We start from the raw sequence: 144,179 nt of genomic DNA on the forward strand, positions 1-144,179 counted from the left end.
AACTGACCAGGTGCTAAATTCAAGCCAATCCATTTATCGAAAAGTAACAAATTAATGCATATTCATGAGGAATTCTTCCAACATGTCTCCCAACATGTGCTTAATGAGGATTGAGATAAGAAGCTGGAAAGGGAGATGGACGGGGCAACAGGAGCCAACTACAAGAAGAGATATGAAGGGGAATGTCCATGGGCTGGATCTCTGGCTAGAGAAAGACTTTGCTCCTATCTCTCCTTGCTGCCTCACCATCTTCAGTTTTCTTATCATGGTGTCCCTAGAAGCCTGGGAAGCATCAATTTTCACCCAGAAGTTACTTGGGTGTCAACAAAACCAAATTAATTACTGTTTTCAGATTTTCTATTTCCAAAGAAAACTGAGATATTTTAAAATCCCATGTTTGGTGTAATATTATCCTATGACGTGATAGATTATATTCGTCAGACCACATTATGCTTGGGTAACAAACTATCCCTCAAATCTCAGTGTCTTAAAGTATCATATGTCACTTCTCATCATTTTACTAGTCCAAAATATGTCATATGAACATGGGGAGATTACGATTCCACCCCCAGAAGGGCAGTGGATATTTGTGAAGAATAATAAGAGCCACCACACTGATGAACAAGTTGACAACATTTTAAATGTATGTGTTTTACTCTTTGAGCCATTACTCGTTCAAGTTTTTGTATTATAATTTGTTTTTCAATGGAGTGTGAATAGGAAAGAAGCCATGGAATATATAGAATTCCTGTCAGTTAAAATACTTTTCTGATAAAATCTTAGTATATGTTAGTGATTTCTATTTTTTAAAATGCAATTCTTTATAATGATCTTGGACGGCAACCCATGGCATAAGAGGGGCATTTTGCTGAGCTTATCATATCTTTCTTCTAACAAACACCTAGGCTACTGCAATGAACATCTCTGATCCATCTTCTATGGTTCAGCCCAGTCGTCTTCCCACCAAGGCAATCTAACCACGTCAGTCCTCTGCTTACAAACCTTCAGTGGCTTCCCATTGCTCTTAGCAGTGACAGGCTCTGATTACCGTGGTTACTATGGTCACTATAGCCCTTCTGATGTGGCCTTAGCCTCCTTCTCCAACCTCATCTGCTGCTGCTCCCAGCTCCACCTAAGCACATCTTACCCCTACTTTTCTGATTCTCAAATAAGCCTGACATTGGGACACCTCACATGCTACTCTCTCTGCCTAGAATATGCGCCCCTCCTTTCCATCCCCAGCTCTCAAAAAACTCTCTGCCCTGGGCCTGGACAACTTCTTCCTACATATCATTCAGGCTGCAGTTTAAGAGCAATGTTTCACGGGAAGCCTTTCCTCACAACTGCAACCTGGGTTCAGCACCTCTGATTTACACACCTCCCAATACTCAGCACTTCCTCTATCATAACACTTATTATGCTTTGTGCTCCTTGCGTGTTTAATTGTTTGGCTCCTTCAACAGACTCTTAAGAGTGAAAGTACAGAGAGAACCAATGGCCCATGGAAGTCTGGGTCAGTTTAAAGAGATCTCTGAGTTCAGGGACCATGGAACACCCCATGGAGGATGGCATGGCCCACGCAGGACCTATCAGCAGATTCCTGTTGAGTTACAAAGTGACCAGAAGAAGTGGACACATCAGCTCCAAGAGGGTTCACGAGCTTCTCCCTTCATTCAGTTGCCATTTTGGAATGAGTGAGTGGGAGGAGAGAAACAGCCTGATAGGCAATTTGAAATTTTTGAATTGAACCAATTTATCTGAAAGGACTATTTTAAAGAGAAAGTGATCATTATCTTTAGTTGTCAAATTTAAGGATTTTCTGGCATCAATGAGAATGGGGGCTCAAGAGTAATACATGTTCAAGTTTAAAACAATAAGGAAAACAATGGTTTTGTTTTATATATCTACATTATAGTGTATTGAATTTAACCCTGCTTTATCGATGGATAAATTATCAACACAACACCTATGACCAAATTATTGTGTGTGAACATTACAGATCTGTGATGATCAGTTAAATAACACTTTTAAGAAGTACTCATCGTCCTTAACAGATAATTCCTTCATTGCGATCAATTCATGTGCTATGTTTAGAATTATACAAAAGATAGCATTTACCTAGTGCCCACTGTTTCTCAGTATAAGCGCTTTCATGTTACAAATGGAGAGCTGGAGATGGGGGGGTGGGAGAAGTACATCACACAGAGTCACACAATAGCATGTGGACTTTCAGCCCAGTTATATTCAACTACAAAGCCTATGCAAACTGCTTTTTTCAAAAGTTTGTAACTTTTGAAAAGACTTTCTGTCTTTAAGGTATGTAGTGAAAAAAGTGTTTTAAAACTTTAATACAAGATTTAAAGTTATGTAAATATGGAGTGTCATCTATATAAATAAATAGCATTTTTAAAAAAATAAGTAAAAGTTTTGATTCTAGGAACCAAAAGCTTAGCTCTTCTATTGATTTGTATGCAATGTTGGGAACAAGTGATATAACCATTTCGAGTTCAGTGTTTCCTCAGTGGTAAGGGGGGGAAAATAATACCAACATCAAAGGAAGTGCTTGAGGTATAATAAACATTAAGCAAAGCTTCGATTTTACTCTTATTTTGTGTATGGAAGTCAAGAAGACAAATACATTTCTTTAAAGAGGATGGAGTTGGATCACGACCTGTTCATGGCTTCTTCCATCCAATTGCATTGCATTGCTCAGGTTGTTGAAATTGGTTGGTGTTTCCACAGGAAGGGCAATCCTTCATGCCCTTCTCCCTCATCCCTCTCCAGCTGCAGAATCAACAAAGATGGGCTATTTCTCCCCACCACTGGTCTTCACTGAAGCCCATCGAGCAAGCCCATGCAGACTTGGCTGCATGTCCCTGGAATTAGAACAACAAAAGAAGCCCTTGTACCTCTGCCTCTAAGGCTTCCAGATGAGCAACTGCTGCTGTTTACAGCAGATTTCCATTCCATGAGTAACAGACAACGGCACGGCCACACAGGAGAGTGCACTCAATTTAACACTGGTGTCTTGATTGGTTAAACTTTGGTTAACAGTAAAGTGATTTTATTTGGTCATTGTTCACTGTGGAGAACATAGTTTTCCAAAACTTCACATTAAATGAGGCCGACCTGGTGATAAATACGTGTCTGCCCAAACAATATTAACCAAGCCTGGGCAATAACAAATATACGTGGTGGTTCTTCAGGATGGCAGGCACTGCCTGTTGACTGGAATCCTTTCTTTGTTAATAGCAAAGAAAGAGAGAGAAATTCTTTTCAATTTAAAAAAGAAAAGCCACTCAAGAAATCATATTTTTTTCTTTAAATTAAATGAATCACCCGACATGAGAATAGGGAGTATAAGTGAAATATGTTATTTTGTATATACTATTTTCAGGGATTTTTTAATTCAGGTCATAGTACAACACATAGATATGGCCTTGCCATCTAATACATGTTTTAAAATGAAAATTAGAAGCAGTTCAAAAATTAAGTATAAAGTATAATTCTCTGGAGTTAGAATCAGAGCCTTTGTTGTTAAGAATCAAGGAGCAGATTTTCCTTGAAAATATATTTGAGTTTGAGGGATGTTTGATAATTTATTTATTTATTTATTTATTTATTTATTTATTTATAATAGGAAATAAATAGAATAACAGCAACAATGAGAAAATTTCCTCATATGTAGAACAACCTCCCTGGAAAGCAAAATAAGTGATTGTGACTGTGATGATTTAAGTTTTCCTATATGGCCCTTGAGTGGGGAGGTGGGTAGGAGTGTTGGAGACAAAGTTCTTTATTTAATAATTATGACCTAAAATCCATTGTAAAAAAAAGTCACTTATTTAACTCAAAACATTGATCACACTTAAAACAAAAATCATTCAAGAAAGGTTATAAAGTTTTCATCAGTCATCTACCACTTAGTACAAATTATGTCCTAAAAGCAAGTTTTGAAAGCACAAATGTGTAGGAGAAACAGGGCAGGCAGAAAGATGGAGTGGGGACTCAGAAGCATTAAGTTCTTAGAAGGTAATGTCTAGAACAATAATGAAAAATGAAATTTACCCACAATGGTGTCTGACCTCCTGAAGGCCAACTTCTCTTGTTTCACATTTTTGCCAAGGCCCAATCCAAATGTTGAAAGAACGAAATGATTGCCAACTAACTGTAGTAAAAGGCATGTAAAATCCATTTAATAGTGTCCATTTTTTTCTTTCAAATATGACTTAAACAAATGATGAAAACTGGTCACAACTTTTCTGACACATTGCACATTACTTTTTATTAGTTGGGCAGAGGAAACAGAAAGAACCAGGAAAGGTCTCCATAGATAAGTGAGGAAAACGGGATCAGTACTCCATCAAACATTATCCTGAGAAGGAGGGTACCATTGCTGCATTCTTCAGTGCTATACTCCTAGCACCAAGCCCAGACCTTGGCATGGTCCTCTGTTACATAACTGACTATATGAATAAATATCATATGACCATCATTAAACTCCTATGAAATATGCAGAGCACATATCATTTGGCCAATGAGGAAACTGAGACTGAGAGAAGTGAAGGCATTTCCCCAAAGTTACACAGGACAAAAATACAGATGTTCGTGTTTCCTCCTGAAAATCAGTTCTGTTCAACCACATGCCTCTTCTAAGGGACTGAATGTTTGTATCCTCCCAAAATTCCTGTTGAAGCTCTAACCTCGATGTGATAGTATTAGGAAGTGGGGTCTTTGGGTGATGATAATTAAGTTTAGATGAGGTCATGAGAGTGGGGCTCCTATAATGGAATTAATAACCAGATCTCAATCTCTCTCTCTCTCTCTCTCTCTCTCTCTCTCTCTCTCTCTCTCTCTCTCTCTCTCTCTCTCTCTCATCTCTCACTCAGATACAGCAAGTAGGCTACCTTTTGCAAGCCAGGAATAGGGTTCTTCTTACCAGGAGCAAAATCTGCAGGTATCTTTATCTGGACTTCCCAGTTTCCAGAACTGTGAGAAATAAATGTCTGTTGTGTATTTTGTTATAGCAGCCTGAGCTGACTAATACAGCCTCCAAGTTTATCTTGAATTTATTTTGAATCAGTTATCACCACTAGCTATAGCACCGTATTTCATAGAATCTAAAACATTATCTAATGTGACACACGCTAGTATTTTATGGGTACCACTAAGAGAAAACTTACGTCCAGTTCCAATAGGACATAATTCTTCTTTATCACATAGCATGTCATTTTATACTCACTAAGAGAGCTTCTTTAGATCTAATTACCATGTATGCTCTGCACGTACATTTAAAAAAAAAATGAAATAAGTCAGTTAAAATACTTCTAAAACTTTTTCATGGAGTCCAAATTTTTTGAATAACTTTTTAACACAGAGCTATCTTATGCTTATGTTTTGCCACACAATGTCATCTTCTGTGCCTTAAGATCACTAATCATGTAGCGTTTCTTAAAATAAATCTGTGAGAGACCTTAAACCTACTAGGGCTGGGCTCCTGCCCAGCTTTGCATTATGTGGTGTGGACTCCATCCTCCAGGAGGCAGCTACATTCTTCTGATTCATCACTGCCCCACCTCCCACGCCATGCCCATTTATTTGTTCATAGAAGTTAAAAGAGTAATACATATTGTCTCTAGAATGTTTTTTTCAAGCTCTTGTGTCACATGTTTCAAGCAGTGACCACTACAGACTAGTGACTGTAAGGTGCATTTCAATATTAGAGATGTTTAAAAAATTATATGCATTTGGAATCAATGAAATGCAGCTTTGTGGTGGATTTGCTATTTGCTCCACTAGAATGTAATTTCGGGGATTGTGCCTATTTGTTTATAGCTATGTCTCCAGCTCTAGAACAGTCCTGGGTGCTCAATGCTCAATAAACATTTATTGAACATATGATTGAATTAATTCATTCATAAATTCCATTAAGTTACCAATTTAGAGAGGTTTCTTCTTTTTAGTTAAAATTCATTCTCTTTGTTGAAAAGCAGTATTTACAGTACTATCTTTTCATAGAGAAATAAAGATAAATAACCCTCTGTTAAGAGTTATCACTGAGTTTTCTTCCATTTATTTAGCTATAGTTTCTAAATTTTCTAACATGACATTATTATGTTTTCAATTTGATAATAAAAGTGTAATGTCTGCATCTTATTTTAATCATCTTGCTTTATTTTTATGTAGTAAAAAGCTAAAGCTATTCATACTGCATAGCAAAAGCACAATCTCAACTCAGTTACTTTTGCATTAATGCCATTTTCAATAATTTAACTATTAGAATATCATGGAAGAGGGTTTCTTTAAAATGCATATCTATAGTCTGAGGATAAATGGAAGGATACCAAGCTAAGGTACTTTGGGATCAATCAAAATCTCTTGATGAAGCCCAGGCGTGGGCCTGGCTCTTGTGGGCTGAAGCAGATCCCTCTGTCCTCCCAGGTTCTGTGGTCTTCAGGAAGGCTCCCTGGCCACTCAGAAGTTCTCTATGATCTCATGGTTCTAAAGAGAATTGCAGGCTATTGGCGAGTCTATACCATGCTACTCAAAGAGGCTTAAAGAAGCTAAGGAAACTGCAGAACATGTTTTAGTCAAATAATCAGCATCCCAGACTGGTCAACTTCCATCTAGATCAGTGAGGGGAGTGGAAAGGGTGGATGGGCTGAATGGTGGTCACCCCATCCCCAAATCAGATGTTGAAGCCCTAACCCCCAGTACCTTAGAATGTGACTGCACTTGGAGGCAGGGCCTTTAAAGAGGTAATTAAATGAAAATGAGCCACTCCCCCTCACCCCCGCCCAACCAGGTTGAGTCCTAATCCAATCTGACCAGTGTCCTCATAAGAAGAGGAAACCTGGACACACACAAGAGGCACCAGGAACGCACATTTGCACAAAGGGATGACCATGTGAGGACACAGGGAGAGGTGGCCACCTACAAGTTGAGGAAAGAAACCTCAGAAGGAACCAATACGGCCGACACCTTGATCTTGAACTCCCAGCCTCCAGGACTGTGAGAAAATACATTTCTGTTGCTTAAGCCACCTAGTCTGTGGTATTTTGTTATGGCAACCCTAGCAAATTAATGCAGGGGGTACGCAGTGAGTAACCCTGACGCAGGACTCTTCTTTTAACACAATTTTAAACACATAAAGGTTTGTCTGAAACCCTGTGGCTTCTGAGAGCCTGTACGTGATTTGCAATGGTAAGAGGAACTGGTGGTATAAATACCTTCTACCTACAGATAATTCCCAAACTCTTATCAGCTCTTATTCTCAACCTTCCTCATACCAGACCTCCATGACTTGATAAAACTTAGTGACCAAGAGACTGATTTGAAATCCATGTCCAGCTGGGACTCTGCGATGGCCCAAACGGATCAAGGGTTAGCACAGAAAAGGTACTGGGTTTAAGCCTAGAAAATACATCACCCAGTTAATCAGCCCTTGTATGGATTGTTCTAAATTAGTTGTACCTAAAAAGATGGCAGTGAGAGCTTACAGTGTAGGAAGAAGAAACTGATGGATTATTAGCCTGATACTCTCCATTTGCTAAACACAGATAATAGATTTATTATCTCCCCCCACCCACCCTCGTCCTTAGCAGTATGGGTTTGATTGCCCTCTTGCCTACAGGTAATTCTCCATCAAAATTAAATCCGTTAACTATTTCTCAATTTTATAAACTATGCAGGCAGGGGAGAGAGGAGACCGGGTGGATGCTGTGCTGGGTGGGAGGGAGGCACCTTTCCCAACGCTGCTAGGATGCCAATCCAAAATTTCTCTGAGCAAAGGCCTTGAAATATGCCTGTATTCACGGTGCCATAGTGACATCAGCTGGTCACTTACCAAACAACAGCCTAGCTAGGGAGGAAATAGATCAGGAAAATGTTTAAAAGTCAACTATAGCCAAGAATCACTGGGAAAAATGTATTTTTCAGCACTTGAACGTAAGGTAGAATTTCAAAGTGTCTTTTATAATGATTCTTCCAAATGCGTAATATTAATATCTGGTGATCAGTACAAACTTAGAAGTAAGCGTTTCAAAATGGGAATTTAAAACCTTCCAGTGTCAGCAGTGTGGTAACACCCCCCAAAAACTGCATTCATTTTACAGATCATGAATGGATTTTAATTTTAAGATATAGAGTAGAAATTAAGCATAGTGTTAGATGGCTTCTCAGATAGTCTTAAGATACAGAGCGACTTCTTTTGGAGAGTTACACAGCTATGTGAATTAGCCCAGACTCAACGTGATATAGAGGGAAATCAATGATTCAGAGGTGTGAGCATATATATATATATATATATATATATATATATATATATATATATATATAGTTGAGTCTGTCTTAGTGAGACCTCTTTTATTGGGTTACCAGATGAAGAACTTTTGGTAGGAATTTTGACACGCTGATAGTTTCTGGTGTTTTTGTGTGTGTTTGTTTTAATTTCTTAATCCTGTAGTTTGCACCTTTTTTCCTTAACAGTATAGGAGATTCTGTGGTTGAAGCAGAACAAGAATGCAGGAGTAGAGGACTGAGAGGCAGACAGAAGAAGAATCTAGCACACCATGTTTGTATTTCACGGTGGGAAACAGAAAGGAGATGAAGAAATATTTGGGGAATCCTCAAAGGACCAAGTATTAACGAAATAATCTAATCACTCCGAAAATGATTTGTTTCTAATTAAAGGTAAACTCATTTTAGAGGTAAAGGAAATATATTGGTAAAGAAAGAATAAAGAAAAAAATACAAAAATACCAAATTAAAAAAAGGAAAAAGAATCAAGAGAGTGATTAGAACTGAAAAAGCCTTAAAAGTTTAGATATTGAAATGCTGCATTATCATAAAAACACAACCAATTATTCAATAATTTGAGTTGATTTTTCTCATGTACAGAGTAGCTAAGCTCTTGTTTGTAACTATCGCCCACAATAACAAAGATTTGTCATTCACTATCCCTGTCAGCCACGGGTCAGCAGTTGTTCTGTTCTGTGTGCCTTCTTCATTCAGATTCAGGCTGAAGAAGTACACCTGTCTGGGGACAGTCATCTTGTGGCAGAGAAAGCACTAAGGCCAAAACACTCCGTGGTTCTTTAAGCTTCTGCTCACATTTCAGGACCAAAATAAGTCAAACATGGGGTAGGGAAGCATAATTCTCACATAGGGAGACAATGCAAACCACATGGCTACAGACAAGGATGTAGAATGTTCTTATAGAGAAGGAAGAAAACAATTAGGAACAATAATACAATTTACCATCCCAGTAAATGCCCAATGTCTAGCACAATATCTTATACAAAGTAGATGCTCAATAAATGCTTTGAATTAGAATGTGAATGACTTAATGTTGATATGAACTCACACTACATGCAGATTGATTCATCTTCTCTGGTGCAGTTTTATCCCTTGGAGTGTTACATTGTAACTTCCCATTTTCTATCACAAATGTGCTACTAGGAATGAATCTTACAAACACAATGTTGAGCAGAAGTCAGATGCCAAAAAGGTGAATGGACAAAGAAATTCCACACAATGCAGTTCTACTTAGCAGTAAAAGAGAATGGCTTATTGAGACACACAACAGCATGGATGAGTCTCAAAATAATTATGGGGAATGAAGACAAAAAAGAATACATTTTGCATAATTCCATTTATATAAAAGTCTAGACAGTGCAAACAAATATGAGGCGACAGAAAGTGGTGGCCTGGGGAGAGGGGAGGAAGAAGTGGGAGATAGGGTAGACAATGGATCTTTGAGGGTGATGGATAAGTTCATTATCTAGATTGTGGTGATGGTTGCATGGGTGTATTCATATTTCAAAGCCATTCAAATTCCACACTCCAGATATATGCAATATATTGTATCTCAGTTATGCCTCAATAAAGGTTTAAAAGAGTACTTACTATATGATCATATTTAGATAATGTTCAACACCAGACAAAACTAATCTATGGTGGTTGCTTGGGATAGGTCATGACTGGAAGGATTATACAAGGGCGCAGGAAATGTTGCTTCTTGACCTGGATGCAAGTTACAAATTTGTTCTATTGGTCAAATTTCACTGAGCTACATGTTTATGATCGCAGCACTTTTCTGCAGGCAAGTTATGCTGCAATAAAAAATTTTTAAATGTACTGCTATTTTTAAAACAAATACCACCTATCTTAAAAATATCAAAGAAAGCCATCCTCATAAAGAATTTATTTATGACAGAAAATAATAGTTATGTGATTGCATTCTTTTATCATCTACTTTTGAAAATCTAGGACTGTGAGTGGATTGTTTTCCTGCGAGTCTCCATGACTGACGACAGATCACAGAGCGGTGTAGGCTGTGGACCCTGGGGGTGAAGAGTCATGGAACTAGAGAAGGAATGCATCAATATGCTGGCATGCTGCCAAGGACCAGTCCCCCAAAATGTGCAAATGCTCATGCTTCTGCTCTCTTTTATGTCTCTAGTTTGTATGACTGTTACCTGCATACTCTTCTTATGCAGGGACACAGGGGGAAGCCACAAATGACGCACATGCACCCAAAAACAACTCAAAAAGCAATTGAGCTATGTCAAACTTCCGCAGATGGGACAATATTATCGCAAATAGCTGAGCTAAGATAAGAAATGAAAGCTCCTAGACATTTTGCTGAACCCATCATTTTTACCATTTAATATACCTTTTAAAAACTTATTCCCACTGATTTATTATTTTAACGAATAAATACAGTGCACAGTCAATGGTTTGATGGTCGAAGCACATTAAATTTCCCTTGCTGGCAAGAATCGTCTTAAAATGAATTGAAGGTTTATCATTTTCATCAATCCCCACCCCCAAAAAAAGATTTTTAAAAATCAGTCTGAATTTCAAATAACTTTGATCTATGTGGGTTGTGTTTTTTTTTACAAACCATTACCTGATCCCTGTTAATGCCGCTATAGAGTACATATAAATACAGTCTCAAAGTCTGTGCTTAAGTAATTTTAAAAGAAAACTTGTCAAAATGCCATTGATCTGTTGTAGAAACTACTACTCTCTTCTCATGTGTAAAACTTTAAGAATCTCCTCTAGTCCCCATCTAATAAAAGAAAAATGTAGGGGCCGGCCCGGTGGCTCAGGTGGTTAGAGCTCCGTGCTCTTAACTCTGAAGGCTGCTGGTTCGATTCACACATGGGCCAGTGGGCTCTCAACCACAAGGTTGCCAGTTCAATTCCTCGAGTCCCGCAAGGGATGGTGGGCTGCACCCCCTGCAACTAGCAACGGCAACTGGACCTGGAGCTGAGCTGCACCCTCCACAACTGGACCTGGAGCTGAGCTGCACCCTCCACAATTAAAACTGAAAGGACAACTTGAAGCTGAACGGCACCCTCCACAACTAAGATTGAAAGAGCAACAACTTGACTTGGAAAAAAGTCCTGGAAGTACACACTGTTCCCCAATAAAGTCCTGTTCCCTGTCCCCAATAAAAAAAAAGGAAAAAAAAAAAGTAAATAGCCATAACCACTCATGATCATCACTTAAAATGTCAAAAAGACAAAAATGAAGAACTAAAAATCCATTTCCGCATCAAATATCCTCTATTTACCAGGTGGTGTGCTACAGATTAAACAGAGTTTGGTACCTGGAAGTGGGCTGCTGCTGTAACAAAATCCTAGAACATGTGCCAGTTTTCAGGACCAAGTGGCTGGTAGAAGCCCCAAGGGCCTTCAAAAGACTGTTAGCAGGGTGTCGATGATGGCCCCAAGAGGTTGTTGGTGAGAGCCCAAAGGAAAATGAAGAAAATGTTATGGGAAGCTACAGGAAAGAGGATTCTTCTGAGGTGGTAGAAGAAAATTTAGTAACACTGTTGCTGTGGGAACATGAAAACATCCCCAACCTTTCTCATCCCCAACCTTTCCGATAGCAAACAACGCTAACGTTAGGAAATATCTTCTGGACAAAGAGCAAATCCAAGGCATGATCAGGAAAACTTGTCTAAAGAGGAAAATAAGGATGTGACTGTAAAATCTTTTAAGATCTCAGAAGGCAGCACCCCTTCCAAATAGAAAAAAAAAAATTCTAAGGATCTTAAAGTCATTGTCCTTCAGCTGCCTTACAGGGAACCTAAGCTTCAGAAGGGTTTATTCAAGAGACTTCAAGTGTTGCTTTTGTCTAATGGAATGGGTTACAAAGCAATTTCACAATAAACCTGTGAATTTTTAAAAGGAATGATATTAATTTGAACTGAGAGGGTTAGACAGTACGAAATGAAACAAAGCCTTTGAGTGCTAACACTTCTATGGTTAGGAAGCAGATTGAGAAATGACTCAGCTTCAAACCAGGGCCACATTTTATGGAAAAAGAAGGTTATTTCAGAGGATAGAGCTCAGAGTCATGGTGAATCATTCGCAGGCATCGGGACTGAGCCCTAAGCATACAACTGGCAACAAGCCCAGCGGAATGTCAGAATTGTTATGAATCCTAACTGCTGTGAGCCTTCATCTCCTTTGAAGAGGCATGTCTGTAATGGTTATCCCCCTCTAATAAAAGAGGATGAAAAATGCCTACCCCATCATTGTATGCTGGGTCAGTGGCACCCGTATAACTTATCACTTTAGTTCACGGGTCTTTCAGTCAAAAGGAACAGTTTTCAAGGAGTTGTTCCAGAGAAATAGTGTTTAAAAAGCTTCATCCTCACCTGAACCAGATTTAAATGATGGGATACTAGACATTGAGTTGCAGCCTGGGGTCATAATAGGATGAGGCTTTGGGGCAAGTATAGTTTCCATATAGGAGGGACTTACATGATTTTGGCCAGAAGGGCGACTCCAGCAGATTGCCTTTTCCAAAATGGCTGCAACAATGGTATTAGTCCCACATACTCTTCCAGAACCTTAAAACTACTCTTCAAGAGGTAGAATCTATTTCCCTGCCCTTTTCACTGATCTGTATGAAAGCTGCAACTCTCTCCTCATGCATAAAGGTTTAAGATTCCCTACTAATCCCCACCAGAACAGAGAAAAAAATCAAAACACACATAATAACACAAGACCATCAGCTGATATGTGAAAAAAGACAAAAATAAGGAACTAAAAGTCTAATTCAGAATGGGATATCCACCACTTATCTGGCACTGTGACAAGACAGACTTGATATCCACCATTTGTATGGCACTGTGATAAGACTGGGTGTGCACACATAAATAGGAAGCAATTTCTATCCTTATGTAGTCCACTAACAGAAGGGACAGAATGTAAGCCATTAATATAACACAATTTAAGAAGTGCTATAAAAGATGGCTGCATACAATGCTTTAGATATGAAACAGTACAGCAAATAATTATTTTGTGGAGAGGACAAAAAAATAGTTTCAGAGAGATTACAAACAAATTAAGTGCTGAAGGATAAATAGGAATTTTCCAGGTAGACAAAAATCATTCAAATAAAGACCCTGAGATCATTAGGACTAGGTTTTGCTATGTGTATGACAGAAAAACACAAACAAAAATCAATGGCTTGGGCGGCCGGATGGCTCAGTTGGTTAGAGCGCGAGCTCTGAACAACAGGATTGCCGGTTCAATTCCCACAGGGATGGTGGGCAGCGCCCCCTGTAACTAAAGGTTGAAAAAACGGCAACTGGACTTGGAGCTGAGCTACACCCTCCACAACTAGATTAAAGGACAACGACTTGGAGCTGATGGGCCCTGGAGAAACACACTGTTCCCCAATATTCCCCAATAAATCTTTGGGGGGAAAAAATAACTGGCTTAACAAAACATTTTCTCCATCACATAGAGACATGTGAAGCTGGTACATAATCATCAGTGAGTCAAGTTTCTTCGATCTGATTTATCTGCCATGTTCAATATGTGGCTACCTCCCCATGGTCCAAGATGGTTGTTCCTACACAGACCATCATTTCCGCATTTCAGCCAGCAGAAGCAGGGAGGTCAGAGAAGGGAGAGCTCCTTCTTATGACACTTTAGCTTAGATCCTACCAACCAGAACTTGGCCTTACCTGGATGCATGAGAGACTGGGAAATGTAGTCTTTATTCTGGACAGTCATGAGCCATGTGAGAATCAAAGGATTAATGAAGAAGAGAAGAACAAATATTAGAAAATACTAGGAGGCTCTGCCACATTTGTAGAGAAATTAAATGTGTGTCCATGGAAGGAACTGGGAGAAATTCAGCATCTTAATAACATAGAGAGTATACTGGTGAGAAAGTGAAAAGGGAAGCTAGAAGTTAGGTGGGAACCACTCACTGCTGAGCCACTGGCCACTCTACAATTTCAGAATGGTTCTCTAAACATTGAGGTGTCATGTGGAGATAATTAGGCAGATAAATTACATCATTAGAGCATTGTTTTAAGAAGATGATGGCAGCAGTGTGTTGCTGGCTCTTAAAGTGAAAGACAGAGAATATAGGTAGTGCAGCTATAGGAGATATTCATCACATATGGCCAAATAGTATCTTTGATCACCCTCTGCACATTTTTGTAATTTCCCCAATGACGAGGTCTATCTTCTCAAGGTACAACCTGGAAACTCTCAAACCCAGACTCCCATGACCTGGATTCCCCTTAGCAGCTACGTTACAATTTGGTTCAGAAGCAAGCAGCATGAGATGGCAGCTGTCCTGAGCACTCAGTCTTCTAGCAAATGCAGTGGAAGAGGGTCTGGATCTTCCAGGAGCAGAGGTGATGGAGCTTCAGCATCTGATCCTGAGCATCAGAGAGGCCAAAGTGGCATGCAGTGGAATTGCTAAAGTTAATTCTGCTTTTCACAAATAACCTGACCAATATAATAGTTTCCTGATAAAAGGAACAGATTCAGATGGCAGGTGCCTTTTTCTTTTGCCCTTCTTCCTACCTGGAATGTAGATATAGAGATAACAGCAGCCATCTTTCAACCATGAAGAGCAACATGTTGGAATGACAGAGCAGAGAAACAGAAACAGGCTGCACTTGTGAAGCAACCTCTATTCAATCAAGATCTATTGTACTTTAGATGTTGCACTTGCTGTGCCCTAGAAACCTTCTCAGAACTGCCTCTTTCATACCATTCAGGTCATATTTTGAATGTCACCTCCTTAGAGACACCTCTCCTGAGCCCACTTCCCAACATAAATTTTTGTTTTATTTTCTTAACAGTACTTATCAGTATTGAAATCATTCAAATTATTTATTGTTCGTTTGTTTTTGCCTCTATCCAGCATATGCCCCATATGGACAAACTCATTATTTCAAGAGTGAATTAAATGAGTCTGCTTGATTTCAGGAGACCCAATTCATGAAGATAAGTAATATAATGGAAAATCAAGGTATGAGGTCATATGTTGCTAAAGAATGAAATCACTTCTTTTTCACTACTCCTTTCCCCCCAGATTGTAGGGCTGAGAATATACCTTAGCTAAGAAACACAAGTCATGGCTTAAGGTTCAAGATGGTAGATTAGATAAATGCTATGCCTACTGCCTCCCAGAATCACACCAACATTACAAATATTATAGCACAATCAACCTCAAGAATTATCTGACACTGGCTGAACAGAACCCCTATAACTAGGGATATAAAGAAGAGACACACCAAGACTGGTGGGAGAGGCAGAGGCACAAAACAGGCTGACTCCAAACCCACAGATAATGGTTGAACACCAGGAGCTGGAGGTGCCCCAGAAGATGAAGGTGTCCAAGCCCCACACTAGGATCCCCAGCCCAGGTGTCCTGTGCTGGGAAGAGGAATTCCTGCAACATCTAGTAATGAAAATCAGCGAAGACTCTGTCCATCCCGGTGAGATGGAAGACTGCTAGAAATCCAAACACCCTCTTAACGAGCCTGCACACAGACTCACTGGCTTGCAAACTCTCACCTGGTCTCTGGAGGAGGGGAGGCAACTCGAGAGATACCAGAGACATACAGGAAAGACTGAGTTGTGAAGCTTCAGGACAAGGGCTGGAGGGACAGCCGGCATTGTCACGGTGTGGAGCCTGCCTCACATGTAGGCTACAGGAAGGCACCATCTTTATTATGTTCACCCCTGCCTCAAAGGGCCAAATCTGAGACTGCCGTGATCTGGTAACATGCATGAGTGCACACCACCTTGGTGATGCCCTGGGTTCCCAGCCCACACAGCTAGCACTTTATCACCAGGGGCACTCTCAGCTCCTGGGCAACCGGCCCTGCCCTACAAGCTATGGAGGATTTTTGCGGAAGCAGATGGCCCACTATAGCCCCGTGAAATTCGGTGGTGGGCAGTGAGTCACAACCTGTGGTACAGCCTCTGTTGGGTGGCTCTTGGGGAACTAAGGGTCCAAGTTGCGTGGTGGCTGGCCACAGTGTTCTCAGGACACTTCACAAAGTGGTTACAGGCCAGGCACTCTCTCGAGTTAAGTAGTGGCTTGCTGCAGTGTTCTCAGGGCATTTTGCGAAGTGATCACAGGCCAAGCACTGACACAAGAACTACATCTGCATTAACCTTGTAAAAACCACCAGCCATGCCTCATGACTCCCTGGGACTCTGTCCTGCCAAGCTGGTACTATATCACCAGAGGCACTCTCAACACTAGGTCAACCAGCCTTGCCTGTGCACTAAGAAGGCTCTTTCAGCAGCTGAGCCTTAATGGCAGATGGCAGGGGGCAATAGGCCTAGGGGACCCAGGGTCTTTTGCTAAGCTGCCTCAGACCCAATACTGTTGGCAGCTGACCTCAGTTCATAGAAGGGACGTTCTCACATGCCTCCAGGTCCAACCACATATAGCTTTGTAATTCCTACAAGGTAGCCCAGGGATTGGCACAGGCAAGGCTGAAATTGTCACAGCAGAAACAACACACCCAGAGGCCAGCCTTAGACCAAACCAGAGCACTACCTGGTTATCCCTGAAAGTGATACACCCAAAGGGTGGTTTCAACAGGCACAAGAGCCTGTGGGGGCAAATCACCCTTGAGGAGTCAGCCCCTATATAGCACTTCATACACTATGGGCATAACCAATCCTCACAGTCAGTGAGACTGGAGGCAATCCCACCCACATACATGCCTAAAGCAATAAAGGCTCAACATAACAACAGAACACACACAACACACTTAAGGGACACTCCTGGAACACCCGTAGAGCAGATCAGGGCCACCTAGTAAAGACTGAGAGTCATAGGAGATCTACCTACTACTTAGAAGCAAACATAGAGAGGCAGCCACGATGAGGAAACAAAGAAACATGTCCCAAATAAAAGAACAGGAGAAACCCCAGAAATAGAACTAAATGAAATGGGGGCAACCAACCTACCAGAAACAGAGTTTAAAACATTTGTTATAAAAATGCTTAGGGAACTTAGTGAGAATTTCAACAACCATATAGTAAGCATAAAGAAGGACTTAGAAACCATAAAAAAATAACCACCCAAAAATAAAGATTACAATAACTGAAGTGAAGAATACATTAGAAGTAATCAACAGCAGATTAGATGAAGCAGAGGATCAAATCAGCAATGTAGAAGACAAGGTAGCAGAAAACACCCAATCAGAACAACAAAAAGAAAAAAGAATTAAAAAGAACAAAGATAGTTTAAAGGCCCTTTGGGGCAACATAAAGCATAACAACATTCACATCATAGGGGTACCAGAAGGAGAAGAGCAGGAGCAAGGGATTGATAATCTATTTGAAGAAATAATAACTGAAAATTTCCCTAACCTGGCAAAGAAAATAGACATGCAAGCCCAGGAAGAACAGAGAGTCCCAAACAAGATGAACCAAAACAGGCCCACAAGACACATCATAATTAAAATGGCAAACATTAAAGACAAAGAGAGAATCCTAAAAGCAGCAAGAGAAAATCAACTAGTTACTTACAAGGGAGCTCCCATAAGACTCAGCTGATTTCTCAACAGAACCTTTGTGGGCCAGAAGGAACTGCAACAAAATATTCAGTGATGAAAAGCAAGGACCTACAACCAAGACTACTCTACCCAGCAAGACTATCATTTAAAAATCAAAGGACAGATAAAGAGTTTCCCAGACAAGAAAAAGTTAAAGGAATTCATTACCACCATTTCTTTAACAAGAAATGTTAAAAAGATTTCTTTATGCAGAAGAAAGGAGAAAACAGCAAAAATTAAACATATGAATAATAAAACAGCAATAACTATGTACCTATCAATAATCACTTTAAATGTAAATGGATTAAATGCTCCAATCAAAAGACATAGGGTAGATGAATAGATAAGAAAACAAGACCCATGCATGTGCTGTCTACAAGAGATCCATCTCAGATCGAAAGACACACATAGACTGAAAGTATAGGGATAGAAAATAATATTTCACACAAATGGAAACAAGAAAAATCTGGGATAGCAATACTTATATCAGACAAAATAGACTTTAAAATGAAGACTATAATAAGAGACAAAGAAAGACATTACATAATAATAAAGGGATCAATCCAACAAGAGGACGTCACCCTAGTAAACATTTATGCACCCAACATAGGAGCACCTAAATATATAAAACAAATATTGACTGACACAAAGGCAGAGATCGACAATAACACAATCATAGTAGGGGAATGTAACACCCCACTGATACCAATAGACAGATCTTCTAGACAGAAAATCAGCAAGAAACCAGCAGCCTTAAATGACACACTAGGCCAGATGGATTTCATTGATCTTTTTAGAACATTTCACCCCAAAGCAACAAAATATGCATTCTTTTCAAGTGCATATGAAACACTTTCCAAGACAGACCATACGTTAGGCCACAAAACAAGTCTCAATAAATTTAAGAAGATTGAAATCATATCAAGTACTTTCTCTGACCACAATAATATGAGAGTAGAAATTAATTACAAAAAAATACCTTGAAAAACACACTAACACATAGACACTAAATATTAAATGGGTCAACTATGAGATCAAAGAAGAGATCAAAAGATACCTTGAGACAAATGAAAATGAAAACACAATGACCCAAGATCTACAGGACACAGCGAAAGCAGTCCTAAGACAGAAATTCATACCAATGACGGCCTACTTCAAGAAACAAGAACAATCTCAAATAAACAGTCTAACTTTACATCTAAGAGAAGTAGAAAAAGAACAGCAAACAGAGCCCAAAGTGAATACAAGAAAGGAAATAATAAATATCAGAGTGAAAATAAACAAAATAGAGGCTAAAAAAACAATGCGAAAGATCAATGAAACAGAGCTGGTTCTTTGAAAAGATAAATAAAATTGACAAACCCTTAACCAGACTCATCAAGAAAAAAAAGAGAGAGGACCCAACTAAATAAAATCGTAAATGAAAGAGGAGAAGTGACAATGGGCACCACAGAAACAACAACAAAAAAATTTAAGAAAATACTACGAGCAATGATATACCAACAAATTGGTGCAAGATTGGCTCCATATCCAAAAATTACTGTATTTTGCCATGTATAATGTGCTCCCATGTACAAGGTGCACCCACGTTTTTGTCCCAAGCTTTCAGGGAAAATAAATCTTTCGTTTTAATTTCTTAATTCAATTTTTTTTGCCCCTTGTCCCCCTCCCCCCACCCCTGCTTTTAAGCCATTGTTTCTCAGTCTCGTTGTAGGGCACAGCTTCCTGGCTCATGCTGGTATTATGAGCTTTGCACTCCACCCAGCTGAGGTAGTTGATCACCGGTCATTGGTCAGCCGCTCACAGCAGCTCACGGCAGCTCTCTTCAGCTACCGGCAGCTCTCTTCAGCGGCCGGCCACTCACGATGGCTGCCGGCTGTTCATGGCTGCCAGCCAGTGCCGTCACCAGCCATACACGGTAGCACACGTCAGCACACAGCAGCCCACCACAGCTCACAGCAGTCCACGACAGCACACAGCATCTCACACCAAGCTCCGGCTGTTCACGGCAGCCCAGCTCCAGGGAGAGCTGTTATTCACAGTCTTAGCTGGAGAGGGCTCAGCTCACTGGCCCATGTGGGAATCGAACCAGCAACCTCGGGGATAGGAGCACGGTGCTCCAACCACCTGAGCCACCAAGCTGACCCCAATTTTATTTTTGTTTATATTTAGGTACTTGCTTTTTGTATTATGAAGAAATTTTAGCATTTATTTCTTAACATATTATGGTAGAAGAAATTTTATGTAACAAATAATTTCGGGACTTCCGGAAAAATGGCGGCGTGAGGTGAGCCTCTGTAAAGCTCCCCTGGAATTTACAACGAATTGAACAACAAAAACTCCACAAAGGACTCCCTGCACAGCACACAGGCAACACGAAGAGGCCCACTACCGACTGAAATCACCTACAGGTGGGAGATTCGCGCGAGCGGGGGAGGAGGAAAGGGAGAAGTGCGCGGAGACGGAGACGCGCGGGCGGAGGACGCAGACCTAGCTCAGTGCGCCGAGCTCGCTGCTTCCCGGAACTACCGCAGCTGCGGGAGAGGGAAGAACTCGGACTGCTAGGGCTCCGCCAGGGCTCCACAGGGCTGAGGGGACAGCATATAACACGGCTGAACCCAACGCTCACGGCAGAGACCTCGGAGAAAAGACTGAGGGAAAAAGGCTGAAAACGGTGGTTTAAGCCCGCACTGCCGAGCAGAGAACGGAGCCTTAGGCACTGAGACTAGCCGCCCCCTCCCTCCCCTCCCAGAGCTCGCCCCGCCCCCACCTGCCCGGTGCTAGAAGCGAAACAGTAGCAGTGTCAGATCAAAACAACAGAAAATCTGCTGTTTTGAGATCTGTGGGCCGCGGACGCAAATTCACAGCCCAATTGGTTCCGACGGGGGAGGGAGCCGTGGAAGCAGGACCGGCTGTGGTGGTGGTCGCCGCCAATGCTCTGGGCCACCTCTCACAGCTCACCCCGCCCCTGACCCCACCTATCTGGGTGGATCCCTGCAGGAGTAAACAGAACTGCTGAAACCTACGGGCTCTGAATCAGGAGCTGGAAGAGCTTTGGAACATCAAAAGCTCTCCGCATACCCACCAGGACACTGCGCCCTGTGACTTAGATGAACTATTAACAGAGGAGAAGCCCGTCTCCCAGGGAATCCCCCCATTGTGTGAGAAGTTGGAATAGTGCAGAGAAAACATAGCACTACTGTGTGGGAGAAGGAAAATAAGTTGCACTTGGAGAAATAATAAAACATTCTACCAACAAGTACTGGCAAACAAAAGAAAGACCGCTTTCTATCAACCTATTGCAGAAGTCACTCCTGTAGATGTCTAGGAAGAGAAATAGTAAACCAGTAATCGCCATGAATAACCAAGGCAACAAGATAGCTCAGAAAGAAAGTGAAAAATCTCCAGAGAAGGCACTTAAAGATACAGAAATATGTGACTTAAATGACAGAGAATTCAAGATTGCAGTTCTGAAAAAACTCAACGAGATACAAGAAAACACAGATAGGCAGTTAAAGGAACTCAGAAACTCAATCAAAGAACAGCATGAGCATTTTACGAAAGAGATTGAAATCTTAAAAAAGAACCAAATAGAATTTCTGGAGATTAAGAACTCAATAGAAGAAATTAAGAATGAAATAACCAGCTTAGGTAGTAGAGTTGACCAGATGGAGGAAAGAATCAGTGACATCGAAGATAGAAACCTGGAAATGACACAGAGAGAAGAAGAAAGAGACTTGAGACTTAAAAGAAATGAAAGAACTCTACAAGAACTTTCTGACTCCATCAGAAAGAGCAATATAAGAATAATGGGCATACCAGAAGGAGAAGAAAGAGAGAAGGAACAGAGAATATATTCAAACAAATTGTCGATGAGAACTTCCCAAATTTGTGGACAGAACTGGACCCTCGAATCCAAGAAGCAAATAGAACACCTAGTTACCTCAATCCCAACAGGCCTTCTCCAAGGCACATTGTATTGAAGCTGTCTAAAATCAACGACAAAGAAAGAATCCTCAAGGCAGCCAGGGAAAAGAAGACGGTAACTTACAAAGGAAAGCCCATTAGATTATCATCAGATTTTTCAACAGAAACTCTACAAGCCAGGAGGGAGTGGAACCAAATATTCAAACTATTGAAAGAGAGAAATCATGAGCCAAGAATAATATATCCAGCAAAGATATCCTTTAGATATGAAGGAGGAATAAAGACCTTTCCAGACATACAGAAGCTGAGGGAATTTTCTAATACACGACCTGCACTACAAGAAATACTAAAGGAGGCTATTCGACCACCATCAACAGGGACAATTTGTGGCAACCAAAACTCAAAAAGAGGGAGAGTAAAGGCCTGAACCGGAATATGGGAATGGAGAAAGTAAGCGTGCTGAAGATAATGGAATACTCTAAATATCAAACTTTCTTTTACATAAACTTAAGGGTAACCACTCAAAATAAATCCAGAATTGAAATATATACTGAAATAAAAGAAGAAACAGAGGGAAACATCATAGAATACCACCACACAGAAATAATAGACAACAACAAAAAGGCAAAGAAACAATGGAGACACAGCCTTACCAGAAAACTAAAGATAGAATGACAGGAAATCCTCACATATCAATAATCACCCTAAATGTAAATGGACTGAACTCACCAATAAAAAGGCACAGAGTAGCAGATTGGATAAAAAAACTAAACCCAACAATATGTTGTCTCCAAGAGACACATCTGGGCTACAAGGAAGGACAAGCATAGACTCAGTGAAAGGGTGGAAATTGACACTCCAAGCAAATGGTACCCAGAGAAAATCAGGTGTAGCCATAATGATATCAGATGAAACAGACTTCAAGGTGAAAAAGATAACAAGAGATAACGATGGACACATTTCATAATGGTGAAGGGGACTGTACAACAAGAAGACATAACAGTCATCGATATTTATTCCCCCAATCAGGGAGCACCGAAATACACCAAGCAACTACTAACAGAACTAAAGGGAGAAATTGACCAAAACACAATTATACTAGGGGACTTAAATACATCATTGACAGCTATGGATAGATCATCCAAACAGAAAATAAATAACGAAATAGTAGCCCTAAATGACACATTAGATGAAATGGACATAATTGACATTTATAGAGCACTTCATCCTAAAACATCAGACTATACATTCTTTTCTAGTGTACACGGAACATTCTCAAGGATAGACCATATATTGGGACATAAAATCAGTCTCAACAAATTTAAGAAGATTGAAATCATACCATGCATATTCTCTGATCACAAGGCTTTGAAATTGGATATCAACTGTAAAAAGAAAGTGGAAAAAACACAAATACATGGAGATTAAACAACATACTTTTAAAGAAGGACTGGGTCAAAGAAGAAATTAGAGGAGAGATCAAAAGATACATAGAAACAAATGACAATGAAAATACATCCTACCAAAATTTTTGGGATGCAGCGAAAGCAGTTTTAAGAGGGAAATTTATCTCATTACAGGCCTATCTCAAGAAACAAGAAAACTCCCAAATAAATAACCTCATGTTACACCTTAAAGAACTAGAAAAAGAAGAACAAGTAAAACCCAAGGTCAGCAGAAGAAAGGAAATAATAAAAATTAGAGCAGAACTAAATGAAATAGAGAACAAAAAGACAATAGAAAAAATTAATGTGACAAAGAGCTGGTTCTTTGAAAAGATTAACAAAATTGACAAACCCTTGGCTAGACTTACTAAGATAAAAGAGAGAAGACACTGATTAACAAAATCAGAAACGTAAAAGGGGAAGTTATCACGGACACCACAGAAATACAAAGGATCATCCAAGAATACTATGAAGGACTATATGCCACCAAATTCAACAACCTAGAAGAAATGGACAAGTTCTTAGAAACATATAGCCTTCCAAGGCTGAACCATGAAGAACTGGAAAATCTAAACAGACCGATCACCAGTAACGAAATTGAATCAGTCATCCAAAACCTTCCCAAAAGCAAAAGTCCGGGACCAGATGGCTTCACTAGTGAATTCTACCAAACCTTCAAAGAGGATCTAATACCAATTCTGCACAAACTCTTCCAAAAAATTGAAGAAGAGACAGTACTCCGTAACTCATTTTATGAGGCCAACATTACCCTGATACCAAAACCTGGTAAGGACAGCACAAAAAAGGAAAACTACAGACCAATATCTCTAATGAATACCGATGCAAAAATCCTAAATAAAATTCTAGCAAATCGAATACAACAATGCATTAAAAAGATTATTCATCACGACCAAGTGGGGTTCATCCCGGGGCACAAGGATGGTTCAACATCATAAATCCATCAATGTGATACATCACATAAACAAAATAAAGGACAAAAATCATATGATTATATCAATTGATGCAGAAAAAGCATTTGACAAGATACAACATCCATTTATGATTAAAACACTTAATAAAATGGGTATAGAAGGAAAATACCTTAACATAATAAAGGCCATATATGACAAGCCCTCTGCTAATCTCATAATTAATGGAGAAAACTGAAGCCCTTTGCTCTACGTTCAGGAACACGACAGGGATGTCCCCTATCACCTCTGCTTTTCAACATAGTGTTGGAAGTCCTTGCCAGAGCAATCAGGCAAGAGAAAGAAATAAAAGGCATCCAAATTGGGAATGAAGAAGTTAAATTATCACTCTTTGCAGATGACATGATGCTATATATAGAAAACCCTAAAGACTCCACCAAAAAGCTATTAGAAACAATCAACGAATACAGTAAAGTTGCTGGCTACAAAATCAACGCACAAAAGTCCATTGCCTTCCTATATACTAACAATGAAATCTCAGAAAAAGAAATACAAAAACAATTCCTTTTGCAATTGCAGCAAAAAGAATAAAATACCTAGGAATAAACTTAACCAAGGATGTGAAAGACCTATATGCTGAAAACTATAAGACATTTTTGAAAGAAATTGAAGAAGACACAAAGAAATGGAAAGACATTCCGTGCTCATGGATTGGAAGAATCAACATAGTTAAAATGGCCATATTACCCAAAGCAATATACAGATTCAATGCAATCCCCATCAAAATCCCAATGGCATATTTTAAAGAAATAGAACAAAAATCATCAGATTTGTTTGGAACCACAAAAGACCCCGAATAGCCAAAGCAATCTTAAGAAAAAGAACTATAATGGAGGTATCACACTTCCTGACTTTGGCTTGTACTACAGGGCTACAATAATCAAAACAGCATGGTATTGGCAGAAAAACAGACACATAGACCAATGGAATAGAATTGAGAACCCAGAAATAAAACCACATAAATATGGACAGATAATTTTTGACAAAGAAGCTAAAACATACAATGGAGCAAAGACAGCCTCTTCAATAAATGGTGCTGGGAGAATTGGATAGCCACGTGCAAAAGAATGAAACTGGACTGCTATTTGTCACCATGTACCAAAGTTAATTCAAAATGGATCAAAGACTTAAGCATAAGACCTGACACAATAAACTGCATAGAAGAAAACATAGGTACTAAACTTATGGACCTTGGGTTCAAAGAGCATTTTATGAACTTGACTCCAAAGGCAATGGAAGTAAAAGCTAAAATAAACGAATGGGACTATATGAAACTTAAAAGCTTCTGCACAGCAAAAGAAACCATTGACAAAATAAAGAGGCCACCAACTGAATGGGAGAAGATTTTTGCTAACAGTGCCTCCGATAAGGTGCTAGTATCCAGAATATACAAGGAACTCATGCAACTCAACAACAAAAAAACAAACAACCCAATTGAAAAATGGGCAGAGGACTTGAAGAGACATTTCTCCAAAGAGGACATACAAATGGCAAATAAACATATGAAAAAATGCTCAACATCACTAATCATCAGAGAAATGCAAATCAAAACCACAATGAGATATCACCTCACCCCAGTCAGAATGGCTATCATCAACAAGACAAATAGTAACAAATGTTGGAGAGGCTGTGGAGAAAAAGGAACCCTCATACACTGTTGGTGGGAATGCAGACTGGTGCAGCCGTTATGGAAGGCAGTGTGGAGGTTCCTCAAAGAATTACGAATAGAATTGCCGTATGACCCAGCAATCCCTCTCCTGGGTATCTACCCAAAAAATCTGAAAACATTTAGAGATAAAGACACGTGTGCTCCAATGTTCATTGCAGCTTTGTTTACGGTGGCCAAGACATGGAAACAACCAAAATGTCCTTCGATAGATGAATGGATAAAGAAGTTGTGGTACATATACACAATGGAATACTATTCGGCAGTGAGAAAAGATGATATAGGAACATTTGTGACAACATGGATGGATCTTGAGAGAGTAATGCTGAGCGAAACAAGTCAGACAGAAAAAGCAGAGAACCATGTGATTTCACTGATATGTGGTATATAAACCAAAAACAACAAAAGAACAAGACAAACAAATGAGAAACAGAAACTCATAGACACGGACAATAGTTTAGTGGTTGCCAGAGGGTAAGGGGGGTGGGGGGGGAGGTGAGGGTAAGGGGGATCGAATATATGGTGATGGAAAAAATAAATAAATAAATAAATAAAAATTAAAAAAAATAAAAAAAAAAATAATTTCAAAACACAAGAACAGATACAACGTACAAGAAATTTGATGTATCGTTAACAAATTTATGATATTTACACATCATAGAAGACCAACAATTCTTCATTGTTGCAAGTTCATCACAAGTTCAACAAAACTGATTATCATATTCTAGGGTGTTATTTTGCTTATGGATATCGTTATTGATTTCTAGAGTTACACTTTTAGCTCATAAACAAATAAAACAATTAAAAACATTTATATAGACACAGAATTAGTACTACCCATTAGTATACCCAAGGATGTATAATGCACATCCTTATTTTTCCCTCACAAATTTGGGCAAAAAAGTGCACATTATACATAGCAAAATAAGGTAACATGATACCACACATAAACAAAATGAAAAATAAAAATTATTTGGTCATATCAATAAATGCAGAGAAAGCATTTGACAAAATCCAGCATCCATTTATGATAAAATCTCTCAGGAAAGTGGGAATAGAGGGAACATATCTCAACATAGCAAAGGCCATATGACAAACCCATATCTAATATCATATTCAATGGGCAAAAGCTAAAAACATTCTCCTTAAGATCAGGAAGAAGGCAAGGTTGCCCACTTTCACCACTTTTATTTAACATAGTAGTGGAAGTCATAGCCACAGCAATCACACAAGAAAAAGAAATAAAAGGCATTCAAATGGGAAAAGAAGAAGTAAATCTGTTATTATTTGCAGATGACATAATACTACCTGTAGAGACACCCGAAGATTCCACAAAAAAAAAAAAAAAAACTATGAGAACTGATAAATGAATTTAGTAAAGTAGCAGGATACAAAATTAATAATTAAAAATATGTTGCATTTTTATACCCCAATAACAAACTATCAGAAAGAGAAATTAGGAAAACAATCCTATTTACAATTGCATCAAAAATTAAAATACTTAGGAATAACTTTAACTAAGAAAATAAAAAACCAGTACTCATAGAATAATAAGACATTGAAGAGAGAAATCAAAGAAGATACAAATAAATGGAAACATATACCATGCTCGTGGATAGGAAAAGTTACTACAGTTAAAATGTCCATACTACCCAAAGCAATATGTAGATTCAATGCAATCCCTATCATATTACCAGTGGCATTTTTCACAGAACTAGAACAAATAATCCTAAAATTTGTATGGAACCATAAAAGACCCTGGTTAGCCACAGCAATTCTGAGAAATAACAATAAAGCTGGAGGTATCACATTATCTGATATCAAATTATACTACAAGGCCATAGTAATCAAAACAGCATGGTACTGGCATAAAAACAGGCACATAGATCAATGGAACAGAATAAACAGCCCAGAAATAAATCCATGCCTATATGGTCATTTAATCTATGACAAAGGAAGCAAGAATTTACTTTGGGGCAAGGACAGTCTATTCAATAAATGGTGCTGGGAAAACTGGACAGATACATGCAAAAAAAAAAAAAAAAGATGAAAGTAGACCACTTTCTTACACTTACACCATATACAAGAATAAACTCAAAATGCATGAAAGAAGTAAATGTAAGACCCAAACCATAAAACTCCTAGAAGAAAATATAGAAAGTAAACTCTCAGACATTACCATTAGCAATATTTTTACTGATATCTCTCCTTGGTCAAGGGCAACAAAAGAAAAAATAAACAAGGGAAACAAAGACTCCATCAAACTGAAAAGATTTTTCACAGCAAAGGAAACTATCAACAAAACCAAAAGACATCCTACTAAATGAGAGAACATATTTGCCAATGATACATTTGATAAGGGGTTAATATTCAAAATTTATTTAAAAAAAAAAAACTCATGTAATTCAACACCAAAAAAAAAAAGTTCAATTTAAAAATGTGCAGAGGGCCTGAATAGACATTTCTCCGAAGAGGACATACACATGGCCAATAGACATAAGAAAAGATGCTCAACATCACTAATCATCAGAGAAATGCAAATAAAAACCACAATGAGATATCATCTCACTCCTGTCAGAATGGCTATCATCAATAAATCAACAAACAACAAGTTTTGCAAGGATGTGGAGCAAAGGGAACCCATGTGCACTGTTGGTGAGGTTGCAAATTGGTGTATCCACTGTGGAAAACAGTATGGAAGTTCCTCAGAACACTGAAAATAGAACTACCTTATAACCGTCAATTCCATTCCTGGCTATTTATCCAAAGACATCCAAAACACTAACAAAAAAATATGTGTACCCCTATGTTCACTGCATCACTATTCACAATAGCCAAGATATGGAAACAACCAAAATGCCCATCAATAGACGATTGAATAAAGAAATTGTGGTACATATATACAATGGAGTATTACTCTGCCATAAAAAAATTAAATTGTACCATTTGCAACATGGATTAACCTAGAGTGAAATAAGTCAGACTGAGAAAGACAAATACCATATGATTGTACTTATATGTGGAATCTAAAGAACAAAATAAACGAATAAACAAAGCAGAAATAGACTCATAGATACAGAGAACAGATTGATGGTTGCTAGAGGGGAGGGCTGTTGGGGGGATGGGTGGAAAAGGTGAAGGAATTAGGAAGTACAAATTGGTAGTCACAAAATTGTTCAGGGGGATGTGAAATACAGTATGGGGAATATAATAAATAATGTTGTAAAATCTATGTATGGTGTCAGATACTATATTTATGGGGGGAAATCACTTCATTAATTATATAAATGCCTAGCCACTGCTCTGTATACCTTAAACTAATATAAAATAATATCACGGGATGTAATTACAGCACAGGGAGTATAGTCAATGGTACTGTAATAGCTATGTACAGTGTCACATCGGTGGTAGACTTGGGGTTATCACTTTGTGAGGTATGCAAATGTCTAATCATTATGTTGTTTTGTACACCTGAAACTAATAATTTTTTTTTAAGAAACAAGCCATTTCAAAGCTTGTTGTTAGTTTGAGGATGTATAGAAATAGGTCATAAAGAGATGTTTGCTCTGTAGTGAGCCTTTTGAAAAAGACTTCTGCAGGACTGGGGAAGACACAATTTGGATATATGGGGAGGGGTATAAAAAGTGGAGCAACACTTCCGTGCATAATAAACAGAGACGTACATTGGGGTGTCAACAGGGCAATCAGGAAAACATTGCTCTTCTCTATGGGTTTAAATCGGGGGTCTCAAATCCACTTGCCTATCAGGGCCAGGTGAAAAGAGAAACGGGCTGGATGCAAGATGATAAATAACAGCTACTTCACTGCCTTAGTTTTAGCAGATGCTCAAGAGAGGATAAGGTCTACATCAAACCAGAGACAAAGTGCCCTTCCTTCAAAGAGACCAAGAGCTTCTCAACTCCATACACTTGTCCTTAAGCAAGAAAGAATGCTGTGTTGCCAGGTTTTCCTAGTCTTCCAAGAAAGCCAGAAATCTGGGTTTTTATATAAAAGCTCCTGATTTTTAGTGTTGACAACTCATTCAAATTTTTAAAACTATATAGGTCAACATCATACTGGATAAACAAAACATATCTGTAGACTGAGGCAGATTCACTGGTCACAAGTTTGTGACCCTTTAGCGTCAACTATACAGCTTAAACTATGAATTAAAGTTTTACCTTAAGAAATGCATAAGTGTATTTGCCTTTACAATGACTCACTGAACAAAATGGAGAATAAAAAGATACAGTGGCCGCACTGGTGAGTATTGGACTTGTGATGCTCATATCTTTCTTACTCCATGGAATTAGCAATGGCCAAGATTCACTGTCCTCCTGGAGCTCTTCCCTCTGGAAAGGTGTTCTAGACTGAGTAACTCAGACCTCAGGAAATGTAACGGTTGAAAGAGAGGTACCAATACCAGTGAGTATAGAATTGGGTTTTCTGGAAGATAAATGGACAGCCACATCATGGAGGTTAAATTAAAAGGAACATCATTCTGGAATTGTGTAAATCTGTGGATGGAAGAAGTGTGATTAGGATCTGGGAATACTCGGGAGGGTACTCCTCAGAAGGGTGTAACTTTCTGGGATAGCGACCAATTCTTGAATTAAAGGGGCAGTCAAATTGGGAACACAATTTTAGGCTTCTTTTTGTTGTAATTCCTTGTAGTTGCCTTGACCCTTCAGTAAAATCAGGTACTACTATGTAAGAAAACAAAGGAAAAGAGCAAAAATGGATGTGAAACCTGCCCATTTTCACCCCTCCACAGACATGTAGAGAGGGAACAGTATTTATCAAGGAACTGTATCCAGCAGAGAAATGAGTAGTTGTCCACAGCAGAGCTGAGAGCAGAGGTGAAGAGAACCAGAGGCCAAGAGAACAGCTCAAGAGGGGCACAAATCAAAATCCTCTTTCAATTTGTACCAAGAAAATGGCCCTTCAAGGCAGGAAAGCTTAGGTTGCCCATAAAACGGAATCAAGAAGACTTAGACAACAGCCAATCAAGTAGTTTCTAATTTCATTTTTAGCAGTAGCACCTATCTTCAAAAGAAATTTTATAATTGTTGAAACTGGGTGATCAGTAATAGGAATTCATTATATTATTCTCTTTAGTTGTGATTATGTTTGAAATTTTCCAAAATAAATATTCTAAAAGAAATATGCGTTGCAATTTAATGTACCGTGTTTCCCCCAAAATAAGACCTAGCCAGACAATCAGCTCTAATGTGTCTTTTCGAGCAAAAATTAACATAAGACCCGGTCTTATTTTACTATAAGACTGGGTATAATGTAATATAATATAATATAATATAATATAATATAATATAATATAATACCGGGTCTTATATTAACTTTTGCTCCAAAAGACACATTAGAGCTGACTGTCCGGCTAGGTCTTATTTTCGGGGAAACAGGGTACGAAACAGATCAAATACATGCAGTTTAAACAAATTATTCTTCCAATATTCTGCATACTTGCTAAGAATCCTTTCCAAGGAATTCTTGGCAAATAATCTGCCATTGCTTAAATACTTGTAACAAAAAAGAACACACTAATTTCGAGGCAGAGTTCAATGGCTCTGCTTACGAGAAAATAATGCATTCATGCAAAGTATGACCCCTTCTGACTTCAAGTGAGAATCAGACAATTCCTCCACCAAGGAAGTATATTTATGCTCTTCATTTTATTCAGTACATTTTCAAATAATCCCAAAGTTTGGTGTTCTGTATCACACTAATATATCCTACAAAGTCTGCTAGAGAGATGCTAAGGGCTATGTTTCCATCCTCTGAGTTAGAAAGATGTGAGCAAAATATTTAAGTTAAATTAAGATACCTACGGGCAAAACCTGACAAAGTGTTGCACATTGTGCTACATAACAGATTCAGATTTTTAAAAAATATCATGATATTCTCCATTTTCACCTACCTGTCAGCTCCACAGCATTTGTTATTAATTTAACACGAGAGAGCCTGGAAAGAGCTGCAAGCTAGTGAGAGCACACAAATCAGGAGCAAAGACAGCAAAACCTCCTTGGAGATTCTTATCCACAAACTTTCTGGGAATTTGAAAAATGCCCTTCAATTCAGAGGATGCTAGATACGAAATCAAATAAAGTATAGAAACTCCAGTTTCAGTTGCCTGATTTCAATACAGAAACTAAGAATTAGTTATGGACAGCCAGGAATTCCAAGCAGCATTTTCTTTAATTACACAGAGCCATTCCTGGTATCAGCTGATTCTAAGACTGGGACGTTTATGTGTACCTCAGGAAAATGAATTGGAAACAAATGTGTCTCCTTTGCAGACTAATTTTTACAATAGTGCTCCCTCACTAAGAATCACACTTAGCTTTATGCTGAAGAATTATATAAAACACACTTGTCCCATGTTAGTCAAAGTCCAGTCTCAGGTGAGTGTTCTCCATCCCAACATATGTCCAAATGCTATCCTACTCTCAAAAATACTTCAAAGCAAAATGACACGTTAGTGTCAACTACATGAAAAAGACTCTTCTCTATTAAATTTCCTAATCAAATCCCATTTACGTAGTTCGGTATGCATATATATCCACATCTACTGAAAGCCAAGGATAAATCTAAAGGTTGGCATTAACCATAATTATGACAGCAACTGACTAAATGCTCACCAAACCTGTTTCCTCCTCTTCTGGTATCAATCAAAAGTCTTGAAGAAAATAGAATCCAACGCTGATTATTCAAGAAACTTTAATGAAAGGATTATTTTCAGGGGTATGGAAAGGATTAAGAAAACCATAAGGGACACTGAGGCATGCAGGGAACAACAGGAAGAGAAAGCCATTACCAGCCCTAGGCTTCCAGCTACTCTAAGATAACACTGCCTGTCTCCTGGTCATCCCAAGCATACGAGATGGACTCCTCTCAATTCATAGGCTGGCTGTCCCAACTGGTGACATTTCTTCATGCATCAAGAGAATTTGAAAGGAAGTCTACTATTCACACACAAGGAACTTTGGGGGAGAAAATGGTAGGTGCAAGGCTGTCTGGAATGGCAAGAGCACAGAGCAGAGAATGGGTTTGGCCTTCATCATGCCTGGGGGGGTCAGAATGGAGAAGGGATCTCATGCCCAGGCTAAGGCTGCAAGGTTCAAACTTCCTGTTAGTGTTAAGAACTTGGAAGTTGTGTTGGATTTCCTTGTGTAAATTAGCAGATGTGATGTGGTTGGGAAGGGTATGGTGGAAGCCTAAATGCTACCAACCATGAAATATCAAAAACAGAGTCAGACTTCCACCTAAAAATGCAGGAAGGGATATAAAATCCCCAAACTAATCCTCCAATCTCCCGGCTGTGCCTCCCAGCACACTGAACCTATTTGGAAGTAAGAGATCTCAGGCAATATCACCCACGGAGTGATGGAGCCCAGCGCAGGGCCAAAGAGAGTGGAGAACTAAACTGGAGGGACAAATGCAGAATAATCAGCAGACAGACAGATTCCATGACTCAGTCTCCATGACTTCTTCAGTCAGGTGTGGTTTCATGACTGAATTCTAGTTAATGGCATGTGGACAGAAGTACATTTTTAGACCTATCCCATAACACTTGGTATGGCCCTCCATGCTTCATCTCAGTTCAGATCAAAAGGGTCCAGAGGAAGACTTTGAGGCCATAGAGGGTGATGGAGCCACTGAACTAAACAACCTGAGCTCCTAAATGACTGTGTTAATCACAGACCCACACTGAACAGTGACATGAGTGAGAAATCAATATTTATGTACTAAACTTCTGAGGTTGTAGAATTACTAGGTATGTAAACAACTGCAACCAACATACATGTGAGTATTGTTAGGATAGAAAAAGTCTCAAATGAGCTGAAGTTATCAAAATATTCTAAAACTAATTTTTGAAAAGCCAGTAAAAAAAAAATTATTCGCAGAGAAGGACCATGAAATAATAGGTTACCTACTTGGGACCAAAGTCATCAAGTCTTTGTTTCTCATGGTTTGCCCCTGTCTTTTCTGGCTGTATTATGGAAGGTGTGCTCTGCTGTATGGAAGAAAAGGGAGGAAAATAGCTTTGGGGTAGGAATCCAACAGGATCTGCAACAGTTGGGGACAGGTACAGCTGTTCAGCGGCAGGTAGGATTTGACAGTCCCTGTGTGCATATAGTTTGCACTGCTATAAAGCCCATCCTCTTCCTTCAATGCTGTTCTGTCTCCCTAACATTATATTCCTATAATTGCTGTTCACTTAATCTTCATTCACTCATTCTAGAAACACATCTTGAATGGCTACTCCATGCCAGTCACCTCTCAAGTGACTTAGAGTCCCAAATGTGAAGAAATAAGTGCAATGAAGTGTGGAAAGTCCTTTGTTAGAAGTCTGTGTGGGATTCAGTGGGACCCAAAAAGGAGCGTGGCCGGCTTTCCTGGATTTGGAAAGTCTTCAGACAGAAAGGGTGTGAAAGGAAGCATCTATATGGGCATATGTCCTTCCAATAGCCTGTACTCCTCTCGAACAGAAAGAAATAACCTATTTGGAGGGATGGACCCATAAGTTCCTGCTATCCCCAGGCTGCTCTTCACTTTAGGAGCACAGAGGACGCTCTTTGCTTTGGGCCTTCCTCCACAGAGGTTGAGAAGGTAGCCTGCTGTGGAAAGCCCTGTGATTATCTGTCTTCATTGTCCCCAGGGTGGTGGTTAAAGCAGATAGCTCTTCCCAAACGCATCCTCAGCTCAGCAGCAATCTTGGGGTCAGCAGGGGCTGCTGGTGAGTGAGCCACCACAATGCAGCAGTGACCCCTAGATGGCTCTCAAGCCAAGCTCTACCTAAGCTCTGATGAACTGGTGTCCTCAAGAGGAGCCTGGAGCTTACCATTGAGTTGGCACTGAGTCTGGGAGTTATGAGGCAGAGAACGCGTCAGACAGGGGCAGGCCTCAATACCTGGGGGAAATTGGATTATTTCATTCTTCGAAGGGACTTCACTTTCTGAAATGCTCTGAAAATTCATTTTCTTATCCTTCTCTACAACTCAGTTTCCTCATCTTTAAAAGGGGAATAATAATAGTATTTGCTTCAAAGATTGTGAGGATTCATGAGTTAATACAAGTAAAGAGCTTACAACAGAATCTGGCACGCAGCAATGATCAATAAATGTCTGATAGTCCAGTGACGAGGATAAGGATGAGGATGAGGATGGTGAGGAGATGAGATGATAAATAGCCACTTCTGAGCCCAAAGAATGTGGTTCAATGAATGAGTGACTGGTAACAGGAAATGATTTTTCATTTAGTAAACTGGTGGTCAACTCTGAGTCATTTTCATTTGCATCGGCCTACCCATCCGATATGGGCTTTCTGCTATTGATTGGTTGATTGATTGGTTGATTGATTGATTGACTGATTTTACTGAAAAGCAGAACTCTACAATATCCTCACAATTTGCCTGTTAGTTGTTTTGACCCACTGGCTTAGCTTTCAACCTCACTCTGTATCTTTGCATGTGCTGCCTCTGTTCTGACCCTGTACCAGGTGCTGGTGATTCAATAATAAATAGGATGTTATCTGTGTCCTTAGTAAGCCTGCCAGTGAGGCGCAGAGAGACAAGAAGACATTTGCAATACATGGGGGTACTTCTTGTGCAGGGAGCATACATGGCAATACATGGCTGCAATACATGGCTGCCTGAGAATCTTAGGGCCAGAGTCTCAGCCCTAAGAGAGGGCTGGGGTGCAAGGATGGAGGCATCCCTGATGGACGGAACCACAGATGCAAAGGCCTCAAAGTAAGGTAGCACATGGGGCTTTCAGGAGCTCTGAGGAGACACGCAGGGGTGGAGCACAGAACACCAGGCAGGAAGTCAAAGGTGAGTCTGAAGAAATCAGGTTGTAAAGGACCTTAGTTGCATGGCAAAGGAGTCTGGACTAAATTCTAAGTCTATGAGAAACCACGGGTTTCAGCAAGGGAGTGACAAAATAGATTGGCCTTTCAGAGGGCTCTCTAGAGCTTCAGGATAGAGGACAGATGGGAAGGAGGCAAACTAGATACTGAAACTCCAGCTGGGAGACAGCTAAAAAATTTCGGATGGCTGATGATGGCGCTTGTGCTCAGACATGAGCAATGAGCGTGGGGAGAAGTGCACAGAAAGGGCAGCTTTCAAGGCAAAGGCAGTGTGGGCCCAAATACAAATCTAGTGTAAGAACCTTTACCAGGTTTTCTGGTAATGGTGTGGCAGGAGAGGGAAGGTTGCTTTGTCACAGGACTTGAATCCACTCTCTGTTGCCTGCATATGGGACATGAAAAAGAGGGAAGAGTCAAGGATGGCACCGAGTCTCATGACTTGGGTAAATGTTTGAATGTCATTCAGTGAAATGGAGATTAGGAGAGAAAGGGCAGATCTGGGAAGACGGCCTAGGAGAAAAATATAGTGAGTTCAGCTCAAACAGGTTGAGTTTGAGGTGCTAAGAGACTGTGGAGTAAAGACTTCTATAATACAGCTTACAAGGCGCCTTCTGATCCCGCATCTGCTTACCTGTCCAACCTCACCTCTCACCTACTCACCCTGAGCAGCTCCTGCCAAGAAGCGTGCCCTCCTCACTGCATAGCCTTTGTACATGCAATTCCCACAACCGGAACACTCCCACCCCCCACACCACCACACCATTTTACCTCTCACCTAACCAACTCCTTTTCATCCTTCAAGTTTCAGCTTGGACACCAGGGCCTCCCGGCAACCTTCCCTGACCTTCCCAGTTCCAGACTAAGTGCCCCTCTGTCTGCTCCAGTCATTCTTTCTGCTTCCTGGTCATTGCCCATCACACGATGCTAATTGTCTGTTTTCAGGTCTCTTCCCTCAAGACGCTGGAAGTCGGAGTTGTTCACCAGTGGTCCCTAGTGTCCAGGTCAGTGCCTGGTACTAGTCAGAGCTTGAGGAACACCTGGCCTAACTGCAGGACACACAGAGATGTGAGGGTATCTGTGACAAAGAAAGAAAAGGACACGTAGCAGCTGCACCACCTTATTTACCACACTGTTAATGTCACTTACACATAGGCTTATAGCCCCAGCGTATGGAAATAGAAAATTAAGCTCTCCTAAAACTGAACATTTTCAGATAGGCCCTGCTAAGAGCTATCGGATACAGTAACAGTTTCCGGCATGTGCAGCTCATTTTAGCAGATGCCCATATGATATACAGAAAGCTGTCAGGCCTGCTCCAAAAGGGACAGTCAGCCAGTTCATGTTCCTCTTGCAAAATTAATTTCATTTGACATTTAATTTGTATCCTAAGGTAGTGTGGATTTAAAATTTGACTATGATAACAGCAGATTAGAGAAATGTTCCATTTGAAAATATCAAATCAAGTTATTTTTATTATGAGTAAGGCTGTCTTGATAAGGGTATCTCCAAATCAAATATCCAGGTCATCTAAAAATACATGTATTGATTATTTTTAATAAAATACCTTTCCTCTCTTTCATATGCCTAATGTTGAGTGAAAAAGAGTAGCATCAGTTCACCATATAGAATAGAGAAAAAGTGAGAGTCGAAAGATAGAACTGTATGGGCTTGAGAACCAGAAGGCTGAGTTAAAATTCCAGATCCTCCATCTATTAAAGGGGGTCTCAACCCTGGCTGCACTTTAGAATCACGTGGGGTTTTTTTTATACATACATACATACATATATACCAATATCTGGTCTCACCCCAGACAAAATAAATTAGAATGGCATGACATCGGCATTTTTTAAAACCCCCAGGTGATTCATGCATATATCTATTAGCTACGTGAATTTGGGCAGGTAATTTATTATCCCTGATATGCAGAATGGAGTGTAGTAGACATCTGCCACTGTCACAGCTGACCATCAACCTTTTAAATTTTAAATTAACAGCTTTTTATTAGAATTAGGCTTGAAAAAAGATCCACACATTGCATTTGGTTGATATGTCCTTATAGCTCTTTAAATTGATAGGTTCCACATTCCCTGTCTTTTCTTTTTTCTTTGCAATTTATTTATTGAAACAGGTCATTTGTTCTACAGAGTTTACTGTGCTCTAGAATTTGCCGATTGCCTTTCCACAGGGTCACTTAACATGTTCCTCTTTCCCGCTATTATGCCCTCTAAATTCGTCGTTAGCTAAAAAGGCTGGATCAGATTCAGATTCAATTAGCAAGACTACTTCAGAGGTGATGATGTTACCTCTCCTGGAAACACGTTATGTCCATTACTCCTTATTTTTGTGATGTGAAGAATTATTAATAATTATTGCCAAGACCATTATTTCATTGGGGAATGCAAAACCATCGTATTTTATTGCTTTACCTTCATTTTATCAGCTGGAGCACTTCTATAAAGAGAAACTCTCCCTTCATCAGTATTTGGTGTCCCTGAAATACAGTACCTATAGGATAATCAAGAAAAAAAATGTTTCTTTATTTGTTTCTCTTATTTATCATTTTTCAAATAATGAATTGTATCTCTAGAATCCTCCAAAGATAACCCACGAGGGTTATTTTGATTTTTTTTCTTGTTTTTATCTTTTACTGTCTTTATGAACTCATAGATTTAAACCTATTTAAAGGGTTTTTATCCATTGCAATTAATCTTACTGACCCTCAAATGATTCTATCCTATCCTTTGACATCCTCTCATTACTCTCAGATAACTTCTTTGCTTTCTACTATGAGAAGGTGATCCAGCTCACCTTGTACATGTCCTGTACCACATCTGGAATCAGCCAATTCACCAAAGAACACATTCCTTTTTGTGGCAAATAGTATCTGAAACCAGAATCTGGGTGCTAGGGGCTTTCAGTGTCATGAAGTTTTCCTTGCTTCTAAGACTTTTAAATAAACAGAACTAAATAGAAATACTTTTTATTTTCTTTAAGATAAAATCATCATGAGCTTATATTGGTATTTTAATTCAAATTCAGAACTGAGGAATTTTTATGTAACTTCTTCTATCCTCCATCTGCTTCTCCTTTCTGCCACACCCAAACCCCCAGTTTCCAGCAAAGCCGCGTAATTACCCCTTTGTTTTGTGCCACAGTACACATGCCGTAGTACACAGTACAAGTTTTCTGGCTTTCTTAGAACAAGAAAGACAATACCAACACTAACACTGCTAATATGCAAACTGAACCAAAAAAAGACATTTTTCATGAATTTTTGTCCTTTGACTATATCTCCCTTAGCATGTATAATTAAATTATTGTGTGATAAAGTCACTTAAAAGAGTTTCATTCTCTGTGATCACGTCACCAACTTGACATATAGTTTGTTTCATTTTGCTTTCTGTTCTTTAGGGATGTCTTCTTTTAATTTAATACACTTATAATTATGTAAAAATATACCTGGTTCCAAAGTCAAATCTATAAGAAAAGGTAGTCACAAAAGTCTAGTTCCTATTTCTGTCCCCTGCATACTTTCTTCTCCATCATAGGGAATCATGTTTTTAAGGTTTTTGGTTTATAATTCCATTTTCTAAATAAAAGCAAAAAATGTGTGCATATTTGTACCATTGCCAACTTTTATTAGCTAAATGGTAGCACACCATAAACACTTTCTCCACCTTGCTTTTTTCACTTAATAATATACCCTGGAGATCATTCTATACCACCAAATAGATACGTTCCTCATTCCATTTTGAGCTGCGTAGTACTTCCCCGTGGATGTACCAGGATGTCTTCAACCACTGTCCTATTTAAGGACATTTGGGTGTTTACAGTTTTTGCTATTATAAACAAGATAGCATTCAATAGCATTATACACACATTTTATTTTTGGTTTTTGGCCAATAGGCTCCACGGAACACTGGATTTCTGGGCCAAAGGGAAAATGTAATTGTTTAATTGTGATGGGCACCACCCATTTCCCCTCAGAGGGATTGAACATTGTGCTGTCACCTGAGAGTCCCTATTTCTTCACAGTAACCTCCCACAGAGTGTGTTGTCACACTTGGATTGTTGCCAATCTGTTAGACGAGAAATGGTATCAATGTGGTTATAATTTGCATTTCTCTTATTATGAGTACATTTGAGCATGTTTTTATAGTTTTAGTGGACATTTGTATAATCTTTTGTGAGATGTCTACCCACAGTTCTACCCATTTTTCTACATAGTTAGTCTGGTCTTTTTCTTCTCTCTTTTCAGGAGTTCTTTTATACGGGTATTAAACTTTTACAATCATATAAGTTGCAAATGTTTCCCAGTTTATCATATGTTCTTTTTACTTTGAGTATGACTGTTTTTTGTTTTTTTCCATTCAAAAGTTTCTTCATTGTAATGTAGTCAAATGTATGGATCATCTCCCTTACTGAATTTGGATTTGGAGTAATGATTAGGAATGTTTTTCCCATTCCCAGGGTATAGAGGAATTTACCAATGTTTTCTTCTGGTAAACTTTTAATTTTTACATTTAATCTCTAATATATTTGGAAATTATTGGTGTGTATGGTGGAGGCTATTGAACACCATTTTTAAAAAAGTCCATCTTTTCCCCCATTGATTTGAGATGCTGACTTTATTGCATATATACAAATGCAACTGGGTCTATATCTGAATTTTCTATTCTGTTCCATTGATCCGCCTAGCCATATCTCAATACCACCCTATTTTAATTATAGGTGATTTATAATAATGTTTTAATATCTTAAAATGCTCTTCCAGACCCCACCTTCCATTGGTATTTTTTAACCCACGTAATTTTTATGGATTTTCTTGTCTGTTCTTCCAAATGAACTTTTTTTGTCTCCAGCTCCAGATTAACACACACACACACACACACACACACACACACACACACACACTACCTGTTGCTTTTTATTCTAATTTGATAATTTATAAATTAATTTAGAGAGGATTAACATCCATATGGTATGTCTCTCCATTGGTTCAAATATACTTTTGTAGCACAAAACACAAATATACTTGTGTTTTTATATTGTTATTCATATAACTAACACTTATTATGTTTATGTCTAGATTTTTTTAAATATTTAATATAAATGGGGTCTTCTCTATATATCTTTTAACTTTCGATTTTTGAATGTTATTATAACATGCTACTTTGATAAATTCTCTTATTGTTTATTGTTTTTCCATTGATTCTTTTGAGTTTTTAAGACATAAAATCACAACAGAGATAACTGACTTCTTATTTCCATTCAGATGCCTCTAATTACTTTATCTTCTCTAAGTGCATTGGCTAAAACCCTCTCACACAATGTCACAAAATAGTGGAGATGGTGAGCATCCTTACCTTGTTCCTGACTTTAACAGGATAGCCTCTAATGTTTTCCCATTAAATTAAACTACCTTTGAGACTTTGCAACACACACACACACACTCACACACACATACATATTAATTGCTATTTTATTGAGTGTTCTTAATATAAATGAGTATTAAACAACATCAAATGACTTTTCTGAGCACATAGAGATGATTATATAATTTTTTTCACCAGCTGTATTAATATGATGGATTATATTAATAGATTTTCTAATGTTGAATCACCCTAGCATTCTTGGAATAAATTTCACTTACTCATGATGTATTATTTTTTAATGTGCTATTGGATTCCATTTGCTAATATTTGTTTATGGTTTTTACATTTATATTTATAGCTGACATTGTTCTGTAGTTTCTTGTTTGGAGAAATCTTTGACAGGTTTGAAGATCAATGTTTTACTGTCCTTGTAAAATAAATTGTCAACTTTTTCTTCTATGCTCTGGGATATTATAGTTTTACCAGCATTGAGATGATTTGATCTTTAAGTTTGATAAACTCCCTCTGTGAACACATCAGGAGTTGGTACTTTTTGTGGGAAAACTCTTTTATTACTTCCTCCATTTTTTCCAGGGGAATTGTTAGTCTATATAAGAATGTCCCACTGCTCTCAATTTTATTGCCATCCTTAAAAATGAAATAGCCAGTTGTTTACCACCAAAAAATGAGTTTACTTGGGAATAGCAGAGGAATTGCAAGTCAGGACTTGCAAACTATGACAAAACCATAGGCAAGTCTGGAGAACAAAGGAGACAGACTTGTTTTTATAGAGGAAAGGAAGGAGGTGTGAGGAGTGGTTTTGAATGAAAGTCCATTAGAAGAGAGGGAGAGTTTGGGGTTGATGTGGCTTCACATTGATTAGATTGTTGTTGGGCAAAGAGGAAACATCCCCTTCCTCCTGCTGGCATAGTAAAGCGAGCTTCTTCCTGTTGGGGGTCTGTGAACAGTGAGGAGGAGGAGTGCATGAGAGCTCCTGCTTCCAGTCTTCCCAACTCCATTTTAAATGAGGTTTCCTGTATTCATTTTCACATTATTCACAAGTTGCATTTTTCTAGAAAATAATTCGGAAATTTTTTCTGGAAAACTCCATGTAAGTTGACATATTTCTTTGCAGAGACTTGTACAAATAATAGATCTCTTATGAATTTTTAAATTCTCTGTTGTTTTTTTTCCCACTGTCACTTCTAATTTTGTGTATTTATGCTTTCTTCCTTTTTTAGGAAGAAAAACCACAGTGGCTAGTGGTTTGTTAATTTTGCTAGTTATTCAACTTTTGTAATTTACATTTATATATAGTTCTACTCTTGTTATTGCTGTTTCCTTACACATTTCACTTATCTTTATTACTTCTTTCCTCTGCTCTCCTTTGGCTTATTTTTAAATTCTTTATCTAGATTTCAGTTTTAAGTTACTTTTCATTTTTGCTAATATAAATATTTCATAGTATAAATTCCTTCTCGTAACTGTCTCTCATGGATTCAAATTATTCTGCAATTTCACCACGTTTCCTCTTTGACTCAAGAGTTGTTTATTAGAATGATTTTGTTTCTATAAAAAAGTATTTTCAAATTTTTACTTTATTACTAGTTTCTGATTTTATCCCACTGTTGTCAAAGAATCACGTTTTTGTTATTTTTATTCTGTAGAATGTGTTTCTGTTAAAATGTATTTTCTGAAATTTAATATATATATTAACATGATCTATATGCATAGACTCGGTTCTTTCATATTGATTCATGCTACAAAAATTATATACACTCAGACAAACATACAGTCATCCACTTATGTGTTCTCTTTTATTTGCTTGCATTCTCTCTTTTGGCACTTAAGAAAGTTCATGTTTTTGTTCTAAGGTTACCTTTAGAATAATGCTTTTATATAATAACCTTATTCCCCTCTTTTCCTTTGGATATTGCCTACTAGTAACCTATTATAAACAATACAGGCATTAGTTGGTAATCGTCTCTCTCCTTCCCTCCTGCTCCTTCACATCTAATTTGAAATAATAGCTTTTTTCTTCTAATTAATACGAATAGGGTCATCAACAAGCTGTTTTCATTTCCATATGCTCTTCATCTTATCTCCACATTTTTTGATAATCATACAAATACAGTTTTCGATAGTCATACATCTTTTATAGTCAAATCTTTTCTACAATGCAGAGCAGATAAGCATTGCATAATGTGCACCTCCTTTATTGCAATCATTTAGTCATGGTGCAACAGATAAATATATAATTAAGGACCCTAACATTTGGAAGTTAAAACTCAATGTCCTGGGTTACCTTAACAGTGAAGACAGAAGTAAGTGACTAAAACTTTGGTCAATCACACATTTTGATTCAGAAATGAGCAATATTAGGAAGCACGCTGTGCACGGAGCTACTATTTGTGCTGGAACAGCTAGGAGCCCGGAGCATCCAGTTTCCAAAGGCAATGGTGAGAGAAGCGATTTCCCAATGATATTATGGTCATGTTCCCGATGCAGAAGTGGTATTGGTGCTGGTAGCAGTAGTAGCTGCAGGGAAATCTAATTTCTGGTGTTTGTACTTTGTAGCCATGACATCAGTGATAGGAGTTTCCTAATCAAGCCAATTCTCCAGCTGAGTTTTGGAACCCTAGCTTTGAGATTATTTCTGCAGCCTTCCTAACATTATTGTGAACTTACTAATGTCTTACAATCTATTCCCAAATCTGCTTAAATTAATCAGAGTAGATACTCTGAGTGTCTCCAAAAGCCCTGAATGATAAGCCCTGAATGAGTCCATACATCTCCCCTTTTTGTTGTGAGGAATGAATGATATACTTCTGCTAAAGTACTTAATAGACTAGTGCTTAGCAACTCTTAGTTTCCTTCTCGGTTCCCCGAGGAGGCAAATAATGGGTACAGATCATGGTGAAGTTTCCTGAAATACAGCTGCATTTATTAAAGATACATTCATTTTCCTTTAGTCACTGAATGTCAAAACCCCAAATGCTTCTTTTCAGTCTACTAGTCTCAGAAAGCAAAAGTAATAACCTTTACATGCAGGATTGACTATATAAGTGGCTCAGTGCAAAACGAAAATGTAGGACCACTTGTTTAAAAAAATTGTGAAGAGTTGTAAGTTGGCAACAGCAGAGCACTAAACCAAGCATAGGGTCCTTCTAAGCATTTCTACATGAAGCACTTCTGATCCTCTTTCTCCTCTGTTGGTATTCAGAGTAGAGAGTATGACAGGGACATCTAGACCCTTCTCTTTATGTTCATAACAAGCAAACCATCATATTTATACACAACAGTTGGCCACAACAAAAGGCCCTTCCAGCCAACAATATGAAACTGCATTACCAGTGCAGTTACATTGCAAAATTACAATTACAAAATTACATCAGTAATACAAAAACACAGGGGGTGCCAAAAAAATGTATACACGTGACTTGTATTCATCTCTTTTATCATCGGTATATATTGAGTATTACAATTTTAATACAGTTTTTTTTCCTCTCTAAAAACCTGTACACATTTTTTGGCACCCTCTGTATATGTCCACTTTAAGGCAAAAGTATACAAAAAGTATGTTCACTTTAACACAAAAGGTGAAATACATATTGTTGATACTGAAAGACTGTCAGTGCCAAAAGAGAATATCTAATCCAAACCCATTGCATTATACTTGGGGAAACTGAGTCCCAATAGGGTTAATTGCAGTGACACAACTAGTTACGGTTCAATAGATGCTAGAACCTCTGGCTCATGGAATCCAGTTTAAATTTGCCTCTTTTTTATGTGATACTACCTCTTTTCCTTGTCATCTCAGAAGTGCTGCAGTGGCCAAATTTCTTCCCCAGTCATGAACATAAACAACAAAAGTAAGAATGCGAAAGTAGAAAAACAAATCCAGGGTTAAAAACCTTAAGGACTTGAAGGAAAGAAAGAAGTTTAAAACTACATTAAAACAAACAAACTTTTTTTAAATTATAATATCTATCTGCAATCATTCAAATCAAAGAGGATAAATTAAAAAGTGATATTGATATTCCACCTATTTATCTAATCTCCCTTCCCAACAGTTATCGCTTTTATCATTTGGGTGACTATCCACTCAGATATCTTATACTAAAACTCAAATCCCAGTTTAGGTCATTTAAGTCAAGCCTTAATTTCAAATATAACACCCACTGGAATTAGTTAACTGTGAAATTTTTTTTAAATGTCTTATTACAAGCAAATAGTGTAACTACACACTGAAAATAGACATGTGAATTCTCTCAGAGGACTGACCTTTTTAGAAGTAATGAAATAGTTATTCAACTCGCTGTATATGGAAAGTAAACAAATAATTAATGCACAATCCACTTTTACTGGAATTTCCTTTGTATTCTGTTTATGTTGATTTGGCCAAATTCTCTTTTCCTTACCTTTACTTCTGCTGCCAGTGTAAATTCATTAAGTATTTTGGGGGAGGGAAGGTGTCACACCATGAAAGCATTGCCCACTAACCTTCCATATTTCTGATTTAATGATGAACTACTTTGTAGTATTTCTTTTCCATTTCTCAGACTAATACACATTTGGTTTATTCATTCCTCAATGTGGAAATTCTTTTTCAGAAATCTTTTGGAAATATTCAAGGCTTCAACACATACTACCCATTTTCTACTTTGAAGATATAAGAATACAGCAACTTAGAGGGGAAATATTATGTACACTGCTTATTTCTATAGCAAAAGATACATAAATCATATCACTACTTTTTCTTGTATTGCTAATAAAGATCCTTAAAACAATTAATGGCTACTTTTCTTGGACTATAAGAATTACTTAATACTAACCAACATACCCAGTGCTCTTTCAATAATCTTTAAATTTATATTCTACTGCTACGATTGAGCTGTAGATTTATAGAAGAAAAATTGGTTTTCCCATTTTACCGTTAATACACAGTTAAAATCTCCATGAATAACGCTATATGTTGAAAACTCCTAATACCGTGTTTCCCCCAAAATAAGACCTAGCCGGACTATCAGCTCTAATGTGTTTTTTGGAGCAAAAATTAATATAAGACCCGGTCTAATATAAGACCGGGTCTTATATAATATAACATAACATAACATAACAATATAATAACAGGTCTTATATTAATTTTTGCTCCAAAATATGCATTAGAGCTGACGGTCCAGCTAGGTCTTATTTTCAAGAAAACACTGTAGATTGTGAACTCTTTGCTATTTAATTCAATCATTCAAATTCACAGATTCCTGAGCCAAACTAAGGTAAATTTCAGTTCCAAATTTGTATAAAAAGTCTCAGCATGCCAAATCAGTTAATCAGTTAACTCTGGCCCGGCAGACAGGCCAACACCTTGCGGTTTAGAAGTTGGCAGATTCGGCCTACCGCAGCAACCAAGCCCGGCTCTGCCAGTAAGCCCTCAAGAGTTCCAGGAGGGATGACGTTCCCCATCTCCTTTCCACCTGCCTCACTTTACGCCCCTTCCTCTCCCTTCCCTTGGCCCCGCCTCCTGCGCGCGGCGCGCGTTCCACGCCCCTCTCCGTTCAGCCAATAGGTGGAGGCGTTTGTGGGAGTGGTTACGTCCCTCTCCGCCAATGCAGGAGATCTTTGCTGTCTCGGTTCCGCCTCTGCGGGGAGGTGAGGCCGCAAGATGGCGGCAGTCGCAGAGTTGACGTTGCTGGAGAAGTCCCTGGGGCTGAATAAAGGGAATAAATACAACACTCAGGGCGAGCGCCAGGTAAGGAGCGGAGGCGGCGTGGAGGGAAAAGGGTGGGGGGAGTGGGGCCTGCTGAGCCCAGGTAGGACTGACGGAGTGAGAGTGCGGCCCTTCATCTCCCCACGTGTCTGCGCCGCGCGGCGGGCTAGTGCCCCTGGGTCTCTTCGTGCAGCCCTGGCTCTGGGAAAGAGGAGGGCGAACCTGCTGCCGTCGGGCTCGGCCTGAACTTTTCCTTCTGGTAAATTCCCGTCATTCTATTCTGGGAAAGCGAGGATGTTCTCAAAGAGCCCATAGATAGACCAACCTGGAGGCCCCGCGTTTGAATTCAATGACAGCAGTTAATTATAAACAGTACCTTTCATTCGGTATTAGCCAACTACTCCAGAGAGCTGACAGAATGCCAGGTAGTACTGGGTTGGGCCTGAGGAATACAGCGGTCATAGTTAAAAAGACTGGTACGCTTCCTCCCCTCTGGAATCTTGCTTTTTTAGCTGGGTGGACAGACATTGCAGCTATTTTCATTACAATGCTGAAAAGTGCTGTATTGAAGCAGACGGTTTAAAGTACACAGTGGATCTTAGCCCGATCTGGGAGATTCAGGGAAGGCTTTTCTGGGGCCCTGTGATACCAATTCAGTGTGCAACGTGCAGAGGTAAAGTTAAATTGTATGGGATTGACTGGTATAAGGACCCAGATTTCTCAAAGACTTTTGTGTTTTATAAAGATCCTTGTTTGTGGTGGAGGAAATATATGAGAGGAAGAGAATGATTGTAGGAAGACAGCTGCGGCTGTACAGTGATGTGTTGCTTAGTGATGTGGATACCTTCTGGAAAATGCATGGTTAGGCAGTTTTGTCTTTGTGAGAACAGAGTGCACTTACGTAAACCTCGATGGCATAGCCTACCACACACCTAAGCTACAGGGTACAGACACCCTGTTGCTCCTAGGCTACAAGCCTATACAGTATTGTTAGTGTACTGAATACTGTAGGCAATTGTAACACAATGGTATTTGTCTCTAAATATAGGAAAGGCCCGGTAAAAATGTGGTATAAAAGGCAAAAAATGGTACACCTGTGCAGGGCACTTACCATGAGTGGAGCCTACAGGACTGGAAGTTGCTCTGGGTGAGTCAGTGAGTGAGTGGGGAGTGAGTGTGAAGGCCAGGACATGCCTGCACACTGCGGTACACCTTATAAACACTGCACACTTAGGTTACACTAAATTTATTTAAAAATTTTGTCTTCAATGCTAAATTAACCATAGCGTACTGTAAACTTTTAAAACTTTAAACTTTTAAAAAACGTTTTGACTTTTATAAAAACAAACACATTGTGCAGCTGTACAAAAAATATTTTTCCCTTATTGTTCTATAAGATTTTTTCAATTTTTAAAAGTTTTTATATTTTTTACTTTTTAAACTTTTTTGTTAAAAACTAAGACACACACACGAGCCCAGGCCTACACAGGGTCAAGATTATCAATATCACTGTCTCCACCTCCACACCTTGTCCCACTGGAAGGTCTTCAGGGACAATGACACACACGGAGCTGTCATCTCCTATGATGACATTGACTTCTGGAACACCTCCTGAAGGACCTGCCTGAAGTTGTCCTTGAGGAGCTGTCACTCTTTTCAGAAAAGTGTCCATGGTGGTTTGCTTGGTTTCATTCTTTCATAAAAGATTTACTTGTAAGCAGATAATGCACCATAAATATTCCTCTATTAATGACAGCTATAATTTCACTAGGGAGAAGAATTATTAGGTTGGTGCAAAAGTAATTGTGGTTTTTGCAGTTGTTTTTAACCTTTTAAACCGCAATTACTTTTGCACCAACCTAACAGTTACTTGCTTTAACTTGCAGGAGGTAACCTTGGACTCAAGCCATAAAATGTTAATCTCCCCCATATACTTCAGAGTCCTGTTGACCTAGATGTGAGTATGAAAGTACCCTGAAACCTGTAAATCACTAGACAAGTATACGATACTCTTTCATGGCTAAAAAGAACAGCAGTCTTCCCAAGGATATATTCTTTTTTGGTTGGCATAGGTCATTTAGATTGTATAGCTGTTATTTATAACGGTCAGTCTCCCTGTTGGATGGTGGTTTCCATTTTCTTTTAAATTTCTCAATGTTTCATTTAGTTACACATCAAGAACATTTAAATTAATTAGCAATTTCTTCTGATCTGGCCCTTTGTATTGCCATTATAATAGGGGAAACATAAAAAGTAGGATTATTTTTCAGGTGATTACCTGAAGCCCAGACTTTATTATCAGTAGCCCCATTTATATTTTGGAATATTTTTAAAAATACAAAATATTGACTGAAATGACTGCAAAGTTGATGACTATGCAGTCCGTGGCAACAAGTCACCATCACTGTCTACACCTCGTTAACGAGATAGCTAATACTATTAGGTCACCTACCACTAAAACCAGCCTAGGTTCCATTTAGTGGTCTCAACTATATCATCATGAAATCTGTTAGCTGTAACTTTCTTGTTTCTGTTATTACAGAAGTTGGGTTTATTTAAGCATGTTCTCCTTGCTAGTGTAGGGTATGGGTAAACTTGACTGCATTATTATTAGGATTTTCATTTTCTCTTTTTATAAATTATAAAGAAACATTATGCTGATTTCTACAATGTTATGACCATTTTCATCATCAAGCATCTATTATCAAATGTAAATTATATAACTGGTAGTTTCCTGACTTTCATTTATGTAATTTAGTATGTGATTTAGTAATTTAGAGTAAAATCTTAGAGGTTGGAAAAAACAGTTCAGGGATTTAGTGATTACTTAGAACTTAAGTCGCGATGGTATTTGTCTTTATAATTTACTCGGAAAAAAAATTACTTTTTTTCTTCTCAAGATTCCAGTTCTTCAAACAAACAATGGTCCAAATCTAATAGGATTGACGACTATAGCAGCTCATCTAGTCAAGCAAGCCAACAAAGAATATTTGCTTGGAAGCACTGCAGAAGAAAAAGCAATAGTTCAACAGTGGTTAGAATACAGAGTAACTCGAGTAGATGGACACACCAATAAAGATGATATCCGCATTCTGTTGAAGGTATGGTGACTTCTCTTTATAGGCTGAAATGCATGAACTATTGATACAGGGCTCTCTCTTCCCTGAGATTCAATAGCTGAAATTACTGGCCTTGTTTCCTTTTGCCTCAGGTTACTTTGTACCTGTTGATACCTTTGCCTGGAGCAGACTCTGCCAACCCTCCCCCTTCAGATCTCAGCTCTGATACTCCTTCCTCAGATTGGTCCTTGATTACTCTCTCAAACAGATGCCGTTCCTAGTTCTGTATGCTTTTCCTTCATAACACAGCACCCTGTGCTTTTCCTTCATAATACTCATCATAGTCAATAATTACAGCTGTGTATGACCCTTTTTTTAAGTGATAGCTTAATATTTATTCTCCCACTCTGCAGTCCTGATTCCCTGAGCAATAAAGTACTTTCTCAGAGATATTAATAAGAGGTAATCAGAATCAGTGTAGATTGTGATTTAAAAAAAACTGTCAGATTGATCTGAGAAAGTCCACATTTCCCTCCCTTTAGACTTATTGCTTTAGGATATGTATTTTCTTTCCAAAGAAATAAAATTGGAATAAAAGAATCTATTGTTATAAAATACAAACTTAACATGGCTTTAGAGTCACCAAGAATGAAAAACATCCCAAATAAAATTATTTTTGTTATTTTTATAAAAATAAAGCAAAAATTTTTGTAAATTTTGTAAAAGCTTAAAATTTAAAGGAACCTTAGAGATCATCTAGACAATCATATATCATGATAGGAACCCTTTCTGTTTCCTAATTTTATTCCCATTATCATATAAATTGGTAATATAAGTTGTGTAAGAAGATCTTATAATAGTGAAAGTTTTTCATTTATCACTCCAGGGAAAATGGTTTAAACTATATTCTTGATAGATTTCATCAAGAGAACTGGTAGAAAATAAATCTCAGGGCTTGTTCCTTTATAGGTCTGTCATGCTGACTATTCATTCTTAATATTCATACTGACCCTCCCTTCTGCCCCCTGCTATGCTCAGCTGCATTTCCAGAGGGAAGCAAGCATGTCTTCTCTCTAAGTGAATGTGAGAGTTCAGGCAAGTAAAAAATAAATGTAACTATCTCATACAGTTTACCGAAAGAAAGGATAGTAATAAAGTACTTAATTCTGAAAGCTAGGAACAAGATTTCATTTAATTGGGTTTATAAGTTCAAAAGTTACATTCATAGATATGGTATTAGGAAGCATAAAAGTAATTGCACCAAAACGTTGTATCTGGAATAGGTAAATATCTGAAATTTCAATAAGGACAGTCTGACTGGAAGTATTACCATTTTTGAAATGTATGAAGAGCTGGGTGATTTGGGCTGTGGTCCTTGCTCTGTCATTCGCTCATCTGTACCTACAACAATGTGTCAGATACAGTTCTAGGAGCTAGTGATACAGTGACCCATTAGACATAGTCGCTGCCTTTATAGAACTCATACCAGTCGGGTAGACAATGTATGGATAATGGACTGCAATGTGATTTTTGGCCATCTGAGCACTGATGAGAAAGGGTTGTTTTCTGTTTCACTTTAATTTTTGCTGTTTTATGATAGCGTTTTTATTTTAAAGGCAATAAATATTAGACAAATTTAGGAAATATAAATAAGCAAATAAAAGAAATTTCAAACACTTGTAGCTCCACCATCAAGAGACCTGTTAATAATACTTATGTTCAGTCATCAAATATTTATTGAACCCCTTTTGTGTTTCCATGCTTTTTCTTTCCAGATATAGGTGTGTGTGTTTAATTTTTAAAATGGGCAGTTATTGAACACTGTTTTACTTTGTTCACTGACAATGTCTTGTGAACATCTTTTCATGGCCATAAATATTCACTTATACTGTCTTTTTTTAATTAAAATTTATTGGGTTTATTGGGGTGACAGTGGTCAACAAAACTACATAGGTTTCAAGTGTACAATTCTGTATTACATCATCTATAAATCCCATTGTGTGTTCATCACCCAGAGTCAGTTCTCCTTCCATCACCATATATTTGACCCCCTTTACCCTCTTCCACCATCCTCCCTCCCCCTTACCCTCTGTTAACCACTAAACTGTTGTCTGTGTCTATGAGTTTTTGTTTCTTTATTTGTTTATCTTGTTCCTTTGTTATATTATCTTTTTGATAACTTGCTAGTATTTCATCATATAGTTGTACCAGAACATAAATAGTCTATCCCCATGTAGTTACTCTTAGATTATTGCTAAATATTTTAGCATATTCCCTTTTGTTTCCTTAGGCTAAATGCCTACAGGGGAAATTGCTGGGCTAAAATTATGTACACTTTTGAGGCTATGTTGCTCTTATGCCCTCCAGAAAAGTGTATTATTATAGTTTGGTGGTATATAGAGTGGCTTCTAACACAAAACCCTTGCTGACGTGGGTGTTACCCTTTTGTTCCTTCACCACCCCAATTTCATTACCAAAACAAATGAACCAAAAAGTGATTTGTTTACTTTGTGTTTTTCTTCGGAAAATTATTAACGCTATGGCATTTTTCCCATAATTCTTAGGACTACTTTCATTGTTTAAAAAATTTGCTGATACGTATTCTTTGCCCATTCAGACTGGGCTACTTACCATTTTATTACTTATTTTTAAAACTCTTGCTGTTAGGATTTTGTGAAAGGGTTTAATTCTTTATTCTACAAAGGGTTTAATTCTTTATTCTACAAAGTTCCATTTCAGTGCTAAAACAATGATTCTAAGTTTAAATGGCTCTCAAGTAAAGTAATATGTACTTTTAAAAAGCAGGCATTGCAAAATGCTAACATTTGTTTAATCTAGATGGAGGAATGTAGTTGTTTGTTATATTGCTTTTCCAAATTATTAGTTACGAAGAAAAACAAAAATCAGGTGGAACTCTAGGGGGAAATATTTGTTAAAGTTTCGCAATCGCATCAGAAAGACTTGTTTAAAAAAAACAGGAAATGACCATCAGAAATTAGTATTACTAATGAGAAAAAATATTACCTAATCATAGTTTTTTGTTTGGTTATAAGACTGTAACCTTAAGAGTTTGTATAACTAAAATATAGATTCTACTTGAAGAATATATACTCTATGCCAAACAGTGATAAATTATTTCAAAACTTTAAAATGGTTCTTAAAATTAAATGAACATATTTTTTTATTCTTATACTTTATCAAAGTTGTTTCATTTGAAAACATTTGAAGAGAAACGATCTTCATTCAACAAATTATTGCAGAAATTTAAATGATAACTCCTAGTACACCAATATACATATTTTACCCTTCCTACCCAAATTTTATTTTGATTCTTCTGAATTTGTCTCACTTATGCCACATTCTTTTGTGCCCTCATCTATACCAGTACTAGTAGTCCGCATTCGTATTTATATACCATTTTGAAAATTACTGTCTTAAAATGTGGGCAACTTAAAAGAGATTAAATTCAATTCAGTGAACATTTACTGGTTACTGAACTCCTGTGTACCAGGCATTTGGAGAGTAATTTGAGAAAACAAAATGTTCTCTCTCTAGTTTAAGGAATTTTTCCAGAATAAATGCTATTGACTACTGGGCAGTGTTTTATAACTAGTCTTTAGAGGGGCCTGTGAGAATATCTGTTGTACTTCCTATAACCTATTTATAAATCTTTCTCTAAAAGTTATATGAATCTTTTGTCTTACTTAATTTGAATGTAATTCAACACAAATTCCTGTTGTTAAATTAAATGTTGATTTTGAGAGGAATCAAAAGTATTCATATAATATTTTTAATCTGGGCTTTTTTTTTTCTTTTCTCAGGAAACTAATTGATTTATTCATTCTGGTCTGTCAGACAATACTTCAAATTTAGATTAGGACCTTTTAATATTTTTATGTCATTTTTTAACATGTACTTTAAACATTTTTTTCCTTCAAAAGTACCTACTGGCTGTTTAGGGAGCTCAGTGCTTATTAGTTTTTTTTAATGATTTCAAATGAAGTCTTTTTCATATATACTTAAATTAATATTTAAGTATATTTAAAAATTAATGGTAATTGTCTGGAGAACACATGACAGAGAGCTTTCTGTAGATTTAAATGGTGTTTAAAACGAGTTTTTAGGGTATGGAAAAAGTAGATATCCAATTGCAGAAGAATGAAGTTGGACTCTTAGCTTACATGATATATAAAAATTAACTCTAAAGCACCCAATTCATACTAACATGATTCTGACTTAATAAAAAAAATAACTCAAAGTCCTAAACGTAAGTACCTAAAACTATAAAACTCTTAGAAGAAAACATAGGGAAAAACAATACATCATTTGCTTTGACAATGATTTCTTGGGTATGATATCAAAATCACAGATAACAAAAGTAAAAATAGAAATTTTGTTCTACATAAAAATTTAAAACTGCTGTTCATCAACAGACTCAAGCAGCAGAGTGAAGAGGCAGCCCATGGAATGGGAGAAAACATTTGCAAATCATATATGTGATAAAAGGTTAATCTCCAGAATATATAAAGAACTCCTAAAACTCAACGACAAAAACACTAAGAAACCAATTTAAAAAATGAACAAAGGGCTTGAGTAGACATTCCTCTAGAGAATATCATATAAAACTAACAAGCATATGAAAACACACTCAACATTACTAATCATTACGGAAATGTAAATCAAAACTACAATGAGGTATCTCACCTCACATCCATCAGGATGGCTATACCAAAAAAACAGAAAATAACAAAAGTTGGCAAGGGTTTTCAGAAATTAGAAACCTTGTGCATTGTTGGTCAGAATGTAAAAGAGTATAGCTGCTATGAAAAACAGTATGATGATTCTTCAAAAGTTTAAAAAGAATTACCAGAAGATCCAATAATTCCATTTTTGATATATATCCAAAAGTATTCAGACTGGGTCTCAAACAGATATTGGTACAGCCATATTCATAGCAATATTATTCACAACAACTGGGAGATGGAAACAACTCAAGTGTCCATTGACGGATGAATGGATAAAATGTGGTCTGTACATATGTACAATGGAATATTATTCAGCCTTAAAAAGGAAGGAAATTCTGACACATGCTACAACATGGATAAACCTTGAGGATATTATGCTAAGTGGAATAAGCTAGTTACAAAAAGACAAATACTCTATGATTCCACTTACATGCAGTATCTAAAGTAGTCAGATTCATGGAAATAGCAGAATGGCAGTTGCCGGGGCCTGGAGTGGGGGAAATGGGGAGTTGTTTAGTAGGTATAGGGTTTTAATTTTGCAAGATGAAAAATCTGAAGATTGGTTGTACAATAGTGTGAATACCTTTAACACTTCCAGAATTATACACTTAAAATAGTTTAAGATGGTAAATTTTATGTTACATATATTCTACTGCAATTAAAATATTTAAGTATACATATATAAAAAATGCAACACACCAGTAAGTTATAATTCTCTTAAGAGATAGAAATTGTTGAGGAGCTTTCTATATTTTAATGGAAAAAGTATACGAGGTCTGACAATTAAGTTTGCGAACTCCTCCTAGAAAAAGTGCTACATACCTCATTGCTGAATATTACTATGGTCACCTTTGAAGCACTCCCCTTGGGAAGCTATGCACCGATGCCAGCACCTAGTCCACCCTTCAAAGCAATTTTGGAACTCTCTTTCTGGAATGACCTTCAGAGCTGTCGCATTACCTTTGATGTCCCGAATGTCATCAAAATGTCTTCCTTTTAATATTTCCTTTCTCTTCGGGTAAAGAAAGAAGTCATTGGGGGCCAGATCAGGTGAGTAGGGAGGGTGTTCCAACACAGTTGTTTACTGGCTAAAAACTCCCTCACAGACAGTGCTGTGTGAGCTGGTGCATTGTCGTGATGCAAGAGCCATGAATTATTGATGAAAAATTCAGGTCGTTTTCGTCTAACTTTTTCACGCAGCCTTTCCAGCACTTCCAAATAATAAACTTGGTTAACTGTTTGTCCAGTTGGTACAAATTCATAATGAATAATCCCTCTGATACCAAAAAAAGGTTAGCAACATCGTTGCAACTAGTTCACAAACTTAATTGTCAGACCTCCTATCTACTGTCATGATTTACAAAATGTTCCTCCAAAGATAAAAGTTGAAAGTCTGAAATGATCACTTTGAATAGCATTTCTAATGTTTTATTATTTCTTTAAAATAAAATAAGACTAACAATATTTACCTTATTTAAAAATGAGATGATTGGTATGATTTGTGATTTTGAATGAATCTGAATCTATTAATGTCAAAGATTAAATTTGTTAAATGTCAGTATTCTAAATATTTTAAGTCAAATGATACGGTAATTAACTTCATTATTACTGTTTTTTAAATATCTTATTTGTTTTTTCTAGGATCTTAATTCATATCTTGAAGATAAAGTCTACCTTACAGGATATAACTTCACCTTAGCAGATATCTTATTATACTATGGACTTCATCGTTTTATAGTGAGTATTTGAGTAGTTATTAGATTTTTTCTGTAATGTTCAGATGATGATTTTTTTGTCTTAATTTCAATTTAAGTCAATTTTCAATTTAGCAAATAAAAATGAAAGGAATAATTTTTATACAAGGTACCTTACGTATACATTCCTTCCATGTATCCATGAAGCATATTAGCTTCTTGTTCCTTGATTTGCTTGAGTCCTGTTCTTGCTTCTGCTGTTCTTTGCAGTTACCTCTCTTGCCACCCTATGGCTTAATGGTTGTCATCACCTGGACCCCGCGGTCACCATTTCACTCCACCTCTACATGTACCCCATCTTCTGTGTGACCTCTTACCCTTAGAGCTTAATCTCTTACTCCCTAAAGCCATCCTTATCTGAGGTAACTGGATTCCTTCCTTTTTCCTAACTTGTATACTTTCTTCCCCATCCATCCCAGATCCCCTTTTGTGTAACTTTGACTACACCCTCTTATGATAGCATTTTCAGTTTCTTTGTTCTATTGTGCATTCACCACTCTTTCCCTATAAATCCCCAACTGTTGTTCAGTCCAAATAAATGCCTTCAATCTTATATCCAGGCTGAGAGCTCAGTTGGAGAAATTACAAAACTACAGATTAGTACCACTGTGAATTTATACTATCCAATTTCAGACAGTTAGGACATTCCTCAAGCCCCACCCTTCAACCACCACCTTTATCTTCAGTCCTTATTAAAGAGTTTTCCTCCCTTATTCAGCTTAAAAATGGAGGCCATGGTTTAAATACCCTCATCTTCCACCTCTTCGTACATGCGCGTCCTTATCCATCTTGTCTCCTGCTTCTGGCTTCACAAAGCATCACCGTGTTTTTCTCCTAGGCTAATCTGTTCATCTGGCCTCTTACCTCAACTCCTCCTCCACTTCCTGCCCCCTTTCTGGATCTTGTCCCAAATGTCATATCCTTTCTCATATCTTAAAATTTTTCCCTCTGTCCGGTCATCCTCTTTACTTTAAATAGTTTCCCATCTTAAATTTATTTACAATTGTATGACACTCACTATGTTCCCTAGGCACTGTTCTATACACTTTATAAATGTTACCTAATTTAATGTTTATAACAGCCTTGTGAGATGGGTACAATTATCCCCATTTTACAGATGAAGTAACCGAAGCGTAGAGATCAGATGTCCTCTGTGAGACCACCCCAATGAGTGGCAAAAGCAGGTCTGGAAACTCTAACCCAAATTGGGTTAGAGTTTGTATTTGCTTAGGTATCTACCTAAAACTTCCTGCCAATGAAACCAGAGGCCAGACAAGTCCAGGGCTCATGCTGCCTTGCGCTGCTCAGCCAATAGACCAACACAGTAGTTGGGTCATAGAATAAGGGTTTGTTACTAGAGCACCGGTGGTCAGAGGAGGCAGGAGGGATACACCTCCAAAAACTGCTTGAACATTCTCAGACTGGCTTGGGGTTTTTAAGGGAAAATCTGGGCATTCCTGATGGTTCCAGGGATCTGCATGGAGCATTCCCTCTGACAACGTATTGTGGTGGTCAGCAACCCAGGAACAATGGAAGTAGCCTGGAAAGAATGCTAGACCTTTGAGATTGTGGTCAGTAAGCCTAAGGGTATTAATCTTAAATTTCAAGGTAATTTTCTAAAACTGGGAACTGGGAGGGACAGTGGACATTCCCACCTCAAGCCGCAGGGGGATGATCGATTGTTAAGCTATAGGTAGGTCTAGGAAAGGCACGTGCCTCTACTATGGGGGTGCCAACTGGGCCCTGTTTCACCAACACCTGTGTTCTCCCTGTGGAAAAAAAGAACTCATACATTTTTCTGTATTCTTCACCTCATGCATCCAGTCAGTCACGTCTTGCCGTTTCCACCTCATGGATCCTCACACATGTGTCTCTTCCTGTGGTCCTGGATGACACTGCCTACTTCCAGAATTCATTATCTTTTGTCTGCTATTACAGTGGCCTCCTCCCATCAGTCTCATCTCTTTCAGTCCATCTTTATTGCCACTGAGCAGTTTTTCTCCTGAATGTATCTGTTTATTTCTCAAAATAATTAAGTAGCTCCTCAGTCCCTGGGGTGGAAGACCCTTCTTCATGTGCCCCTGCCTCATCTCCATCATTCTCCCGCACGCCTCTCTCTCATCCATGACGTACGCCCTGGAGTCTCCTCAGCCTTCGCTCTTTCTGCTCAGTGTCCTTACACTGTTCTCCTCTTTGCTCCTTGGCCCAGCCCTTATCTTCCCCTCCAAATTAATTTGTATTTCTTCAAGTATCACTCAGTTCCGGCACCAATTTCCGGGTGAAGCCTTCTCAGGCTCCTAAAGCATATTCATATGCTCTTTACTCCATTGTTTCTTGTACCTCAATACACCACCTCAGTTGTGGCTTGTTTTGTTTTGCACTGTAACTCTTCTTGAAAATTTTCTCTTTTAAATTATAAACTGCTTGAGTCAGAGATTGTAACACCACTGTCTGACATGATTCCTGACACATGAATATACTCTGCCCTCCTGTCCATGCACACTGAACAATACAATTCACATATTTCTTATGTTTTCCAGAGTTTTATGTGTACTTTCTCATTGTACTTCATAACTCTGGAGGAGGTTAAGACTAGTGGTATTGTCCTATTACAGAGAAGGAAACTAATGCTTAAGAACATCAAGTACTTTAAGCAAAGACACAGAGCTCAGGTTTTGGAAGGACCAAGACAAACTCAGTCTTCTGACTCGTGTCATAATGTGGGGAACCCTTTGTAATCAAAAATGCCGTTGTAATGTATGATAGTTGTTCTTCGTTCCCCACTCAATCTCTAATTCCTTAATTTGGATTTCTATCCCTTATTAAGCATTATTTCTCTAAGATCCCTAAGTGATTGTGCTAAATTCTATAACATTATTGTTATGGCCTAGGATGACCCATAATTCAGCATGGTACTATTATTACAAGTTTACTTCGAGTTTACTATATGTGCCCATTATACTGTACTTGGGGGACATAAAAGATGTATAAAACTCTATTTTCAAGTTACTTTTGATTTCATTGAAGAGATAAGACTGTTTTACATGAAAACAATTAGTGAATAAGAAAAAAATGACATCTAGTGCTAATTTCTGGTCAAATATGGGATCAATTAAAGAGGCAAATGGAGAAAAGTAGAATGTAGAATCGTGAAATTGTCAGAAAAATATCTGTTCAATTTGAATGGTGTCATGCAGTGTGTCATGCAGGGTCTCAGCTCCTGCTCCCCACATAAGAACGCAGGATATGGTGAGGCCAAAAAGGAACACCCATGGGGCCATAGATAGGGGAGTCATATCACTATATTCTCACTTGTGGCTGGGCGAGACACACGAAGTAGGATCCACACATTCCGCAATCCGCCGTCCACTTCCCTGCCTGCCAACCAGCCAAGCAACCAGTGCAGTCACAGCAGGTATATCAGTAGCCAATTGGCCAACCGGCTACAGCCAATGGCCAACCACCACCCGAGCCAGCACCCCCCACGCAAGGCTAAGAGCCTGGAAACTGCTCTTTGGGACTCTGTCCCCACAAATGGCTTTGGCTAGCGAAGGGAATTTTTATTGTTTTAGAAAGCTATGATAAGTTAGACTATAAATAATGCTTGTAAGTAGGATGACCATATGACATCATCCAAAACAACAGTTTTGTCAGTGAAAGAAAGGATATTAATAATTACACTGATACATCAGGAATAAAGTGGGACGAATGTTCCCCATACTTAAAAGGAATAAAACTCAATTTTTAGCAAAATAAGATTTAAGAAAGGATCATATCAATCCCTTTCTCTTTATACGTCAATATAATTAAATCTAAAGTAATCTTATTTAAATGTGAAGACGGTTTAAGTAGAGCTGAAATACTTTGATCATACCAGTCTCTTTTTTATTCTATTCTATATTCAAAATATTTTCATAGCTTTTTGAGCTTAGAATGGTAGCGTAGCACAACTTACCTCATTTAGAAATGCAGAAAGCCTCCAAGGTAAAGAAGGTTTGCTACTAGGGCATCTAACTTTCTCCTGGTGGCGCACCCACCCAGGAGTCTTTCAGCTGGGGGAGTACGTAGCTTGATTTGAATGAGAATGTGTTGCTAAGAGCATTGCTACCTATAGAGGGGAACAAAAATGATACCTAAAAACCACAACACACTTGGTGACATTTAAAAAATATATTTAAATGCAGCATTACTTAATGTTAGAGACGTGTCCTCTGGAGTCCTGTGTGATGCCTGTCAGCAGACTCATGAAGGCCTGTCAGGACCTTCGTGAGGCCTGGCTTCGTCTAGTGTCAGACTGCCATTAAGAAGGAAAGCATTTCTCCCGCCTAATTTTTTTTTTTTAAGATGATAATGAAGTGCAACTCTTGCAAACCACGTGTGCATTTACATTTTTCTCTCTTCTGGCTTATGCGTGTCATGCAGTAAGGACAGGCAATATTCTGAGAAGGAGGGAGCTTGTGTGGAATTTCTTTGCCAGCTGATTTAAGAAGGTCATAATTCCATGATGCAAAATATTTATAGCACCAGCTACAAAGATGTTTAATTATGAGTGTAGGTGCCTTCCAGGGTATTTGGTTTTCAGGCAGGTTAAGAATATTTCATTCAACACTGCATGTTAAAACTAGGGTTACGTGACAATATTTAATGATCTGTACCTATTTATAGTTCCTATTTTGGAATATATATCTTTCTTTATATGTAGTGACTAGGATATTATGATTAGGGTTTAAGCTTATCTTTTTCAAAATATAATTGAGTGGAAAATACGTAAGTCACTGTTAACCATCCTTTGGGGTTCATAAAATGAGTTCATAACCAAGGCATGTCTCCCACCCTGGTCCAAGAGCAGGCAGAGTACATTGGAGAAATAAACACCTTCTCAAGGAACAGGCCTCGGACTAAAACCTTACTGTGATAGAATTGCACTGTGGTGTTAAATGACATCCCTGTTGTTAGGTGTAAATATATCCAGATGAGAAAAAAATGATTACTGGGTATGAAATTCAGGCAGAGGAGATATGAAGTTCAGACTTGCTACCTGCTCATATTCATCAGACGGTTTCTCGTGCTTTGTTTGCTTTGGCAGCATATTTATTTTTGCTCTCATTCCTTCAGTGATTTGCTCATGTTATTAAATACTTAGTATGTAATCAGTGCAGTGTACAAAACAGCAGTCAGGGAACCTTCAAGTCATCAAATAATCCCACTATTTTGCTTCAGTGTGAGCCCAGTTTTAGTTGTGGCTGAGTTACTCTAGTTATAAGACCTGGTCTATCTTAATTCCCTTTGAGGAATATTACGTTGTTCTTCCTTTGTTTAACTGCCAGTTAGTGTGGCTGTTTATTATCACACTGGTGACTCATTGCTTTCTTAGAGTGATTTCACTAGTCGATAGCAGTCCCTATGAACAGACTGTTACTCAAGATTATTAAAATCCTTTGTGACGTTATGTGCTGCTTGAGTATAAGATTGTTATCAACTGAAATCCCTTTGTTTTGAAGTTCAGAGCACCAATGGAGGCATGCTGTTCTTTTAGAAAGAAAGGAAAAGAAATAGCTTCAGAGCAACCCAGGTCGCCGGCCATAAAGCATCCCAAGGGCAGCATGGTGCCAGTTGGAAAGGTGGCAGACCAGCATTGTACCCTGATCTGGAATGGGTCCCTTCAAGTGTTTCTCATATGTCTTCATGGAAAATTAGTGACTAAGAATATTATCTGTTTGGCTTTAAAGTTCAAACTAGTTATAGAGTGCCAGTAGAAATAGAAAGGAATGATGAAGTGGAAGGAGCCAAGCATGACTGTAGACACACTGGCTTATAGACCAATATGAAGCAGGAAGTGGCAGCCAGAACAATTGCATTGTGTTTCCTGTTGTAAAAAGGGGCGGGGTGTGGGGGGGAAGAGCAAACTAATGGACCAGAAAGGGATGATGGAAAACCAATGTTATAAGTGAAATAGTTGATGGGGATCCCATCCAAAAAGTTCTAAAATAAATTTGGTGGGGAGAAAATCTGTTGTTTGTTTGTTTATAGTTAAGTTCAGAAATACAATGTCTACCAAAAAAGTAGTAGGGGTAATAAATCAAGGTCAGCCATAGTTTTCTCAGACTCAAGGGGCAAGCTCCAAAGTTTAAACTAAAAGGAGGTTAAGTGGTAACTTGATAGTTTTGGAAAAGCTCTGTGTATTTCTAGCAACAGTTTCTGAGGGGAAACTAACAAATTTATATTCTCAACAGATCTAGTTAAAAATTATTAGAATAAATTGGGAACTATCAGACAAATCTTTAGAAGGTCTTGGAACAAAAATTATTTTGTACTGTGGGTCTGTTATAATCTTTACATTAGAGACTCTAGATGTGAAATGTTTAAGTTGGAGAATATTAATTTTTCTGTGTGTGGTATTTTGTTATTATTTTAAATAATAGGCCTGGTAGCAGCGTATGCTATTCCTCTGTAATAGCAAACTGTTCTAAAATGTAATTAGTAAACATTCATTGCCATTTTTACCCTGTTTCAAAATCTGAGTGAGCAACTTGAACATAGATCAAATAAGCATTAGCACTTTATTGTTTGGAAATGCTTTCTTCTCAGTGCATTTTAATTCATTCTGAAAAACATCTCACAAAATGGCTGAGTGGAGACTTTTTGAAAGGAGTTCTGGAAGAGACTAAATTGCAGTAAAGTGGTCAGATTTGAATGATCATGTATTTCAGCCGCTGACATGAAATTAAGTTGGAGTAAAAGTTGTTTTTCTGTTTGCTTTACTATCAGTAAAGATGTTTGCCTTAGTTGATTTTAAATTTTATGTATTTATTTAAGAGAACTCACCCCCGTTTCCTGTTAGATTTGCAGCTATGTTTACTACTGGTTGAACTTTTTTAAAAAATCTTATATTTTTTTTTGAAATCAGTGATGAAGTTCACATATGGTAAAGATTTAGAAAAAGAACCAAAAAAGAGCTCTTTTACAAAATGTGTTTTACCTTTTGAAATACAGACTGATACTTAGTTTATTCCACAGCGGTTGCTGTGTGTCAGCATACCAGACAGTTAGAAATAATGTAATTCTTTACCTGGGAAACCATGAAATAGACATTCTTGAGGACTTTTTTATAACAAATGTGTTAATTTTTTATCTCCATGCCAGGGACTAACTGTATTGTAGATAAAAACGGTTATAGTAACATATGTCTGATAAGTAGACACAACTTTACACCCCATTAAACAAAATAGGTATATTTTTATAATATGCTGTAGCAGCTCGTACTCCTATGTGGGACTTAAACCTGAAACTTAAATTTCTATGTTAACAGAAGCAGTGAGACTCACTGCCAATAAATTAAGTAAACTGGGCCAACAGAGGTAGACATTTGAGACCACCAAAGATGATTTTAAAAGATCAGATATTAATAAAATAGTATCCTGATGTAATAAAGGCAAAAGAGGCAGGATAACTTGTATCAGTTTTTTCTTTTTAAATTGCCTCCTAGTAAATGGAAAATGGAAATGTGAGTTCACGTAGACATTTATTGAGAAAATACTACCGTGTTTCCCCAAACATAAGACCTAGCCAGACCATCAGCTCTAATGCATCTTTTGGAGCAAAAATTAATATTAGACCCAGTCTTATTTTACTATGATATAAGACCGGGTTTTATATAATATACTATAAAACAAGGTATAATATAGTATAATATAATATAATATGGGGTCTTTTATTAATTTTTGCTCAAAAAGACACATTAGGGCAGATTGTCCTGGCTAGGTCTTATTTTCGGGGAAACATGGTATGTGTCTACCTTTTCATTTTATTAATATTATTTTGTATTCTGTAATAATCACTGCATGTAGAGTGATTTGTCCTTCGGCTTTGTTGACCCAGTAACTTAGCAGAGTATTTATTTGCCTGTAGGCCCCAGGATAGATGTGCTAAATTCTGAGCAGACACAAGACATCCCACTAAAAGTGCCTTCCAACCAGCAAATTGCTAATGGGTTTCTGCTAATGGGTTTGAACGCAGGAAGGTGACTGAGGTGTTTTTCTTTGTGTAAACATTCCTGTCAGTTTTATGGAGAGTTGCAATATCTGTTAAATAAATGTTGAATTAACACCAGGAGAAGGAACTATACTACTCTTACATGGGTCACAGCTGTGAGTTACTGCCCTACTGGCTTTCTCTTTACTTGACAACTCTCCCATGATTCCAGTCCAAGATTCATCTTAGAGAAAAGTCTGTAAGTCTCCTATTTTGGATTTTGAGCCCAGTGAAATGATTGGCACAACTGTTTTTATTGCATCTTTCTCTAACCAAATCTCTGGGTATTCTTGTAACTTGTTAGTAAATTCTGTGAACTGCTACCTCCACTGAAGACAGAGTTCAGCTTTGTTGCAAACAGAATTTAGAAGGTCTGTTTGTTCATCTGAGGCATCTGCCACTGGAAATAGCCTTCCTTCTCACATTAAGAACAATCACTTAAAATTAAATGGGTCATTGTCTTCTTGAGTAAAGTCTTTCCCCAGAGTTTCATAGAAAGGAAGCAGTAGTCCATATATATATATATACACACACATACATACACACACCAGCTGTCTATCTATGGATGTACACATATATGTTTATATAGTATTCCCTAGTTCAGTATGTTAGATGTCAATAAACCTTTCCTTTTTTAGGTTTGCTAAAAAAATATTGGAGAAAGAACCATGTCTTAGTCTTTTGGAAGCTATTCTCTTCCTTTCTCCTATTTTCCTTTCTAATAGGGTAAAAACAAACTCTTTGGGCCTCCAGATCCGGGGGTTAATGTAAAATTGGCTTTTTTTAAAAAAACTTGAGATATTCCTAGATAGGACATCTGGTTTTGAATTGAACATAAAAGCATTAAACAAATGGATAGCTCTTCCAAGTGGCTGAGATTTTTCACTCGTATCTGAATATGTTGGCTTTGGGAAGTATTTTTTTCCCCATTTCTATCTCCTACTCAGATGATATTAATAGTTGTGCTTATGTAATGTCTGTGTTGTGTGTGTTTTTAATCTCTACTTAGGTTGACCTGACAGTTCAAGAAAAGGAGAAATACCTTAATGTCTCTCGCTGGTTTTGTCACATTCAGCATTACCCAGGCGTCAGGCAGCAGCTGGCTAGTGTTGTCTTCATCAAGAACAGACTCTATACTAATTCCCACTAGAAGTACCCATGCCGCACAGAAGAGCGATTTAAAATATTTTAACTGGAAAGTATACTCTGGACCAGAGGACTAACGTAAATTGATAAGCAGCCATTCTCTATTTGCTGAAGTTGATAGAAGTTTTTAAGTATAAGCTTGTGTCTGAATGTTTTGTTCTTTAGTTGAAATTTTGCAATTTTTAATGTAAAAATTCAACTGCTGTCAAAACTTGAGATAAAATCATCCAGTTATAAATTACCTTGTTTTATAGATGAAAGTTATTTTAATAAAAGTTGCAAATCAATGGCCTAACTTAAAATAAAATAAAAAAGTCCTTTTAATGGTTAACCCATTTGGCTATGTATTAACCGTTCTTTCATATTTTAAAATTCATTTCCCCATTACAGATATTTATAGTAGTTTATTAAGATCATAATGTGCCAAGGATACCGAAAGGGAAGACAGATGGATTTGTTTTCAAATATTTATGTAAACCAGTAAATGTGGTTGAAACAATCTTTTTTGTTTGTTTCTTTCTTTCCTGTAGTCAGTATTCATTGAGGTGAAGCTAACTATTGAACTGCCCTAAAGTGAACTAGAATAAGATACATTCTCTTGAGTTAATGGTTTTTTTGTTGTTGTTGGGTTAATTGGAATATGCAGTAGCTGAAAAAAAGATGGGAAATTCCTGCTAGCCCACTAATTTTAGACTTGATAAGGACTAGACTTTTCTAAGTTAAAAGCCAACTCTCATAGAAAGACTGCTGTTGAAGCACTATGTAAAGAACAAAGGCACTTGATTAACAATTCTCTACAATTTATAACTCTTACTGTCTGAGTAAATAAGCAATCAACTACTGAGAGCTAAAGAGCTTATATTTCCAAATAATAAGAAAAATAGAGTTTTCAACTACTTTACTGTTATAACTCTATTTAATTTTTTGGTGCTGATGCTTAATCTAAGTACTAGTATACGATTCAGAGGTCAAGTGGAAAGAGCAGAGACTTGGGAAATAGATAGCCCTTTGGTTGAGTCCTGCTTTTATCACTTACTAGCTGTATGACCTTAAGCAAATCAGTTAACTGTATTTTCTTAACCTATAAAAATAAAATGTAAAACTAAAGATAGTTCTAAGTTATGAGGATTAAAGGAGAGAATGTACGTGAAAAAGCCTAACATAGCCGACAGCTTTCAGTAGTTTTCTCTGTAAGAGCCCCTCAGTTTTGTCCTTCATGTTACTGAGTCAAGAGATTTACTACGCCAGATGTGTAAGTATATTGTATGTCAAGACAGTTTTTACGGGATTGGATTTCATAATTCAATGCCATTGGGAGCATTTTTAATTTTATAAAATGGCCTTTAAATTAGAAACTGTAAACTTGTATTTGCATGTTCAGAGACTAAAGGATTCAAGTTACTCTTGGTTAGTATGTGTGCTCTAGAGTCAGGCCCAGTTTATGACTTTTCGTGCCCTTGTGGGTCTGTTATAAGCACCCCACATTGTATTTCACAGCTACAAATTAGCCCTTGCCTCATACTAGTCTCTTCTCCCCCTGGACTGCAAGAGGAGGCAAGTAGGACATACAGGGTACCTAAGAGATGGGCTCCCCGGCCTTCCCATCCCAATCATTTCATTCTTTTCTTTCAGTTTAGGTCAGCTGTGAGGGAAGGGTGGAAGGACACCTCTTCTTTGCCAAGTGTCCCTCTTCCCACTTGTACCTTCTGAGTCTTTACCTCTGAATCCTTCCATCTGCTAGTCAGTTCTTTTATCAAGTGCACAACATTGCTTCAACAGATACTACCTGGTGCTACTATGTGCTCCTACTTCCCACCACCACCTTAGATCTTACAGTATGAGGGGACGGCAGAAATACAGAGACTGGCTCCTTCAGGCAACGGTTAGATCCTGTTCTCAGTATCTAATCAAAACAGTTCACTTCCATGTAGAAATGCTGCTGTGCATCATGGTGCATCATGGATCATTTCTATCAGGTACTTCTCCGCCTGAAATGCCCTTTTCACTTGATAACCTCTTCAGTATTCAACTTCGTCATGTTCTCCTGAAAGTCAAGTCTGTCCTGGCCAACCCATCTCCCCCTACCCCGTTTCTGGCACTGATGGCATTGTACTATTTTTGAATATATGTCTCTTCTACCAAACTGTTAATTCTGTGAGAGCAGAAATTATCTTTTCCCTTTCATATCCAGCCCTCAAAACAATGACTGGCACACAGCAGCAGATATTAAGTATGTGTTTCTTGAAAGAATGTCGTATTCTTTTACGTCCATTATAAGCTGGCCAAGAAAAGTATAAGTGTGAATTGCAGTTAGGTACTGCTGTATAGAGCAGGAAACCCAAATAACATTAAAGTAGGTTGTTTTTCTGTCATGTAAAAGAAGATAGTCCATGGTTGGTACTGTGCATCCAGCTCCCATCTTGCTGCTTTTCCATATGGAACAAGGAGTTTTCTTTCTCAAGTTCAGTTTATGGTCCACGATGGCTATCAGAGCTCCAGACATCAAGTCCATGATCAAGACCAGAGAAAGAGAGGAAGGGCAAACAGACTGAGTCAGTCCACTTGCAGGACCTTTCTTGAATTCCTATTCAGTAATATGTGTTTACATCCCTTAGGCATCCCAGCTGGGATGAAGGCCAGAAACAGTCCTTTACCCTGCACACTGCCATCCAGGATAAAACCTGTGCTCTGTCAATGAGGAAGAAGGCAGAAAGGGATACTACGCAGGGAGGCAGCTAGCTGGCTCAGTCACCGCAAGTAGTATTTAAATGGGGAAAAGACCTTCTGGCCGCTAAAAAAGTCAGCTTATAAACTAATTTTATTAGTAAACTGTTGACATTCCCTGGCTCATCAATTTGCAGAGAATTAGAATAAAAGAAACACTTTTCACTGACCACAATTTTCATGATTCATGAAGCTTTTCAGGATCCTGCAATATTCAGAGTTAGCAGGAGGATCTGTAAGTGCACTTTCAATAACAACAATCGTAGCTAACAGTTATGAGCCTGTATATGTGTCCTGTTCTCAGTATCTCAGCATTCTAAGTGCTTTACATGCATTCACTGCTTTAATTGTTATCCTGTTAGCAGGTAATGAAAGTGAAGCACAGAGAGGTCAGGGGACTTGCCCCAGCTCACACAACCAGTATCAAGAAACTGGGACTCAGTGTCTGGCTCAGACTTCACCTGTAAGCCTCTTTACTGGCATGTCAGTCAAGTTCTGCTTAATCAGTTTGTGAAAGTCGTTTTCACCTGCCTTAGAAAACGTCTGCTCTAGACATTGAATAAAACAAATGTGTATAGAACTTCAAGAATAAAAGAGATGGTTACCAACTCTGTATATATTAAAACCCACTGACCTGCACAAGTTAAATAGGTAAATTTCGTGTTATGTGAATTACCACACAAAAGCAGTCTTTCAAAAAAAGAGTGGAGTAAAATGCATCAGCCTCACCATGTATTAATTATGAGACCTTGGGTCTGTCGCTGCACGTGAAATTTCTCTTATGAAATAGAGTTAAAGACTACTGGTCTCATTGTTTTTTAATTTGCGATAAGAATGTATAAACATTACCTAGCTCAGTGCCTAGCACACAGAAAGTGATCAGTAAAGGGTCAGTTTTTAAAGTCAAATTCTTAAAAACTAATTCTTAAGGTTTTTTTCCCACCTGCCATCCCTGAGGCATCTGCTCAGTGTGAGCCCATCTGAGATAAGATACTTGGCAGAGCATCTGGTGATTTTTGGTAAAACATGAAGCCATCAAATTACCAGTTTAAAAATCTCTGGTCCTCATATCTTTCAAGCTGTTGAAAAAACGGAACATACTATTTTTATTTTTTTCTAAAAGATCAATGAGACTCCTTAAAAAAAAAAAACGGGCCTATCTTGGTCCATGCTAGTCCTTCTAAAAAGTGAATTTCCTTTTCCAACTATTTTCTGTAATTTCCAGAAGCACTGATCATTCATTCATCCTTCAAATATTTATTTAGCACCTACTATGTATCAGACACTGCTAGGCCCTGAGAATAACACAGTTACGTCCTTAGAATTTACGACAACCCAATGGTGTGAACAAATTTCTGAAATGGCATGGAAAGCATTCTTTGGCTGACTGCCAGCCACTCGACATTCTTTGAAAGTAAATAAAAGTTATCAGATGCCATTTACTGAGTGCCGCCTATGTTTGGGCTGTATACCAGACACTTGACAACAACACCTTATCTCTTGGTAATTTAGGAGCTAGGGAGGAAGCAGACTAACCCACACGCTAACCAATGTCTCAATTAGACCGTGGCTGGAGTGAATGGGAACTGCACAATTTCGGAGTTAGAGGACCTAATCTTCATCATATTATGCACTGGGATTGATTAGACTGCCCTGACTAGGTACTTGGCCCTATCTCCCTGTTACACATGCAACTTTCAAGAACATAAAAAATTTCAAATAAGGATCCATGAATTTTTCATTATTTAAATACTGGTTTTAAAACAAAAATAATACTAGAGCAGGCCGTATCAAAAGGCCATTGGTCTTCAGGCACAGTTACACCCAAAGCTTGCAAGATGTCATGAAGTATTCTGTGGAATTTTGTGATGGTAAAGCTCTATTAGCTGCTGTCACAGTACGGTAGAAAAAGTGATGTGACGTCAAGAATGACAGTCATCCATCCATGACCTGACTTCCCAGAGAAGCTCTACCCCATCTCCTTGCAGATTCAGCAATAAGATTATTGCACCGAGGTTTATAACAGATCAGTGAGCATTCTTACTTCTACTCCGTTAAACACAGGTCCTCCATTGGCTCCACCCAGTCATACCTGAGGCCATAGTTAACCAGTCAGTACAGGCACGTTAGGTTTCCTACAGCAGAAGGAAGAACGGAATGAGTGGGAAGGTCACCCACAGCCAGTACATTATGCGAGAGCCCGGCTAAAAGTCCTTCCAGCAGGGCTTCAAGATGGGTTCTTAAAAATTTAAGCAGATACTGTGAGGAAAGAATAAAACTAGTACTTATGTACATCACACCAAAAGATTAACACAACTGATTTGTTTATTGAGTGGTAAATTTAGAGTTGTAAATTGTGTTAAAATTGTAATTATATAATTGATAAGTAGCCAAATTAGAATTGTGAAATATAGCTTTTTCATTTATGTTTTTCTTTTTTAACATTGGATTTCATTCCTTTTTTAAAAGTTAGATGTTACACGAACTTTAATATTAATCTAGCTTTGGCAGAGATGCGGTGGTTTAATGGATTAGAGCATTTAGCTTTTTACCCCAGAGAGCAATATTTCTTCTTTCTCTCCATAATTAGATAATCCGCTCCTACCCATTACCAGGGCACTAAATTTCAAATTCTCCATACACCTGAGCAGGCTGCTACATATCTGGCCACCTTAATTTTAGTCTTTGATTTATTGAAGCTGAATTACATGCCTAACTCTTCCTGGAGCTCTGGGTGAATTTTATTGCAAAAGCAGTGGGGAGAAAGTTACCATCATATATCTCTCTTGCTGGGCAGAGATTTTAGATACACAAGGGGGTCTCTATCCCACTGCTCCATGCTCTGTATGCTGGATTTACAACACTGTGAAGCCCAGCTCTAGGGTTACATACAGGCATATCAGAGACGAGATGGGGAATTTGATTTTGCAATAATGATTACTTGTTGAAGGAGCACACATTCCTGCAGGCTCTGCCTTTATTCCCCATACTACTGGTGAATAAAACTAATTCCAACTGCTATCTAATCTAGCAAAACTCATCTTTCACTTATGAGAGAGGCCAAAGAAAGGTAGACCAGAAGTCAGGAGAATTTGAGATGTTGGCCATTTTCACTATAATATCTCAAGGCTTTCCACAGTTCTTTCAGGAATATTTTCATCTTTTAAACTTCCTTTGTGGGGAGAATGAAAGCTTTGCATCCTTTCCAGCCTGGTGAGTTGATCTGATGGCTCATTCTTGCTGTCTCTCCCACTTCAAAGAGACTGGGCCCCAAAGGCTCGCCAACTGTATTATGGATCTTGCAGACTTGGCTTGTCATTCCTGCTGGGTGTCATCTGTTCTCACAGTCCAGCAGTGGATAATTTTTGTCCTCCCTAACATCATCTGCTTGAGAAATTTGTGCCTGGCAGGCCTGTCTGTCCAAGTTAAGCCTGAAATACAGTAGCCACACAAATAATTTGACAAGGTATAGCTCCAAACAATAAGGCTATAGGCTTGCTTTGACCAAGACCGCAGACATCCAGCCATTTGATTACAAATTCCAAAGTTTCTTTGGTGCAGTTCATGAATTAGCCTCTTCATGTAATAATAGGTTATCCTTCCTCCATTGCCCCATTTTTCCTGACTTTCTGCCTCTCTCTCTCTCTCTCTCTCTCTCTCTCTCTCTCTCTCTCTCTCACACACACACACACACACACACACACCTCTCCTTATCTTAAAGGACCTTTTAACCCTTTGGTTGGCCTTTGCAGGAGCTTTGCAGTTCTTGACTTTTCAGCACTTGACTCAAGCCCTATCACTTAAATGAAAGAACTCTAGAGTTAACTATCATTGTCAGAAGTTTGAGGAATGGGTAACCGACTTTGGGTACTAGACTTTAGCCCATGCAGTAATCCCCGGGGCTTCTCCAAACTCAGGTTGCCGGCCACAATTTGAGGTTCTGAGTCAAGAGGTCTGGTGCAGACACCTCAGAGAAGCACTGTACTACAACTGTCTGAAGTTTAGGGGACAGGCATAGAGCAGCTACATTTATCCAAAAACTTGTGTTTGGTTTTTTGCACAACTGAGTCAAATTTTCTGAAGCTATGACCAGAGTGGTGGCCAAGTCTGCACTCTCACTGGTTGGCCCTGTCACAGGAGCAGTTTCTCTCCATAGTAGCTCTCGCAGTAAAGCCCTCCGTGTTCTCCAAGTGGTGTGGCTGAATGCTGTACTGAGTGCTGCTTGTTCCCCATTAGAGAAGACTCTCTAGGGGGAACAAGCAGCACTCAGTACAGGAAGGTTCAGTACAGGACCGTAACATTGGAAGATAGCTGATGCCAACACACAGCCTGCCGCCGCACACCACGCGACCGCTCAGGCCCAGGGTGCCAGTGGCATTTCTAAAACTTCATGAGTTCATGTGCAGTGATATTGACTATCTTACTCCATAGACATGCTAATCTTTTCCCCTCGTTTGCTTTCATATTTTCTTCCATTTTTAATTTTTTAACTCACTTCAAAAATAGGTTCAACAAAAAGAGATAAACAGTAATGCCAATAGAAAGTGTTGTGGAGAAAATCTCATGAAATGAATTTGATTAAAAAAACAAAGTGAATTTCGGAGTCCCCTCTCAGTTATGCTTCTCCTTGATGGGCTTATACTAAGGAATGAATTTCAGATTTTGTTCTCAACATGCATGTAATTAAATATTCATTTTCTAATTTTCATAAGATTCAATATGGAATTAGCAAATAATTTACCCTAAAGTCAGAACTTCTACTAAATTAACATTATTTTATTTTTAGATGTCTTAACACAAAGCACAATAATGGAAAAACCCCTTCTCAAATCCATGGTTTTAAAGTGTCTGACATTGAAGAGTTTCTGAAAATGACCTTGTATAGAGCACTATGAAAGTGAGAACAGCTGATCGTAAACCACAGAAGTATTTAGTGTGTGATTCCATTTATGTAATATTTTTGAAATGACATTTTGGAAATGACGGATACAATAGTGTTGGGGCAAGGGCAGAGAGGAAGGTGGGTATGGTTACAAAAAGCTACCATGGGGCATCTTTATGGTTTTTGAAATTGTTCAATATCTTGACTCTGATGATGAACACATAAACCTACATGTGAAAAAATTGTACAGAACTAAATACACACACACACACACAATGAATACAAGTAAAACTGGAGAAATCTGAATAAGGTTGGTGGATTTTATCAGTGTCAATATCCTGATTGTGATATTGACATTTACAAAATGTTACCATTGGAGGGAAACTGGGCAAAGTATACTAGGAATCTCTCTGTATTCTGTTTTACAACTGTGTGAGAATATGCAATTATCTCAAAATTTCATGTACAAATATACAGAAAAGTCTTATCAATCCAGAAACGAGATAACACAAGAACTTTTAGCCTCAAAACTCTGAGATTCCAAGGAAAAACTCAGAGCAGCCCCACCCCCAGCTGAAGGTACGGGCACAACAGCCCTTCTCTCACTCTCTCCTCACTGAGCTGCAGTGTCAAGCTTTCTGGAAAAGTGGAGAAAGAAACAGAGGCATGTACTGGATCTGACCATCCCAGCAAACAACACAGCTCAGTGGTGTACAGAGCAGTACAATTAAAGGGCTAAAACATGTATCTATCTACAGGCTATGAGCAAGAGTTGCAGAAAAGTAATTGTGTATTGATTTAATATTCTTTTCTGGTGGACTGTATGCTCCACAAGGGAAGGAAAGGCTGAGCAGTCTTGCTCCCTGCTATATGGTCAGCTCCCTAGCTCTGCATTTGGCACATAGAAAATGCTCAATACATATTTGTTCAATGTGTTTGGATAAAAAAATGAAAAGCCCATATGGGCTGATAGAGTTAATATGGCTTCTCTTTTCCTTCCTTCCAAACCTCCCTTCCTCACTTTCTCCTCACCCACCACCTACACTTAAACACATATACAGGGACCAAGATTGTTTCTGCCACATACAAATTGGGCAGTCATTTAACCTCTTTGTGCCTCAGCCTTCCTCATCTGTGAAAGGATCACAGTAATACCTACTTCAAAAGCTTGCCATGAGGATTAAATGAATTAATGTGTGTAGAGGACTTCACGTTATCTGGCATGTGGTTAAGTGTCATGTAGGTGTATGTTCAATTGCAACACAATTCTGACACTGATTCCCGGAGTTAGCTCAGATGGCCCTCACTTCAGACACCAGCCAAATGCTCCATGGTTCCCAGACCACCTGTGCTACTGACCAGCTGTCTACAAATTTTGGAGGTTCCCACTTTACCTTCTCAGGTTTAATAATTCACTAGATTGACTCACAGAGCTCAGGAAAGTGCTATACTTAGGATTACAGTTTTATTGTAAAGAATACAAATCAGGGCCAGAAAAATGAATAGATGCATAGGGTGAGGTCTGTGAGCATCTCAAACATGAAGCTTTTTTGTCCTCAGTACTCCTCACCATCTCGGCACATCAGTGTATGATTACCAACCAGGATTTCACTAGAGCTTCAATGTCCAGGAGATTTGTATTGGGATTTCCTTACGTGATATGGATGATTAAATCACTGGGCACATGAGGTTATGTCCCAGGAACCAGGGACAAAAATCAGCCAGATTCTTTATTATACCACATAAATAGAGTTTACTGAACTGAAAAGGAAGACGGGGGAAAAAAGCATTCCAGGAAGGGGGTGTCTAAAACTAAAGACACAGAAATAAGTCTGGCATAGTCATGGCACAATAGAAAGACCCCTCGCTGACAGGGCTTTGCTATATTGGAATGCACCAGCCTTGAAGTTGAAAGGCCAGGGCTTTGACCATGATTCCGCTACTCGATAACTATGGTGCCATCTTGCGGGAGTATAGGCATCTTTGTAAGCCATCTTAAATCCTTCCTGAGAGGTGGTCATATTTAAAAACGTACACATACTACTTAGTGGGTTAAAAAAAATATTATTTCTCATGACACTGGGTTGATTAGGCAGTTTTCTGGTTCCATTGCAATTCATGTGACTGCATTCAGCTAGCTGATGGCTGGGCTGAAAGCTCCAAGAAGGCCTCCTTCGCCCATGGGGCACCCTTGGTGCGAACAGCTAGAGTGCTTCAGTTCTCACCTACACTGTATCTCTCTACATGTGATGTCGCATCTTGCAGTGCTTCCTACTCAATGGCTTCTCTAAAACAGGATAGCCTGGACTCCCTGACGAGAGAAAAAGCAGAAACTGCCAGTTGTCTTAGAGCCCAGAACTGGCACAGCACTTTTCCCACCATGTTCTGTTGGTCAAAGTAAGTCACAAGGCCAGTACAGATTCAAGGGTAGAAGAAACAAACTCCATCTTTCGATGGGAGGAGCACCTGCTGCATGTGTATAGAGAGGAGAGGAATCATTGCAGCATCTTCAGAGACTCTACATATCCTTTGACCCTGAGTTTACTCATCTGAAAATGGATATTTTATTATCTACTTCAACTGGATTAATGAGAAGATTAAAAGACATATATGATAAGTGATAGCATTTTTTAAGTTGTAAAGTGCTAAGCAAGTACAAGATACTACAGTGGTGGGTGATAAAGGGAGACTGGAAGAATGAGTGCAGATTATATTGGGCTATAAAAGGAGATTGAGGAGGTTATTGTAATAATATTTAGTGAGCATTTGCTATGTGCCAGGCACGTACTAAGTGCTTTACAGGTATTAAATTCTCTAAATCATCACAACAACCTTATAAGATGGATATTTTATTGCCATTTTACAGAAAAGGAACTGCAGACAAGTGGCAGGGCCAGAATTTGAACCCAATTCTGTTTGGTTCCAAAGTCTTAACCTGCACCCAGAGCTCTTTTATCACTTGTATCGTAATCAATCAGCAATTGGGTAAGGGGGGGTAGCAGCTACCTCAGAACTACTGAAACAGAATTTTTGGATGTGGAACCCAGAATCTGCCTTTTTGACAGTCACATTAATGTGCGAGAAGCATTCAAACTTGTTCTGTACAGTGAGCCTTCTTAGGTTTTTCAGTAGTTCTACGACCTAAGAAGACAAGCTCAGAGAAAATTTAGGATTGCAGGTGCAGAAGAAAACTTGAATAAGAAAAGTGCGCAGCAGTGGGGAGAATATTAAAGGGCTTTAAAAATAATTACATTTTGTAGAGGTTGATACTAAAGCTAAGGAAATGAAAGTATGACTAGAAAGCTTAGAAGCCTGACCCAACAAAGTACAATTAACTAAGTTTACATTTTATTAATTCATCTATTTTTTGCCTCTTTGCATTTGGGCTTGTTATTTCTTCTGCTAGAAAACCCCAAGTCACATCTTCACCCCACCCAACTTGGCTAACATCTCTTCATTTCAGGTCTCAGGACAAATGCTGCCTCCTCTGGCAAGTCTTTCCTGGCCACCTTCCACCCCCAGGGGTCCCACATGTGTGCTGCACCTTCCTCCATCCTATCATTAACAGGCCCTATATTGTAAATGTTGGTTTATGTTCCTTCTTCAGCACTAGACTGGGAGGCCCTTGAGGGTAAGGACAGCAGGAAGAGAGGAAGGAGAAAGGGAGAGATGTGTCTTAGAAAGAACCACTAAACGAACCTAGGAGGTCAAGGAGGAGACAGTGCAAAGTTGCAGTGTTTGTACTTTGAACAGGCATGAAGGCTCATTGAGAATACAAGATGAACTTTATAGCGTTTACCAAACGATAGCAGTTTGATATATGGCAGCCGCATAGTTGTCTCTTCATGACAAGAACAAATTAAAAGTGGCCTAGCAAACGGGTCCCTTCAGTGATTACATGCATTTTATCTTAACCCATATAAAAACTGGTTGAGCTTTTGTGAATACAAAAGACAAGAAGTGATTTTTTCATTTTCTTCACATGACACGAATAAGTCTGATAAGTGATTTGGGCAAGTAACTTAACCTCTAACCGTTCCTTCATTTGTGATAAAGAGATGATGAAACTGTGCCTCCGAGTTGCTATGGTGACCAAATGTGGCAATGCTCGTCAAAATACCTTATAAAGTATTGGCAGATAATATATTACTATTATTAACATTATTCGGCGACTGTCCCCCTTCGCCCCCAACCTCTCTAAACCACAATAAATCCCAGCAGACTTAGGGGGAATAATAGTTTAGCGCTAACGTCCACGCAGCTTCCTGTTCCCGCATCATTTGCCCGAACCCAGCATGGCGGCATCGGCTTCGTCACGATCACATCCCTTAGCTACACTACCGGGACCTTAAAACAACCGCCGGGTGGCTAGACTCAGCTTTTTCCGACGCCCTTTGATGACGCCAAAAGCCGCGCCAGAAAAGCGGGCGAAGCAAGTTTACCCGGGCGCGCGGCGGCCGCGGGGGGCGGAGCGGGTCGGGATGAGTGGCGGAGGGACCGAGGCCTCGGCGGGTGGCGAGGCCGCCGCGGGCGGCGGCGACAAGAAGAGGGACTCGCTAGGGACTGCGGGCTCGCCAGCGCACCTCATTATCAAGGGTACGGAGTGGTAGGGCTATCGCCCCGGGGGACCCCAGCGCAGCCCCAGCCCCCAGGCGGCGCCCTCTGACCCGGGGCCGTGCCCCCGGCCGCCCACCTCCCGGCGGCCTCGTGTTTGTGGGCGGTGGGGGTTTCGTGCCCGGTGCCGGTCTATTTCTCTGCGCCAGGTGCCTCCTAGTACTAACTACGGCCGAACCCAGTCCCTCTTCCTCAAAACAAAACAAAACACCGCAGACGTGCGTCTTCGGGCCCGCCTCCCCTCCCCCTCCCCAAACCCGGACCCCTGGGCGCGGACCCTTTGTGGATGCGGCCTCACGACCGACTTGTAACGCAGAGAGCCCCAAGTTTGGGAGTCCGGAAGGCCTGCGCCCCGGGCAGATCGCTCAGGAGTTGTGTGACTTCAGGTCGGCCGCTTTGCCCACTCTCTGACCCTGTTTGTCTGCTCTTGGGTCCTGCAAGGAGTAAACGGGATAACAAATGAACGCGTCTTGAAACTCGCAAGCGCCATTCTCGGGTACAGATGTCCATGTGTCCTGTCTGCTTTGAGCTCGGAGAGGGTTATGGCCTAGTTACCACCCGGATTCTCACAGAACCTGAATTTCGTTTGATGCCTAAAGTTTACAACAGCCCTGTTACCTGCAGCAAGATCTTGCTCAGATACTGCACTTGCTTGTCGCTCTTCCTTAACCCCATCCTCACCCTGTCAGCCCCACCATTGCAGGGTAGAAGCCCTTGTAGGATTCCAGAGCCCTTCAGCACAGTCCTGGGAACTGCATCCCTCCGTTGCTGCCTATTTCATTTCAACCTTGTCTGTCAGGATTGTAGGTAACCCCAGCACAGCTGGCCATGGCCATTTCTACACTTCAGGTTGTCTCTCAAATCTAATTAGGATGTGGGAGTGGTGCATGGGTGTTAAGTCTAAATTAAAATTGTTTATATGTGCAGTCTTAAACATTTTTTAATTGTAAAATACATGTAACAAAATTATAACAACCATTTTTAAGTGTATAGTTCAGTGGCTTTAGTACATTCATTCACATTATTGTGCAACCATCACCACCATCCATCTCCAGAACTTTTTCCCCAACTGAAATTCTGTCCCCGTTAAACACTAACTCCTCACCCCCTCCTCCCCACAGCTGCTGACAGCCACCTGTTTTGTCTCTGAGTTGGGCTACTTAGGTACTTTACATAAATGTTACCATATAGTATTTATCCTTTTGTGATTGGCTTTTTCACTTAACATAATGTGCTCAAAGTTCATCTATGTTGTAATGCATCAGAATTTCCTTTTTAAAGCTAAATGATACTCCACTGTGTGTGTATACACACCACATATTGTGTATCCATTCATCTGTGGATGAACACTTGTGTTGCTCCCACTTTTTGGTTACTGTAAGTAATGCTGCTATGAACATGGGGTTGCAAATATATGAGTCACTGCTTCAGTTTTTGGGGGTATATACTCAGAAATGGAATTGCTGGATCAAAGATAATTCTATTTTTCAACTTTGAGTAATCATACTGTTTTCCATAGAGGCTGCACGATTTTACATTTTTACTAACGGCACAAACAAGGGTTCCAATTTTTCCACGTCCTTCCAACACTTGTTATTTTCCGTTTCTTTGGTAATGGCCCTCCTAATGGGTATGAGGTATCTTGTAGTTTTGATTTGCATTTCCCTACTGAATAGTGGTGTTCAGCATGTTTTTATGTGCTTCTTGGCCACTTGTATAGCTTCTTTGAAGAAATGTCTATTCAAGTTCATTTTTAAATTAGATAGCTTGTTGTTGAGTTGTAGGAGTTCTTTATATATTCTGGATATTAACTCCTTTTCAGATACATGATTTGCATATATTTTCTCCCATTCCATGGCTTGTCTTTTCACCCTGTTGATCATATCTTCTGATGTACAGAAGTTTTTTACTTTAATCAAAAACTTTAAATAAAGAAAAGATAATTCAGGGTAAGTTTGTCTAGAATGTCCTTGGCTTTTTTAATGGAATCATTCATTATTTTCATTCAGAAAAATCGATTTTTAGTTCATCTTATTTGAAGACTGTCAGTTGTGAACAGATGTTTATTGAATTATATTGCCAGAGTCCAATGAAAGGGAGACATAAATAAATGATTTCAATATTTATGCCCTGGGTCTTTGAGGGTTCTGGCCCATGGGTGGGTGTTAGGAGGCGGAGACTGGCAGATCCGAGGGCTCCCTGGAGGATGGAGTATTTGATCTGAGTCTTGAGGAATAAAGTATTAGCAGTTAAGAAAAGAGGGCAAGGGTATTTTGGACTTATTTTGGAACAGCATGAGCAAAGGAATGGTGGGGCTGAAACAGCATGGTATTTTTGGGAAACTACACGTATTGCTACCGTGTAACTCAGAGAAAGGTCAAGTTTGGTGGAAATCAGACCATAGAAGATGTCTTTTGCCTTTTTGAGGAGATTGGACTTTTTCTTTAATGGTAGGAAAGTATCCAACGATAATAAGCTCAAGAATCGTGTAGTTAGATTCATATTTTAAGTAGAGCACTCAGGCAGATAGTAGTTGGTCCTCATCGTGCAGATTGCTTATTTGTGAATTTGCCTGCTTGCTAAGATAAATTTATAACTCCAAAATCAGTATTGGCGGTGCTTTCACAGTCATTCCCACATACGCAGAGCAGAGAAAAATTTGAGTTGCCCTATGCTCACATTCATACCTGAGATTGAACAAGGCAACACTCTGCTGTTTGTTTCAGCTCTCATACTGTAAACAAGTGTCCTTTTGCTTTCTATTTAGGGCCACATTTTCCAGATTTTTGTGTTTTATTGCTGACTTTGCTGTTTAAAATGGTCCCCAGGTGTAATGCTGAAGTGTTCCTAAGCACAAGAAGGCTGTGATGTGCCTTACAGAGAAAATACCCGTGTCAGAGAAGTTTTTGGGGGGCATGAGTTCGATTTAATCAACAGTCCAGAAAAAAGGAAATTCAGCAATCTGTGAGGCCACCCTGGAAAGTGCCAAGGTAACATTTAGTGTGATGAAGCAATGAAAAAGCAGCTAAATTTGTGGATGTATGAGATGATGACCGATGGAGAATTAGTAGCGGATAGCACTGTTGTAAAACTAAAAGCCAAAGAAATTTATGGTCAGTTATCAACGGTCAGGAAAATGTTCAACACTAGCCAGCTAGTGCTGGCTGGCACTTTCAGAGGTGGGACAGTGTGAAAACTGTTAGACTAGTCGGTAAAGCAGGTTCTACAGAACTTTAAAAATACCTGCTAAAGGTTGTACAGGAAAAGGTGATATTGGAAAAGCAGATTTTCAACACTAACACTGGTGTGTTTTACAAGCATCTTGGTAAAGGAACCTAAATGACACAAATAGCATCTTGGTTGACAAAAAATGTGACCAGAGGCTTGCAGTAACCTAACCCTATATTTGCTTTAGGAGCAGTAGTTCAGTATTCACTAGTTCAATGTGCAAGGCAACTTTATAAACATAACTACTGCAAGTGATGAGAATTGACTCTATGCAGAGTGGGTTAGAGAGAGGTATGGCTGTAGCTGAAGCAGAGTGACGAGCCAGGACGGGAAAGGGGCGGTCTGAGAAGTGGTGAGGAAGAATGACATCTGTATGGCAACACTGGGCTTATCTTAGGGGAAAATTGCTATGCCGTAAATTGTTCCTTAGGATATGCAAAAATCCACGTATTGTATTAAAGGCCTCCAAATTCAGGGCCAGGGGACAATGCTTTTATTAGACAGTGAGAGATCTGCGGTTTGCTGTGTTCCTCCTTGTTCTGGAGCCACACAGCATATTGACCTTCCATTAAAGGACTTATCTCTATTTGTGTGAAGGGATATTTGTCTAACTCACACAGTAGAGCATGAACTTTTAGAGAACAAAAGTTCTCTCTATATATATATAATCTTTTGTATGTCAAACAACAAAAGAATGATTTGCATGTAGCAAAGCCAGCGTTGGAATTATGTGAAAATCTGTAGCTTACATTCACATTATTTGTAGAGAATTTATTTGTAATCCTTGGGACTCCTACAAACTCTAGATTATTATAATGTACTTGTTTTGTTGTTATAATGTTATTAACAAAGCTAGTTAGTGACTTAACTTCTATGGTAATGTGCATTTCAGAATCTTTCCCCACCCCTCCCCAAATTTGTACTGTCTTAAACTCTGGAGCACGTGCAAGGCTGTAGGAGTGATCATTATCCACGTCTAAACAGAATTGAATTCTCTCCAAAGGCTAAATAAATTCCCTTTATATCAAGCCACAGAAACAGATCTCCCCAAATCAACAAAGCTTAATGGCTTCTTAGTCATATGGAAAAATACCTGTTAACTCATATATCTACTGTGGATATTATAAATAATTTGGTCTCTGAGATACTAGAGAAGAGAGATAATTTCAGGGCAATATAGTAAGTGGTATGATGGAACTACGCGTATATGCCCTGGGTGCTTTGGAAGCATAAAGTAGGGATAGAATGAATGATACTTTGGAGGAAGTGTGACATCTGAGCAGTTCGGAGGAAGAGCCGGGATTAGGGAGTTGGGGGATGTTCCAGGTGGTGGCAGTATTTTGAACTGGCAAGGATGCATGAGGCAGTGTGGTGTGGTGTGTTTGGAAAGCTGCAGGTAGTTCAGATTGCTGTCACGTGGGGAGATAAGGCTGGAGCCAGACCCTGGAGGATGTTGTGTGGCTTCTGAGGAGGCTTGGACTTTAGCCTCTTAGGCCATTGTGTTTCAGAGACACTCGTGTTCATTGAGGTGTGAATAGATAACTCTGCAAATAAGGTCCATAAATTCCTGCATAGCATAGCCCTCACTTGGGCATTCATTCATAAATCCTGTCAGTATACTATAGGGTCCCAGAAGACCAGAGGTTAAGGAATCCATCTAACTTGATTTTATCTAATGTTTCCCAAACTTAACTAAGCATAATTTTCTTAAAAACGAACGCTTTTATCTTCTTAGAGAACTGTTCTGGGTAATGAACCATTGAAAGATTTAAGCAAAAATAGTACCTTTATTTATGGTTCTTTCCTTGCGTACTTCCCAACGCGTATCCTAATAAAACTCATTAAAATAGAGAATTGAAATTTGCCCCATTGCATGTCTGCAAACAAGAAATATGAGGAACAGATTATACCAATGAGTGAACGTGAATGGCACATGTTCTTATTTGGAGATTTAATTCTTCTAGACATTTTGAGGTTTACCTCTTAAACTATAGTTGTTACTAAATGGAATGAATAGAATGACTCACCAAAAACAGTTAAAATTCACACTTTTTATGACTTTTTTAGACCTATCAAAAAGTATGGAGACTTACAATGAACATGCATCGCCCATCTTAATAAAGAAACATTGAAATACTGCTGTGTGTATCTTGCTCTAATTGTATCACTCTCCCTCCTCTAAAGACAACCACTGTCTTGAATTTGGTATTTATTGTTCTCATACATTTCTTTATAGTTTCATTGCTTCTGTATATCTCAAAAGAAAGTATCATTTTGCATATTTTTAGTCTATGTAAATAGCTTTATGTTTCTGAAACTTTTTTGTTCAAAATTTGTGGGATTTTTTCATGTTAATATAACTCTAGTGTATTCATTTTACTTACTGATTTATGGTATTCCATCCTATGAGTATATTTAGGTGGTTCCCTTTTTTTCTCTTTTGACATTATACTAATGCTGTAGTAAGCATTTATAAGTATCTCTCGTTTGCGCACGAGGTTTTCTAGAGCACATACGTAGGCACGAAATTCCTAGGTATGCGTGTCTTCAGCTTTATGAGCTATCACCAAATTGCTCTCAAAAGTACCTGTATGGTTTACTGGCAGCGGATGAGATTTCCTCTTAACCCATAGTCTAAACTAGATTTTAATCTTCATATTCATGGGAAATGGGACAGATGAAACAAGCTAGAGATTGTGCCACTTAGCGTGGATTAACCTGGAATTTCATTTTGTTGTTATAGATCTTGGAGAAATTCATTCAAGGCTTTTAGATCACAGACCAGTTGTTCAAGGCGAAACCCGTTATTTTGTGAAAGAATTTGAAGTGAGTATTTAAAATTTGTTTTGTAAAAATACTGCCCTGACTGTTAATGTGGTAATATACAGAAGGGAAATGCTCTAGTTTTAAATTTTCTGATTTCTGTTCATGTGTTCATACAATCTACAAAGTAAAACTTTAATTAAAGAGTCATTACCATTAATGGGAGGAGCACAAGACTACGCAGCAGGTGACTTGAGCTTAAGTGCTGGTGCCTCCTCATAGGTATTTAATGCCTGTCATTCTCTGTTTTTTTTCATCTACAATGAGATACCATGAGGGGGGAAAAAAAGATTTTAAAGGTGGATGGGTCTAGGTTTTCCAGAGCCATTTTCTATATTCTTTTCTCATTTGGGGCATGAGCACCCCCCCGCCCCTCCAAGCACTCAAGCTAAAACATGAGAGTCTTGGCTATTCTCACCCCTCTGGGCCCAGATCCAGTGCCCACGTCTTCTAGATGTTTCCTCACACATCACTACCTCTGCTGACTGGTGTGCCTGCTTTATCAACCCAGTCGCATCCAGTCTTTACCCCACTGCCAGAATGCTCTGACATCGTTTCACTTCTGAAAACCCTTTGATAATCTTTGCCATCTGCAGGCTGAAGTCCAGGCATCCTTCTGTGGCCTGGCCCCTACCTTTCTAGCTGAACCGTCTGCTACCACACCTTGTATGCTATGTTCCAGCAATACTGACACCACCCTGCCGTCCTGTTTCCTATTACTGTTGTTTCGCACATGTATAATTGGTTCATGTGCGTTAAACAATAATATCCCAGGCCACTTTTGGACAGATAGCAAATGGTGTTACACAGACAATTTTGTGATTGTGCATAAGTGGAAGTTCTATTTTCAAATGAGACTCCGATCAATCAGGAAATCTAAACCTGCCGGAAGGAGAGACCCTTTTCATAAAGTGTTTAAAACTACAGAAAGCCTGTGATACAGAGCTCTAAAGGTTAAAGGACAGAGCTGTAGCACTAGATATTATTTCTGGGTTCAACAGGCTCTGTTACTCCAAATCTGCATAATACCAACTTCACAGGGTAGTTGTGAATATTAAAGGTAGGTGTGTGTGTGTGTGTGTGTGTGTGTGCGCGCGCGTGTGTGCGTGCGTGCACGCACACATGTCCATATGTGTGTCTTAGAATATTATGTGGTGCCTAGGAATAGCTGTTAGCTGTCTCCATCAGTGTTGTTGTTGTGGGATAACAGTAATGTGGGACACTCAAAGTTATCCAGAGACTATTCCCTTACCATACGGGATAAAGATGAGCACCAATTCCTTAGTGAGACTAATGTAGAAAAAGCGAGACTAAAATCTCACTGTGTTCTCTGCTCAGTCTCTGAAAGCTAAGGTCAAGGTGTTGGCCAAACTTGGTTCTTATTAGAGGCCTATGTTCTCTTCCAAAGTCCCGTAGTGGTGGCAGGCCCCAGTCTTTGCTATGGTAGGACGAAGTTCCTGTTTCCTTGCTTGCTGCCAGCCAGGGGCCCCTCTCAGCTCCAGGAGGCCACTCACAGCCCTTGCCACATGACTCCTTCCATCTGCAGAGCCGTAAGTGGAGTCTGTGTCGCGTGGAACCCCTGCCGTACTTGCCGGGAAGTGCCCAGTCCCTGTTAAGAACTCATCTGATTAAGTTAGGCCCACCGAGGATCATCCCCCTTTCTTAGAGCCAGCTGATTTGGGACCTTAAGTGTATCTGCAGAGTATCTTCACGGCAGCACCTAGGTTAGGGTTTGATTGAATAACAGAAGGTATGTGTGCAATAGGGGCGGGGATTTGGGGGGGCCATCTTAGAATTCTACCTACCATAAGCTCTTAGAACTACTTGATAGTTTTCTTGTTATTTGCTTGTTTATTACCTATCTTCCTTCATTAGAGTACATGCACCACGAGAATAAGGACTTAACCTTTTTTATTTTCCATTGTGTCCAAAGTGCCTAAGGCAATGTCTTGTGCACTGTAGGTGCTTAATATGATTCAGAAGAAGGAGTAGCAAAACTTGGACTAAAGTTGGGTTTTCTGACGTTCGGTGATGTCATAAGTTAGCCTTTTTCATAAGTTGTCTTTTTTGCCAGTCTCGTTAATTTGAAATACTGAATAGTTATTATTTTAAAAATTTTGTAAATATACCTTTAAATATCTACTCTATATTAAAAGAAGCGTAGGATTTTGAAATGAAGGTAGCTTCCCTAATCCAGATCCTTCACTTCATAAAAACTGAGCCCAGAGATGGAAAGCAGTGTGTGAAATGGCATACAGCTAGTTAGAGGCTGAGTTACCTTAGAATACAGGTGTCATGATACTTATATCAGTGTTCTTTAAATAATGTAGATGGTTTCTGTCAAAGGGTTATACAAGTGAAACTGAGTCGTGAATGGATGATGAAAGAAGTATTACATTTATGCTTTTGAATATGTTATATTCAAGAGCTCACTTCCTGTTGAAGCTAATACCTCTTTTAATTAGGATGGAAGATAGTTGTCAAGAGTATGTGTCTGAGAGGAGAGAAATGACAGTCAACGCTTCTTGAGGGTTCTGCATCCATGGATTGAAAATATTCAGGAAAAAAAGTTAACGTTGTTGCTGACGTGTTATATAGTTAGGCCTAGGATGGCTGTGTCTGTACTGAACATATACAGGCTTTGTTTTCTTGTCATTATTCCCTAAACAATACAGTATAGCTATTTATAAAGCATTTACATTGTATTAGGTATTGTAGGTAATCTAGAGATGATATAAAGTATACGTGACAATGTATTTAGGTTATATGAAAATACTGTGCCATTTTATTTAAGGGACTGGAGCATCCTAGGATTTTGGTATCTGTGGGGGAGTCCTGGGACCAATCTTCCACGTATGCCAAGGGACAGCTGTAGTATCTGCACTCTGCATCGTTTAGCCGTCCAAGATCTTTTTGGAGAAGAGGCTGTATTAATGCATAGAAAGAACATGGGCCCTGGATCTTGCCATATCTGAGTTCAAATTCTGGTACCTTTCTTACTAGTTATGATTACTTGATTTAACTAGGCTTAGTTTCCTTATTTTTAAAATGGGAATAATAGGCCGGCCCGGTGGCTCAGGCAGTTAGAGCTCCGTGCTCCTAACTCCGAAGGCTGCCGGTTCGATTCCCACATGGGCCAGTGGGCTCTCAACCACAAGGTTGCCAGTTCAATTCCTCGAGTCCCGCAAGGGATGGTGGGCAGCGCCCCTGCAACTAAAATTGAACACGGCACCTTGAGCTGAGCTGTCCCTGAGCTCCCGGATGGCTCAGTTGGTTGGAGCGTGTCCTCTCAACCACAAGGTTGCCGGTTCTACTCCCGCAAAGGATGGTGGGCTGTGCCCCCTGCAACTAGCAACGGCAACTGGACCTGGAGCTGAGCTGTGCCCTCCACAACTAAGACTAAAAAAAAAGAACAACAACTTGAAGCTGAACAGAACCCTCCACAACTAAGATTGAAAGGACAACAACTTGACTTGGAAAAAAGTCCTGGAAGTACACCCTGTTCCCCAATAAAGTTCTGTTCCCCCTTAAAAATAAATAAATAAATAAATAAATAAATAAATAAATAAATAAATATAAAAAAAATGGGAATAATATATACTGTAGAGGTTTTGTGAGGATTAAATGACATCATTTTTTAAAATCCCTGGCATATAGGTATTGGAAAGATGTTGGTAACTTATTAAGAGAAAGATGGTAGCAAGAACAGTCACATAAAAATGTATTAATTCAGAGTTTACAATAATTTTCATGAATTTGGGTTCAGTTTTTCATATCTTGGGGAAAGGGATTTGCTAAGCAAATGGCGTAAGCAGCATTATCTGAGGAATATGTTTACTAAAGAATAAAATTTTCACACTGAGTATGATAGAAGCCTGTATAAATGTGTTAAGCGCTTGTTTTGTGTGAGACAACATCAGGAACCAGTGCTGTATTGGTGAATAAGATGGACACAGACCCATCCTTCACAAGGCATTCTTATATTGTCATTGAGGAATGGTCTCTGAAGGGCTTAAAAGTATTTTGTCAGCTAAGTTGGAGCCCTTATCTTCAACTAAATGTAATATAATTTCTTTTCTTGAAATGTACCTGATCCAGCTGTCTTACAATGATCTCCCCAGTTGGTCTTCCTGAGGGTTTAGTGAGGCATTGAATCTTTCCTGCATATCAGGCTCAACTACCTTTCCTGTAGATTCTAACATTTCCCCTCAAATTAGAAGAGAAAAGCTGAATACATTTTAAAAACTTTATAGAGTTAAAAGGATATCTGCATTACTTATAATTCTTTTCCATCTTGGTCGAAACTGTAACATCCCCTAATTAGCACAAGTGGTCTTCACCCAGGATCGCATGATTAGACAGAGGAATGGTGAAGCAGAGTGATAAGCCTTCTGGAAGTTTCTTCTTCTCTATACCATTTACATGTAGTTCACTTTAACAAAAACTGACTAGATTTAAAACTAAAATTTTTTATAGTTTCTGTATTTTAAAAAGTTAACACTCGTGGCAACAATCATCGCTTTAAACTTTTATTTCTAAGAGAAGGGACTAAGTGCCACATGGTGGCAGCGTTACTTAAATTATTGAAGTTCTGTTTTAATATTTTAAGCTCTCCTTTTGTGTTTGCTAGTATTTCTAGACTGTTGACTTTCTTTCTCCTAACTTTATACAAATCTTTTATTCCCTTGATTCCAGAGAATCTTCTTAACAGAGAGCATCAGTCTGGTAGTGTCAGTGGGTGGAGGCCTTGTCTTCTGTGCCATTTTCCTTCTCACCATAGAGGAGATGTCACGGCCCCTCAGGTGAAACAGGAAAGACCCACATTAGTGGGCATTTATGACATGCTTGCTTATGGGGTCTCTGGTCCTACACAATGCCTTGTTCCATTTTTGGCAAACTTTGTTCTTTGAATGCTTTATTAAACAGTTATTGAGTACTAAGGTATGTGAGTAAGGAATGTGTTTAGTTAATAACAGATACCTGAAAAATAGTGGCTTTAACGAGTGTGTATTTTTCTCTCACAATCCCTGGGCCTGGGGCTGGTGTGGTGCTCTGCAGTGTCAGCTCTTTTTGTGACTTTTCCTTCTATCTCCCTGGGGTGTTGCTCTTATCCTCGTGATTGCAAGATGGCTTGGGAGCTCCATCCGTGACTTCTGCATTTCATGCAGCAGAAAGGAAGGCACGTGAGAAACAGCTAGCAGTCTGTGCTACAGGCACATTTACTCCACCAAATAATATTTGGATATTGCTAGGAAAAGAGGAGACTAGATCCCAAGCTGTCTGTCACACTAAACATGTAAAAATTAATAAGAAACAGTCTCTACCTCCAGGAAGTTTACAATCAAGGGAGAAGAAACACATATAAACAGAGTTGTAATGGTGGAGTTAGGATAGAATAACCACACAAAGTACTTGAGATCTCAGAGGAGGAAACAATTCCAGAAAGAACTCCCAGCATAGCTGGGAGGAAAATTTTCATAAAGGGGGTGATGTTTGAGCTGAGAAGGAAAAACACATGTTAGCCAGATAGGGAAAACATGCATGATTAAAATTAGAGGCAAAAAAAAAGGTGTTGAAGTAAGTACAATAATTACAGGAGTTGGGAGGGATTATTTTGATGAGTTTGAATGTGGGTTGAATTGATCAAAAGAAAATCCCTTAAAAGGCAAGATAAACTAGAATTTCACTCGACATCCTGACTTTAGTTTATTAAAGTCCTGTCAGATTATTAAATATCAAGATAAAGTCTGTCTTACATGGCATGTAATAAATATATGTATATACACAATATGGTTTTAACTCTTGTGGACTGACCAGTTTTGTAATTGAAAGAAAACATTAAATTACTGTATCGGTCTTTCATTTCCTCTCTAGTACTCTCAAATTTTTAATGTAAATGTAACTATACTAATATAATTAATAATTGTTAACATTTTTAAGTGCTTAGTGTCGAGCACTGTTTTAAGCACATGAGCACTTGTTATTAATTTCAACCTAAGAAAAATTAACTGTGTGTGTAATTTTTGGAGGTGTTACACATCAGAAACCAAGTTTCATTAATGCTGAGCTTTGTTTTGAGAATTTTCACCCCAAAAATAACATGCACATACAGATAAACAGATGTTGGTTTATAGTCTTTCTTTTGTAATAGGTGTCAATGGTATGCCTTCATCAAAAATATCAGCATAAAAATAAGCACATAGCAGACAGTAGGGAAGTTTAAGGGCAGAGACCAGTTTCTAATGTCCTGTCTTGTGGAAGACTATCATTGGGTCTGTTTGTTTAAATTATCATCACTAATGGGCTATTAGGAGAGGTGAGGCTACAAATTCACTTACTACTATGTGTGTCTACCAACTTGCCTGCTACAAGAAATAACTTTAAGTAAGTGATTCTTAACTTTAGGAGGTCATGTGCTCCCTGCAGAATTTTTTCCTCCAGAAAAATGTATAGACACATATTTTTTTGGTGCAATTTCAAAGGGATTCTAGAACCCCAAAGCCATCGATGGATCTCAAAGTAAGACCTGTACTCTGAATGGAACTGTAGAACTCCACTCTCAATTCTTTGTTTTCTTTATATTTGAATTGAGATACCATTCTCTTGCATCCTAAAAAAGAAATAAATTTACTGTAAGGGATGAAACAATCTCCCCTAGTCTTGATTCTTTCAAATTCCAATGTCATCTGGAGAAGATGACAGCAGCTATGGCATAGAACAACTAGGGTAGCAAAACCAAGCAACATCTTTAAAACCAGAGGAAAAGGTATCTTCAAAATCCAAAATGACTAAATCATCAACAGGTAAAAAGCTTTTATGGCAGGAGGAAGTAGAGGGGAGGTACCATGTTTCCCCAAAATTAAGGCCTACCCCGAAAATAAGCCCCAGTTAATTAAGATCGTCAGCCAGACGGATGCATTTAATATGTTATGACAATGTTCTAGAAGAAGATGACATGACTGTATTTGAATAAATGTAGATTGCTGTACGTGAAAAAATAAGACATACCTGAAAATACGCCCTAATGCATCTTTTGGAGCAAAAATTAATATAAGACCCGGTCTTATGTTCGGGAAAATACGGTAGAGGATCTTGTGAAGCCTCGAGTGCTAGACAACCTCAAAATTGCCATCAGGTATCTTTGGAAAGCTTGATGGGCCATTCTGAGACGAGCAGCAGAAACTGGGAAGGGTCTTCACATGCTCCAATTCATGAGTGAGTGCTAGCAACCTGCAGGAAAGTCTCACGGAGCTGAAGCAGTCTGTGGGTTTGAAACTCACAAATCAAAACCCCTTTCCAGAACAAGGCCCAGCACTGGAGAAACTAGGAATTTGAATACTTTGTAAAACAGCAAAAAGGGAGTTCTAAAACTTCTCCCTTCTAAAGCGAGAGGAAAACTAATTTCACTTTTTAAGCAGGAGTCAAATACCATATAAATTTATTAGAGGATGAAGAACAGAATAATGTCCTTAAGGCAATGAAAGCAAGAAAGATGTGACCACAGAAAAAGATAAAAACTGTTACCTAATATTTTTAAATGACCTTAGGAAATGTAAGAAAATTATAGAAGTGAGGAAAAAATGATACAAGTCAGAATTAGAAAAATTCATAAATGATTGAATAAAATAGAGACTATTAAAGTGAAAAGTATCAGGAAAAAATTTTGAAAAGTATTATAGTAATGAAAACGAAACTAGAAGTAACACAAAGGTGAGCAAACCCAATGGATTAAGTGAAATTGAAAATAGAAAGTTGTAAAATTTAAAAGACATGACTAAAGATGTAAAAATAATGTAAGAGAAAAGAGTATTTATGATGATAAATACAGAATATCCAATATATTCATGATCATGAGCCCCTAGAAAAGAAAATCAAGGCAAGGTAATAGAACAAATGTAAAAACTAGAATTCAAGAAAAGTTTCCTGAAATAAAAACATTAATGACATTTTAATGAAGGGGGCACTGCATTCAGGGAAAATTAACGTAGAACAGCCAACACTGAAACATTTTTTAATAAATCTACTGGGCTTTATAGAAAAAAATTTCTTTGGGCAACCAGACAAAATGGCTGTGTCCTTTATTAGGGGAAGAAAATCTGATTATTAACAGATTTACCAGTCTTATGCCAGAAGACAGTGGAGTAACAATCAGGGGTTTTATATCTAGCAAAACAGACCCCCAGCTCTAGGGAGCACAGATCCACTGTTAGGGCTATGCCTTTCCTGAGGAATCTGTTACATAATCAACAGAATGACTTTCAGACAACCAAAATAATTGGAGAGCCTTTACCTAATGACAATTGGTAAGCATTAAACATTAGGTTGGTGCAAAAGTAATTGCGGTTTAAAAGGTCAAAAATAATTGTAGAAACCGTAACTACTTTTGCACCAACCTAATATATATCTACTTATAGAACTAAGACTAAATGATGGTTATAAAGTGGGCAGTATAACATGGCTCTGTGTTCTGGTTAGCATCTCTGCTTAGATATCTAAAAGGTATCTCAAACTTTAGTGTTTAAACAGAACTAAATGTCATTTTTTAAAATAATTTTTTATTTTTCAATTACAGTTGACATACAATATTACATTAGTTTCAGATATACAACATAGTGATTAGACATTTATATAACTTACGAAGTGATTACCTGGATAAATCTAGTACCCATCTGAAACAACATATAGTTATTACAATATTATTCACTGTATTTCCTATGCTGTATTTTACATCCCCATGCCATTTTTAAATATTAGTGGTGTTTGGAAATCTACTGATTCTAAGTCTGGGCCAGGAAATATACAAGATGAGCCTGGAGCATCAGGTCATAACAGAAAGCAAAGAAGCTGTAATACTAAGTAACACCAGCGTTCTGTCTAGTGTTCCAGAGCCATTCCAGAATAGGCTCCCACTGGACAAAGACAGGATAATTTAAGCACCAATAGGAGAGATACTATAATGGATGAAAAAGTTCAAATGTTTTTAAATCTATGAGGCACAGTAACATGTAAAAATAAACAAAAACCTTTAGAGAATACGAGGGAACCAAATCATTGTTTTTAAAACTGGTAGATGAAGGGAAATGATCAAGTGTTTGTTTGTTTTGCCTCTCATATATGAGCAATCCTCAGAGTAACCAAATAGTTGATGGGCGGAAATTTCTCTTTATGGAGGTATTCCTGCTAATAAATGAAGACAGAATGCTAGCAACATCCTGTCAAAAGTACACAACTCACCTCAGAAATATTCTTTATAAACAAAAAATAAAACCCTGAATCTGATCAAGTCTCTAGTTCTAACTAATAATTACAGGAAAGAGAAGAGACAAAGGAACGTGTTAAATTACACCATGGGGAGTCATTGAGCAAAAAACAGACTGTAGAAACTGCAGAACAAATGACTCACTTTTTTTCAACAAATTGCATGGGGAAAAAAGTGATGTAAGGCAAATCTATAAATTAAAAAAAAATTTAAGAAACCTCAACCAATTGCAGTATAAGAATCTTATTTGGATTTTGTTTTAAATAAACGGGGATAAAAAAACATGTTACATTTGAGGGAATGCTACCTTGATTTTTAATGTTATTAAAGATTTGTTGAGTGTGTGTATGAGAGAGAGGAGGGAGGAGAAGAGGTGGTCTTACATCTTTTTTCAAAGAGAATTTTTGTCTTTTATAGGTAGATGTTGAAATATTTATAGGCAAAGTGATACACTGTCTGGGATCTTCTTCGAAAGAATCTAGGATTATGGGTTACACGGGTGTATGGATGGTTATAAAGGGAACAAAATCAGCCATGAGTTGAGAAGTTTTGAAGTTTGGTGATGGGTACATGAGGATTCATGATTTTATTCTTTTTCAACTTTTGTGTAAGTTTTAAATTTTTTATTATGAAAAATTAGGAAGAGTAAAACTCTGGCCACAGGTACTCCGTAAGAATGTCTGAAAACAAAACGAAAACCCTGGTACCATAACTAACTTTTTTATTTCCTTACAATCAAATTTACCACCCTTCTTTTTTTAAAATAAGTGTTTTGTTTTATATTAATTTTAGAATTACAGTAAAATTGCTAAGACAGTACAAAGAGTTCTTATATACCTCTCACCCATTTTCTTCCATTATTAATGTCCTGTGTTACCATGCTACATTGGTGAAAACTAAGAAACCGACATTGGTGCATTACTATTAGTGAAACAGTAGATTTTATTTGGATGGGACTAGTTTTTCCATTACAGTCCTCTCTCTGTTCCAGGATCTAATCCAGGGTACCTACTACATTGCATTTAATTGTCATGCCTGTCATTCTTTGGCCTGTGACAGTTTCATAGTCTTTCCTTGGTTTTCATAATTTTGACAGTCTTAAGTACTGGCCAGTATCCTGTAGAATGTCCCCCAATCTGGGTTTATCTGATTTTTTAAAGCTAGGAGTGGGGTTATGAGTTTTGGGGAAGAGTACCACAAAGGTAAATTGCCCTTCTCATCACATTACACCAGGGGGTGCTATCACCGAGACATCTCTGATGATGTCACCTTTCATTGTTTCCACTGTCAAAATGTTTCCAAAGTCAAATTTTCCTACTGTCTTCTTTGGAAGCAAGTTACTAAGTCTAGTCTACCCTCAAGTGGGGTGGGGGGGTATTAGGACCACCCCCAGGTTCAGTGATTCACTAGACGAACTCAGGGACTCAGCATGTGATCATACTGGTGGCTCAGCGCTATTATGGCCAAAGAATATGGAGCAGAATCATCATAGGGAACGGTGCATGGTGGCGGAGTTTAAAGGAAACTAAGCAGAAGCTTCTAAGGGTCCTCTCCCAGTGGAGTCACATGGATATGCTTCATCGTCCCAGCAATGAGCCGGGATAACAAGCGTGAAATGTTGTCTACCAGGGAAGCTTGCCTGGGCCTGGGAGCCAGGGTTTTCTTAGCACTGGGGAAGTAGACAGTGTCTGCCCAGCATGTATCCAAGTTCCAGGCTCCCAGAAGGAAAGAGGTGTCTTACATTTACAGATAGTGTGATACGAGCGTAAGGAACTGTTTCCTGGTCAGGTTCCCAGCCCACAGCCAGAGGCCAACCTTGCAAGCAGGCCTTTCTGAGGATGGTAGTCTTAGTCTTTTCTGCACGGGGAAGTAGATATTACTACTTCATATTTTTACTGGAGGAAAATGGAATCAGGTTAAAAAATATGGAGTATAATATGGAAAGAACAAAAAATGAAATTGAAAATCAAATCAAGGGTATCTGATTTCTTTCTTTGCTGTGCAGAATGAAATATGTGGCAATCTAGGCCTCTTTTCTTGTTCTTTTAGTATTTCTCATACCCTTTTTAAAATAGTACTATAAAAATATTACTCATATTGCAACTTTTTGAAGCCTTTCATAATAAAAAAATGCCTCCAGGTTGTGACCTCATTTATTGCCAAATAATTAGAAGAAGGCTGTGTAAATTTCAGTAATAACATAACAACCAAAACCTGGGTGGAAATCCCAGAAAGTAATTACTAAGATTTAAGACACAATATGTACTAGTCACTTATTTTCTTTTAATAGGAAAAACGTGGTCTTCGAGAAATGCGAGTTCTTGAAAATTTGAGGAATATGATCCATGAAACAAATGAACATACTCTTCCCAAATGTAGAGAAACAATGCAAGACAACTTAAACCAAGTTCTCCAGAGATGTAAGCCAGTAATTTTTTTTATATTGCTTTATTTCAAATGAGTGCTATGCCAAAATGTATTTCCTTGGGTATTTTGTTGGGATGAAGAGAGAGAATTCTTAACCAGAACATAGAAGAAATTGTTTACCTAGTGATTAATGTGTATTGTCATTGATGTAAGAACATTAATCTCCAAAGTGAGATGTGTGCCTCTGGAGGTACAAGATTGTCCTTTTAGGATGTGAGAAAATGGAAACATTTTTAGCTTAAATAATAAATCTTATAAGAAAAAGTTGATAACCAGGAATTAGGTATGAAATAAAACTTTTTCAAAAAGCAATTGTGGTTTTTTAAAACAAAAACTAGTGTTTTTTTTTGTAACTTTTTTCAAAAATAATCCTGTCATAAATATTAGTATTTTATCACTTCTTTTCATTAAGCAAAATATTTTAATTTGAAGAGATAAGTTAATCAAAAAGAATATTTATTAAACATGTCAAACCATAACATAAAAGGAGTTTTATTAGTAACTTTTTAAAATTAGAAGTATATCAGAAATGTAAGGCTTCTTCTTGGATTTCTATTGACAATATTCAGCTTGTCCAAGGATAATGCTGGGAAATAATAATGGATTACTGAAGTGCAGATAAAACAATGTCTTTCTGGGGTGGGGAAAGAAAACAAAAGTGGCCAGTAACATACACACACGTAAATGATCTGTGAAGGAAAGCAGCAGAGCGACCCTGGCTAATGATTGGGTTAATTAAGTCTTTGTGTGAACATCCAAGTTAGTCTTGTGAACTCCAGTGCTGAAAAGAGGCTGGAGAGGATCACATTTGGTTTCTGAGTAGAACAGCAAAAAGTCTAAAGCTAACCTTAGGCGTTTGCATTTTACTACAGACTTGCCCTTGTTAGCTCATACTGTCACGGCCTTAACCTTGACAAACATTCTAGATATACTGCAAGTAAAATTCAAATTATTATTAATAAGAATGCTTATGTATGTATTTAAGATGTGCCTGTAACTTTCCTCTTCCACACTTAGAGTATATAAAAATAAATTGGGTAAAACTTGGTTAAAATCGATGAACAGTTATTTTGACTTGTTTCATTCCTGGGCTGAAGTTATTTCTGATATGAGTCCTGGCCTTTTAAAAGTAGGGCCTTCACAATGAAGTATAAAAGTACTACTAGTAATATGGAATCCAGACTGTATTCTCCTGAATGTATTCTCCTGAAAGGAAGGATTAAAACACATAAAATGCGAAGTTAATAATTAAGGTTTTAACATCTGTGGGCTGCTTTAGAAACCAAGCAGGAAAGCTGGGGGCAGGAAAGGCTCCCTCAGGGGGCTCCCACGTAAGTATTTTCTTGCAGTGATTATCCCGCGCGGCACAGGTATAATGGAGATAATTACCTGCTTGTAAAGCTCATGTAGGTTTAAAAATTGGCCTGGTCCCCAGCTATTGTTCCTGGGGAATTTCGTGTTTAGAAACTTGACTTTTTAAGTCATGGTGCTGGCTTGTTTATTTTCACTGCTGATCGATCAGGAGTTGTGCAAAATCATGCAAGCGAATTTATTAGGTTGGTGCAAAAGTAATTGCGTTTTTAAAAGATTAAAAATAATTACAAAAACTGCAGTTACTATTGCACCAACCTAATATATATGGAATAAATATATTCTGATCTATCCTGTTTCCCCAAAAATAAGACCTAGCTGGACAATCAGCTCTAATGCCCAGCGAAAATTAACATAAGACCCGATATTATGTTATATATTATATTATATTGTATTGTATTATATTATGTTATAATAAAGAGCCGGTCTTATAGTAAAATAAGACCGGGTCTTATATTAATTTTTGCTCCAGAAGACTCAGAGCTGATTGTCCAGCTAGGTCTTATTTTCGGGGAAACACGGTAAGTAATACTTGACAAGACTAGTGGTGAGTTGAGTTTTGTTCTGTGCCTGATGGTAGGACTGCCACGTTTCTCTCTTCTGTGCATGTTTGAGAGCTGTGCTGGGAGCACTATCAGCTGCTTCTCCGAACTCTGCCGCTGTGGGTCTTGGTCTAACATGGCGCTGAAAACTAAGTCACTGGAACAGGAAATTGGGGACATCTCAGATTATTTGAATGGAGACCTTACAGAGTCCTCAGCTCGGAACTGTTTCTTCTTTTGGCGAGTAGCACCACCTGCTTGCAGTGTCTTTGGGTGAGCAGAGGCTTTAGAATTAAAACTGTCCTGTGGTTCCTTCATCACAAAAAGCAGGTGAGCTCTAGGAAAGTACATAAAGCCGCTCATAAAGTAACTTGTCATCAGGATGCAGCCTTTCCTTTTTTCTCATCCTCACCACACTGGTAGTGTCTCTGTTCTAGTTGGTAATCACTTAATACACTTGCAGATTTCACCACGTTTGTTTTCTAGAGATCTTGCCTTAGTGTCAGGACCCAGTCGTTGATTTTAGAGGGTAAGAAGGACAGAAAGCCTCAGGTTATTCCTCATTCAATTTCCCTGACACAGACATAGTAAAAGAATTTCTCTCTTTTCCTGCCTCCCTCTCCCATTTTAAAAACAGTGACTATTTTTTTATTATTTAAGCAAAGGATAAATGTTTAATAAGAAAAAGAAATGAAGAAAAGAAGAAAGCAATAAATCACCTTAATAACTCCTTAGAAGATAATCATTGCTTTTTAACTTTGGAGAACATCATTCAGACATCTTTGTGTATATGCAAATGGAAGGATGGATAGAGGGATGATAGCTGGATGAGTAGGTGGGAAAGTGTGAGGAGGACAGAGAACTGATAAGAACGGTTCATACAATTTTTGAGTTAATGTATTAATTTTACATTTTATTTGAATTTAACAGAACAAAAACTTAAGTAAAGCTGAAAGAAATGTGTTGTGTTTCTTTACTATAAAAGATAGTAGTAAAAGATCATTCAAAGAAAGGTGATAAAAATATTCTAAAGTTAGAGTCATGTTACTGTTCCTGCATCAATTGCTGCCATGAGAGATGAGGGGTTAGGACTTTATATACCTTTTCTCTTGCATATCTTCCCGGCCTCTCACTTGTGAATCTTAACTTTGGCAGAGTTTATAGTGTTTGCTTTCTGTTTTGTAGTTACAGTGCTGCCAGTTGTTATTTATTTAGTCTTACACTATTCAGTTCCTTTCTGTTTCTGATTTATTTATTAGATCTGTAATGATGTTGTCATAGTTCTCGGTTTGTTTCCTTAGCTTTGCAATCTCATTTTTCATTTCATGCTGTATGTTTGATCTCTTTTAATACATTCAAATTGTTTTTTTGTATTACAAAGGACCAGTGGAGAACTTTATTAGGTTTCTTTCAGAATGGATGCTTTGTCTATCTTATCTGCCTCTCACATGTTTTGTTTCTTCCCCCTTCCCATATCTGTTTCTCTACAAATGAAAGCATATTAAGAGTTCTAAGAATTTTGTGAACTCATTCTCTTTTTCTACTTTTTGGAGTGGAGTAGTTATGGTGGGGTGAGGAGCTCACAGTTCTTCATTAGAATCTGTGTTCCTATTCATGGCCACCACTTTTCAAAGTTTATAGTATATGATTATAATTCTTCCTTGCTGAGTAAAGGATGGAATTTTTTTCCCTCTTCTTTTTTAGCTTATTTATTTTGTGAAGTACGTAGGGGACTAAGTTTGTCTGATTTTGCTACACTCTACTTTTTTACCTAGAAATCTTTAAGAACTCCTGATTTAAAATACTAATTTTTGTATCACTTTACTAGTAGAATTGTCACCTGTATTTTCATCATTGACTATCATAACTCGGTAAAATAAATGTTTGTCATCCTTCCCACTTTATAGTTGAGGACACTGAAATTTATAGTAGTGGTTTAACATCCATGGTTCTCCAATAATAATTAGAGGAACTACATGCAAACCTAATTCTCCTGCTCCAGAGCTCAAGTTCTTTCACCTTCAGGATATTATTGCTTCTGTGCATCTTTGAGAAGGTAATAAGCAAAGTCCACCTTTTCTTCTGAGACCTAAACTTTCTCTTGGATTTTCTCCTACAATGCAGACTCCCCCTTCTCAGCCTCCTTTGTTGGTGCCCTGCGGCTTCGTTCTGGGCTGTCTTCTGTCTGTACGCACTTGATGGTGATCTCATCTAGAATCACAGCTTTAAATATCATCTGTATGCCAGTCATTAATTCCACATTTGTGTTTTCACTCTGGACCCCTCCCCGGAATTTTAAACTTTTACATCCAGCTGCCTAGTCCACTTAGATGTCTAATAAGCATGTCAGTATAACATGTCCAGAACCAAACTTGAATTCTTTCCTCAAGTCTGCTTTTACCTCATTCTGTCCTATTTCAGTAATGGCATCACCATTCACCTAGCTGCTCAGGCTGAGAAACCTGAACTCCTGTCTCTCTCCCCTCCCCCACCCCATCTCTTCTCTTTGTCTCTGGAATGCTCTCTTCTCCCCTTCTTCTGTCAGCTCCACCTCCCTCCTTCCCTCCTCTCTACTCCTCTCTTCCCCTTCCTTCCCCTCCCTCTTGCTTCTCTTCCTCTCTTCCTCTGTGGCATTCTCTGGCCTCCCTACCTTGCTTTGTTTTTCTCCATAGCTTCCATCACTACCTGACATGCTAAATACTTATCTATATGCTGTCTGTTTCCCCAAGTAAAATAAAAGTTCCATGAGCTCAGGGATTCTGTTTTCTGCATTTGCCCTGGCACCTAGAACAGTGGCTGGTACATTGTAGGCACTAAGTAATTGTTTATTGAAAAAAATGAATGAGAGTTCAGCCAACATCTGCTTCTAATACCAAACCAAAATTATTTTCTTATGTATGTGTTGGAGGTTTACACATACACACCATGACAAAACGAGTTTGTTTCTTTTATGTGAAGACAGCAGGGACGTTAACTGTTGTATGCGGCATAGTTACTGTGTATGTGGTACTAATCTCCTCGAATAATCTTTTGGTTGAGAGAAAATAATTTGATAAATTCTTGACTTTTTAAAGTCAGTATAGTCTCCTAAAATAGAACAGGGCAAACTGCTTCCCATGGAATTAGGTATAACTAGTAAGTCCTGTGGAAGTGATAGGAAAGTTTGGATAAATGGGCCTTTTCCTCTTTGAGTCTAATTGTGAAGAAAGGGAATGTTTGGTGGAGTCAGGTGATTTTCTTAGACTTTAGAAAAGCAGATTTCATTAAATTCAGAAAGAAAACCCTTTTTTATTTTGTGGCTAAAGAATTAAAAAGTAAGTTACTGCAAAGGGACTTCATTTTCTAAAAATGGATGTTTTGTCTAAGCACAAAGACAATCTGGATAAGGAACGGAAGTGTGGTTTTTGTCAGATGTGTTCTAATTAGATTTTTAAAGGATATAACAAATGACAAAATAAATGTCATAGTCCTGTAACTCTTGTTAGATTAAACCCAGAAAGACCTGAAAATAATTGAAACACCCAAAGACTACAAAATGGACTTTTTTTAAAAGTTATATTCAGAGCCCAGAAAAAAAAAAAAAAAAAGAAAATCAACCAGGAAATGATAAAACCATTGCTCAGGAAAGATGATGTAATATTAATATGCCACAGAAAAAAGGCAGATCTAATCAACTCCTTTTTGTTTTGTTTTCATCTTTTTGTTAGAACAATGATTGGGAACCTAATTTTTAGTACTAAAGTATTATCTTTGATAGAACTAAAGTGAATGGTTCCCGATAACAAATGGCTTTTTAAAAGCAGAATCTTCCTCTTTACCATATTCTCACAGGATAAGGCCTAACATATTTTGAAAGAGAAATCTCAGTCCCAGCCCTGTTATGGAACTTGTGACCTAGTTGGGATCAGATTGAGGTAGGACAGGAAAACATAACTGTACAACAAGTAGGTGAACATCTGTTGAAGCAAATGCAAGATGAAGCGGTAGGATAGCACGGACTGAATGAGAGAAAGTCTTTATAGGGAAAGGGTTAATGTGGAAGAGATTTTTGAAGGCCCTAAACCTTCAACTGGGCTTTTGACAAGTAAAACATTTTAATTAGAGGAAAGGAATGAAGAAAGGACTTTCAGTAAATAGAATAGTAGTAACGATAATATTTTTTCACTGCTTACATCTGTCAGTAATAAACATGCCATTAATTTTACATATGCCTTACACAGATGAAAAAGTATTTTGGTAAGAAGTGTCAGAATAACAGCTGTCAGTAATGCTTTTAAATAGAATATTATACACTGATTTATTACTGATTTGCCTACTCTAAGTGAAGAACTGCTCTAAATGGCATGCATTTATTAAGGAGGACGCAGCTCACAGTGGCCCATGTGGGGATGGAAGCGACAACCTCGGCACTGCCAGCACCACGTTCTAACCAACAGAGCTAACCGGACATGCCCTAAGTGGCTTTTAATGTTAATATTTAAATTATTTTAAGCATAGTATCTACGGTGTTGTCTAATGTAATTCTCGTGTCAATTCTGAAGTCCTCTTATTAGTCATGTTCATTTTACAAATGAGTAAGGTGCTGAGAGATGAGTAGCAGTAACAGTCACAGCACCTGGCACACAGCAGATGCTTAATAAGTAGTTGACGAATCAGTGAGTGAGCGTGCACGGATGCTCAGGGTCGGTGGTACATCAGTAATGCTCAGCTCTGCATTTGACTACGTCTGACTCTTAGCCTGCGTGTTACACAGGGAGGTAAGTGAAAACATTTGTCTACAGAAATAGAATACATCCAGGAAATTAAAAGGTTTGAATAACTGATGGATTAAAACCAGTTTCATTGATGAAATCATGAAGAATAGTGTTGAGGATAAGAGTCAAATATTTAGAGTCTGAGATCTGATTTTAAATCCTGCTTTCTGTACTATTAGTCATATTACCTCTTTGAGTGACACTCACCTCTTGACACCTCAGTTTTTTTGTTGTTGTTTTTTAATTTTTTTTGGGGGGGAACAGTGTGTTTTTCCAGGACCTCTCAGCTCCAAGTCCAGTCGCCGTTTTCAGTCTTTAGTTGCAGAGGGCACAGCCCACCATCTCATGCGGGAATTGAACCGGCAACCCTGTTGTTAAGAGCTCGCGCTCTGACCAACTGAGCCATCCGGCCGCCCTACACCTCAGTTACAGATGCCAAACTGTAATATGGGGTAGTGATCCTCTCCTAAAAAGGAAAGTGGGATTAAGAGGAGTAATACTCCTCATGGAAGGTACTTAGCACAGGTGTTGGTGCATAGTACTACTCAATAAATAACTGATAATTATTACTAGCAGTTTTGGTCTTTTAGAAAGGGAAATGACTCTGAAAACAGTCCAGAGAAATGTGAATCTGGCAGTGGCAGCCCGGATGAGTTAGAAGACGAGAGCAGTGGTCCTAATGAGACAGAAGCGGGTGCTGGTGAATTGGAGAGGCGTGGTAAAGGCGTAATGAATCAAAGTGCAATGGTACATTTATCCAGTGTTTTATTTTTTAGAGAACTCTGAGGTCATTGCTGAGAACTTGTCATTGGAATTTGTATTGAATTTGTATTGAGCACAGTGACAACAGGCAGGGCCTGCCTTTGGCTTGCAGCTCAAAGCTCAAGAATCATGGCGTATAACATCCTGAATATGTGGGCAAAACATCTTTTTCTTCTGGCCACCCTGCGACAACCAAAGTAATATCAGTTTTTTGCATAGTTTTTTGAGATCTAAAACAATCCAAGTATTTTTTTCCCCCAGGTACTTCCCTCCTTGAACAAGGGCTGCTGATTGAAAACCTATTCTGTGTTTTATTTCAGTGCAAGCAGCTACTGACTCAGTCTGTAGACTCCAAGAGAGGGAGCAGGAACGGAAAAAGGTAAAAGTAGATTACTTGGATAATAGAGCCTGTAACTTCAGGGCTTTTATTATCATATTAGCAGTTGCTTTTGATTTATATATATATATATATATATATATATATATATATATATATATATCTGAATTTGTTTTCTTTTGTGCAGTGATTTTAAAAGATTTAAAAATGACTTAATTGACTGAAGATGTGTTGAGGAGGTATGAGCACGTGGTTTTATAATGCAGATGGCAGACCTTTTTTCACCTTTTCAACATTTCCTTCTTTTCCTTGAAGGTGGTATTTGTCTCAGGGAGGAGAGAGAATAGGAATTTTACATGGAACAAAAAATACTCACCAGATTAGAAATATAAATCTTTCCTTTATGCCTGAAGCATTGAGTATGTTATGTATATTCCTCCTAGAAAAGGAAGCATTCATGTCTGGATGGGTTATTTAATGAATAGTCCTAAGAGGATGAATCACTTGCTGGGTAGTGCTTTGCTTATTTGAATTATATCTTAACTCAATTCAGATGTGGAAAAATAGCACAAGAATTAGAGTTCCTGTGATAATTTGGTGTTTTCACTTTTAAGTTTTATTAAAGTATTTTATAACTTTTTCATTGCATTAAACTAACAAAGATACACTTATTAAGAAATCTTAAAAATACTGAGTCACTCTAAAATGCACACTTTTTTGCATGTGTGTGTATCAGTGAGTATTACTATCACCATTTATCTGGATAACGGCTCCGATCTGGCACTATATAAAAATAGAATGGAATGAAACTTGCCAGAGTTTAAATTTCTGCACTCTTTGCTCAACTTTAAATATTGGTATAAAATTTAAACATTCAACAATTTGATGAAGCGAGTCTCCTGAAAGGACGTGGCATTTATGCCAGGTGGAAGGACTGCCCGCAAGGAGAAGGATTGATCCCATCAGGCGGGTCAGGAGCAGGGCCATTGCTGAGCACAGTGACAACAGGCAGGGCAGAGCCGCGGGCAGGAACATCTGTGTCACTTTGCAGTGTCCGGAGAGCACTGCAAAGGCAGGCCCGGGGGCTTCAATCAGCCATGCCTGGCTAGACAGCACATCTTCTTTGTCTCTACTTTGCTAGGTGACCCTGGGCGTGAAAGATTTTAGTTTAAGGCAATTCATACACGCAGGAGATAAAAGTCTAGGGGTCCCAAACCACTAGTGCTACTATCATGTAGGATAACAGCTGTGGTCACATTGCAAAGAACTTTGTAGGATCTCGGCAAAAGGAGTAATTTATTAGGAAGATGGTGGCATTCGAGCCCAACCTTGATCAGTGAGTGGGGATTCAATTGTTAGAAGACGGGAAGACAGATGCAAGGTGAGGGGTATCATGTAAGCAAAGGCAGGAGGCATGGGAAGCCAGCAGTCTCACGGAGCTGTGTGTAGAGTAGTGAAATGGCATTTCCGAAGAAGGAAGGCTGTGCAGAACCTTGATTGCTACCGTGTTTCCCTGAAAATAAGCCCTAGTTAAGATCGTCAGCCAGACAGACACATTTAGTACATTATGACGATGTTCCAGAAGAAGATGACATGACGGTATTTGAATAAATATAGATTGTTGTACATGAAAAAATAAGACATCCCTTGAAAATACACCTTAATGGGTCTTTTGGAGCAAAAATTAATATAAGACCCGGTCTTATTTTCGGGGAAACACAGTATATTAAACAGTGTGTTGTTGAAGGCACCAGGAGTGTTTCTGTGCTTGCAAAGCAGAGAGACTTTTTCTGTAAGAACACTGGCTTTTACTGGCTGTAACACATGTAACTCTTTTGGCTTTCAAAATAAACATAAAAAGGGTTGTTCTGTGTGGCATGTTGCCTCTCTATCTAACATGTTGCTGTGTGATTTAAGCAGATCTGCATGAAGATGCACTCATGAGATTGGTCTCCCTTTCTAAGACACTGTCAGAGCAGTTAGGATTCGGATAAAATGACAGTTCTTTTCATTGTTGTATAGAACTAACCTAAAATTAAACTATAATTGCAGTGGTTCCTCTTATCACTTTGAACTTTTTCACATTTGGTGTATTAACTATATAAGTAGGAAAATGACCGGATTAGGTAAAAATGCCCGGTGTCTTCTATTTCTGGTTGTTGCCTTTGTGAGCTAGCTCTATGTCCTTGGAAAAACCCTGGAGCTTCAGGCCCCTCATCTGCAAAATAGATACCTGTTCTACTTACCTGATGGATTGATATTCTACTTACATGATATGTTATATAATTTATGTGAAACTGCTTTGCAGATTGTACACCACTCCAGATGTAAGGTGGTGTTTTGTCTATGCCAGCTCAATCATTTGTTTAAGCTGCAGGTAGTCACTCTAGGGATAAGGGACCTGCTGTGGCCATTAGAGTTGGCGAAACCCTTGAGAATCCTGCCCATTCATGACTTTCTAAATTAAAAGATTATCTCATTGTTTTTTGTTTTTGTGTTTTAAAAAAGGGCCTCAAGGAATAATAAAGCCCTTAGAATATTTTAGTCTGAAATATATTTCTTACTCTTATGTCAGAATATTACTGAACTATTTTTTATGGAATGCATATTAAAATTACTATTTTAGAATATACTGAAATGTTGAATTTCACTAAGAACTGGTACAGAATCTGAAACCTACATGCATATGCAGCCACCCTGGTTGTTTCCTTTTCTTGAGATAATTTAATAAAATTAACCAGGTGAAAGTCACACAAAGATGCATTTTTCAGACAGAACTCAGAGAAAAATAAAAGTTCTTTATATTCTTTAAAGGCAACAAACCTTCAGTCTTTATTTCACTTTCAGTGCTTATCTAGTTAGCAAAACATTTGAAATATGGCTCTTTAAGGACTTTTTCTTTTTACTGCCATATCTGGCTTTTGCCAAAGCTTTGAAGCTTTGATGTGGCAGAGGTTTTAGACTACACACACACACACACACACACACACACACACACACACTCTCACATATAAAAGACACAGATAAAGTTTAATTTCTCATCTAGAAAATGTGTGCAAAGCAAAATTGACCTTTAACTACATTTTGCAATCTAATGTTAATTGTTGCCCATGGTTATACTGTTGGCTACATTTTGTGTATTTGAATGGCTCTCAGAACAAAGAAAGATGGGAGTAGTAATGGAATAAAATAGACTATCGCCATTAATCATTAATTCTTTTATGTCAAGACAATTTGTGGAATTCTGTGGGAAGTACATTAGATAAACGTCATTCATCCCAGTCACATTTCCCACAATTGATATCTGAAAGTACATTCAGAAGAACAATAAATCCACATTCCCCAGATATTTGACACATGTCTTGAAAATTACCCACTAATACAAAGTTGCATTTTGGGCACTAGCAGTAAGAGTAATGAAATGAAAATACAACTACCTTATAAAATTCACTGACTCTTAAAAATATGCCACCAAGGGAGATGAGCTCATTAGTATCTGTGAATAGTTTAAACTTGGATTCCATACACAAGCATCGACTTTGAAGCCATATGCACCAAACTAGAGATGATGATAATAATAATGTAAACACGAATCCTTTCATTCATCTTGTTCACAAATATTTATTAGATTCAGCTATACCCCTGTATGATTTTTTTCATGAGATCAGTGAGATAGCATTATTATGCATTGTTCTTGATAGAGTTTGAAAATGCGGAGTAATAAATAGATCAGTATGAAATATTCTATTTAAAATCATTACTGACAGTTGTTATTCTGACACTTCTTACCAAAGTAAACATTTTTTCATCTGTATGTGTAAGGCATATGTAAAATTAATGGCATGTGTATTCCTGACAGATTCCTAAAGGCCTTTTAGACCTTAATTGGCTTATTCAGAGTTTTCCCTCAGACCAGGGTTTCTCACCGTCTGCACTATTGACATTTTGGACCACAAAATTTGTTGTGGAGGCTGCCTGTGCTTTGTAGGATGTTTAGCAGCATCCTTGGCCTCTACCTACTATCTGCCAGGAGCACCTCCCCCTAACCTGTGCTTTGATAACCAAAAATCTGGGGTACAGGAGTGTCAAAATCACCCCCCAGTTGAGAATCACTAACTTAGCTTCATGCATGCAGAAATGTATTCCAGAATTCATGTGTAGACCTGGTCCTAGACAGGGTTTGGCTTCAGGGTTGTCCTTTCTTTTAATTTATTTCTAATGGGATAGATGTAACCAGTTTGTTACTATTTTTTTCTCTGTTGTAGAAAGAGACAAAACCATTACAGCTAATTACTTTTGGTACACAGTTATAGCTCATTAATAAACTTTCTGTTTTCTTTTAAAGTTGACATTTTCTAATTTTGTCTTAAGAAAAACAAATGTACCCACTTCTTTAAGAATGCAATTGATTTCATTTAGGAAGAATCCTCTGAAAACTAATTTGAATCTTTCTTTTTTAATTGTGGTAAAATACACCTAGCATAAAATTTACCATTTTAACCATTTTTAATTGTATGAGAATTCTGTGGCGTTAAGTGCATTCACACTGTTGTGCAACCATCACTTCCATTCGTTTCCAGAACTTTTTCATCTTCCCAAACTGAAACTCTGTCTTCATTAAACACTAACTCCCCATCTCCCCTCCCCACAACTTTCTACTTGCTGTCTCTATAATTTGACTACTTCTAGGTACCTCTTCTAACTGTAATCATACAATTTTTATCTTTTCATAACTGACTTCTTTAATACAGTGTCTTCAAGGTTCATATGTGCTGTAGCATGTATCAGAATTTCATTCCTTTTTAAGGGTGGATATATTTTGTGTATCCATTCATCTATCCTTGGATACTTGGTTTGCTTTTACCTTTTAGCTATTGTGAATAACACCACCGTTAAGTTGTGTGTACAAATATTTGTTCAGACTCCTGCTTTGCATTCTTTTGTATATATACCCAGAAGCGGACTTACTGGACCATACGGAATTCTATTTTTAATTTTTTTTTGAGGAACCACCATACTGTTTTCCACAGCAGTTGCACTGTTTTATCTTCCCACCAGCATTACACAAGGGTTCCATTTTCTCCACATCCTTGCTAACACTTGTTACTTTGTTTCTTTGATAATAACCAATCTAATGGTTCTCTCATTGTGGTTTTGATTTGCATTTCCTCAATGATTCCTGATATTGAGCATTTTTTTCTTGTGCTTATTGGCCATTTGTATATCTTCTTTGGAGAAATGTTCATTCAAACCCTTTGCCCATTTTTAAATCAAGTTGTTTTATTGTTATTGTTGAGTTGTGGGTGTTTTTTCTTAATATATTTTGGGTATTAGTCCCTTATCAGATACATGATTTGCAAATATTTTCAACCATTCTGTGGATTACCTTTTTATTCTGTTGATAGTGTCCTTTGATGCAAAAAAGTTTTTAATTTTGAAGTCTGATTTATCTACTTTTACTTTTGTTGCCTATGCCTTTGGTGTCATATCCAAGAAATTGCCAAATCCAATGTCACGAAGCTTTCCCCGTTTTCTTCTAAGAATTTTTTAGTTTTAGGTTTAACTTGTAGGTCTTTGATCCAATATTTGCATATGATGCAAGGTAAGGGTCTAATTTTTTCATTTTATTTTATTTTATTTTTTGCATGTGGATATGTCGTTTTCCGAGCACCAACTGTTGAAAAGAGTGTCCTTTCCCTATTGAATTGTCTTGGCACCCTTATGAAAAATCATTGCCCATGTATGTGAGGGTTTATTTCTCAACTTTCTGTTCTATTCGTTTGGTCTATATGTCTGTGTTTGTGCCAGTACCACACACTGTTTTTATTATAATATTTTTGTGGTAGGTTTTGAAATCAGGAAATGTGTTTTTTTTAATATAGGTTTTATTATTATTTAGATATGGTGAGGCCAACAGATTGGGGATGATTGCGAAGGAAAGATAATTTGTTACTCACAGTTCCCAAGAGGAGGTATACGGTGCCACGCAGGATCATGTGGGAAAGCATTAGGGTTTGTCAGGAGGCAGAGTGAAAGAGGGCAAAACATGTGCAAGAGCTTTTGTTGTGATTTCTGCAGGAAGTAACATGTGAAGCAGGGTAATCAAGTGTAGAATTGGCTAGTTTGAATAATTTCGTCAGGCTCTGGGGCATAGGGGCTGTCCTTAGTTGTAAGGTACCTGGCCCTGGGTGATTAGGGCCGGTAGACAGTGGCCCAGCGTCTGAGAGCCCAAAAAAGAAGGTGGTTGGGGTGTGGGCATTGGATTGGTTGGCTTGCATATAAAAGGTACGCTCACAGGGGAGTTGTTTGCTGTCTCTAGGAATGGGCTAGCCCTGGGAGGGACAGACAGTCTCTCCACGGTCAGCGAGTCCCCAGATGTAAAAGCATCATGAACACGTGTTTAAGACAGTGTGAGACCTCCAACTTTGTTTTCTTTTGCAAGATTGTGTTTGGCCATTTGGTGTCACTTGAAACTTCATATATTTGGTGTCACTCGAGTTTCTCATATATGGCCTTTATATTCTTGAGATACTTTCCTACTATTACCAGTTTGTGGAATGTTTTTGTCATGTAAGGGTGTTGAATTTCATCAAGAGTGCTTTCTGCATCATTTGAGATGATTATGTGTTTTTTTCCTTCATTCTGTTGATTTGGTGTGTTTTGATTGATTTTCATATGTTGAACCATCCTTGCATTCCAGGAATAAAACCCACTTGATTATGGCATATGATCCCTTTTAATATGCTGTTGAATTCAGTTTGTTAGTTTTGTTGAGGGTTTTTCTATCAGTATTCATCAGTGATATTGATCTGCAGTTATCTTTTCTTGTGTCTTTGTCTGCCTTTAGTATTAGCACGATCCTGGCCTCACAGAATGAGTTAAGTCTTTTGCCCTCCACAAAATTTTTGGAATAGTTTGAGAAAGATTCGTATTAGTTCTTCTTTAAGCATTTGGTAGAATTCACCAGTAAAGTCTTCTAGTCCTTGTATGACTTGATCTTTATACCACATGCTGCTATATGATCTCTTGCTAGAAGAAACAAAGAAAACTAGACCAAAGTCAGTTGCACTTTGTTTTTAAAGTTAGCGTGTGTCCCACATATAAATCCCTAAGTGGTTCACAATTTGTGCGTCTAGATTTTTTTTCCTGCCTATTCAGGCATGGTCAGTTTTTTCAAAGCTCTTAATTACTTTTGAAATTGGAATGTGAAATGCTTATTAGTTTTTGCCATTTTAAAAAACATTGCCAATCCTACAAGACTAATAATTTAATGTGTTTGGTTTAAACAACATCATATAGCAAAAAAAAAACAGGCGAAAACTGGATTTCTTTCTTGATTCTACCTCTTTCTCTCTGTGTTACCTCCTTGCTGTGTGACCTTGGAAAGATGTCCATGGGGCAGTGTACCTGTCATATTTTACACCTAAAATAGATCATTTTTAGTACCCACCCAGGCAAAATTACTTTTAATAATAATCTGATATTAGTGAATAATGATGAGAAGAAATGCAGATAGTGTTTTTTTAACTTCATGTACATAATCATACCAGTAAAAAATTTAAAAAGTACTGTAATACCAAGAGGAAAAAACAAGAAATTGATCATTTTAAGTACATTAATATAGTTTTTGAAAAAAGGAAAAAAATATCTACGTACACATTGGTCTGTCACAGTGATAATAAATAATAATATAGTTTGCTTTTGATTCTTAACTTGTGCAGATTCGTTAATGACTTTATCAAATTTAATCTTTGCATATACAACTCAAATAAATAGTATAGACAGATTTATCAATCTGTCTTGACTCATGGTTGATTGAAAATGCTTTTTATTATAAATTTGAAAATATCTTCAACGATACATAGCTTGGAAAAGTTTTAAACATAAGAATAAGTCTGGGAGAGATTCATAAACATTACATTTTACATTAAATTCCAGAAATGGCAATACTGTCTTTATTTCTTTTTGAAACTAGTGGCTCCCAATGTTTTCCATGGTAAAAAATGTTAAATAAAATAAAAACATACACAAATTTAAATATAAAAAATGGTAATATAGAAGGATAGATTTGAACTAATTCAGGTTTTATTTCTGCAGTTGCTCTATTGTTGAAATGTAAGAATATTTAATTACCCAGAGGTTAGAGGGGCTGAGCATCCAAAGAAAGCTGAAATGATTCTGAGCTACGAGGAATTTACTTTTGAAATGAACAGGTGTCGTTGACTTCATCTTTGTCCAGGACTAGCTGTGGAACTGGGATATAAAATTTATTAAGGATTAAACAATAAAAATTTGTTAATTTGCAATTATTAAAATTTAACAATAACCTCAACAATTGTTTAGAACTTAGACGAAAGAAAGATTTTTTGGTTTAGGAATATTTTATCACTGACATTATTCAGTATTGCCAGTGCCTGGTGGTAATAAAAAACAGTCTTTCAGTTGTTCGTGTCATTGATATAAATTCCGGACAGACAATACACCCCTTATTGCTTGCACAGGGGCAGAGCTCTCCCACCCTCGTGCTGTTGGTATGCCGCTGGTACCTATTATATCATTATTGGAAAAAGGAAGCTGCAGAGCGTCATGTGTAATGTGACTTCATTTTCTTGTTACTAAAGAAATATATTTGTATCAGCATAGGAAAAAATCTGTGGGTGCCCATCAAACTATTAATAATACTAGGAAAAAGGATACTAGGGAAAAGATTTGGTGTGTATAGGGGATGGGCAACTATCACTTTCTGTTAGATTTGTATGCGTCTGATGGAATAGGACTGGTGAGATACGATCATTGTTTTTCAAACATGTTTTAATTAGAGGAACCCTAATATCAGACTAAATCTTACAAGAACCCCATTTATTAAACACAAAATCAGAATTACTGTGTTTGAAGTAATGATATGCGCAGGCGATACTGATCTACAGTGAGCTCAGTGTTCGTAAAAGATTTGTCCTTGTTTCTGAGAGTTTGTTGTAGTTGTAAAAAGATTCGTTGACATGTCAGGCTAAATCTGTGGATGTGATAACTTCCTCAGGTATGAACTGAGATGCATGCTCACGTTAGCATGGTTTCCGTTGGATTGAAGAAGATTGTGGTGCTCGCTTAGGGGGTGGGGTCTTCGCTGCTGTCGTTCCATTCAAGTTACGCTGTCCAGGCTGCATTTCTTTACATTTTGAATAGGTGTACCCTAAGACACTATGCACTCCTGTTGGCTTAGAATTGTTTTTAACTTTCTTGTAGGTGATAGTATGTAAGACATAGCTAATTAGCGAGTTTTCTGTTATATGCAGTGAACCTCTTGGTTCTAGAATTCTTAGAAAATGAATTGTTGCAGATAGCCTAGTCAGGTTTACCACAAAGCTGAGATCTGTATCTTCTTTAAGCACAGTACTTTTATAACTATTTGCGGTGGAAATCTTTTAAAATATTCCATACTTTTCTGAGTTTTTACCAAAAAAAAATAAATGTTATAGGTTAATTTTCTTTATAAATTGGGAATTATTGAGAATATACAGTTTGATGTTACAGTGATGTCCTCGGGGAATTAGGGGGAAAGAGTGTTTCTCTATTCCAAATGCCTTCAGATACCGTGTGTTTTAGGTTTTTGTATCTATTTTCCCCTTCACTGTGAGGCTGATGTCTATCATTTCTTCTTCCTATCTCATCTATCAGCATTTTCTTTTTCTAATTTGTGACTTTTAATATGGAAGAGTTCTGTAAACCAGCTAACTAACCTGGTTAGAATTATGGATAAAGTAGGGTAATTAGACTCAGAATCAAAAGAGCTTTTCATGAGTACTGCAATATTTGTAAATGGACTTTGTGGTCTCTCTTTTTTTCTCTCTCTCTCTCTCTATTTTTATTTTTTTTAATCACTTAAAGGTTTTACCACGTAGTTCTCAACTACGTAACTACATTTCAGGTAGATGTTATTTCCAGGTAGCTGAGATTTATTTATATGTGAAGACCACAGTATTGTCAGTACACATTTTTTCTTTATTAAATATTGGGAAGAATGCAAGCTTGAATAGCAGTTGTTATTAAAAGTGGGAGACTAAGGAAAGATAGAGTGTTTTCAAGAACTTCTTGATAAGAGAGCAAGACTAGATTTTCAGCTGGGTCAGGGACTAGTCAGCATTCAACTTCTTTCCACCTGGACTAGGAGGCCGAGGAGTGATTGTCTTATGTGAAAAAGCAGCTTTGGATGTATATATATATATATCTTTCGTCATAATATTCTGAAACTGTAAAATAGAGATGTTACTGTTTGGCAACATTTTAATTAAAGTCTTTTAGCAAAATAGTAAATAGTAGAATCATTAAGGAGGATTGAATTGAGTACTGGAATGGGAGAGGGAAACTATTACTTTTATTTGAGTAGCCTCTATTGTTTGAATTATTACAAGAATCTATTTCTAAAATTAAAAAACAAAAAACTTAAATTGGGGAGGATAAAAAGTGGTTTGATATGCCTTCCAGGTGCTTTGCTTATGATTTGTATAATAATAATAATAATTGCCTTTTATTAAACACCACAGGCACTGAGCTAGGAACTTGACATGTGTTATTACCTCTGGTCTTCATAAATATTATTTATGAATATAAAGTATTATTTTCCTCATTTTAAAGTTAAAGAAACTTTTAACTTGCTCAGGGACATGCAACTGGTCACAAGTGAACCGGAATTTGAACTGAGGTTTATATGCCTCCTGAGTCTTCCTTTTTCTCCACTGAGCTGCACTGAATGAAGTACTGCCTGGTGGGAAGTGGAAGCCCGGCTTTGCCTGTGGTCCCCATCGTGGGTCAGCTGGGCCCATTATGGAGTTTCGATTAAAAAACAAACAATCTATTAAACAACATCTGCGCATGGATGTTAGTATTTTCTGTATTTATTAAAATTAATTTACAGCTAAAGCAAGATATGATTTTGAGGAAGTTTATTTTCATTTTTCGTTTTAGTCTGATGGCTTTTCTCTTAGAATATAATAGTTTTTGCAAAAGGTTCCATGAAGAGTTTCATGACCTGTTCGTGTTTCATTCATCTTTTGGAGATTTACAGTCCAGGAAGCTGAAAAGTTAAAAAGTAATGTTTTGAATTTTGCTTCACCTGCTTCCCAAATTTATTGGATCAGCAAACCCCTCCCTCACACTCTCTCCTCCCCACTGTAATGTCTGTTTAGGTCCCAAGGGTCTGTGGGACATATTTGAGGGGAAAACTAGACTATAATTCAAACTTCAGACTCACTTCAGCCTCTTTTCACTTGAAAAGCCTTCGTGCTGAGGAACTTCACATCAGATTGGCAGAAAAAGTTCTTGTAATAGCCTTTTTAAATTTTTTTGTGTAGGGAAAGAGACTTAGCGACCTACGGAAAACATCCTCTGGAAAGATCTGATTTGCACTTTGTAATAGAAAAGGCATAGATGTTGGAAAGACCTAAGTGAGTCTACAACTTAATTGCTGAATGACCGTGGAGAAGCGAATTTCGTGTCCTTAAGCCTTCATTTCTTCATTTCTTCATTTGTAAAATGAGAATAATGTAATCTTAAAAGAGGGATTTTTAGAAGTAGGTAAGATACACAAAAGAACTCGCAGAAAACACATTTCGTAGATACTTAGAGCACGCTGGCTTATCCAGCACTTCTCCGCGCTTCTCATCATGGCCCAAGTGAGAGAGGACACAGACCAGCAAGGACATCATGGGCAGCGTGAAGGCCTGTTTCTACCTTTTTTCCTATTAGCTGTCTTTCTGGTGGCCTGCATCTTAGTTACCAGTACAGAAAACACACCAGATGTCCTGTTTCCATTAGAGCACTGGAATTAGTAATGACTTTGGGTGCTTTGTAGGTTTGTATGGTTTGTATCTGTCAAAGGTTTGCTTGTTTGTTTAATAGGACTTAGCTTTTATCAAAACTTAACTTCTAAAGACATGTATGTAGAATATTTGAGGCAGGGATATAAAGTTATTTTTCATAGTCTATTTAGCTCATTGTTATACATATTCAAAGATGATAATTGAAACTACTAAATTGATACCTTTTTTACTTATGCATTGTTTCATCTTTATTGTTGTGGTACTCAAAAATTTTTTCATCCTCGTATGGAAACATTATGAAACATCTGAAGAAGAACTTAGATATTTGACAACAGATGCTTTTGGTGTTTATTTACTTTATGGAAGAGAATTAAACCAGAAGAGATTTCCTGTGTTCTCTTCCAGTGATTAATAATGTATGATTCTTTTTAATGCACTTAAAAAGTATTTTATATAAGACAAGCATTTTAATTTCTTATAATAATTCTTTTGGCATATGTTCTTTAAACTTGATTTAAGAATTATATACAGTTAAATGGAATTTGAGGAGAAATAGAGGTATGAAAATTTTCTTGAATTGTGTTCGATTTTGTTGTTTAAAGATGCTAGACATTTTGAAATTTCAGAAATGTGAATACCAATGTTCAATCATAGTAAGAAGAGCCTTAGCCTTCCAATGTGTCATGCTCTTGTTAGACGTGAAAACCTCAGTGCAGTTTTATCATTGTGACTTTCCAGCTGATCACTACAGTAACCAAATATTAAGAGGTAAAGTTATGTTGTCTCCTGCATAGAAAAAATATTGTCTGGAGAATTTCACGTGACTTTCAAATTTTCTTTTCTCAGATTTATAATGACCATTTACTAGCTAACGAAAAACAGCGTATAATCCAATGGGAGGATTTCTTGAAAGAACAACACAACAAACAGGCTGAAATGGATGAAGAGCACAGAAAAGCGATGGAGAGACTTAAAGAACAATATGCTGAGATGGAGAAGGACCTAGCAAAATTTTCAACCTTTTAAGAATTTGAACCACAACAATTAAAATCTGATGAAAAAACATTGACTTCCCCCAAAAAACTATTCCCACCAAACCATTTAGCCTCTGCTTCAAGCTTAGCAATATATTCAGTGGCACTCATATCAGAAGAAAGGAACTTCTACTGGAATCTTAATTAAATGTTTAATAGCAGAAGAGTGCTATGTTTTTTCAGTTTTAAGTGCCTACATATGATTATTTGAATGGGGGGAAGTAGGAGGAAACATCAGATAAATATACTCTTTGTTAATCAGAATTGGTCTTCTTTTCCGTTGATTACCTCAGAGTATAAAGTTCTTAGAGAGAAAGAGAATTCATTCATTCTTATATAGGACTAATACTAGTTTATTATTGTGGCTTAGAAGGCAGAGGAAATAGCTGTCTATTATAGCCTCCCTGGCTATTGGAAGAATGTCTAAAGTGTTATTCTGTGAGTAATGTAGACAAAAACAACTGTCCTCAGAGCAGAGATCACATCTGAGAGGGTTGAGAGTCAAAACCTTGTCTCTGCTATGGCAAAGACAGCCTTTTTGGTCTTTGAACTGCCTGTTGGGAAGGTTATAGATTTTGCAGTGTCGCAGAATGCCATGTGTTTCACTGGATGGCAACACAGACTTCGGAAGTTTTGTGGCCTTCAGCACTTAACATTTTCAGCTTTTAAAACATGGCTTAGAAGGAACAGCGTACCAAAAATATAGTTGACTTAGCCTTTCCAAGAACCATAATCTTGCCCATAGTATTTACCTCATTTTTGCATCTGTTTGGCTGTGGGTAAGCTTTGTAAGATAAATAACATGTATACATGTTTCAACTCTTTAGTGAGTAATCAGCAAAATCTGCCGAGGAGTCCCTCTGGAAGCACATAAAGATTCTGGTTCTGAATATACCCGAAGTATTTGTCCACATGGCAAATGATCCATGTTAAATGTAAATCCTCTTTAGTATTTAATGTCTATTCTCATAAGCAGGTATATTATGATGAAACATGTACCAATCCTGTCATCACTGTGATCTTTAAAAATTTGCACTTAACCGTCTAATTGAGGAACTAAGTTGGTTTTTTATTTGCCACAAATGAAGCAAAATTAAATGCAATAATTTCAAGAGCTTTATAACAAATGAATTTGATGTATGGATAAATCTTTCAAATATTTTTTATTGCTCTTCAGTAAAGAAAGGCACAAGAAAGAAAATACCCAACTCCCTCATGTTATCTCAGTGTTGCTAGTGCAGAAAACGGACAATGCTTGCTTGTGTGAATTTATGGCTTACTGTCAAAGCTTCATTCTTGGCTGCATGTTGAAAATGTGATTAAAGTTAATAGAGGAGATGAAATAAGTATTTGAGATTTCTTTCAATAACACTGAACTTCTGCCAACTTTCTCTGTCCGCTACTGTAGGCTTGACAGGTTCATCAATCATCCTCTGGTACCTGGACCAAAAAGAGCACTTGCTGACACTAAGGCATGTTGGAATTTTCTTAATTCTCTTTCAGTGAATGGGGGAAAAAAACATACTTCCAAAAATATCCCACACATGAAAAGGGAGGGGAATGTTAAATGAAAATTCCCTTTGTACTACAGGCAATATTTGGAATGCTATTAATTGCCAGTGCACCACTGAACAGACGCTGTAACCAAGAAATCAGGACTGTGTGTGAGAGCAAGGATGTTCTCCTAACTGGTTACTCGACCTGTGCAGCAAGGATTTCTGATAGTGTTTGTTCATCTCATATGAGCAATAAATACTTTACCATATGAGTTTGTATATATTATAGAAGGATCTAAGGGACTTTTTAAACCAAAAAGAATTAATGGGCTTTTTGACCTTTAAACATTAACATACTACTTTCTTTGTAACTTTGTCAGCTAGTCAATATGAACTTCTAAAAAGACTGTTGGTTTGCCTTCCTTTTAATGTTTTTAGTAGTGAACACTTTCATTTATTTTCCCAGTTTCCAAATCACTTCTGATATGTATTATATATATAAACTTTTCATACAGTAATTACATAATTTACAAAATTTCTGTTATTTATGCTGTTGAGCAGAGGTAATATTGGTTTGATATAGCTCACAGGATTCTTTTGTGATGAAATAATGTTTTGTCATGTTAAAGTGCTATAGATATACTTGTTTTTAAGTTCTAAGTATTTTTAGTTTTTCATTATGATTTCGTTTCATTTCCTAACGTAGATTTTTAAATTCTGTTATTATTGATTTCAGCTTTAATTGGCTTGTGGTCACAGAATAGGTCCATATAAAATTAATATGTGAAATTGAGATTTGCCTTGTGACCTAAAATATGGTCAGTTTTGTAAATGTTTCATTAGTACTTGAAAATATACTTTTCTAGTTGTTGGGTGTCCATTACACGAAATGTTTCAATTGTCTCTGTTTTACTGTTGTTTTTCCTTCTACTTGATCTCTCGTTCTGAGATATGTTGAAATTTCCTACTCTAGTGGATTTTTTAATATCTCCCTGTAACTCGTCAAGTTTTGTTTTGTGTATTTTGAAGACTTGTTACTGTGCATGCAAGTTTAGAATTATCTTCCAAGTTTAGAATTGAATCATACTTATAGTCATAGCCTGTATTTCTAATTTTTTTTGTTTCATTTTATATTGCTTTAAAAGCTATGCTGAAAAAATATTTATATAGGCTGTACCACCTGGTTAGTATTTTTATGGTATATATTTATCCTTCTGTTGGATCTTTCTGTTATGTTTTATATATGCCGCTTAAAAACTGTAACTAGACATTTTTTCTTTCTATCTGATTATTTTTTTACCTGGAAACTTTAATCCATCTACATTTATTGAACTTATTAATATATTAAGGTTTATTTATACCATCTTAATTGTGCTTTTTGTCCCACTTTTTCTGTTTCCTCACTGTTTGTGTGGTTTTGTTTTGTTTTTGCCTTTTTTCAAAATGATGAGGTTTGTTTTGTTTTCCTCTACTAGTTTAAAAGATAAAAACTCAATTTTTATCTTTTAGTGCTTACTAAGAAATTTAATTTGCATAGTTAACTTAAAATCTAAAATTAATATTTTTACTTTCCTTCTAAACATAAGAACTTTCTAAACAAAGTCTGATTTTCTCCCCTCAACTTACAAATTAGTGTCTGAAATTTTAGTTTTATCTCAGTTTAACTTCAAAAATAGTTATACAGTCAAAATTTGTTTAGATTTACCTACAATTTACCGTTTTTATTATCCTTGAAAGTTAGCTGGGTATACAATTCTAGATTGACAGTTATTTTCTCTCATTATTTGATGATATTATTCCACAGTCTTCTTGCTGCCAGTGTTGCTTCTGAAAGGCCAATTGTCAGTGTGATCAGTACTCCTTTGTAGCTAATCTGTCTTTTCTCTCAAGTTGTATTTAAGGTCTTTATCTTTGGTGTTCTATAAGCAAATGTCATTATACTGCAGTGTGTCCAGCTGTGGATTTTTCATTATCCTGTTCAGATTCATTGAGCTTCTTGAATCTGAGAATTAGTGTCTTTCATAAATTAAAAAAAATTCTCAGCGTTTATTTCTTTCAATATAGTACTTCCCCCATTTGTTCTCTTCTCCACTTTAGGAAATCAAATTACTTCTGTTTCACTGTCTCACTCTATTCTCCATATCATTTTATCTCTGATTCATATTTTCTATCTCTTTGTCTCTATGTGTTGAATTCTGGATAATTTCTTTAAATCTGTTGTCTAGTTCACTAGTTCTGTCTTCTCACTGTCTCTAACATATTTAACCTATCTATCAAATTTTTAATCACAGTTATATATTTTTTTATTTCCAGAAGTGTTATTTGGTTCTTAAAGTTTCTTGGTCATTTAGGGTAGTTCCCATTCTTCCCGCTTTTTCTTTTCTTTAGAACATATTAACTGTTCTTTTTGTGTGGACCTGACTCTACAGTTTGTCGTTCATTGTTTTGTCTGAAACAAGTTTGTGGTGACTTGTTTTCTAATGTGATCGGTGATTTTTGATTGTGAGTTCATATTCTTCTGAACTTTATTTTGGGGAATTTTTTTTGTTTAAATTATGTTCTGACAGAGGAGGTTTCTTTTTCTAGCACCACCAGTTTGTTTCTCGTGGAACTTCAAAGTCAGTTTTTAACTTGTTTCTTGCCTCCACTTCCATCCTTTTCTTCAACACATGCACATTCACACACACACAAGTAATATGAATTTCATCCTTAAACGTGTGAGTATTGGGCTGTGATAAGACATTCCTAGAGGAAACTTTTTCCCTCATCACAGTTTGATTTCAAGTAAAGAAGAAGAAAAACTTTATATGTTTTCCTTGTTCACTCACTGAAAGTGGTACCTGTGGGGATTCATCAAGTTCTACTGCTTACCCCACTCACTGTCATGAACTGAACTGTGTCCCTCAAAATTCATATGTTGAAGCCCTAACCCCCAATGTGACTTCATTTGGAGATAATGGCCTTTAAGAGGGTAATTAAGGTTAAAGGAGGTCATATGGGAGGGGCCCTAATCTATTAGCACTGATGTCCATATAAGAAGAGGAGGAGACAACAGAGTACTCTCTCCCCACGCACACTCAGAGAAAAGGTCGAAAAAAGTTGGCCATCTGCAAACCCGGAAGAGAGGCCTCACCTAAAATGGAATTTTCTAGCATGTTGATCTTGGACTTTTTCCCTCCAGAACAAAATTTCTTTGGTTTATGCTCTGCCACCCGTGGTATTTTACTATGGCAGCCAGAGCAGACTGACGCAGTCCTAGACCATGATTCTTATCCCCCATGAACTCACGTAACTCAATAGCAAAAAAAAGTCTGATTAAAAGTGGGCAGAGGAACTAAATAGACATTTTTTCCAAAGAAGACATACAAAATGCCCAACATTACTCATCATTAGATATCACTTTATACACCTGTTAAAATGATTGTCATAAAAAAGACAAGAGATAAGTGTTGGCAAGGATGTGGAGAAAAGGGAATCCTTGTGCAGTATTGGTGGAATGTAAATTTGTGCAGCCACTATGGAAACAGTTTGGAGAGTTCTCAAAAAGTTAAAAAATAGAACTGCCATATGATCCAGTAATTCCACTCCTGGGTATTTAGCCAAAGGAAAGAAAATCACTATCTGGAAGAGTTATCTACCCCATGTTTATTGCAACATTATTTACAATACTCAAGACATGGAAATAACTTAGTTAAGTGTCCATGGACAGATGAATGGATAAAGAAAATGTGATATATAAGAATAAACTTAACAAAAGATGTGGAGGACCTATACACTGAAAACTATAAGACTTTTTTGAAAGAAATTGAAGAAGACATAAAGAAATGGAAAGATATTCCATGTTCATGGATTGGAAGAATAAGCACAGTTAAAATGGCCATATTACCCAAAGCAATATACAGATTTAATGCAATCTCATCAAAATCCCAATGGCATTTTCCAAAGAAATAGAACAAAAAATCATATTTGTATGGAACCACAAAAGACCCCAAATAGCCAAAGCAATCCTGAGGAAAAACAAAGCCAGAGGTATCACACTCCCTAACTTCAAATTATACTACAAAGCTACAATAATCAAAACATTATGGTATTAGCAGAAAAATAGACAGACCAATGGAACAGAATTGAGAATCCAGAAATAAACCCACATGTATATGGACAACTAATTTTTGACAAAAGGGCCAAAAACATACAATGGAGAAAAGAAAGTCACTTCAATAAATGATGTTGGGAAAGTTGGAAAGCCATACACAAAAGAATGAAACTAGACTGCTATTTGATACCATACATAAAAATTCAAAGTGGATTAAAGACTTAAATATAAGACCTGAAACAATCAAATACATAGAAGAAAACACTAAACTTATGGAGCTCGGTCTCAGAAAGGATTGTGTGAACTTGACCCCAAAGGCGATGGCAGTAAAAGCAAAAAATAAATGAATGGGACTGTATCAAACTAAAAAGCTTCTGCACAGCAAAAGAGACCCTCAACAAAACAAAAAGGCAACCAACCAAATGGGAGGATATTCAGAAGGTGCCAAAAAAATGTATACACATTTCAAGAAAGGAAAACTGTGTTAAAATTGTAATACTCAATATATACTGACACCAAAAGATGAATACAAGTCGTTTGACTTCTGCAATTACAAGAGGTGCTCAAAGTGGTTACCATCAGCATCCAGACACTTCTGATTACGGTGAGCTGCTTGAGCAACGTTGACCAAAGTGTCCACTTGTATACATTTTTTGGCACCCCCAGCATTTGCAAACAATACCTCCGATAAGGGGCTAATATCCAAACATATAAAGAACTCACAACAATAACAAAGCAATCCAATTAAAAATGGGCAGAGGATCTGAACAGATACTTTTCCCAAGAAGACATACAAATGACCAACACATGTATGAAAAAATGCTCAACTTCACTAGCTCTTAGGGAAATGCAAATTCAAACCACAGTGAGATACCACCTCACACCTGTTAGAATGATTATTATCAACAAGACAAGTAATAACAAGTGTTGGAGAGGCTGTGGAAAAAAAGGAACCCTCATACACTACTGGTGGGAATGTAAATTGGTGTAGCCACTATGGGAAACGGTATGGAGGTTCCTCAAAAAATTAAGAATAGGGGTGGCCAGTTGGATCAGTGGTTAGAGCACAGTGCTCATAACACCAAGGTCGCCGGCTTGATTCCCACATGGGCCAGTGAGCTGCGCCCTCCACTAGATTGAAAACAATGACTTAATTTGGAGCTGAACTGCGCCTCCCACAATTACCGTGTTTCCCCAAAAATAAGACCTAGCTGGACAATCAGCTCTAACGCATCTTTTGAAGCAAAAATTAATATAAGACACGGTCTTATATTGCTATAACATATTTATGTAATATAATACTGGGTCTTATATTAATTTTTGCTCCAAAAGGCGCATCAAAGCTGATTGTCTGGCTAGGTCTTATTTTTGGGGAAACATGGTAGATTGAAAACAACAGCTTGACATGGAGGTGATGGGTCCTGGAAAAACACACTTCCCCAATATTCCCCAATAAAAATAAAATTAAGAGTAGAGCTATTATAATATGACCCAGTAATCTCTCTTCTAGAGATTTACCTGAAAAAATTAAAAACATTTATTTGTAAAGATATATGTACCTATATGTTTATTGCAGCATTATACACGATAGCCAAGACATGGAAACAACCTAAGTGTCCTTCATTGGATGTTGGATAAAAGAAGAGGTGGTACATATATACAATGGACTACTTCTCAGTCATAAAAAAGACTCATTTGTGACAAGGATGGATCTTAAGAATATCTTGCTGAGTGAAATAAGTCGGATGGAAAAGGACAAGAACCATATGATTTCACTCATGTAGGATATAGAACAGAAAGCAACAAACGAACAAACTAAAACCTCATAGACACAACAGAAGGGCGGTTACCAGAAGGGAAGGATGGTACGGGGGAAGATAAAGCGCGTAAAGGGGATCAAATATGTGGTGTCGGAGGCATACTAAACTTTGAGTGGTGAGCACACAATGCAATATACAGATGATGTATTATAGAATTGTACACTTGAAACCTATGTAATTTTATTAACAAATGTCACCCCAATAAATGTTTAAAAAAGAAAATGAAGTATATATACAATTGAATATTCAGCCATAAAAAAAGAAGGAAATCCTGCCATGTGACAACATGGATGGACATTATGCTAAATGAAGTAAGTCAGACAGAGAAATACTGCACAGTCTCATTTATATGTAGAATCTTACCAAAAAAAAACACATAAAAGCAGCAAATAGATTGGTGGTTACCAGAGATGGGTGGGTGGGCAAAATGAGTGTAGGGGGTCAGAAAGGTACAAACTTACAGATATAAGATTAATACGATCTGGGGATGTAATTTACAGCATGGTGACTATAGTTAATACTGTATTGTATATTTGAAAGTAGCTAGGACAGTCGATCTTAAAAGTTCATCACAAGAAAAGAATTTTGAGGTGATGGATGCTAACTTACTGTGATCATTTCACAATATATACATAAATCATGCTGTACACCTTTAATACAATGTTTATGTAAATTATAGCATAAAACTGGCAGGAAAAATTATATGAGGCTAGCTAGATTATGTTTAAAATTTTCTTTTACTACGTAGATCAAATTGACTTCTATGAAATTGCCCATATTGCTAAAATTAAATTCTTCAAAGACATAATTCTGTAAATGTTTTTAAGATTTCATATAATGCATTCCCTTAAAATAGAATTTGTAGAGAATTTGGAAAGAAAGCCACAAGTTAAATCATTTTTTTTTTTTTTAACTTCATGTACTCTGAAATGCTTAAGCAACTTTTTTGGAAATGTATCTTTTTTCAGAAAATAGTTCATAAAATTACAGTGAAATCATTGTCAGAAAAAAATTATGTGGTCAATTGTGTATTAAATTTGTTTTTAAAATTATGTATCAAATAAAATTGAAAGTATTAATATTTAATTTTACTAAGAAATATTTTGACACTAAAGAATATTCTTGAAATCTAAAATTTATAGCTAAAAACCAGCAGGGGTCACTGTGATAACAGATGGTGTTTTTTTCCCCTCTAAACAGTTCTACGTAGATGGGTGCATACTATCTATAAACAAAGATGTGAAAGAGAGAATTTAAGTTATATCACTGAACAAAAATACCAAAATGTCGGAAAGTGTGTACAGTATGCCTGGAGGGTTAAGAGTTCTTTTGAGAATTATATTTTTTTCCTAACTTTCTTCGTGTCTCAAATATACGGATTCTTTTATTATATAATTGACAGGAGGGTTTTATTGACAGTAAAAGTACAGTAAACCTTCCCTGGTGATGTTTTGGACTTTATATTGAAGTAGAGAATAGCGTGTAGTTCATTGGAATACAACATGTGTAACCCAAACTAAATCAGGAAACAGCATTCCCAGTAAAGTTTTAAAAGGGATTTTGAAAAACTTTTCGTCCTTTCCTCCAAATTAAGTTAGAGTTATAATTCCCAAGTTAAGTTTTAGAGCCAGTAATGGTAATTGGTAGAAAAGAATTAAAGAGCTAGTTGTCAGGGTATTTTTTTCCCATCTAGTATGGAAGCTAAAGTAGAAGTTAGTAAATATTATTCATTGGAACATGATGCTGTGTCTGGATTCTATTCTGAGAGAAACATACCGTGTTTCCCCTAAAATAAGACCTAGCGGGACCATCAGCTCTAGTGTGTCTTTTGGAGCAAAAATTATGGGGTCTTATATAATTTTTGCTCCAAAAGACACACTAGAGCTGATGGTCCCGCTAGGTCTTATTTTCAGGGACACATGGCAGTCCATAATTGCACTCCATCTTAAAGGAGTTTATAATCGAGTTGTGTACATGTAATAATAAAATAGAAAAACAAAGATCGTAATATTACATAATACATTAAAACTATGATATACAAAGCAATCAGTTTATGATTGAAATAAGTGAATTCCAAGTAGGAACTGTCTTTGTGAATTATAATCAGACAACTTCATAATAAAGATAAAACTTGAATTCAGTGGGATTTAGAGAATGAAAGGGATGACAGTTTAGTTCAGTTTAGTTCAGTAAGCGTGTATGGAGCACCTGGGTTCCACCCACTTTGTATTTTTGGACAGCAAAATGAGGGATAGAAAACTAAATAAAGCTTGGTTTTTTTCCCTTGCTTATCAATAATACAGATGGAAATACTGGCAAATTCAAAAGATAATTAATAGATTTAGATGTTGAAAACAGTGGTAGATGAGATTGGAAATTGGAAAGTACACTGGTTTGAGGGTCAGAAGACATACGTGTTAGTCATTTTAGTCACCTAGGCTTCTGTCACTAAATTTATACAGGGATTTAAACACATCACTTAGACAATTTTCACACCATTTCCAACTTTAATAATCTGTGCTTCTATAGATAATGAGACTTTAGAGTAAGTGGCATGATGAAAATGTTACAGGAAGGTTACTCTATGGACTCAGTCAGATGTGTGATTGGTAGAGGAAATTACTTTGCTGCACATGGATTTTTGAGAATGTAGCTGAAAATAGTAATTCCTAGTCTAAACAGGGCAGTATAGAGATGAAGCTCTTGGTTTGGAATTTAAGACAGTGGGAATTTTTAACATCCATATAGAGACATGTCCATGTGTTTATATTGCTTATGACACTATCACAGCTTCAGATTTAGGAAATCGGCCCTATTGTCTTTTCACATATTCATAATTGTTAACCCAAGTGACTGAATTTTTGCTTTTGAGAACATTAATCACTATAAATTAGGAAAATCAAGATTAAGATATCAAATATATCTTTGTCTTTTAGATAAATATTTTGCTTTTATATAATTAGTGAGAAAATATTACAGGGTTTCATTAAGCAGCTACCCCTATTTAAGGATTTCCCATTTCCTTCCCCAGAAGACTAACTTGTTCAAGAACAAAGAATGTGGTTTTATATCTGGTTTTATATGCTGGTTTATATACCATGCTTCGAGCATGTGCTATATATTTCAAAAGGGAAATTCTCTCCATATTATAGAGTTAGTCATGAGTTTGATTAAGGAAGATTTGGATTATCTTTGCTGTTTACCTTACATTTGTGTTTTGCAGTGATTGAATATGAAGGTAAATACTAGATGAATGTGTTTCATTATGTTTAGTCTACACCATCAGTTTCTAGTCTATCATCACCTAGTTTATAATAGTTGCTATTTCTCTCAGGAAATCTTTTAAGGTAAACTATATATGGCAAAAGTAGAACTTTGAAATCTTATCTCTGAAAAAGATTACTTCCAATTAACAAATATATATTTTTCTAAAAATTTAGGTCATCTGTTTAGAACTTGTGATGAATCTCCAGATGCAAACAGTGATATATACATAGTGATTAGTCTCTTAATTGTTTTTTGGGGTTTTTTGTTGTTGTTTTTTGAGAAATGTATCCAGAGATTTCAAACTTGTAGGACCTGGAATATACTCTCTTGCTGTAGCTCTGAAAATCTTGTTTTCAAGTAGGAACAGGGAAACAGAATCCCTCAGTTCCTGAAGGGAGGTTTCTACAGTTTAAGCCAGGACAAATCCTTCTTTTCCCCGAGTCCTGGCCTCCCAACAGTCTACTTCCCTTTCTGTTGTTACACTTACTGTCTCAAAACAAAGTTCTCCATGTCACTTCCAAATGAAGTCTGACAGTTTCTTATCTGGTGCTGCAGAGATTTTGAAGTTTGAATATGATTTGTTGAGAATAAGAAGTAGATGAGAGAAGAGAAGCACACAGACACGTTTTTAAATGTACTGAGGTGACAATGATAGTTCTTTAAACTCATGGCTGGATAAAGGTATCCCGATCTGCAGGTTCACTGAGAGTCCATAGCATTTGGCTCTTGATTCTCAGTGTGGGGTGTTCTGTGACATGAGACTTGAGTTGGCTGTGAGGTTGCTGCCTACAGGCTTCCACTGGGACTGGAGAAATGACAAGTGAGGGTGGAAAGCGGCCCCCATGGGTTACTTTCATTTCTTTTTTCCCCTTCTTTCTTGCTCAGTCTAGTCCTGGTTTCCATGAAGTGACACATGGTGGTGATGCCAGGTTCCAGTGACGTCTGCAGTCATGAGTCCAGCAAAGCCCCTTCTTCTCATGGATCTGATACATACGTGCACCTCTTGTACTGATCTTGTTCATTGTCTTACATTCTCTGCAGGCATTTTATTAAGGACACGAAGTAGACTACTTGAGTCCTGAAATACTTGTTTCAAACATTGTTGTTTTTTTTCAGAAGATGAAAAGATGAAAACTTAGAGATCATGCATGCCAAACCATTAACTTCCTTGTGTATTACAAATGTGTCACACCTAACCCCAGATGCCCTCCCTCGGCCCCACATTTACCTCTTAGCTACGGCTCCATTCATCTGCTCACGTTACAGTAAATGCCTGGAAAGAGCTGTGAGTATTGGCTGCTGTGTCCACTTACCTTCTATTCTCTCTGAGCCCTTGTCTGCCTGCCTTTCAATGTCACTCCACTGAAATCCCTCTTGTCAAGGTCACCAGCAACCAGGCAGCCCAATCTTTTTTTATTTTATTTTTATTTTTATTTTTTCCCCCTTTCTTCCACCCTCCCCCCCACACACACTCCAGTTCAAGCCGTTGTTTCTCAGTCTAGTTGTGTAGGACGCAGCTCCCTGGCCCGTGCTGGTGTTATGAGCCTTGTGCTCCCCACGGCTGAGGCAGTCGGTCGCCAGTCGGTAGGCCACTCAAGGCAGCTCTCGCCAGCTGTCCACCACTCTCGATGGCTGCCAGTAGCCCACAGCAGCCTGCAGCAACACATAGCAGCCTGCGGCCCCTCATGCCAACCTCCAGCTGCTCACGGCAGCCCAACTCCAGGGAGAACTGTTGTTCAATCTTAGCTGTAGAGGGCGCAGCTCACTGGCCCGTGTGGGAATCGAACCAGCGACCTTGGCGTTAGGAGCACAGCGCTCCAACCACCTGGGCCACCGGGCCGGCCCCATGTAGCCCAGTCTAATGATTGATCCTGAGTCCCTATTATTCTATCTCAGCATTTGACACAGTTGATTACTCCATCCTTCTAGAAATACTTGGCTTCACATGACTTTCTGATGCCATGTATTCCTGGTTTGCCTTCTACCTGTCTGGGTATTCCTATTCTTCCCAGCTTCTAATTATTGATATGTTTCAGGGTCAGACCTCCAACCTACTCTCCTCCCCATAGCCGGTCCAATGACATTAACTATCAACTCCCCAGTTTATGTCTTTAGCGCTGACTTTTCCCCACACATTCAGCTGCCTGGTTAGTATCTCTACTTAGATATCTAACAGGTATCTCAAACGTCAGTGTTTAAACAGAACCCTGATGCTCCTTCTTCCCAGACCTGCTTCTTCCTCAGTCCTCCCCATGTCAGTATACAGCACCACTATCCAGTTGCTTGGATCAAAATCTAGGTATCATGCTACATCTTCCCGCACAGCCCACATCCAATCCATCAGTTAGCCAAGTTGGCTCTGTCTTCATAACATATCCCAAATCTAACCCCCAGTCCTTACCACCTCCACTGCTACAATTCTAGTCTAAGCCCTGCCGCTTCTTGCTTTCACTCCTGACGTGCCCCTCATCCATTTTCCACACAGCAGCCTCGTAGCTTAGAAAGCATAAACCAGATCATGTCATTTACCTGCTTCAAGCTTTCTAATGACGTCCTCTCCCACTCAATAAAATCCACATTCCTTGGCAAGCCTGTGAGCACTTGTCTGTCACGTTTCATCTCCCACCCTGTGCATCTTGCTTAGTTTCATGTAGCCACATTGGCTCCTTGCTGTTCTTCAAACACACCCAAGCCCATGTCTACTTGGGAGCCCCTGCCTGACATGCTCTTCCCCCAGATCCTTTCAAGACTCCCACCCTCACTTTCTTTAGCTCAGTTCAAATGTCACCTCACAGAGGCCTTCCCTGACCACTCAGTCTAAAATAGCCCCTCACATTTGTATTTACCATCTCCCCGACTAGAATATAAGCTCCACAAGGGCATGAAACTGTCTTAATCCATTCTATATTCCTAGTGCCTGACATATGGGAGTAATATATTGATTGATTAGATGGATGGAGGGATGGGTGGATATGCTGTAGTCTAGCACTCTTTTCACCTGGATTTCCTCACACTGCATTTTTTAAAAGTGTAACATGAAAGAACTGAGATAGTTCTAAATAGCTTAATTCTACATTTGGTAATAGATTTTTAAAAGCACTTAAAGAGAATATATCCTTAAACATTTGAATGACAGTGCTGGGCATAAATATTCCATAGAAATGGTTTCCTCTTTATTGAAGTATCATAGCATCATAGCATACTCTTAAGGGAAAAATAAAACCTCTCGACAGCAACTGTAGGAAACTAACATTAAATTGTAACAGAGACTCTTAACTAGAAAATTTTCAGTACATTTCATTTCATTGGCAAGCTATCCAAATAATAGCCTCTATTAAGAGAAGATATGACCATCGTACCAAAACTGATTCAGAAGTATCTGAGAACCACACAAGATGGGATAGCTAATGGGGGAAGAGTGTCCACTATGAGTTCAAGTTCTACCTTTTCTACTCATTAACTAGATGACCATGGATAAGTTATTTAACCTCTCTGTGCCTCAGTTTCCTCATCTGTTAAATGGGGGTGGTAAAAGTACCGAAATTTACCCTATAAGTTTGTTTTGAGAATTAAATGAGTTGACTTATGTAATACATTAAAACGTAGCCTGACATAAGTGCTATATTTAATGTTTGCTTTATGACAATTTAATCATCATCATCAGCTCTAGGTGTCCATTGGGGATTTACTCTTTGTAAGCCATCCATAACGAGGTTGATAGGCCATGATCATAAGTAGTTAAAACTTTTTAAAATGAAGTTCGTTGCAGTTCCCCTTGGAGCAGTTAGCTGGATTAGACTGCTTTCTATGATCTTAAAATACATATTAAAGCTAAAGAAATACTAGTTTTGTAAATCCTTAGATGGCACACCCATACAGCTGGTACCACAAATGATGTCACGTTTCAGGAAGATCAGCTAATATATTCCATGGACTCAAAGGTACTTCTCAGGATAAAATGTGTTTTACTTCTAGTTCCCAGGCTGGTCTTTGATTCAGACCCAAATTAGAGAAAAATCTAGCCTTTCAAATAGGTCTCTGCTGAACCCATTTTGATAATTTACTGAAGTTATTCATTACCACATTTAGTAATTTAGGTGAAATTTCTCATTTCTCAAAACAAGTTTTGCTTACACCGTTTCAAAAGAATGTTATTGGTATGTGGGTAGGTTGTCTGGAGCCAGCCTCTTATCTGGAGACCAGATTCAAAAAGTCTGAGCTCAGCGAAGTGACTTAGCCCACATGCTTTTGTTTTGTTTTGTTTAATAAGCATGTATGAGCCCTGCTAAAACACAGTGCTACCCCCATCTAGGAACAATGCTGCACATATCATTTCCTGAAATAATGGAGTTGGAAGGCAATTATCTACTCACAAAACAGGCTGAAACAACAGTTCCTGATATTCTTCTCAAATTCTTTAACTTCCCAAGGAATCCGGAAAAAATAATTCCATGAGACAGTGTTGTGAATGAAGGTATGCTGTTTCAGTTTCCTTCACTGGAATCCAGTAACCAGCAGTAAATGAATTACCACCCACGCGCCGTTTCCAAGGGGCTCTGGCTGGGTGAGCTGTCTGTCTGCTTTGGGAACACCGCACAGCCTGTAGCCCCTGTGACAGCATGGCCTCGAGCTCCTTTCTGTTCACTTTTGGGAACCATCCCAGAGATTGCCTGCAGCTTCTGGAACTATACTTAATTATGACATTGTTTTCCTTTTACTCCTAAAGAGAATTGGGGACTTTGGTTTCACATTCCCAAACAAGAAGTGTATACTTTCTAGAAAGACTGAATGTCTATTTCATCAAAACATGTTTTCAAGTAGTGTGAGAGAGAGCTTTATGAACCCGTGGCTCCTTCATCTTGAATGTGGGTTGGTAGGGATTTATAAAAAGGGCTGTCTCCTCTGTGACATTGCCAAAGTAGCCCAATGATGTTCATGGCAAAAAATAGAAGTTAAGAAGACTTCTAATATTTAGACATTACCTTCTTGAATTCTCATTTGAAAGAAAACTAGCACAATATATTATTTCAGGGATGCACATACAGGTTTTCTTCGTGTTCTACAAAAAAGTGGGGTTAGTCATCTGGACATTGAGCCTGTATGATGCCAATTATAAAGCTATTTGGAAACTTCCAGAAGATTGCCTGTCTCAAATTTCATCTGAATATTTGACTTTGTGTTGACATATCCTCTCCACGAAATAGAAGGTATGATATATTGTGTGTAAGTGTCACAGAAGTGACATTCAGTAGAATGAGGAGAAACTTGAGACACTGTAACATTACTTAGGGAGGTTGTATAAGCTGTCTCCGGAAGTTTTGCGTAGACAGATAGACTATTTTCAGTCTGGCTTATTTGGGTATTCATAAATCTTCTGCCTGTCTGGAAGCTTAGGTATTGATTTAGTGGCTTTTCATTCTGATGCATCACAATTAAATTGATTGACATTTTCTCTAATGAAATGTACAACTTTTAGAAGTGTAGTTGAAGTGTAGTTTGCATCTAAAATTGATTATTTCTGATTGTATCAGCAATTGACCAATTCTTTGGAAATAGTGGAAATAGCTATATTGAGGTCTTCTTCCTTTAAGACAGCTCTCCAGTGAGCCTGGCCCTTAATTAGCTGGTTGGCATTCTTTATATGGCTCCTAATGGTCACATGTCCACATTAGAGAATTCCTTACCACTTTGTCGTGTCCAGCACGACAAGAGCAGTGGGAAGCAAGGAGGGCGGCACAAGGTTAAGAAAGACAGTAGACAAGAATAGAGTGCAAGCAGGGCCAAGGGACTGCAGCCTCAAGGACTGAGCCCCGAATTGGGCCAACACATGGCTTTTATCAGTTAGATGTGGAAGTAAAAGAAGTAAAGCTTGTCAATCTCAAGATCTGTGAATTCCATACATTACAATAGGAAACTGATTCAAGCCAATCACCCTTGCCTGCAGGCAGCAGAACCATAAGTCTCAGGATAAGTACTTCCCCAAGGGACAAAATCTTTATGCATATGAATAGATGGTGAGCACATCATTGCGTCACTTCCCCTGCAGGTTGTGGGAAGGAATGCAGCCACAGAGGCAGAGGCTCTCCTTAGCGGGGGAAGGTGGGGGCTGTGCCCACCTCTAAAGACCCTGTGAGTTCCCCAGATGGTCCCCACGCAGCGTGTCTGGCTTGGGTTGCTCCCCCTCCCCCGTGGGGAGTCATACCCGTCTTTGACTAGCCAGCCATCATTTGGGACCAAACAGGGACACATAAGGTATAAGCCCAAAGGTGAAGCAAAGTCCCTGAAAGGCTCCGTCTCACCGACTCGCCTTTCTTTAGGGGCAGGCACGAGGGGACAGACGGGTAGGCTGCTGCTGCTGGTGGCAACGCCACTTGACATTGTCTCCTTTTGACTCCTACTGACTCTGCAAGCCAAGACATTCAAATTGAGAAACTATGGATGGAAGTGGGTTAATTTGTTTCATTAAAAAGATAACATAAAATTAAGAACATTTAAAGAAGAGCCCATGACAAAAGCTCAACATGAAATTAGGGCTGTGCCACTGCGAGGTAATGGACAGAAAGTGCCGCGTGGTTCCGCGGGTTGTGGTCAAAGTCTTTCTGGATAAAAGAGGCCCAGACCTGAGGCCTTCTGTGGAGTACACTGGGGCCAGACTTCAGAGATCTTAGGTCCAGTGTAAGAACTTAGAAAGTGAGCTGTGTCTGCAGCCTTAAATCAGTTGTCTTGGTTGTTTGGGCTGTAGTTTGTATCCATGGAATCGTTTTTTGGCTTCTTATCGGGAGTCACTCCCAGGATTGGCTTAACAATAGTTAGCCAAATCCATAAATTCCAGTTACCTCAGAAGGAAATCGCCATCTATGAATAATCAGCACATCTATGAAGCCCTTAAAGCCTAATGACTGCCATATATACTGGGGGTGCCAAAAAATGTACACATTTTAAGAGATGTTATCTATGTGTTACTTTTCAAAGCTGAATTACATAGCAATGTGTAGTATGACGTTCACTCAAAAGATGGCGTTAATCAAATGAATGTGAGCGTCATTCATTGTATTACAATTTTAATACAGTTTTTTCCTTTCTGAAAATGTGTATACATTTTTTGGGCACCCTCTGTATTTAAGGATGCATACTATTAATGTTTTCTAGTATCAACATTATTTCCTTGGTAATACAGCAGTTCAGTAAAATATACGTTTCTAAATGCCAAGAGTTTGTTAGCCTTCAACAGCTATGTACATTGCAGGTACTAGGTACCTAAATGCACTAAGCACATAAAGTAGGAAAGTTAACTTAGAGTTTGTTCCTCATTTTCAATTCATTGTTACCCGTGCTGGATAAATGATAGATTGTGAATCTGTATTTACCTTAATACCTTTTCTAACTGTTTTAAAATAGGGAATGAATTTTTTTCTAAAGCAAGATCTCTTAGACTGTATCCAGGGGCCTGCATCCCTAATCCAGTCAACATGTATCCGGTTCCTATGATGTGCTTTGCAAAATACAGGGTATGTAAGCAAAGTATAATGTGTGGACACCACCTGTAACGAGCTTTAGGTGAAGAAGCAAAGGCTAATTTAAATGACATCGTTGGAAAACAATTTAAAACTAAATTTTAGAATGCTTGGATTGTACAGGAACATTCGGATTGTGCAGGAAGAAGTCACTGTAGACTGAAATAGTTTATCTCCCAAGGAGGCTTCACTGAAGAGGCAGGGGTAAGAGATGAGTAGAATATAACTGGAGAGAAAGGAAAGAGACAGAAACATTTATGGACCCTCTTCTGAATGCCAGACTGATAAGTAGTGGCTTCATGTGCACAGCCTCATTAGTTGTGCAGTGTAGACATACGTAGCCCTGTTTATGCGTGAGAACATGAAGGATGCAGGAGATTGAATAGCTTGCTCAAGCTTATACAACTCATGAGTTGCTAATAAGTAGTGATTAAGATTATCGGTTCTGAACTCCAGGCACTTTGGGATTTGAATCTCATCTCCTCTGCTGACTGGCTGTGCTTAATTTCTTTGTGCTTCAGTTCTCCAACCTGTAAACTATGGAAAATAATAACATCTACCTTATAGGTTTAGTTTGATGAGTAAACTACAGGTAACCCCCATGTAACACGGCACTTCTATAACACGGTTTCACTCTAACACGGTTCAAGAATTGTGGGGAACCCTCGTGCAACACGGCATCCTAGAACACCGTTTCACTCGAACATGGTTTGAGAATTAGAAAAATCCCCGAACAACACAGAGCATGTAAGAGCTTTTAAGAGCAAAAGATATCTCATTTGAAATGTTTCACTCGAGCGTGGATGTTGTATCAGATGTGACTACAGAATTTTAAAATTTATTAGAATTTTAAATCTATTTTGTTTCTGGAGTATTAAGTTCAGAGGATGAAGATATCTTGTCAAAAAGAAAACGCCCTCGGTTAATGGTGCTTAGGAGTGATGACGAAGAAAACATTATTTAATACATACTAATATGTTATACTTTGGGTGAAAAATAATTTCTCTTAATCATAAAAATATAATAGTATTTTTTTTTAATTTTTGGAACCTACCCCTTTTTTGTTCTTTGTTTCGTATAGCACGGATTCAAATTACACGGCATTTTTAGGGACCTAACGACTGTGTTATACGGGGGTTGCCTGTGCTTAATGAGACAAAGAACTTAGCACACTTTCTGACACTGTAGCTACTCAATAGATGTTCAATGGATATAGATAGAGAAAGAGAATTTGAGTGAGATTCACGTTTACATCTTGTCTGACTGACTCCAAAGTCTATACTTCTTTATATTATATTACTACCCTGCAGAGAGAGCAGGTAGAAAATTCCAGACAGGAGAATAAGAACAAACATTTTGTCTGCTAAAGAAAGGTGAAGTCTTCTTGCCTGAATAGGGTTGGATTGGGGAACTCCAGAAAAAGTGATGGGATGAAAAAGAAGGAAATTAATTATATGGGACTTACAAGCTAGGCAGAGGGAGACTAGATGCCATATGGACCTGGAAAGCCTGTTCGTCCATGGTCCGGAGAATGGCAAGATGCAAGTGTTGCTCTAGGTTTGTGTGGGGTAAGGGTGGGGGTGCTGGAAGTCAGTTTGGAAAGCTGCCAAGTAAAGCGTGAGGTAATGTGGTCCTGCCCTGGGGGAAATATGGAAAGCAACAGAAAGGACACACGTGGGAGGACGCTGGTACTGGCGACACCACCTAGCTCAGCCGACAGAACAGCTGCTGGGAGCTCGGGGCTGCCCCAGCACTACTAGACCCCGCCCCATTACTGATACTTCTTGAAACTACCAAAGCTTCAGTCAACTTTAAATTAACTAAAAATGATTGTCATGATTAAAAGAAAAAATCAGTAATGTTTTATTCTAGATAATCACCAAATTGAGAAAAATATAATAGTATACCAAAGAGTCTCTTGACATAATTTTTCTGCTTCAGCAAGCCACACATACTGTTTTAATGCCTACCTATAATTTACTACGATTTAGTAAATTGACAATACTTCTCAAAAGATTTGACATTTCTGATTTTATATCCCGTTTTCCCCATTGTTTACATCTTCACCTGTTAACATATGTCCAGTTTGAATACAATAATACCCAAGCTTCTTTCTTAGCAATATAGACTAGTGATTATACCCAGTAGATCTTATCATTAAGTACAAAGGTTAATATCTGAAGATAAAAAAGAGCAAGTGGCATGTATTAGCTGAATGGTTCCTGAGCTAATCCTTTGGTTATTAATCTAAAAGTATCGATAGGTCTTGCTAGCCTGAATCTGGCAAATTATTAGTAATTATTCTTATATTCATCCAGTCCCTGGAATGAAAACATAAAGGAATTGCAGTAATAATAGTAATAATTATATCAGGTTAGGAAAAAATATGTCATAATGATTAAGGATACGAAATGATTAAGCCCTCAGCTTCCTCATTGGCTTGCTCTGAGAGATAGATGGGATATTTGTGTCAGACAGTATCTGGCACTTTAAAAATGCTCACTTTTTTTTTTAGTACTTAAAGTTGTATCATACATTATAGTTTACAAAAAAAAAAATTGCTCACATATTTATTTTATTTGAACCTGTCAGTCCTGCTGTGAAGTAGGCAGGGAAGGTGCTGTTATTCTCATCTGACAATAAAAACTGAAGTTCAAAGAGGTGTTAAGTAGCTTAGCTTACTTAATTAGTTAATTAGTTAATTAACGGCAAATCCAGGACTCAAACTCTGGTGCTCTTCCCTCTAGATTTTTCAGCTGCATGTATCAAAAACAATACAGTGGCAAGGAACCCTGACTTTCATGAACTTAAGAGCAGGTCAGTGGTAGCAGTAATTTCCAAGTGCCAATCCAGTCAGTGATAATATATGACAGAGTGTTCCTGTCTGCGTCATTCAGATTCTCAGGCTAAATGGTGAAATGAGAAAATGGGGGTCAGTATAGTGAGTTTTAAATAGAGTTAAATTTATTCAAATTGAAGGACTGCCTTTTACTCTAAGGTTATATCTTTCCTATTTTTTGATGTTAAAATATTCTTATGAAATGCTGACAGACATAGTTATTTTTTGTTGACATCATTAGTTGATGTAATAGTACTTTCACAAAACCCCATTAGGCCACAAATTTTGTATTACAAATTTTCTAGTCCAAAATTTGAGAATCCCTGCTCTAGTGTGATTTCGTTATTTTAGTTATTAATAGTTTAAGTTTACAGTGTTATTTAGTTTATCTACATAAAGGCATAAAATCAGGCACTTGAATTTTTATACAATTTTGATTTTATTTTTTTTTAAAGATTTTATTGGGGAAGGGGAACAGGACTTTATTAGGGAACAGTGTGTACTTCCAGGACTTTTTTCCAAGTCAAGTTGTTGTCCTTTCAGTCTTAGTTGTGGAGGGCGCAGCTCAGCTCCAGGTCCAGTTGCCGTTGCTAGTTGCAGGGGGCACAGCCCACCATCCCTTGCGGGAGTCAAACCGGCAACCTTGTGGTTGAGAGGACGCGCGCGCTCCAACCAACTGAGCCATCCGGGGGTTCAGTTACAGCTTAGCTCAAGGTGCCATGTTCAATCTTTGGTTGCAGGGGGTGCTTCCCACCGTCCCTTGCGGGACTCAAGAAGTTGAACTGGCAACCTTGTGGTTGAGAGCCCACTGGCCCATGTGGGAATCGAACCAGTAGCCTTCGGAGTTAGGAGCATGGAGCTCCAATCGCCTGAGCCACTGGGCCGGCCCAACAATTTTGATTTTATCTCTATTTTGTGTTACCTAGGTCACTGATTCTTAGCTCTTTTTGGCAGAAATCACAAACCATTTTGAGAACCTGATAACTATAGATTCCTCTCATCACCTTCAAACCCCCCAAAAGCACATACACAAACAAGTGTTAGTACAAACTGAGTAGTTCACAAACTTGGTGGTACCCAGAAACCTCTAAGTAGTTTTAGTTAGTTTGTTCATGTAACCTATTTTGTTTGTTGGTTTTTTTCATCTTGTTTGTTTTGCTCTGTTAGGTGTTAGGGTTTATACAGGTGAGACTGGTTTTACAAGAGACTGTGTGGAAGGCCCAGGGCCAGAGCCCAATGTTTATTTGGAGGTCCCTACACCTTGTGTGGTTTCTCAGGCAGAACTGGCATTTGATGGAAAACTGTGAAATATTATTAGAATATACTGTGTTGGTAAGGAAGTGGGGAAGAAGGACTTGGTGAGAGTTTAAATGAACGTAATATCTTTGGAGGGCAATGTGGAAATATCTATCAAGGTTTAAAATGCACATACTTGTATTTGTATATGAAGACATGTATACAAAGATCTTTGTTGGAGTCTTTTCATATATGAGCAAATTACTGGAAATGCATAAATATCCATCAGTAGGGAACTGGTTAAATAAATGATGGTATATTCAAGCTAGAATACTATGAAGCCATGAAAAAGGATGAAGTAGCACTATTTATGACCAAGATATAGTGTTATGTGAAAATGCTTTTTTCAAGGCGGAAATGCACACATACATGGGTTTGGCTATTCTGGGAGCACATGCCAGCAGCTAGTAATAATGATGGGCTTGGAGGTGGAGAGAAAAGGGTCTACAGTAGGTGAGATACTTATTTTCCTATTTATCATAGTGCTTAACTAATTTTAATCAGGTCCTTGTGTTATTGCTTATTCGTTTTTTTAAAAAAGCTAGTTTGAAAAGAAGGAATTAATTTTTAAAATTACTATGCAATATGAGAAAAAGAGATTAGAGGATATTTAGATTAAACTGCCTAAATGAAAGGGGATAGTACAAAATGAACAGACTTTTCTTTTTGCCTGTTTTCTAATGTGAGAAGAAGGGGGCACTTGATGGAGTTAAGAACTAGTCAATGAATAAATCAAAGGAAATAGCTTTTCACACAGTATGTGGCCAGTCGAAGGAATTTACCGCCACAGGCAGCCATAGAGTCAAATACTATGGCTGGATTTTTTTTTCTTTTTCCTTTTTGGAAGTCTGGTCACTTATGTCCAGTCATAACATTTGCAGTTATGCAAGAGAAGATAAGGATAATCAAATCTGATGGTGCAGGATGTAAGCTGATCATTACAAAGGAAGGAATTTCTCCCCAATCTCCCTTCTTTTTTGGCTTTTCCAAAGCCTCAGAATAACATTACACAATTAGCTAGGTCCGCTTTGAAGAACTGACAGTACTTCCTCTGAATCATTAGGTATTATTCATGGCCCAGGGAAGAATTCCAGAGCTGCCAGGGCAGCAAAGCTCATAACTCTCTTTTTGCACCCAGAGTGATGGCCCCTTCGGTTTAGAGTTAAGCATTTTGGCAGGGCAGTCCTCCTGCTGCGGCACGACTCCTGCCATTCCCAGGAAAGAACACGTTCAAAGGGAAATAATGGGTTTCAGTTCTTCTCCTGTGGAGCTGGCCATCTTGTATAATATAAGTAACAAACCCTAGATTATTAAGAGAGGGCCTGATTGGATATTCAGGAAATAATACATGCTTTTTTTTCTCTTTCTCTTTCCTTCCTTGGCTCCAGCTAGTAATGAATCCCTCCAGCAGGGGATAGGCAGAAGACATAAGCCAGCACTTACCAACCTCATTTAGCCCCAGTTACAGGTTTGACATTATTATTAGTCTCGTTTATCCACATGGCTTAAGAAATACTGCACCCGTGTACCTCTTGTGTTTCAAGATCAAGAGAAGAATGTATCAAATTGACTTGCATTTGAGCAAGTAAATGGAGTGTAGAATGGTATACTATGTCAGCGTGAGCAAGATAAGTTGCACTTAACAAAATCCACTGCAGATTGTCTCCATTCTGTCCCTCCCAAGTGATCCGGTCAAGGGCAAACCTTCAAGTGTCTAACCACAGGAATGAGAGGACTCTGTCATTAAAAGGGATTTCTCCCATATTGTGGAATCCAGTAGCTGGCAGACTGGGTATTTGTTAAGTGTGCAGGATAAATGTGCTTCCCTTCCTCAGTGTTGTGCTTTGCAGAGCCTTTTCTGTCAGCCAGCAGTTGGATGACATGTAGACAACACAATTCGTGATCCCAGGCCCATCTGGTGCTGGACGCAGTGGTATTTTGTGTGTCCCACATATAGGGTTCAAAACAGTTGGTCATCCAAACACCCAAAGGCAGGAGAAAATTTGTTTCCATTAGTATTATTTATCTTAATTACATGCTAGAAAGTTCCAATTGAACTTTAAAACAAAAATCATTACATTTAATTACATAGTCATGCACCAATTAACAACCAGGATACGTTCTGAAAAATTCATCATTAGGTGATTACATCATAATGTGTGAACATGATAGAGTGCAAACCTAAATGGTACCGCCTACTACATACCTAGGCTATATGGTAAAGCCTATTGCTCTGTAGGGGAGGGAAAATAATTTTTCCTCTGCCCTTTTGGGTTCTTGGCTGAGACATCCCTCAAATAAATGACAGATTAACAGCAGAAAAATAAACAACAGTTTAATAACATGTATATCTCCACATTAAATGCATTTCTTAGGGAGAGACCTAAGAAAACTGAGCAACTGGTCAAAATGGTGGAAGCCACCATCTTAAATACCATCTTCAGCAGAAGACAAAAGATGTGGGGGGGTGGGAGAGTCAGTTATGAGAGGTGACCAGGAAGAGCACAGTAAACAAGGGTAAGGTTATTATGCAGACTTAAATCCTTGTCTTCTGCTTGGATAAGAGTTTCTAGTTTCAACCCTCTCTTCCAGGTACTGGGAGGACGACACCCTTACAAATGGAGATTTCCTTTATAAATGTAAATGTATTTTACAAAGAGTAACTTCTGCTTGGTTTTCAGAGCTTCTCCCATGTCTACTGTTTCTTAAAATTAGCCCGCCTAAAGTAATCCTTATGGCAAATAGACATATTTTGGGGCAGCAAATTCTGTTTCCATACAGCTCCTAGGCTACAGACCTGTACAACATGTTACTGTACTGAATACTGTAGGTAATTGTAACACAGTGGTAAGTATTTGTGTGATGTGTTGCACTACAATGTCACGAAGGCTATGACATCACTAGGCAATAATGTTACCATGCTGAGGGTCTGGCTGCTCACTGCCCAAAAGCCAAAACTCCAGAGGCGAGGTTGGTGGAAAGAACAGCAGGTTTATTCCCAAATGCCAGCATTAAGGGAAGACAGTGGACTCCTTGTCACAAAGACTGCCTTCCCACTCTTAATTACCACCAAAAGATTTTGTAGGCATGTAAGGAGAGGCAGAACAAAGGAAAAGAAGTTGGTCACCAATTCCTGAAAAAGGCGCTTCCCAGAGGCTGATTTGTTTCAGGGATAGGAGTGGATCTTAAACAGATGTAAAAAGTTCTTTCAAATTATTGAGCCAGGTATGCATACAGTTTGAAGTAAACCACCATTGAAACTGGTGGGTGTGTGCACAGTAAATATATAGTAAACAGAGTCATCAAGGTTTGGAGTGATGGAAGAAAAGCAAAGCAAAGAAAACTTTCAGAAAGTCCCAACCTAAACTATACTGTTAAACCAAATTAAACTAGAGCAGAGGTGTCCAAACTGAGGCCCGTGGGCCAACTGCGGCCCGCAATCCGTTTTTAATTGGCCCGCAGCAAATTCCAAAAATATATTTAGTTTACTTAAATAAACCAGGTGAGGCAATACGTACTTCACCTCGAGTGAGTGGCCCGACTGATTGTGTATTTTACCGCATATGGCCCTTGGTGAAAAACATTGAAAAAAGTTTGGACACCCCTGCACTAGAGGTTTAAATCTCAAAATAGAAGATTCGGTGTCACTATTACAATAGGAGTTTTTTAGCTCCATTATAATTTTATGAGACCACCATTTTATTATTATTTTTTCTAAGTTTTCACAACAGGTTGATACCATTTTATTCATCAGCATGTGTGTACACTGTTATTGCATGTTTTGGTCTCTAAGTAGTTGGCCATTTCTCACTGGCTAGACCTTGGAGAGTTTGCAGATAGTTCTGAGGTTCCTGGACTCCCTCTGAAGTTCTGGCTGCCCAGGTGGCCACATGAAGTGGTGGGTTTCTCCACACTTTCTTGATCCTCCTGTGGCTCATTTCCATTTTGATTCAGTGCCTTATTCAGCCTGTGATAATGGCCAAATAGTGTTGGCCTTTTAGCTTTCTTAGACTTAATGGAAGGCCTGGGAGTTTTAGGAGAGGCTTTTTTTGTTGAACTCCCTTGAAAGGGTCTTTTTACCCCCATGGTTGTCTTGGGCACCTCGTCTCTGCCTCTGGACTTGAATGGACAGGTGGCCTTCCTCTTCTTCCTCCCTTTGGTGCTTGGGGTTGGATTTTCCATAATGCTAGTTACTTGCAGTTTCCTGGTCGCCCTTGCCACATCAATGCCTCCCGGTGGTCTTGAGAGACCACCATTTTATATGTGGTCCTTCCATGACTGAAGTCATTCAGTGATGCATGACTGTAATTCCTTCATTTGCTATCCAATCCCATTGCACCATGTGCAATCCCAACTTTCAACCATTTTAGGAGACCATTGCATTTCTAGTGCTGTCCAGTGCTTTCTGTGGTGATGGACAAGTTCTGTGTCTGTGCTGTCCAACACAGTAGCCACATGTGGCTACCGAGTATTTAGAATGTGGCTAATGTGACTGAGGAAATTAATATTTAATATAATTTGATTTTAACTAACTTGTAAACAACAATGCCATCTGAGCGTTAGCATTCCTTGTGTCCCCAGTCCATTTGACATTAGCATCCAGGCAAAACTACAGAAGTGACATAGCCTTTTTCTTTCCTGGAAAGAGCATTGGCTCTCTTTTTTGTCATTAAATTTAAAAGCAATGCTAAGATATCACTTTGCTGTTTTCACACAGTATTAGGAAAAGTGAGACAGTGTTGTCACTATGCAAAGGCTGCAGTTGTCACTCAGATCCTGTCACGAGGCCTGTGCTCGTCCGTAATACCTGAATGGCAACCTCAACGAACAACAGTAATGAGGCCTCTTTTTCTAAATGGAATAAGCTTGAATAAAAATCTAAAAATCTAATGTTTGCATAGCCAAGAGCAACATAGGGTACTGGGAAATTCCATCAGTATGCCAAGCAACTTCTTGGCAGCAAGGCCCATCCATGTCTTTTATCTGCTTCCTTAGTTCGTAGCATAAATGTTAATAAGTGCTTCTCAAATGAGTGAATTAGTATGTGAATGGACAAATTAGTATCACTCAGAAGTGATGGTAGTAACATAAGGAAGAAGTCTCTCATTAAAGCACCTTAGCAGGTATCTTTATTAGCAGATATATTATGGAAACACAAAATACAAGTAAAAATGTTTTGGATTTATGGAACAACTAATATAAAAACACTGCATTCATGACTAGTTTGAGTACTTTGTGAAATAAATGGTATCCTACATTTATTAAATCTGAGTCCAGAAAAAAAATTTGTATTTTCTACAAAATGTGTACTTACATTTGACTATATTTTTTGCAATGGGCTCCATTCCTTCCTGGCCATTCCTTTTCACCTTGACATGCTTTTTACCACTGCTCTGATAGACGGTATAGTCAGCTGCCTCCCTCTCATTCCTCCTGCCCAACTTTACCATTACTGTGGTCAGATGTATGAAATTACTTTGTCAACTTAAGCGCAAAGTCATTCATTTTGCAGATAACAAAACAAGATCCTCACTTTTCTGCTTTAAGATGTTTTCATAGGATAACCTCAACTTTTCGTAGTCCCCTGTCTGCTTTCTTCATTGTTCTCATCAAAACAATTTGTCAGGTTCCTCACTTGATCAACCCATACCTGCCATTAAGCCTTTTGCTTTCAAGTTGTAGCTAATGGCTTGAATGCCCA

At 38.1% G+C, this 144,179-nt stretch overlaps 2 protein-coding genes across 4 annotated transcripts; both read left to right on the plus strand.

The window, feature by feature from the left end:
* Nucleotides 1–46,732: 46,732 nt before the first annotated feature.
* EEF1E1 (eukaryotic translation elongation factor 1 epsilon 1) lies at nt 46,733–67,813 on the plus strand. Of its 2 annotated transcripts, none has more exons than XM_019745422.2 (4): nt 46,733–46,887; nt 49,746–49,946; nt 56,291–56,386; nt 67,360–67,813. In XM_019745422.2, the coding sequence occupies exons 1-4, from the start codon at nt 46,801–46,803 to the stop codon at nt 67,405–67,407; spliced, it is 432 nt and encodes a 143-aa protein (XP_019600981.2). In that variant the 5' UTR covers nt 46,733–46,800; the 3' UTR covers nt 67,408–67,813. The 2 variants fall into 2 exon arrangements, with proteins under 2 accessions (XP_019600981.2, XP_019600980.1); XM_019745421.2 differs by lacking the exon at nt 67,360–67,813 and adding an exon at nt 65,444–66,079.
* Nucleotides 67,814–77,589: 9,776 nt separating this feature from the next.
* BLOC1S5 (biogenesis of lysosomal organelles complex 1 subunit 5) lies at nt 77,590–117,499 on the plus strand. 2 transcript variants are annotated; one of them, XM_019745419.2, is made up of 5 exons: nt 77,606–77,782; nt 83,772–83,854; nt 95,401–95,530; nt 103,287–103,345; nt 115,966–117,499. In XM_019745419.2, exons 1-5 carry the CDS (start codon nt 77,668–77,670, stop codon nt 116,143–116,145), a joined length of 567 nt encoding a protein of 188 aa, XP_019600978.1. In that variant the 5' UTR covers nt 77,606–77,667; the 3' UTR covers nt 116,146–117,499. The 2 variants fall into 2 exon arrangements, with proteins under 2 accessions (XP_019600979.1, XP_019600978.1); XM_019745420.2 differs by lacking the exon at nt 95,401–95,530 and having other exon boundaries at nt 77,590–77,782.
* The last annotated feature ends 26,680 nt before the right edge of the window (nt 117,500–144,179 follow it).

The sequence above is a fragment of the Rhinolophus sinicus genome, linkage group LG06 (genome assembly GCF_036562045.2).
Source record: "Rhinolophus sinicus isolate RSC01 linkage group LG06, ASM3656204v1, whole genome shotgun sequence".
NCBI lineage: Eukaryota > Metazoa > Chordata > Mammalia > Chiroptera > Rhinolophidae > Rhinolophus > Rhinolophus sinicus.

Coding starts and splice junctions, on each gene's coding strand:
- EEF1E1 (XM_019745421.2), top strand. CDS start 46,801: ATGGCGGCAGTCGCAGAGTTGACGTTGCTGGAGAAGTCCCTGGGGCTG. Junction 49,947..56,290: donor ATATCCGCATTCTGTTGAAG/GTATGGTGACTT, acceptor TGTTTTTTCTAG/GATCTTAATTCATATCTTGA. Junction 56,387..65,443: donor ATGGACTTCATCGTTTTATA/GTGAGTATTTGA, acceptor ATCTCTACTTAG/GTTGACCTGACAGTTCAAGA.
- BLOC1S5 (XM_019745419.2), top strand. CDS start 77,668: ATGAGTGGCGGAGGGACCGAGGCCTCGGCGGGTGGCGAGGCCGCCGCG. Junction 77,783..83,771: donor AGCGCACCTCATTATCAAGG/GTACGGAGTGGT, acceptor TTGTTGTTATAG/ATCTTGGAGAAATTCATTCA. Junction 83,855..95,400: donor ATTTTGTGAAAGAATTTGAA/GTGAGTATTTAA, acceptor TTCTTTTAATAG/GAAAAACGTGGTCTTCGAGA.